Below are 144,179 nucleotides of genomic sequence, written 5' to 3' on the forward strand. Positions count from 1 at the left end.
TTTAAAAAGCCTTGGACCTCACTAATCCAAGGAAAAAGATCACAGGGGGGAACTTGAACGAAAAGTCTAGCTATTCTAGTCAGACAAGAGTTTGACTCTCTCAGATAATGTCACACCTTCCCATCACACCTGGTTTTTTGGAGGCATTGTTGGTGGAACCTGATCCCCCTCTCCTGGTATTTCTATGGTGAAGGGACATTCTATGTCCTCAAGGGACAGTTTGATTTTGTAGCACCGGACATTCCACTGGGCCCTATTCCACCAGTGGGAAATGTTGCTGCTCAAGTCTGCTCATTTTGAGCCCCTTTTCAGTGTGGCGAGCATCCTGAGTTGGGCTGGGGTCTGTCCTTTAGGGACAGTTCTGTGCTCACCTGTGCATGCAGCAGGTGAAGTGTCCAACTTAGCATGCAGGCCCAAAGGTCCAATTCCGGGAGGAAGGTAGGAGGGTCGGTGTCTGCATTCTCACCTTTACCAGAATCCTGCCTGAGGGGATAAAGGTGCCTGCAAGCCAGGACAGAGGTGGAACTTGCCTCCCCTTGCCTTCCAATCCTTGTGTGCCCTTGTGCTTGAGTGGGGGGGACAGAGGGGAGAAGAGTTATGTGCCCAAGACACCTAGCAAATATCAGGCCCTTAGGTATCAAAAGATGCAGACTTAAGAACACAGCATGCCATTTCAAATCCATTTCTAGGGGAATAAATGTATCATTCAAAATAAGCCTTTGCATGATACAAAGGATAAACATTAACCTTCAAAAACTTCAGCTTAAAAAAGCATCTATTAAAAAGGGGCACAAGTAGCTAAGTGTAGAGCACATCACCAAACACTGCCCACAGATCAGGGTCTGAAGTCTTTTCTGAGTTTGGAGAAGCAGGCAGACCCTCTGGGGTCTATGCCCTGCTCCAGGAAGTGGCTCTCAGGAGCCTCAGACAAACAGGCCTAGAGCTGGGAACCATGATCCAGGAGTAGTCAGCACATGAGATGGGGAGACAGGGCTGCTATCTCTGGGCCGGTGATGCTGGCAAGGATTCTTCAGGCCTATCAGCCAGGGAAGGGGTGTCTAATCCATCAAAGAGCACTGAGGCTAGGCTAAATGGGGACATTAACACACGAGGGGTGGGGCACAGGGTCTCTGGCTGTCTGGGACAAATAGATATCACTATCTTTTCCATCCCATTCCATGCCCCTTTCCCTCTCATTCCACCTGCCCCCTTATTCTCCCTCTTCCCTAGTTTCCTCCTCCCTCGTTCCTCTTCCTGCCCCTTCTCAGCGGCTCTCCATCTCTCCCCCTGCCTTTCCTCCCATCTGTTGCTCCTCTTCTCTGTCTTTCTCCTCCCTCTTTCTCTCTCACCCTCTTTTCCATCTGGGCCAGAAACAGAGTCCTTTTCCACCTAGTGAAGGGTAGGTAGGAGGGCACAATTCAGTCCCATCCAAGACCTCCCCAGGGTTAATATATCCTTTGGCTTGGCCCCCTTAGAGTGAGATACCTGTTTCCTTGGGAATGGGAGATTCTCTGGCTGGTTTAACTGGTTACAGAGGAAGCTCTGGGTCAGAGGAACCACATTTCCAAGGACTCAGCTTGGAACAGGTCTGTGGGGGGCCTCGTAGGAGCCAGCCTATCCCACGGCCTCACCCAGATGCTGGAGGCACGCTTATTTATTATGCAGGGGCTTAGAGAAAGGGGGTGGGAGGCTTGGGAGGCAGGACTGGGGTGGATGTGAGAGGAGCTGTGTCCAGGCTTGGAGCTCTGGGTAGCTGTGGGGGCAGCATCATTTCTTGGAGGGCTGTTTTTTCCAGATGGCCGACTTCTTACTGCCTCTCTTGGCTTTGCTGAGAGTATGCAGAAACACTTCAGGCTGTTTCATTCTAAAAACCAAAATAGAGAGAAGCAAATGCTGGGAAATGGGTGGAGAGAGGTGGTGTGAACGGGGCCCAGAGCCCTGGCCCTCTGCTTTGCACTGTTGAGGCTCTCTGGGTGTTGCTGCAACCTGGGGGGTCCCAGTGGCACCTGTAACCTTTCTAACAAAAACTGTAACAGTTTTGTTTTTCCATCTTCGTAAGAAATGTGTGATTTTTCACGCCCTTGCAGAATACATAATTCATTTCAGTTAACATGGCCAAGTTAAGGTCTAGGAAGTTTCTCGCAGGGAGACAGTGGGCAGTCTCCACTCATCTCAGACTGATGATGGCCTGGACTGTAGGATTTCACCACAAAAGGCCTCAATGGCCACCACCCAGACCACTGCCAGCAGCTCCGGGGAGCTGAGCAATGCCCAACTGGACATTGTGTTGATTAAATGGGCTAGCTGTCAGGGATGGTTAGAGATGACCCAGGCCCAGGGGGAAGTGACTTGCCCAAGGCCACTTAGCCCCACGTGGACTCTGTGGCCTGCAGCAGAGCCAGAGGCTCTGCTATGAGCCACGCCCATTCTGTTTACCACAGGAGGGCCCCTCAGCCCTGGGCCGGGGTGGGGTGGGGGGCACCTACTTCTCAGCTTCAGGGGAGGACTCCTCCATCTGGTCCGCCATGGTCAGTGAGGAGAAGCTTCCTTGGATGTCTTCTGGTATTGTTTTCTTGACTGAGTCAGGGTCTTCCAGGCTCGGGATGTAGGTTGAAATGCTGCAGGGGAGGCAGGGAAGGAAGGGCAACGCTCAGCAGAGCCACAGCCTAAGGGGGCCCTGAGTAAGCAGCCCTCACCTAGTGCTGCCATTTAATGTTCCGGTTCTGAGAGAGAAAAGGACACAGGGCTGCCCCTCACCAGGGTGGGTAAAGGGAGAGTCTGACCCCTGGGGACACAGAGACTCACCGGAGGTCAGCTTCTCTGGCTTCTGTTTAGGGCTGGTGTCACCCTAACTCTGTGCGAGCGACACCTGTGAACCCAGCACTGACCATCGGAAAGGTGTGCAATGGGGCAGGAGGGCTCCATAAAGTGAGCAAGGGAGGGAGGGAGCACAGGATGCCCAGGAAATAAGTCCTTGTGTACAGTGTTAGGGGCTGTGTCCCCCTCCCCAAATTCACATGTAGGGGGAGTCCAAATTCCTGGTACTTCAGATTGTGGCTTTGCTTGTAAATAGGGTCACTGCAGAGGCAATGAGTTAAGATGAAGTCATACCAGAGTAGGGTGGACTTTTAACTCAAAATACCTGGTGTCCTTATAAAAAGGGGGCAGTGTGGACACAAGCACACACACAGGGAGAACGCCATGCGAAGTCTGGGGTAACAATGCTGCCTCAAGCTAAGGAATTACCAGAAGCGAGGAGACCAGCCTGAGTGAGTCCTTCCCTAGCGCCCATGGAAGGAGCATGGCCTGCCCACACCGCCATCTCTGGCCTCCAGAACCATGAGATAATACATTCCAGTTTAAGCCACTCAGTGTGTGAAGCACTGTTACAGCAGTCTTGGGAAACTAATGAGGACAGAGACAGAACAGGCCCTTTTACTCCTCATTTCTTCATATTAATTGAGCCCCTGCTATGTGACTTGCTTGAGGGCAGGGTGTTTCGCGACAAGAGATGAGCAGGGGAGGGGAGACGAGGGCCTCTTCTGTCATTCTGAGAATCCCAGAAAAATAAAAAAGGAAGGTGTGGACCTGGCTGTCTCCCCCGTCCCCTTTGGTCCTGGCTGCAGAGGTGGCAAGAAAGCAGATTCTGGGAGTGGGTCTCCTGAGGCTTCCTGAGCCGAGTGCCCTTGTCCCGCACCTGACCCACTCCTGTCCCCCAGGGTGGGTCATGGCTCAGCATTTGTTAGGAACTCAAAACATAGGTAAATGGAGCAATGGGAGTCCAGCCCAGTGGGGCACCAGAAAAGGACTCCTACGTGACAGCTGCCAATAGCAGGTTACATGGCGAGAGAGTCAGGGTGACCAGGATGGCGGGAGCATCAGCGGCGGGAGCATCAGCGGCGTCCCTAGGTGAGACCCTCCACCAGGCCTGGGGCCGTGTTGGCAAATGACACGTACTGACACCTGGGGAGTCCATCTCCTCCATCTGGCCCCGGGCTGATGGAGAATGGACCTGGTTACCAGAGCAGGTGGGGTGGGCTTTGGAGACCAAAGCAGCCTTCGCCCTGGGAGCTCATTAACTGGAGAAAATAGCCCCTTTTTCTCCCTGCCCCCTCAGCTGCAAAGCACCCACAGAGCATTTCCCCCCACCCCCCACTTTTAAACTGTGGTTAAAAGTACATAACATAAACTTTATCCATTCTTTTGTACACACTTTAGTGGCATTAAGTACATTCACACTGTTGTGCAGCCGTCCCCACCATCTATCTCCAGAACCTTTTCATCGTCCCAAACTGGAACTCTGTCCCCATTAAACGCAAACTCCCCACTGTCTCTCCCTCAGCCCTGGCACCCACCCTCCGACTTTCTGTCTGCTCTGGGGACCTCATGTAAGTGGATCACGTGGTATTTGTCCTTTTGTGCCTGGTTAATTTCACTGAGGATAATGCCCTCAATGTTCATCCGTGTTGTAGCATGTCGGAATTTCCTTCCTTTTCCGTTACGTGCGCAGAACACATTTTCTTTCTCCATCCATCCACGGACGGGCACTTGGGTTGCTTCTGCTTTTTGGATATTACCAACAGTGCCACTATGGACTTTGAAAGCCCACCTTCAATTCTTTTAGGTGCCTACCCAGAAGTGAAGCTGCTACACCATAATTCTATTTCTAACTTTCTGAGGACCCCCTCCGTACTGTTTTCCAAAGCCGCCGTGCCAGTTTGCATTCCTGCCGGCAGTGCACGTGGCCTCAGGCTCCTCCACATCCTCGCCAAAGCTTGCTATTTTTGGTGCTCCGACAGCAGCCATCCTGACGGGTGTGAAGCCGTGTGTCACTGTGGTTTTGACTTGTGTCCTCTGATGATTAGTGCCCTTTGCTCTTTTTCTTCAGTTTCTGCATCTTTGGAACAGCCAAGCTAAAGCAGGTTGAGGTCTTATTCACTTCCAAATCCCCAGTGCCGAGCACGAGGCCGGGCATGCAGGAGTTGGAAGGAATGGCAGGACTGCCAGGTTAAAAGCGGGAGCTGCTTCTGGAGAGAGGAGCCTCCCACCACTGGAGGTATATGAGGGGCGGCCGGATGGCCTTGAGGGCCGGTTATCAGTGGACACTCTGTCAACCGGCCCTTCCTCAGTCTGACCTGCCCTCTGCTTCCCTGGGATAAAATCAGCTCTAGGTCTTCAATCAGTGAACGTTTCCCAAGGGGGTTCAATGTGCCAGGCTGTGAGCATGAGCAAAGGACACAGACAGAAGGGAGGTGGGCCATGTGATACAGGACACCCAGTCCTCTGGGCTGGCACAGCCTAACACAGCGCTTCCCAACACACTGCCTTCTCCTCCGGGCAGAGTGGTCTCTCCAGCCCTGCATGAGTCTCCCCCCACCCCGCCAGTTGTCCTTGGCCTGGCCTGGCCCCCACCCTCCTGCTCCTTCACAACCAGTCTACTCACTAGCAGGGGCCCCACCCCATTCTCCGCTGGGGCTTGGAAGGCCTCAGTGGGGGGCCCCATTTCCCTGGGCAGCCCGACTCCCCTCCCTGCTCACAGCCCTTGCTTCTCCACGGTGGCCTCACAGACCCCAAGCCCAGATGGATGGCTGTCTCTGTGGCTGGCTCCTCTGAGTGCCGGGTAAGCAGCCCAGCCCTTCTGGATCTGTGCTCCGGCTCTGCCCACCCTCCTGCATTTACTCTGCCCACCTGTATTTTCTCCCTCCCACCTCCGCACTTCGAATCCTCCCACGACAGCTGCATAAAACCAAGCAGCTGAAAGTCTACTCTGGCAAGGAAGAAATGACTCCCACCAAGGGACAGGGAGGACCCCCCCTGCCAGAGCTCTGCTAGCGTCCCTCTTGGAACAGAGGACCCAGAAATGAAAACGCTAGCACTCCAGGACCTATGGCTCCCTTGGGCTGCACCGATAGCTCTGACTTCTAAGTTACTTTTTTCAGCATAACGGACTATCACGCTGGGGCTTCCAACATCCACTGACCATAAACCTTCCACGACTAAAAGTAAACACTTGTTCATTTTCCTCCCAAACCCCTGCTTGGTGGCTGAGCTTACTGCAAACTCCCACTCTGTCATCTCTCCCCATCTAGGGCACAAATGATCAGTCAGGCTTCCATGAACACATCTAAGTTGCATATTTAGGGGAAAAGTGGATAGGCCAAACACAGAGGTCTGCCCTTTAGGCTCACCACCACTTACTGGGTGTGGCCGAGCAAGCAGCTGCCTGAGCCCCATCTATCCATCTAGTTCACGAGGACATCAAGAGATCTCACCCAGTGTCTTCCTTGAAGTTAGGTATTCTAGGCTGACAGCGTGTCTCACTACTATTCTAGTTACCCTGCTGGAAGAGGAATCGGGCCAGCGGGTGGCTTTAGAACGTGTCCCAAATTTCTTTGACATTCCTCCCGTCAAGAGGTGTAGTGTCATTTCCCTCCTGTGAATGTGGGCCGGCCCTAGGGAGTCACATGGAGTGGACGGTGATGACATACATGACTTATGAGGCCAAGCCATATAAGGCAACCCCGTCCCCACCTGGCTGTGTCTCAGGATGCTCGCTTTTGGAACCCAGCTGCCATATCTGAGGAGGCCCGGGCCACATGGAGAAGCCATGTGTAATTGTCGCGGCTGAAAGCCTCCACGGACCACCTGACTTGAGTGAGCAAGACTTTGGGATGACTCCAGCCCGTCAACTTCTGATTGCAACCACATGAGAGACCCTAAGCAAGCACTACCTAGCTGAACCCGGTTGGCCCCCAAACTGCCAGAGATGGTAATAAACAACGGTTGTGTGGTTTTACACCACTAAACTTGAGGTGGTTTGTTCCACAGATAGAGATAAAGGAACTGTTGTTATGGCAACATTTTCTTGTAGAATTCCACTCTTTTTTCTCTAAGTGCTTTCAAACTGCCAACCTAATAGGCCATTCTGGAATTAAGAGGAGTTCTACCGGTTTATAGTCTCCAGAATCCTCCCCTTTCCACTTCCAAAAACCTAGACTCTGTGTGTGTGTGTGTGTGTGTGTGTGTGTGTGTGTGTGTGTGGTTTGCTGATTCTTTCTCCATCATTCCTCAAAAAATTATTGAAAACCATTGTAAGTATTAAGTCCTTTTAGAACCCGTGCATATAACAAATTAAGAACCTGGAATTCATTTTAGTAATAATAATGACAGCACTAACAGCTATAATTTGTAACCTCTCAATAAATGTTAGTGATGTACCAGAACTTCACACACACTGGCTCATCTAATTCTCATAACCCCATACAGTGGAAACTATGCTTGTTCTTGCTTTGCAGGCAAAGAAGCTGAGGCAGAGAGAAAGTAAGTGGTCCTTTGAGGGACAGTGGAAGTCAAATAAGAGCTACATCTTTTTGTAACTAGTTTTTGGCATCCCCATCTACCATACCCCTAAGCACCCCATCTGTTAAATGTTTCTGAAAATGCCTTTGCTTGCTGTCTCTGGCACCTTCCAGTGGTCTCAGTTCATCTTCAGTGTGGGCCTTCTGGATAGCGTCCTCCCCAACCCCCTTCTGTCTTTCGTGTATTTCTTTCTTGAGCCCAAGCAGACCCAGAGCCTCCATTTCCCTTTCTCCATGGAACTGTCATTGAGCTGGTCTTGAATAACCTCCAAGCCCTCCTTGAGTCTCAGGCCTTGGGGTCTCAGTGACTTTCCTCTCTGCACCTGCCAGCATCTGCCTTCCTGATGTCCACAGGCTCCTCAGGATCCTGCCTTCTCTACTAAGCTGTCCAGGATGCTGGGGTCAGGGCCTGACCTCTACCAGATCCTCCTAGAGGAACCTCTATAGGGTCAGGCAGGCACTCTGACATGGCCCCAACTCAGTGCACTGGGGAGAAATTGGCGTCAGGACTCCTAGAAAGCGGAGAGGCCTGGTGGGAGCGGGGTGGGGTTGCTGTCCCGACTCCATGCGGTAGGGGCACAGTCAAAGGCAAGCCCACGTGCCAGGCAGGCGGATGCTTTTTATGTGTGTTTGCTCATCACTTTCTGGTTTATATGGCACTTCAGCAAACACGCCTTCATTACATCCTCACAACAAGCCCAGGAGGTGGGAATTATCACCCTCATTTTAAAGGTGAGGATAATGAGGATTAGGGAGGCTAATGGTTCCCCAGCTTATAAAGAGCAGAATTGAGGCTTTCTCTTCCTCTTGGAACTCCTGACCCAGTAAATTTTTCACTGCATTTTCACAGGCATTCCAGAACCCACTGCCAGCTCTTAACACAGCCTCCAGCAATGTCATAAACCCCATGCTCCTTCCCTGGACCAGGCTGCATGCTTCTGGAACCAAGAGACCTATGTATGCTCATCTCACCCTAGCTGGGCCTAGGAGTCACTCCATAGATGGATGTCACCTGGTTGAAAAGCCTACGCTCAGTGGCCAAGAGGCGGCCTTAAGCCAGCACCACCCCATTCCCTTTACAAGGGACTGAACTCACCTCATGAGGGACCCTTGACTACATGGCCCTGCTGGTAAACAGAGAAGAAGGACTGGGATCGCACTGAGGATGGGGTAGGGTGTCGTAGGGCAAAAGGCAGGGATGTCACTAGGACCCCCACCCAAACCTGTCTCCATTATTTTCCCCCACAGAAATTGGCACTGTGCAAATCATCCTGTGTCCCTCTTTCTCCAAGAGGGCACTTTCCCCTGACCTGTGTCCCAACAGCACGGCCTCATTCCTCCTTGCCACCTGTGAAGTCTTCCGTCTTGCTGCCAGCTTCTGTCCCTAATAGTGTCTCTTCCATAGCAAGGTCTCCTCCCACCCCATCCTTGCCCTGCACCCCAAGTTTTTCCTGTTTTACCTAAATTTGTAGTTGTCTGGCAGGAAGTAGCCCATCTTGCAGTCTTGTCCAGCCTGGAAGATCTGTTTCAGCAGATTCTGCCTGCTATAGCCATATCCATTCAAAATGCAGCCTCCAAAAAGGAGTTTTCCCCCAGCAAACATCTGTCAACACATAGGAAGGAAACAGCAGAAGAGCACTGAATCTCAGGATGGTGCCATGGGCCTCAGAGCCTGTGCCAGAATTCAGGCCTTTCTTTGATGGTTTCGGGCAAAGGGTATTACCCTCCCCAAGTCGCCCAGTGAGGTGTGGCTGAGCCTGTTCCCCATCAAGGTCTCCCAAGTCAGAGGGCAGCCCCACCATCCCAGCCTTTGCCCTCTGCTGGCCCACCTGCTCAGAGGTCACCTCACACACAAGGGCTCCAGAGCCCTGGGGCCTGAAGGGTTTCTTCCTGCTCAGAGGAAGAAGCTGGCTGGCCTCCTTATCCATCCTCCTACAGCTGGCTGGCCCACTTATCCATATGCATTGATCAGCTGGCCCCATGGGATGGGAGCTCTTGAGGGTAGGGATCTTGTCCTATGGCTCTCTGAACCCCCACTCTCTACATGTCAGTCTCCAGCAAATAGACACCTGTCCAAAGATTTCTGTGCAAGGATATCCATTAGAGTGCTATTTGTCATGGCCCACTGCCCAAACGAAAAGGAGATAATGTAAATGTCCAACAAAAGGATCACAGGTAGAGAAATCAAATGACCGATTCTCATGCAGTGATTAAAAAATTACAATTAAAAAAGCAAGACTCCAGAGGCACCTGGCTGGCTCAGTCAGTTAAGCATTGGGCTCTTGATTTCAATTCAGGTTATGATCTCACAGTTCATGAGATTGAGCCCTGCATCAGGCTCTATGCTGGCAGTGAGGAGCCTGCTTGGGATTCTCTCTCTCCCTCTCTCTCTGCCCCACCCCACTTGTTCTCTCTCCCTCTTCAAAATAAAAAATTTAAAAAAAGATTAAAAAAAAGCAGGACCCCCAAATCAGAAAAATCCAGGGGTCAGAATGTTAGCATGGGCACGCCCCAGGGGCTTCCAATAGTGCTGGATCCAGCAGCTGCCCAGTACATCCTCACTGTGTGAACAAATGAGACAATCTGGGTAATACGGGGAAGCAATTATTTTCTAAATTTTTTCAATAAATATACATATATTTTTACAATGCCCTGCTTTTAGTAAAAAGTTATTTAAAAACAGACAAAGAGAATTTGGTTCTCCAGGTTAGGTGTCCCTCTCTCCCTTGAGTCTTCTGGGATGAGGGACGCATGGGGTCAGGCTGCAAACGGGAGACTGGGCTGCAGCCCTGGCTCCATGTGATGGGTGACTCTCAGTCAGGCCTTCTGCCTCAGAGCCCACAGACCCTCTCTCCTTTCCCCTCCCGTGTCTGTGATTCCACAAGGGTAGGGGCTATGGGGGACTAGGTTGTCAGTAGTTGGTGGTGAATCCCCCGCCGGGCCCCAGCTCACCAGAACCATCCCCTGCACCACAGCATACTTCTTCACCAGCAGTGGTGGGTTCTTCTGCAGGGCGCTGTCCAGGTCATACCGTAGCAGGCGGTAGGGGTCATGCCGGCACTTCCAACAGAGAAATAAGTGCCCATCAATCCTATGCCAAGAGGACGCACTCAGATTCCAGAATTCTTAGCCAGGCCAAGTTCCCATGGCATCCTGGAGCCCCTCAACATCCCCTCCCAACTCCTGTTCAACAGGCTGTTCGGCCTCCACAAGCACACCTACCATGACTATTGCCAAAGGATGCCATCTAGGCATCTGGGTTCATCTAGGGCCTTCTGCCTGTGAAAGCTGTCATGGAGATGACTGTGCCCCACCACTTGACAGCCACTAGCCCCACACTCTAGGGTCTGCAGGACTTGACTGTTCCCTTTGCCTGGGAGAAGCCCTGTGGGAGATTTGGAAGTATACTGTGTTCCTGGGTGTACCTATTTTCAGGATTCCTCCACCCTCTGCCCCCTGCCCCTCTGGACAACCCCTGTCAGTGCCAGGACCTGAATCAAACCTACATCTAAAGGTGGGACCTGGGCAATCCAAAGGAAAGCTGGTCTCTTTCTCCTCCTTTCTGGATGCTACAAATCCATTAATATGGCTAATGTATGATGTTTTCTGGTTTGATCTGCCTTTTATTCCAGGTGCCTCTAACTGTCCTACATGACATTTCAATTTATTTTTTTCTGGAGAGAGAGGGGAAGTAAGTGTGCACAAGCAGGGGAGGAGCAGAGAGAGAGAGGAAGAGAGAGAATCTCAAGCAGGCTCCACGGCCAGCATAGAGCCTGATGCAGGGCTCAATCTTAGGACTGTGAGACCATGACCTGAGCTGAAATCAAGAGACAGACACTTAACTGACTGAGCCCCCCGGGCACCCCTGATGTTTCTACTTAAAATTTGAAACCCAGGGGTGCTTGGGTGGCTCAGTTGTTTGGGCATCTGACTCCAGCTCAGCTTATGATCTCACGGTTGGTGACTTTGAGCCCTGCTTCAGGGTCTCCACTCTCAGGACAGTGCCTGCTTCAGATCCTCTGTCCACCCCCCTCTCTTTGCCCCTCCCCTGCTCACTCTTGCTCTCTGTTTCAAAAATAAATAAACATAAAAAAAAGTGAAACCCAGAACTGTATTTGGTATTTTAGCTTTCAGAGCAAGACGTTAGGGAACATTTCTACCTTAACCAAACACACCGGAATGGTGGAATCAGAGTCACTGTGACATCTGACACCTCCTTCCAGAATTGTCCTCTGCACCCCTCAAAACCCACTATCCACTCCTCCATTGGCCTCAACCACCTCAGGTCAGGCCCAGTCCCCATTCGCACTTCTCGCAGCTGGGCTGGACCGCCATGCATCCTACATTTACGAATAATTATTAATAAACAATTAATAGCCCCAAGGTAAATAAGCGTCACCTCTAAGGTCCTATGGGGGCAGGGATCATATCTGTCTATGCACGGATCAGTGCAGGGCAGGAACTCAGTAAGTTTTCACTAAATCTATGTAAATTGAGGATGACTCCAGAAAACATACATGGCTTTGATGTATGTAACTAGTAAAAAGCCTTCTGGTGTCTGATCAGACTAGTTCCAATGCCAAGCTCCTGGCACTAGCTGGGTAGGCTCATGGGGTCAGGAGGCTGCACCCCTGGGAGCAAAGCTGGAGAAGGTATCCCCAGGGCAAACACAAAAACTTAGACTTTGTGTCTGCAGTAAAGGGAGAAAGGGCAGACAGTGGACCAGAGAGGGCATGGGGCCAAGAGGATTTGAAGGAAGTCACTAGATGACCATGAAGCTCATGTGCTCACATGACATCCTCTGCTCCAGTCAGGGTGGGGATGGGGCCACCCTTGAACTGTGCTAACCCTGCCAGAGATGGCTACGGACTGAGGATGATGATGAGACTCAGGAAGGACCCTGCAGCCAGGATGGGGAGAAGGTGGTTCCATGTACCCCTGACTGACAGACCCTTGAACAGGGACCTCAAGCACCCCTTTCCCTGCTTCTTCCAGGAACACTCACCCACCTGCCCAAACCATCTCATCCTGGGAGACTCTCCCTGATCTCTGGAGGTGACAGGACCTGCTCCCAGCTCCTGCAAATTGGAACTGGCCTTTCATGGCCCTGCTCAGGAGTGCTATATGTGCTCCCCACCATGCTGGGAGCCTCCCTGGGGCCTGGCACAGGGCCCGTGCACAGTAGGTACTTGGCTACAGTCTGAATATTCTTGAGCCCTGGGTACCCAGTGGTGAGCCCATCACTGTTCTAAGTACTTACATACCAATATATAACCACAGCTATGGTCAGTGCCCTGGATGAAAATGGCAGGAAAAGTCTTGAATGCAGAGAAAGCACCCACATAAATGTGGTGACTTTCATCTCAGGACAGGAGGATGAGTCAGAGAGAGCAGAGGGGGCAAAATGTGGCAGACAGTGTGTGGAAGAGTGTGTACAAAGGCCTGGAAGAGAAAAGGAAGTAAAAGAAGGCCTATGTGCTGAGGTCGAAGGACAGCCTCTCAGCCAGATGCTCAGCCAGTCCTAGCCTCCCTGTGGGAGGTCCTCCCCCCAGGTTCCTGATGCCTGGACCCTGGGGCCTCCTCAGCTGGGCCCAAGACCAACCTGGATGCAGGGTGAGGCACGGCCCTGCTGCCGGTGGCTGTAGAGTGTGTCCAGCATCCACTGGAGCTGTGCGGTACTGGTGGGGTTCTGGCTTGAGACTATCCCGAATACCAGTACCTGGCTGGGGTCGCGGGGCGCAGACAGAAAGCGCTCCAGCTCCACATCGGTTACCAGGGGTGCCTTCACCAGGCACTTGCAGCCAGCCCTAATGTCTTCTTTGCGAATGAGCTTCCGCAGCACCAGCGGGCAGTCAGAGGGCGAGGCTGCCCACCTGGTGGGGCTGCGCACCTCTTGGGCCTTCCCCCTACAATGAGAAGCAAGTGGGCCGGTGCTCAGTGGGCAGGGCTCAGGTCCTTGCCCCACTAGCACCTGCTGGTGCAGCACCACCTTGGATGGTGTGTGTGTCCCTAACCTCTGTGTTCCTCAGTTTCCTCAGGGGCAAAACTTGTGACTCCTTCACCCATCCAGCAAAAACTTTGGAGTCATCCTGAACCCTCTTCTTTCTCTGACACCCACACCCCATCCAACCCATCAGTAAGCCTGTCTGCTCTACATTCAAGAACGATCTAGAATCCATCCGCTTTCCTGCCCTCCTACTCCTACTGACACAGCACAAGCTGCCATCATTTCTTGCCTGGATGACTGCAAGGGCCTCCTAATGGTGCTCTGCCTTCTCCCCTGACCCCTCTTCAATCTATTCTGCACACACCAGACTGGGGGATCCTGGCTCCTGTTAGAACCTAAGTCACGTTATGTCACTACTTTCTGAAATCCTCCAGTGGAGGAAAGTGGAATATATAGAAACTGCTATATTTTGATAAGAGAGTATTGTGGTGTTTTAACTTACTCATTTACTATCCCCCACTCCCCAGCTTGGTGGCATTCATGGGGATGGCAGCCCATGTTCCTGGTGTGGTTTGCTGATACCAGAGATGGTAATATGAACTTTGCTCTCAAGGAACTGTGGTTGTGTGGTTTGATGTGTCTGGAGGTTCCCTGAAGGATTGGCTAATGGCTTGCCTTTGTATTTCCCACCTTGGAATTTTCTCCTGGGCAGCATCTCTCAAAGTATTTAGAAGGAAATATATCAGATACAACCTCCTGGTGCAAGGTATAACACACAGGCACATAGTACACAAACCAAAAAGCTTGGGAATAAGAGGCTAGGGAAAAATTCATGAGGGAATAAAGACTTTGGAAGGTTCCACATACACTAGGGAATCTAAAGGGACACATGCATGCCCAGGATTGGAACCATGTTTAGAAAAAGCCTGAGAACATCCTAGATTTTCACCCCTGGCAGATCTTTGGGCTCCACACAAGTGGGAAGTGAAGGACAAAGTAGAGATGTAAAGAGCCTGGCTAAAAGCACTAAAGGAGTGTACATCAACATAGTTAATCTGCAATGATAGGAGGATTGTTGTCGCTGTTTTTGTTGTTGTTGTTGTTGTTGTTGTTGTTGTTGTTGTTGTTGTTGTTTTGGCTCTAGGTATTTAAGGAAGTTTGTCAATTTTTTCTAGCTGACTACTAAGCTAACCAGAGACCTTATGATCACACATGACAAAGAATATAGTCTTTATAAAAGTAGTCTAGAAAAGTCTCTAAACAAACAACTACAAACTATGAGTAGCAAAAACAAACCATGGAAAGGGAAGAATTTTGATTTCTAGAATTACCACAGTATAATACTAAAAATATTCAGTTTTGAACAAAAAGTTATGAAGCACTAAAGAGAAACAAGAAAATATGTCTCATTCACATGAAAAAAGAAATAAAGAAAAACCATCCCTGAGGAAATCCAGCTATTGGACTTACTAGGCAAAGATTTTTAATTAACTGTCCTAATTATGCTCAAAGTACTAAGGAAAGTAGGAATGAAGAACTAAAGGAAACCAGGACAACAACGTCCACCAAACAGAAAATATCAATGTAGAAATGGAAAGTATAAAAGAAATCAATTAGAAACTTTAGAGTTGAAAAGTACAATAAATGAAATAAAAAATTCAACAGTGGATCTGAACAGGCCAAAAAAAAAAAAAAAAAAAAGAATCAGCAAACTTGAAGACAGGCCAAGTGAGATTATCCAGTCTGAGGAATAGAAAGAAAAAAAATGAAGAAAAATTAATAGAGCCTCAGTTACACGTGAGACACCATTGAGAATACCAATATATACACAATGCAAATTCCAGAAGGATAAAAAAGAAAGGAGCAGAAAGAGTATTTGAAGGAATAATTGCCAAGAGAGTCTTCAACTTTGACAGATCTCTAACAAGCTCAACAAATCTCTAGGTAAGATAAATTCAAAGAGATCCACAGTGAGACACATTATAATTGTTGAAAGACAAAGACAAAGAGTATCTTGAAAGCAACAGAAGTATTTCATCACAAGAAGGATCCTCAGTAAGATTAACAGCCAATTTCTCATCAAAAATAATGGAGGCCAGAAGGCAGTGGAATTACATATTTAAAATGCTAAAAGAAAAAAAAAACCTTTCCAATAAAGAATTCTATATTAAGCGAATTTTCCTTCAAAAATAAAAGAGAAATCAAGACATTCCAAGATAAACAAAAGTTGAGGAAGTTTGTCACCAGTAGGCCTGCTGCAAAAGAAATGCTAAAGTATCCTTTAGATTCAAATGAAGAATACTAGGCTGTAATTTCAAACTATATAAAGAAATAAAAAACACGTAAAGGTAACTACATTAAGTAAATATAAACCCACATTATTATATTTTCAATTTGTAACTCCTGTTTTTTTCTATATGATTTAAAAGACAAATACATAAAACAATAATTATAAAACTATGTTAATTGGGCACACTATGCATAAAGATGTCATTTTTGACAACAACAATGTGGCAGGGCGTATGGATCTGTATAGAAGAGATTTTGTTACTTTTGAAGCTAAGTTGGTATTAATTCAAGCTAGATTGTTATTGTAATTCCCAGACTAACCACTAAAAAATAACTAAAAACTACACAGAAAAGGAAGTAAGAAGGAAATAAAACTGTGTGTATTATTTAGGGCTCTCCAGAGAAACAGAACCAATAGGATATATGTAGATATATATCATAGAAAAGTTATTACAGGAGTTGGTTCATGTGATTATAGATGCCAAGAAGTCCCACAGTCTGGTGTCTACAAGCTGGAGATCCAGAAAATCTAGTATTAAAATTCAATCTGAGTCCAAAAACCCAAGAAACGGAGCCAACAGTGAAATTCCTAGTCCAAGGCCAAAGGCATAAGAAGTAAGGCTTCTGTGTAAGTCCTAGAGTCCAAAGGCCCAAAAACCAGGAGCTCTGATGTCTGAGGGCAGGAAGAAATAGACTTTTCAGCTCAAGAAAATAAAGAAGGAATTCACCTTTGCTTTTTTGTTTTATTCAGGCCCTCAGTGGATTGGATGATGTCCACCCACATTGGTAAAGATGGATTTCTTTACCAGTCTACTAAATCAAATGCTAATCTCTTCCAGGAACACCTTCACAGACACACCCCAAAATAATATTTTCCCCTTAGCCTAGTCAAGTTGAAACAAAATTAAGCATCACACCATATACCAACATACATAAAAATAAGAAACAAAAACAAAAGTCAACAATGGAGGAATTGAGGAACAAAAACTATAAGATTTTAGAAAACCAATTAACAAAATGGAAGAAGTAAGTCATTAATTGTAATTACTTTTAAACGTAAATGGATGAAAATCTTCAACAAAACTCAAAGACTGACAGAATAGAAAAGAAAACAAAAAACCAAAAAAACCCTATGACCCAATAATATGATCTCTACAGGAGACCCATTTTAGAATCAAAGATACAACTGGGTTGCAAGTAAAAGGATGGAAATAAACTCCAAGCAAATAGTAACCATAAATGAACAGGAGTAGCTAAACTGATAAGAGACAAAAATAATACTTTAAGTAAAAAATGATTTCAGGAGACAAATGAGGTATTAGACATTAAGAACAGGGTCACTCTCACTAGAAATATAACAATTGTGAATATATATGCAGTATGACAACACAGTCTAAATATATGAAGCAAAAACTGACAGAACTGAAGGGAGAAACAGAAAATTCTACTCTAATAGTTGGGTATTTCAACACCCTATTTTCAATAATTGACAGAACAACTAAAAAAAGACAAAAAAGAAAATAGACAACTTAAAGAACACTGTAAACCAACTAACCAAAGAGACATATGTAGATCATTTACCTTAACTACAGAAGAATATATATTCTTCTCAAGTGCACAGGGAACATTTTCCAGGGTAAACTATATATATTCACCCATCAAAAAGTCCCAATAAGTTAAAAAAAATGAAATCATAGAAGATATTTTCTCCAATAAGAATGGAATGAAATTAGAAATCAGTAACAGAAGGAAATTTGGAAAAATCATAAATATGTGGAAATTAAGCAACACATTAAACAATCAATGGATCAAAGAAGGAATCACAAGAAAAATGAGAAAATACTTTGACATTAATGAAAACAAAACAACCCAAAATACTAAAACTTATGGGATACATTGAGAAGAGTACTCAAATAGAGATATATAGCATTAAAAGAGAAGAAAGAGCTCAAATCAATAACCTAACTGAAATTTACATTAGAAAAACAAGAGCAATCTAAACTCAAAGCTAGTAGAAGGAAAGAAATAATTCTCAGTAGGTAAAGAAAATAGAAAATAGAAAGCAATATAGAGAAACAACTAAAAAATGTTTGTTATTCTGAAAAGATCAACAGAATTCATTAATCTTAGTTGGATGTAGGAAAAGTAGAGAAGACTGAAATTGCTAAAATAAAATATGAAAGTGGGACATTATTACTGATCTTAAAGAACTAAAAAGGAGTATAAGAAGTCACTGTGAACTGTACACCAACAAATTAGATAACCTAAATGAGGGGCAACAGGGTAGCTCAGTCAGTTGAGTGTCTGACTCTTGATTTAGGCTCAGGTCATGATCCCAGCGTTGTGGGATCGAGTTCCATGCTAAATGTGAAACCTGCTTGGGATTTTCTCTCTCTTCCCCTCTGCCCCTTTCCCCCACTGATGCTCTTTCCCCTAGACCACTTTCTTACACCATTCACAAAAATAAACTCAAAATGGATAAAGGACCTGAATGTGAGACAGGAAACCATCAAAACCTTAGAGGAGAAAGCAGGAAAAGACCTCTCTGACTTCAGTCGTAGCAATTTCTTACTTGACACATCCCCAAAGGCAAGGGAATTAAAAGCAAAAATGAACTACTGGGTCCTTATGAAGATAAAACCTTCTGCACAGCAAAGGAAACAACCAACAAAACTAAAAGGCAACCAACGGAATGGGAAAAGATATTTGCAAATGACATATTGGACAAAGGACTAGTATCCAAAATCTATAAAGAGCTCACCAAACTCCACACCCGAAAAACAAATAACCCAGTGAAGAAATGGGCAGAAAGCATGAATAGACACTTCTCTAAAGAAGACATCCGGATGGCCAACAGGCACATGAAAAGATGCTCAACGTCACTCCTCATCAGGGAAATACAAATCAAAACCACACTCAGATATCACCTCACGCCAGTCAGAGTGGCCAAAATGAACAAATCAGGAGACTATAGATGCTGGAGAGGATGCGGAGAAATGGGAACCCTCTTGCACTGTTGGTGGGAATGCAAATTGGTGCAGCCACTCTGGAAAACAGTGTGGAGGTTCCTCAAAAATTAAAAATAGACCTACCCTATGACCCAGCAATAGCGCTGCTAGGAATTTATCCAAGGGATACAGGAGTACTGATGCATAGGGGCACTTGTACCCCAATGTTTATAGCAGCACTCTCAACAGTAGCCAAATTATGGAAAGAGCCTAAATGTCCATCAACTGATGAATGGATAAAGAAATTGTGGTTTATATACACAATGGGGTACTACGTGGCAATGAGAAAGAATGAAATATGGCCCTTTGTAGCAATGTGGATGGAACTGGAGAGTGTTATGCTAAGTGAAATAAGCCATACAGAGAAAGACAGATACCATATGTTTTCACTCTTCTGTGGATCCTGAGAAACTTAACAGAAACCCATGGGGGAGGGGAAGGAAAAAAAAAAAAAAAGAGGTTAGAGTGGGAGAGAGCCAAAGCATAAGAGGCTCTTAAAAACCGAGAACAAACTGAGGGTTGATGGGGGGTGGGAGGGAGGGAAGGGTGGGTGATGGGTAGTGAGGAGGGCACCTTTTGGGATGAGCACTGGGTGTTGTATGGAAACCAATTTGAAAATAAATTTCATATATTGAAAAAAAAAAGAATCATGAACTTGAAAAAATATATATATATTAAAAAACATAAAGGGGCGCCTGGGTGGCGCAGTCGGTTAAGCGTCCGACTTCAGCCAGGTCACGATCTCGCGGTCCGTGAGTTCGAGCCCCGCGTCAGGCTCTGGGCTGATGGCTCAGAGCTTGGAGCCTGTTTCCGATTCTGTGTCTCCCTCTCTCTCTGCCCCTCCCCCGTTCATGCTCTGTCTCTCTCTGTCCCAAAAATAAATAAACGTTGAAAAAAAAAACATATAAATATATTATATATTAAAATATATAACATATTAATATATATTATATATTATAATATTAATAATATGTTATTAATATATCAAAATATATAATATACAATATATATTAATATATTATATTAATATAATATGTAATATAAATATATTAATATATAATGATATGTACTATATAATATAAAATATATGTTAATATATAATTATATTATTATATATAATACATATTAATATATAATACATATATATGTTAATTAGAAAAACTAAATGAAATGGATAAATTCCTAGAAACACACAAACTGCCAAAAATTACTGAAGAAGAAATATAAAATCTGAATAAGCCTCTAACAAGTAAAAAGATTGAATTAGTAATAAAAAAAAACTTTCCGACAAAGAAAAGCCCAGGACCAGATGGTTTCACTTTTGATTTCTACCAAACACTTGGGTAACTAACACCAATTGTTTTCAAATTCATCTAAAAAATAGATCAGGGGGGAGCCTGGGTGGCGCAGTCGGTTAAGCGTCCGACTTCAGCCAGGTCACGATCTTGCGGTCCGGGAGTTCGAGCCCCGCGTCGGGCTCTGGGCTGATGGCTCAGAGCCTGGAGCCTGTTTCCGATTCTGTGTCTCCCTCTCTCTCTGCCCCTCCCCCGTTCATGCTCTGTCTCTCTCTGTCCCCAAAATAAATAAACGTTGAAAAAAAAATTAAAAAAAAAAATAGATCAGGAAAGAACACTTCAAAACTCATTCTATGAGGCCAACATTACCCTGATACCTGAGCCAAAGACAATATAAGAAAAGAAAAATATAGATGGATATTCATTATGAATATAGATGCAAAAATTCTCAATAAAATAAGTCCTAGTGAACCAAATCCAGCAGCATATTAAAAGGATTATACACCATGACTAAGAGATTTTCCCAAGGAACATAAGGGCGGTTCAACGTACGAAAATCAACCAGGGTAATACATATCCTTAATAAAAAATGGAGGTTAAAAAAAATGCAACATCTTCTCAGTTTATGGAGGAAAAAAACATTTGACAATCGCAACACCCTTTCATGAATGTTGATAAAAGCACTCAACAAGCTAGGATTAGAAGGGAACTTCCTCAATATGATAAAAGGCATTTACAAAATACTCACCACTAACATCATACCCAATGGTAAAAGACTGAAAGCCTTACCTCTTAGAGATCAGGAGTAAGACAAGGATGCCCACTTTCACCATTTTTAAAAATGTTTATTTATTTGAGAGAGAGAGAGCGAGAGAGAGCAAGCAGAGGAGTGGCCGAGAGAGAGTGAAACAGAGGATCCAAAGAGAGCTACATGCTGACAGCAGAGAGCCCAATAAGGGGCTCAACCCCATAAACTGTGAGATCATGACCTGAGCCAAAGTTGGCTGTTTTAACTGGCTAAGCCACCCAGGTGCCTCAACCATTTATATTCAACACTGTACTAGAAGTTCTCTAGCTAGAGCAATTAGGCAAGAGAAATAAATAAAAGCCATCTAAATTGGAAAGAAGGAGTAAAACTATTTCTATTCACAGATAATATGAATTGTATTTGGAACATCCTAAAGAACACACACACACACACACACACACACACACACACAAAGAGTTAATAAATTCAGCAAATTTCAGGATAAAAGATTAACAGACAGAAATCAATTATATTTCTATACACTAGCAAAGAACAATCTGAAAAGGAAATTTAGAAAATATTTTCGTTTATAATAGAACCAAAAAGGAGAAAATACTAAGAAATAAACGTAATCAAGAAAGTAAAAGACTTTCACAGTGAATATTACAAAACATTGAAAGAAATTTTAAAAGATGTAAATAAATGGACAATATCACATGTTCCTGTGTTGGAAGAATTAAAATTGTTAAACTGGCAATACTACTCCAAATGAGCTGAAGATTTGATGTACTTCCTATCAAAATTTCAACCGCCTTTCTTGCAGAAATGGAAGCGCCAACCCTGAAATTCATATGGAATTGTTGAGGGGCCATGAATAGCTGCAACTACTTTGAAGAAGAAGAACAAAGTTGGAGGACTCACAAATCTTGATTTCAAAACTTACTACAAAGCTACAGTAATCAAACCAGTGTGATATAATGACAGACATATAGACCATTAGAATAGAATACAGAGCACAGAAATAAACCCTTACATATATGGTCAAATGATTTTTTAATAAGGGTGTCAAGACCATTCAATAGGGAAAAGACATTTTCTTTTCAACAGATGGTGTTGGCAAAGCTGGATTTCCACATGCAAAAGATGAATCTGGACCCTTACCTAACACTTCATACAAAAATTAAAAATGGATCAAGAACCTAAAATAATATAATTCTTAGAAAAAACACTGGAGAAAAGCTTTACAACATTGGGTTTGGCAATGATTTCAAGGATATGACAACAAAGCCACAAGTAACATAAGAAAAAATACACAGATTGCACTTCAGGAAAACAAAAAATTTGTGCATCAAAAGATACTATCCATAGAGTAAAAAAACAACCCACAGAATGGGAAAATATTTGCAAATTATATAACTGATAAGAGATTAATACCTAGAATATTTAAAGAACTAAAATCAAAATAACAAACACCTGATTAAAAATAGGGAAAGAACTTGAAGAGCCATTTCTTAAAAGAAAGATATGCAAATGGCCAACAAGCACATGAAAAAATGCTCAACATCACTCATCATCAGGGAAATACAAATAAAAAGCACAATGAGATACCACCTCACGCCTGTCAGAATGGCTAACATCAACAACTCAGGCAACAACAGATGTTGGCAAGGATGTGGAGAAAGAGGTTCTCTCTTGCACTGCTGGTGGGAATGCAAACTGGGGCAGCCACTCTGGAAAACAGTATGGAGATTCCTCAAAAAATGAAAAATAGAACTACCTTACAACCCAGCAATTGGACTACTAGCCATTTATCCACGGGATACAGGTGTGCTGTTTTGAAGGGACACATGCACCCCAATGTTTATAGCAGCACTATCGACAATAGCCAAAGTATGGAAAGAGCCCAAATGTCCATCAATGGATGAATGGATAAAGAAGAGGTGGTACATATACACAAAGGAGTATTACTCAGCAATCAAAAAGAATGAAATCTTGCCATTTGCAACTATGTGGATGGAACTAGAAGATATTACGCTAAGTGAAACTAGTCAGTCAGAGAAAGATAAATATCATATGATTTCACTCATATGAAGACTTTAAGACACAGAACAGATGAACACAAGGGAAGGAAGCAAAAATAATATAAAAACAGGGAGGGGGACAAAACATAAGAGACTCTTAAATATGGAGAACAAACAGGGTTACCGGAGGGGTTGTGGGAGGAGGGATGGGCTAAACGGGTAAGGGGCATTAAGGAATCTACTCCTGAAATCATTGTTGCATTATATGTTAACTAACTTGGATGTAAATTTTAAAAAATTAATAAAAATAAATAATAAATAAATAAAATAAATAAAACACACCCAGGGCAAGCTAAATGTAGACTATCTTGACATAGATATTTGAAATAACTAAGTAAATTTGAGGTGTCTTTCATTACAAAAGTATGAACAATTAATCCTTGCTTCCCAATGATGTCAGTAATGTATAGTTCTATAACAACTCTTGTTAACTATTTTTATTTTTTTTCTTGTTAACTATTTTTAAAACTGCATGATTGTACATAGCATTAGTGCTTATATAAAGCAATTAATAAATTTATACTAAACACCTACCCCCCCCCAAAAAAAAATCTATGAGACATCACCTCACACTTAGGATAGCTACTATCAAAAAAAAGAGAAAACAGCAAGTGTTGGCAAGGATGTGGAGAAATTGGAACCTTTGTGTGCTGTTGGTATGAATGTAAAGTGGTACAGCCACTGTGGGAAACTATATGGTGTTTCCTCAAAAACAAGAGACAACTTCGGGGTGCATGGGTGGCTCTGTCAGTTAAGCATCCAACTTCGGCTCAGGTCATGATCTCAGCTGACAGCTGACAGCTCAGAGCCTGGAGCCTGCTTCAGATTCTGTGTCTCCTTCTCTCTCTGCCTTTCCCCACGTACACTCTTTCTCTCAAAACTAAATAAACATTAAATTTTTTTTTAAAAAAAGAGATAATTTCCATATAATCCAGCAAATGCATTATGGGTATTCACCCAAAAGAATGTAAAACAGTTCTCAAAGAAATATTTGTATACCCATCTTCATAGCAGCATTACTCACAATAGCTAATACATGGAAGTAACCCACGTGTCTATCAACAGATAAATGAATAAACAAAATGTGGTCTATATATACAATGGAATACTATTCAACCCTTAAAAGGAACAAAATTGTGACACACACTACAACATGGATAAACCTGGAAGACATTATGCTAAGTAAAATGAGCTACTCACAAAAAGACAAATACTGTATGATTCTACTTATTTAAGGGACTTAGAGTAATTGAAGTCATAAAAACAAAGTAGAATGGTGGTTGCCAGGGGCTGAGGGAGAGGAAATGGGTGGTCAGTGTTTAATGGGGACAGAGTTTCAGTTTTACAAGATGAAAAGAGTTCTGGAGATGGACAGTGGTGATGGTCTCATAACATGAATGTATTTAATACCACTGAAATATACACTTAAATATGACCAGGATGATAAATTTTATGTTATGTGTATTTTACCACAACATAAAAGTTGAAAAAGAAATTATAAAATTATGCTTGACTTCACTGACAATAAAATAAGTATGGAAGATGTAGAGTAGGAGGACCCTAAGTTCACCTGTCTCATAAATACAATTAGGTTAACACCTGTATCAGTGTAAATGTCCCAGAAAACAACCCAAAAGCTGGCAGAATAGACTCTCTACAGCTAAATATAAAGAAGATGCCACATGAAAGAGGATAGGAAGAGTGAAAACACAGTCAGGAACTAAATGGACCTGGAGGATTGTGCTGGAAGGGAGGGACATTGCAGGGGAGGAGAGGGGAAAGAAATAGACCCTCACATCAGGCACCCCAGTCATGTGGAAACTGCACAGGGAAGACAAATCCCCATAACGTTTGGCTTTGAAAACCAGAGGGGCCAAATTTTGTGAGTTCTTACGATCAGAGGGCTTAACATCTGGAACTTTAAAAATCAGTGGGATTTTTAAAAACTCTGAGAGGGCAATAGGAAATTGAGTCCCTGCCCTTAAACAGCACAAACAGCCCCATGGAGATACAGCATAGAAGCAGCAGTTTGAAAACCTCCTGAGGTATACAGGAGGAAGATCTGTTTACTAATCTCAGAGCATGTGCTGAAGGGGCAGGGATCATTGGGAGACTTCTCTAGGAACCAAGGAGCTGGCAGGTGCCATTTCCCTCCCCTACGCCCTAGCCTAGACACGTAGATACCTGCAACGAGTGCAGTGCTAACATTCGCTACTTACTTGTTAACAGGGCACCCTATCCCCACACACTTCTGTGGATCTACCCCCTCCAACCTGGCAGGCCATGGCTTCCAGAAGCTGTAGGTCCCTTCCCACAGCAAATCTTCTTAGACCCTGCTAACACCACCTGCCTTGCTTCTGTATTCTCCTTCAGACACCACCCCCCACCCCCATATGCCCTTAGATGGAGCCCATCCAGAGTGATGCCACAAGCCTGGCAGCATGCAAGCTGCCCCAACAGGGACCAGTACCACTCCAAAGTGACACCTGCCCCAGGGAATGGGGAAGATAACCACTGACACCAGTCCAACTGTGGCCCAGGAGAGGCCTGGGAGCAGACATCTGGTCTATGTAGGCTCTGCCCACCAACAAAACTTCTCAGGTAAGAACACAGGAAAAGCACTCTGTATATTGGTGCTACTGCATCTCTGGAAAATGCCTGGCCTGACTCAACTCAAACCTCAAACTGGAGGCTTCAGACTAACCCATTAACAACACAGGAAACAAGCCCTGCCCACAACAGGTAGAGAGAGCCATTGCTGATAACTGAAGGCAAAAGTGACTCAGCCACAATGGCAGGGTACACAGAACACACATAGGAGACACCCCTGAAGCACCAGTTCTAGGGAACAGGGGACACTGCACGGCAGGGCACTACAGGACCTCTTCTTCATAAGGCCACTACTTTCAAGAGCAGGAGACATAGCTGAATTCCTAACACATGTAACAGACACAGAGTCAGGCAAAATGAAGAGATGGAGGAATATGTCCCAAATGAAAGAACAGGACAAAATCACAGCAAGAGACCTAAATGAAATGGAGATGAGTAATATACCTGATAAAAAATTTAAAGTAATCACCTATAAGATACTAATTTCAGACCTAAAGACACATACGGATTAAAAGTGAAGGGATGGAGAAGAATTTATCATACAAAAGGAAGTGAAAAGAAAGCTAGGGTAGCAATACTTATATCAGACAAGGTAGACTTTATTTTTTTTTTAAATTTTTTAACGTTTATTTATTTTGGAGACAGACAGAGACAGAGCATGAACGGGGGAGGGTCAGAGAGAGGGGAAGACACAGAATCTGAAACAGGCTCCAGGCTCTGAGCTGTCAGCACAGAGCCCGACGCGGGGCTTGAACTCACGGACCGCGAGATCATGACCTGAGCCGAAGTCAGCCGCTTAACCGACTGAGCCACCCAGGCGCCCCTCAGACAAGGTAGACTTTAAAACAAAGACTGTAACAAAAGACCAAGAAGGACACTAATTAATCCTAAAGGGAACACTCCAACAAGAATATATCACTGTAAATATTTATTCATCCACATGGGAGCACCCAAATACATAAAGCAACTAATAACAAATATACAAAAAGTAATCAATAGTAATACAGTAATAGTAGGGGATGACTTTAACACCCCATTTACATCAATGAATAGATCATCCAAATGGAAAATCAACAAGGAAATAGCGACTTTGAGTGACACACTAGACCAGATGGATCTAACAGATATATTCAGAACATTTCATCCTAAAATGGCAGACTATATATTCTTTTCAAGTGTACATGGAACATTCTCCAGAATAGATTACATATTAGGTCACAAAACAAGTCTCAACAAATAAAAAATATTGAAACCATACCATGTATCTCTTCTGACCACAACACTGTAAAACTAGAAATCAACCACAAGAAAAAATTTGGAAAGGTCACAAATATATGAAGGTTAAATAACATGCATTAAACAATGAATGGGCCAACTGGGAAATCAAAGAGGAAATTAAAATATGTGGAAACAAATGAAAATGAAAACACAATGGTACAAAATCTGGGATGCAGCAAAAGCAGCTCTAAGAAGAAAGTATATAGCAATACAAGCCTACCTTGAGAAGCAAGAAAAATCTCAAATAAACAACCTAAACTTACACTTAAAGGAGTAGTAAGAGAAGAACAAAGAAAACCCAAACCAGTAGAAGGAAAGAAATTATAAAGATCAGAGTTAAATAAACAAAACAGAAACTAAAAAAACAATACAACAGATCAATGAAAGCAGGAGCTGGGCTCTTTGAAAAGATTAACTTGATAAACCTTCAGCCAGACTCATCAAAACAAAACAGAACAAAAAACAGAGAAAGACAAGACTCAAATAGACAAAATCAGAAATGAAAGAGGAAAGAATAACAACCAACACCACAGCAATACAAAGGAGTAAAAGAGAATATTATGAAAAACTATATGCCAACCAGTTGGACAACCTAGAAGAAATGGACAAATTCCTAGAAACATATAGCCTCCCAAAACTGAATCAGAAAGAAATAGAAAATTTGAACAGATCACTTATGGAAAAAAATTGAATCAGTAATCAAAAAGCTCCCAGCAGGGGCACCTGGGTGGCTCAGTCAGTTAAATCTACTGTTGATTTCAGCTCAGGTCATGATCTCATGGTTCTTGGGATTGAGCCCTGTATCGGGCTATGCACTGACAGTCTGGAGCCTGCTTAGGATTCTCCCTCTCTTTCTCTCTCTCACTCTCTCTCTCTCTGCCCCTCTTCTACACACGTGTACAAGTTCATGCTCTCTCTCTCTCTAAGTAAATAAACGTCAAAAATAAAAAAGCTCCCCGCAAACAAAAGTCCAGGACCAGATGGCTTCACAGGTGAATTCTGCCAAACATTAAAAGAAGAAAAAATAGAGAGGAAGGAAAGATGTTCCAAATTTATTCTATGAGGTCAGCATAACCATGATACCAAAACCAGATAAAGACACTACAAAAAAAAAAAAAAAACACACACACACACACACACAACTACAGGCCACTATCTCTGATAAACATAGATACAAAATCCTCAACAAAACATTAGCAAACTGAATCCAACAATATATTAAAAAATCATTCACCACAATAAAGTCGTATTGTGGGATGCAAGGGTGGCTCAATATTCACAAATCAATCAACATGATATAGCACATCAACAAGACAAAGGATAAAAACCATATGATCATTTCAATAGATGCACAAAAAAAAATTGGACAAAGTACAACATCCATCCATGATAAAAGGAAAATCTTCAACAAAGTAGATTTAGAGAAGCATACCTCAACATAATAAAGACCACATATGAAAAACCCACTGCAAACATCATACTCACTGGGGAAAAACTGAGAACTTTTCCCGTAAGGTCAGGAACAAGATGAGCTTGTCCAATCTCACCACTTCTATTCAACACAGTACTCGAAGACAACAAAAAGAAATAAAAGGCATACAAGTTGGTAAGAAAGAAGTAAAACTTCCACTATTTGCAGATGGCATGATGCTATTATACAGAAAAACTAAAGACTCCACCAAAAAAGCAACTAGAATTGATGCATGAATTCAGTAAGGTCTCAGGATACAAAGTTAACATACAGATATTCATTGCATTTCTATACACTAATAATGAAATAGAAGAGAGAGAAATTAAGAAAACAATCCCATTTACAATTGCACCAAAAATAATAAAAAAACCTAATAATTAATTTAACCAACAAACACTTGTACTCTGAAAACTATAAAACACTGATGAAAGAAATGGAAGCTAATACAAAAAAAAGGGAAAGATATTCCATGCTCATGGACTGCAAGAACAAATATTATTAAAATGTCCATACCACTCAAAGCAATCTACATATTTAATGCAATCCCTATCAAAATGTCAATGGCATTTTCACAGAACTAGAATAAATAATCCTAAAATTTGTATGGAACCACAAAAGACCCCGAATAGCCAAAGCAATCTTTAAAACAACAACAAAACAAACAACGGGAGGTATCACAATTCCAGACTTCAAAATATATTACAAAGCTGCAATAATCAAAACAGTATGGTACTGGCACAAAAACAGACACATAGATCAATGGAACACATTAGAGAGCCCAGAAATAAAACCACAATTATATGGTCAATTAATCTTCAACAAAAGAGGCAAGAATATGCAACGGGAAAAAGACAGTCTCTTCAAAAAATGATGTTGGGAAAACTGGACAGCTACATGCAAAAGAATGAAACTGGACCACTTCTTATACCATACACAAAACAAACTCAAAGTGGATTAAGGATCTAAATATGACACCTGAGACCATAAAAATCCTAGAAGGGAGCACAGGCAGTAAATTCTCTGACACTGGCCGTAAAAACCTTTTTCTAGACATGTCTCCCAAGGCCAAGGGAAAGGAAAGCAAAAATAAACTATTGGGATTACATCAAAATAAAAAAAGCTTTTGCGAAGCCAAGGGAACAATCAAAACTAAAAGACAACCTACTGAATGGGAGAAGATATTTGCAAATGGCATATCCAATAAAGGGTTAATGTCCAAAATCTATAAAGAATGTATCAAACTCAACACCCCAAAACCAAACAATTCAATTAAAAAATGGGTAGAAGATGAGAACAGATATTTTTCCAAAGAAGACATGCAGATGGCCAACAGACACATGAAAAGATGCTCAACATCACTCATCATCAGAGAAATGCAAATCAAAACTACAATGAAATATCACCTCACACCTATCAGAATGGCTAAAATAAAAAATACAAGGAACAACAAATGTTGGCAAGAGTGTGGAGAAAAAGGAATGCTTGTGCACTGTTGTGGGAATACAAACTGGTGTAGCCACAGTGGAAAATAGTATGGAGGGTCCTCAAAAAATTAAAAAAGAACTACCATATGATCCAATAACTCTACTACTGGGTATTTACCCAAAGAATACAAAAGCATTTTTTCCTGCAGCTTATTTACAATAGCCAAATTATGAAAGCAGCCCAAGTGTCCCTCAAAAGATGAATGGATAAAGATGTGGTATATATACAATGGAATATTAAACCTCCATAAAAAGAATGAAATCTTGCCATTTACAACAATGTGGATGGACCTAGAGAATATAACGCTAAGTGAAATAGGTCAGTCAGAGAAAGACAAATACCATATGATTTCACTCATATGTGCAATTTAGAAACAAAACAAAAGAACAAAGTAAAAAAGAGACCAACCAAAAAACAGACTCCTAACTATAGAGAACAAATGGATGGTCACCAGAAGGGAGGTGGGTAGGGGATGGGTGAGATAAGTGATGGGGATTAAGAGTACACTTATCATGAAGAACACTGAGTGATTTACAGAATTGTTAAATCAATGGGTGTCAGGGTAGCTCAGTTAAGCATCCAACTCTTGATTTCAACTTGGGTCATGCTCATGGTCATGGAATTGAGTCCCCTGCGTAGGACTCCTCGCTGACAGCAGGGAGCCTGCTTGGGATTCTTTCTGCCCCTCCTCCCGCTTGCATGTTTGCCTCTCTCTTAAACTAAATAAACATTTTTTTAAAAAGAATTGTTGAATCACTATATTGTACACCTGAAAGTAATATAAGACTGTATGTTAACTATACTGGAATTTTAAAAAAATTTTAAAGAAAAATATGAATTAAAACTATACTAAGGCAAAATATTCTCCTGATGAGAATATAAATTGGTATTACCCTTATGGAGATTAATTTGGACTATCTCTTAAACTTTTAAATGCACGTGACCCTTGGCCCAGCAATTCCATCTTTAGCAATTTATTTACAGCTATATTTGTATAAATGTGAAATGATGAATATATGTGGTCGTTGCTTTCCCCATGGGTCAGAATAGGAATACAGAATTGGGCAAATCAAACATGGAACATCTATATAATGGATATTATGTAGCCAAAAGAAAAAGCAATTTATAGGACAATTTCTAAGATATAGTGTTAAGTGAAAAAGGCAAAGTTTCAGAACAGCATTTTTTTTTTAATTTTTTTTTTCTTCAACGTTTTTATTTTTGGGACAGACAGAGACAGAGCATGAAAGGGGGAGGGGCAGAGAGAGAGGGAGACACAGAATCGGAAACAGGCTCCAGGCTCCGAGCCATCAGCCCAGAGCCTGACGCGGGGCTCGAACTCACGGACCGTGAGATCGTGACCTGGCTGAAGTCGGACGCTTAACCGACTGCGCCACCCAGGCGCCCCCAGAACAGCATTTTTAATATCACGCTTTTGAAGAAGAAAGAAGAGAAAAGAAAGACAAAAGAAAAGTGGAAGCAGAAACAGCAGCAACAGAAGAAGTAAAATATATTTGCATTTGCTTAAACAGGCTTTAAGAAATTCTGGTTGAGTTTTGCCAGTGGGAGCACCAGCAGGAGATCAGAAGTAAAGAGGACCATACAGTTAGATATTTACTTCTCCAGTTCCTTCCCTGTGGGGTCACATTCCTCTCAGCCACAGGTCAGTGTTCCCATGAGAAGGTCCTCCCCATTGCTCTCTCTGTCCAGGTTTTAGTCATTTGCCCTGAAAGTCAAATCCAAACTCTGCAGCCTGGTCTCATCAACTGTTCCCCTTCCCACTCTAACTTGACTTTACTCTTCAGATAGGCCCACACATTTGGAACAGTCCTCATCTTCCACCTGCGAGCTCTGGCCTCTGCAATGCTGAAAGCCTGGCACTTAAGTTCCCATGCCTAGCAGTCCATCCCTTCAGTTCCTGTCCAGAGTTGGGCTGCCTGTTTTTAAAGATAGAACAGTTGTTGGAGTAACTGGAAACTGCCTCTCCTGCTCAGTGCTCTGTTGTTCAGCATTCTGTTTATGGCTCCTGAGACTGGAAGGTTAGGAAAAGAGGCTTTTACAGGTTCTGCTCACCTTTGCTCACTGTTGTCTCTGGAGAGGGAATCCTGTCTTCCAGCTCCCCACATAAACACTGCTCCCCCCCCCCCTTGGTGCCTTATTGCCTGTTGCCTAAGGAAAACCTAATCCAGGTATATGGTAGGGCAGGACTGGTTCACTAAACAGATTTGTTAGTTCCTTCCTCACTTCCCACAATGTTTCTGAGGTATCTGAAAATACAGAGCACACTATTTTAAGTTATTACAGCACTTACAGCTTAAATAGCACTTCTGCAAATCTAATAGACGTTGCCCTTCCCAGGAACTTAGAAGAGCATACAGGGAGAGGGTAGACAGGGCAGGGGTTATTAGACCCATTTGACAAATAAGGAAACTGAGGTTTTGAGAGTTAGAGTTACTTAGACCAGAAGGTCCTAGAGTTGTATAAACTTGGTTAATTCCTGTAACTCCAGGGTTTTAAGGGATGTGTTCTACCACATGAGGAGAGTGAGTTTTAAGATCAAAGGAGAAATGGACTCAGGGGTCCACTGAATAACAGTGGCTCTGAATAAGTCCTGAGTTTTCTCCATCTGGGTCAGGATCCTTGCTCACACAGATACAAATGCATACTGAAAGGAGTATATTTGTAATTTGCACATTTATTCTCACCTAAACCTACTTTGCCCTCACTCTTCCCTATCCAAAGTAATGACACCATCCTCATTCAGTTATTTAAGACAACTACCTCAAAGTCATCCATAATACTTTTTTTCTCTTATTCCACATCTATCAGTTAGTTATTTCTGTTAACAAATATGTTATTACATATTTTGTTTATTACAAATATGTCTAATTTTCTCCTTATTTCTACTACTACCCCTGACAGCACAATATCACTGTCACCTGGATTACTAAAATATTCTCCTAACTACTGTGATTCCACTCTTTCCACCCTAAAATAATTTTCCCACAAAGCAATCAGAAACGTTCCCACTTCCAACAATGGCTGACTAGGGGGGTTTAGACAAACCCTCCTTCTGAGAAAAAATTAACAAAAATATGTTTGCATTTCATAAGTGAGAACTTGAAAGGTCAGGATATGGAAAAAGAGAGAAAACAAGAAAGGTAAGTATGACATATAGGACAGCTTTACCCCTCAAGGAAAATTCTGATTCTGAAAGTGAAACCTAGGGATGACAGGCTGAGAAGGTGAGGAGACTCCTGGCATGTTCATTGGTTGTAGGGGGGTGAAATGGAAGCTCAGGCCCACCAAAGAAGATGTCCCTGAAAAAAGTCCTGGCTTTTAGTTGAGGACCTGAAGAACTATACCTAAAGAGTAAAAGTGAAACAGAAATAGACAAGCCCTCACAAAGACTGAAACACAGCTTCAATTCCTGTCTGGATGAGGGTGATATGGACCCAGCCAAGTTGATGGTTGAAAGCAAAGGTAAGTCCTCTCTGAAGGAACATTGCATTATCCAAAGCCTCAAATTCTCTCTATATTTTTTCATACACAATGTCTGGCATACACAAAAAATCAGACATATAAAGAATCAAGGTTTAACTGAAAACTATGAGAAACAGACCCACAGGAATATGCACATATCTGACAAAGGTGTTAAAGTAGCCATGATTAATACATGTAAGAAAATAGGAGACAAGATGAAAAATTTCACCAGAGAAAAAGCTCTAAAAGAATCAGTTGGAAATCCTAGAACTTAAAAATAGAATAAATGAAATCAAGAACTCAAGAGATAAGTTTTATCAGCAGCCTAGATACATTTAAAGAGAGAATTACTAAATTGGAATGCAGGTCAGTAGGTCAGATGGCTTTCCAGGGGAATTCTACCAAACATTTAAAGAAGAGTTAATACCTATTATTTTAAAGTTGTTACAAAAAATATAAATGGAAGGAAAACTTCCAAACTCTTTCTATGAAGCCAGCATTACATTGATTTCAAAACCAGACAAAGACCCCACTGAAAAGAACTACAGACCAATTTCCCTGATGAACATGGATGCAAAAATTTTCAACAAGAAACTAGCAAACTGAATCCAACAATACATTAAAAGAATTATTCACCATAATCAAGTGGGGTTTATTCCTGGACTGTGGGGTTGGTTCAATATCTGCAAATCAATCACATTAATAAAAGAAAGGATAATAACCACATGATCCTTTTAATAGATGCAGAAAATGCATTTGACAAAATACGGCATCCTTTCTTGATAAAAACCCTCAAGAAAGTAGGGATAGAGGAAACATACCTTAATATCATAAAGGCCATTACAGAAGACTCATAGCTAGTATCACCCTCGATGGGGAAAAACTGAGAGCTTTCCCCCTAAGGTCAGGAACACAACAGGGATGTCCACTGTCACCACTGTGGTTCAACATAGTTCAGGAAGTCCTAGCGTCAGCAACCAGAAAACAAAAACAAACAAAAGGCATCCAAATTGGCAAAGAAGAAGTCAATTTTCACTCTTCGCAGATGACATGATACTCTAAGTGGAAAACCTGAAAGACTTCACCAAAAAAACCCTGCTAGTACTGATACATGAATTCAGCAAAGTTGCAGGATATAAAATCAATTCACAGAAATAAGTTGCATTCCTATACACCAATAATGAAACCACAGAAAGAGGAATCAAGGAATTGATCCCATTTAAATTGCATTAAGTCCATAAAGTACCTGGTAATAAACCCAACCAAACAAGTTAAAAGACTTGTATGGTGAAACTATAGAAAGCTCATGAAAGAAACTGAAGAAGATACAAATAAATGGAAAAAGATTCCATGCTCCTGGATAGGAAGAACAAATATTGTTAAAATGTCAATACTACCCAAATCAATCTACACATTCAATGCAATCCTTATCAAAATAACACCAGCAGAGCTAGAACAAACAATTCTAAAATTTGCATGGAACCACAAAAGACCCCCAATAGCCAAAGTAATGTTGAAAAAGAAAACCAAAGCTGAAGAGATCACAATTCTGGACTTCAAAGCTGTAATCATCAAGACAGCAGGGTACTGGCACAGAAACAGACACATAGATTAATGGAACAGGATAGAGAACCCAGAAATGGACGCTCAAATGTATGGCCAACTAATATTTGACAAAGCAGGATAGAATATCCAATGGAAAAAAGATGCTCCTCAGCAAGTGGTGCTGGGAAAACTGGACAGCAACATGTGGAAGAATGAACCTAGATCACTTTCTTATGCCATACACAAAAGTAAACTCAAAATGGATGAAAGACCTAAATGTGAGACAAGAAACTATCAAAATCCTAGAGGAGAAAATGGGCAGCAACCTCTCTGACCTTGGCTGCAGCAACATCTTACTAGACATTTCTCCAAAGGCAAGGGAAACAAAGCAAAAATGAACTACTGGGACCTCATAAAGATAAAAGGGTTCTGCACAGCAAAGGAAACAATCAATAAAACCAGAAGGCAACCGACGGAATGGAAGAAGTTATTGCAAACCAGATAAAGGGTTAGTATCAAAAATCTATAAAGAACTTATCCAACTCAACACCCAAAAACAAATAATCCACTGAAGAAATGGGCAAAAGACATGGACAGACACTTTTCCAAAGAATACATCCAGATGGTTAACAGACACATGAAAAGATTCTCAATATCATTCATTATCAGGGAAATACAAATCAAAACCACAATGAGATATCACCTCATATCTGTCAGAATGGCTAAAATGAATAAATCAGGAAACAACAGATGCTGGTGAGAGTGCAGAGAAAGGGAAACACTTTAGCACCGCTGGTGGGAATGTAAATTTGTGCAGCCACTCTGGAAAACAGTACAGAGAGTCCTCAAAAAGTTAAAAATATAACTACCAATGACCCAGCAATTGCTCTACTAGGTATTTATCCAAAGGATGCAAAAATGCTGATTTGAAGTGGCATATGCACCCCAATGTTTATAGCAGCACTATCAACAATAGCCTAATTATGGAAAGAGCTGAAATGTCTATAGACTGATTAATGGATAAAGAAGATGTGGTATATATACACAATGGAATATTACTCAGCAATCAAAAAGAATGAAATCTTGCCATTTGCGACAATGTGGATGGAACTAAAGTTTATTATGTTAAGTGAAATAACTCAGGCAGAGAAAGACACATTTATGACTTCACTCATGTGGAATTTAAGAAACAAAACAAACAGAAGGGAAGGAAAAATAATATAAAAACAGATAGGGAAGCAAACCATAAGAGACCCTTAAATACAGAGAACAAACTGAGGGTTGCTGAAGGGGAGGTGGGTGGGAGAATGGGTTAAATGGGTGACGGGCACGAGGGAGGGTACTTGTTGGGATGAGCACTGAGTGCTATATGTAAGTGATGAATCACTCAATTCTACTCCTGAAACCATTACTACACTATATGTTAACTAGCTTGGATTTAAATAAAGTTAAAGAAGTATAAGAAAAGAAAATATCTAGACATAAATATAGAAGGAAGAAAAAGATTTAAAATACAGCATAGAAAAAAAAATGCATGGAACCTAGTGAAAAGGTGTAACGTGGATATACCTGGAGTCCCACGCTGAGAGGAGAGGGAAAAGAAGAGGAAGAGGGAGGAGGAAGGAAGGGAGAGAGAGAGAAAAGGAAATACTGGCTGAGAATTTTCCAAAACCATTGAAAGCCACAGGTCAAGAAGCACTACACACAAGATGAATACAATAAAAGTTGCATTTTGGCACGTCATGGAAAACGTGCTAAAAGAGGCCACTAACTAAAGGTGGAGAGAAAAAAAAAAGTCAGAGAATAAAAGGCTCATTACTTTCAACAATAAGCAACAATAAGACTGGGAGCTGACTTATTAATAGAAATGATGAAAATTATAAAACAACAGAGAGACACCTTTAAAGTGCTGAAAGAAAATAATTGCCAATCACAAGAGTATGATTCAAAATGGAAAGTGAAATAAGACATATTAAGGCAAAAAACAAAAACAAAAAACAAAAAATTAGGCAAGAGCAGACATACTAAAGGAATTCTAAAGGTGGTTCTTTAGGCAGAAGGAAAATCATCCTAAGTGAATATATGAAGAAAAAAGAAAAAAGGCACACATAAATGTAAAAGGAGGTATCACTATATATTCTACAGTCATTTAAAACATCACAAGAAGATATTTTGAATAACTTTGTTGCAATATATTTAAACATTTAAATTAAATGGGTAAATTCCTAGGAAAATCTAACTTACCAAAATAAACACACACACACACACACACACACACACACACACACACACAGAGAGAGAGAGAGAGAGAGAGAGAGAGAGAGAGAGAGAGAGAATCTGAATACTCCTATATCTATTAAAAATAAAAGTTTTACTTGAAACTTCCACTGAAAGAAAATTCCAGGGCAGATGACTTTATTGGTAAGCTCTATCAAATATTTAAGGAAGAAATAACTCAAGTGTACAAATAGCAGATAATAGAAAAATAAGAAATTCTTCCCAGATTATTTTAAGAAGCCAGACTGACCAGAACATGACAAGAAAGGAAAAAAATATTGGCCAATATTTCTCATAAACACAAGTACCAAAATCCTAGATAAAACATTAGCAAGCCACTCATCATCAGGGAAATACAAATCAAAACCACAATGAGATACCACCTCACCCCTGTCAGAATGGCTAACATCAACAACTCAGGCAACAACAGATGTTGGCGAGGATGCGGAGAAAGAGGATCTCTTTGGCACTGCTGGTGGGAATGCAAACTGGGGCAGCCACTGTGGAAAACAGTATGGAAGTTCCTAAAAAATGAAAAATAGAACTACCCTACGACTCAGCAATTGCACTACTAGGTATTTATCCAAGGGATACAGGTATGCTATTTCTAAGGGGCACATGCACCCCCAATGTTTATAGCATTGTATACACACACACACACACACACACACACACACACACACACACACACACACAAAATGGAGTATTACTCAGCAATCAAAAAGAATGAAATCTTGCCATTTGCAACTATGTGGATGGAACTATAGGGTATTATGCTAAGTGAAATTAGTCAATCAGAGAAAGACAAATATCATATGACTTCATTCATATGAGGACTTTAAGAGACAAAAGAGATGAACATAAGGGAATGAAAGCAAAAATAATATAAAAACAGGGAGGGGGATAAAACAAGAGACTCTTAAATATGGAGAACAAACAGAGTGTTACTGGAGGGGCTGTGGGAAGGGGGATAGGCTAAATGGGTAAGGGGCATTAAGGAATCTACTCCTGAAATCATTGTTGCACTATATGCTAACTAACTTGGGTGTAAATTTTAAAAAATAAAGAAAAATAAATAAATAAATTAATTAATTAATTAGCAAGCCAAATCTAGCAATATGCATAAAGGGGATATAGTATATAAAAACCAAGTTAGATTTATGTTGGAATACAATATTAGTTGAACACTTGAAATGCAATCAATAAAATTTACCACAATAATAGAATAAAGGGAAAAAGCACATGCTAAATTTCAACAGATGCAGAAAAGGTACTTGATAAAATTTAATATTGACTCAGGATAAAAAAAAATTTCTTAGTAAACTAGAACTAAAAGGATAAATTTTTAATCTAATAAAGGGTTTCTATAAAAAATCTACAGCATAATAGAAAAAAATACTGAAAAACTTTCCTCTAAGATGAGAATGAACCAAAATGCCTATCATTACCACTTCCTTTTTTTAAAATATAATTTATTGTCAAGTTGGCTAACATACAGTGTATACAGTGTGCTCTTGGTTTGGGGGATAGATTCCCATGATTCATCGCTTGCACACACCCAGGGCTCATTCCAACAAGTGCCCTCCTCAATGCCCATCACCCATTTTCCCCCCTTGCCCCTCCCCATCAGCCCTCAGTTTTTTCTCTGTATTTAAGAATCTCTTATGGTTTGCCTCCCTCCTTCTCTGTTTGTAACTATTTTTGAAAATTGTCTTAGAAGATCTAACCAGTGCAGTTAGGCAATAAAAGAAATAAAAACGTATAATATTTAGAAAAGAAGAATTTACTCTTGTAGATAACAAGTCTATGTATGTTGGAGATCCAAAATAATCAACTGATAAAACTATTATTAAGTGAACTGAGCAGGATAAATGGGTAAAAAGTCAATATGCAGAATTCAATTGTGGCTGCCAGTTTTTACTCAGATGGAGTAAGCACACTGTAGTTTCTTTCTCCCATTGACTACAATTCTAGAAAGAATTTTTTAAAACTACCTGGTGTCTTTGAAAGATAAATAATAGCAGGTAGATTGTGAGAGGAGGGAGCAAGGAGTCAAAACTTAAGGAACAATCAGTGTGTAGTGGTGAGCTTTCTGGTCTTTCTCTTTCTTATATATCCCTGCTTGGACTTGAGGGTGAACTGAATCTGGAGAAGTGAACAATGGAACTGGTTAATAAAATCCTTGAGGAGAAACCTTCTTTCTAGCCAAAGAAAGAAGAAAATAGATCCCCGTAATTCTGGGAGTGTGAAGAGAATCATCTTTTTATGTCTTCTTTTTCCTCTCCTGGTTCTTCCACAAGGCCAGTTTCAGCAGCAGAATTGCACTCATATGGCAGTGGCAGCAATCGCATGGGCACAGTACATATGGAGGAACAACAATTTAAATGACTATGGGTTTCTCATCAGAAACTATAGAGATTATGAAACAGGAGAACAACATCTTTAAGGTACTGAAAGAAGAACATTATAAATACCTGAGTAAATATAATTCAAATACTATTGAACCAGAATTTTTTATCCAGTGAAAGTGTCCTTCAGGAATTAAGGCAAAATGAGGACACGATCAAGTGAGGGAAAATAAAAAAGATTTATCACCAACAGACTTGCTCTAAAAGAAATGCTAGAAGAAATTCATCAGGCTGAAAGGGAATGATCTCAGAGGGAAACTCAGAACTTCAGAAATTAAAGAAAGGCAGCAGAAGTTATAAATATCTGAGTAAATATAATAAAGCATATATTTTTCTTGAGTTCTTCAGAATTTATGACCAATGAAAGCAAAGATTATAACATTGTTGAAGTGTTTCCATATACATAGACATAATACACCAACCACTACCGTATAAAGGGGGAAGAATAAAAAGACTTATATAGTTGTAAAATTATTACATTTCCCTCAAAATGGCAATATTAAATCTAAATAGACTGTTTAGGGTGAAGCATGTAGAATGTAAATCCTAAGGCAAATACTAAAAAAGAAAAATTAAACCATAAAGACATACACTAAAAAGCCAATACACAAATTAAAAGGGAATACTAAAAATATTCAAGTAATTCAAAATAAGGCAGGAGAAGAGAGGAACAAAAACAAAAACAAAACAAAAACAGGATATAAACAGAAAAATAAAATAGTAGACATAAATCTAACTATATCAATAATTAATTAAATGTAAAGGGTCTAAATACACCAATTAAAAGAGTGTCATATTGATAAAAATACAAGACCTAATTATACACTGTTTACAAGAAACATAGTTTAAATATAAAGATACAGATAGATTGAAAGTAACAGAATGGAGGGGTGCATGGCTGGCAGAGTCAGAAGACCATGTGACTCTTGATCTTGGGGTTGTGATTTTGAGCCCCATGTTGGGTCTAGAGTTTACTTCAACAAACAAAAGATAAAAAATAAAAATTAACAATGGAAGAGTTATACCAGACACTAATTGAAAGAAATCTGAAGTGGGATTATTATTATTATTATTATTATTATTATTTATTCAAAGTAGAATTCAGAACAAAAAAATTATTAGGTCTGAAGAGGACATTACATAATGTTAAAAGAATCAAATGTGCTATACCTAACAACATGGGTCCAAGATTTATGAAACAAAAATATGATAAAATTTGAAGATTTTGAAAACATAGATTGAAACACCTCAAAAATGTTATAACTTTTGCTTTCAACAGTTATACATATTTTAAGGAATTTAAGCAAAAAAATCCACAATCATGCTTGGAGACATAAACATTCCTTTCTCAGTAACCAGCAGAGTAAAAAGACAGAAAATCAGCAAGGATAAGAAGAGCTAAACAACTCTATGACTGTACCTCATTGACATTTGTAAATGATCCTCTATTGAAAGATTTGCTGAAGACTCCACCCATCGAGAGCAGAATGCAATTCTTTTCAAGTGCACATGTAGCATTTACCAAGATAGACCATATTCAGGGATCATAAAACAAACCTTAGCAAATCAAAAGAACAGAAATCATACAAAATATGTTCTCTGCACCAGAAATAAACTAAAATCAATAACAAAAAGATATCTAGAAAATTCTCAAAGATTTGGAAATTAGAGATTGGATTTCTACATAACCCATGCACCAAAGATGAAATCACAGGGAAATTAGGAAATATTTCAAACAAAATGAAAATTAAAATTAAAATCCATCATTGCAAAATTTATGGAATGTAGGCAAAACAGTGTTTAGAAGGAAGTTTGCAGAATTAAATACTTACATGTTAGAAAATAAGGCCTCAAACCAATAATCCAAGCTTACAATTTAGAAACTGTAAAAAGCAAATTAAACACAAAACAAGCAGAAGGAAGATAAAAAATAAATGCCATAAATAATGGAATTGAAAACAGAATAACAATGGAGAAAAATCAATAAAATTAAAAGCTGATTCTTTGAAAAGATTATAAAATTAACAAAACTACAGCCAAACTGACTAAGATAAAAAAGTGAAGATCCAAATAACCATCAGAAATCATAGAGGGGCTCTCACTGAAGACGTTACAGACATTAAAAAGATGATAAGGGAATATTAATGAACAATTCTATGCATATAAATTCAATAAATTAGATGAAATGGACACAAACTATCAAAATTCACTCAAGAGAAACAGATGACCAGAATAGTCCTGTATTTATTTAAGTAATTAAGTGTGTTTTAAAGATTTTTCTAATGAAGAAAATGGCAGGCAACATGGTTTCACTGGTGAATTAGAAAAAAAAAAAAACAAAAAAAAAAACAATTCAACACAAAATAGAAGACGTAGAAAAACTTCCCAACCCATTTTATTAGGCCAGCATTACCCTGACAAACCAGACAGAAACATTACAAGAAAACTACAGACCAATAACCTCATGACTATAGATGTAAAACTTCTCCCCCAAATATTAGTAAATTGAATACAGCAAAAGAGAAAAATAATAGTACCTCATGACAAAGTGGAGTTTATCCCAGGAATGCAAGGCTGGCTCAACATTTGAAATCAACATAATTCACCATATTAAGAAAATAAAAAGAAACCCACACATATATGGCCAATTGATTTTTTACACAAGTACCAAGGCAACATAACAGAGAAGAGGACATCGTCTCAAAAAATGGCACTCGTGGGGCGCCTGGGTGGCGCAGTCCGTTAACCGTCCGACTTCAGCCAGGTCACGATCTCGCGGTCCGTGAGTTCGAGCCCTGCGTCGGGCGCTGGGCTGATGGCTCAGAGCCTGGAGCCTGTTTCCAATTCTGTGTCTCCCTCTCTCTCTGCCCCTCCCCCGTTCATGCTCTGTCTCTCTCTGTCCCAAAAATAAATAAACGTTGAAAAAAAAAATTAAAAAAAAAAATGGCACTCGAACAACTGGATATCCATATGCAAAATAGATAAACTTCAACTCGCACTTTGTACCTTAAACAAACATTAGTTCAAAGTAGATCATAGGCCTAAATACAAAACATAAAACTATAAAACTGTGAAGGAGAACTTTGTGACATTGGGTTACACCAGGTTTTCTCAGTCAGCACTACTGACATTTTGGACTACTTAATTCTTTCTTGTGTGTGGTGGTGCAGGTTGTTTTGTGCATTGTAGGATGTTTAGCAGCATCTCTGACCCCTACTCAGTAGATAGCAGTAGCAATCCCTCTCACATTGTAAAGATTAAAAAATGTCTCCAGGGTGTTTGAGTGACTCAACCACTTAAGCATCTGACTCTTGATTTCAGCTCAGGTCATGATCTCACAGCTGGTAGGATAGAAACCATGTCAAGCTCTGCACTGTCAATGCAGGATTCTCTTTCTCTCTCTCTATCTCCCCTGCTCACTCATGTGTGTGCACACGCATGTGTATGCACGCTGTCTCTCAAAATAAAGAAATAAACTTAAAAAAACAACTCTCAAAATATGGCCAAATGTCCTCTGGGGATCAGAATTGTCTCTGGTTGAGAACCACTGGCTTAGGCAAAGAGTTTTTAGACATGACACCAAAATCACAATCCAGAAAAGAAAAAAAAAATACATTAGACTACATCAAAATAAATTTGCTCAAACAAAACAAAACAAAACAAAACAAGCCAGACTGGGAAAAATATTGCAAGTCAAGTTTCTGATAAAGGACTTATATCCAGAATAAGGAACTCTCTCAAAACTTGACGGTACAAATAGCCCAATTTGAAAATGTGCAAAAGATCTGAACAGACATTTTACCAAATTATGGTAAGTAAGCCCATGGAAAGATGCTCAACATCATTAGTTATTAGAGAAATGCAAATTAAAATGATAATGAGATATGACTGCACATCTATTAGAATGGGTAAAATATATAATTTTTACTGTTTATTTATTTTTTTTCAACGTTTATTTATTTTTGGGACAGAGAGAGACAGAGCATGAACGGGGGAGGGGCAGAGAGAGAGGGAGACACAGAATCGGAAACAGGCTCCAAGCTCTGAGCCATCAGCCCAGAGCCTGACGCGGGGCTCGAACTCCCGGACCGCGAGATCGTGACCTGGCTGAAGTCGGACGCTTAACCGACTGCGCCACCCAGGCGCCCCTTATTTATTTTTGACAGAGAGACAGAGTGTGAGCAGGGAAGGATCAGAGAGAAGGAGATACAGAATCCAAAGCAGGCTCCAGGCTCCAAGCTGTCAGCACAGAGCCTGACTCAGGGCTCGAATTCATGGACCATGAGATCATGACCTGAGCTGAAGTCAGACGCTTAACCAACTGAGCCACCCAGGTGCCCCTAGAATGGGTAAAATATTTTTTTTAAGTTGAGGATGCCAATTACTGACAAAGATTTGAAGCAACTGGAACCCTCATACATTGCTGAGAGCAATGTATAACGGTACAGCTACTTGAGCAGTTTGGCAGTTTCCTATAAAGTTAAACATAGATTTACAATCTAAGAGCCAGCAATCTAGCTCTTAAGTATTTGCTTAAGTAAATTGAAAGCCCATGATCACATGAAGTTCTTGGGTATTTACAGCAATTTTATTCATAATCACCAAAAACTGAAAATATTCCAAATGTCTTTTAATAGGTGAATGGATAAATTATCTTTTTATCCATCCAGGCCATGCAATACATGCACAAAAGAGTTAACATAGAAGGCTACTATCTTTAGAAGGACCTGCTTACAAGGTTGGCCCTTTGCCGATGTCTAGAAACCTAGCACTTGAACCATTTCCTACGCTATGCCCACACTGTGTAAACAATGTGACTTATGTCGAACACCTGCTTTCCTTCTAGTAGTCTGGAATTTTGATATTTGCTAGGCAGAGAGTGTCTATGTGACTATCACTCAATAAAAACCTTGGGTTCTGAGTCTTTAATGGGCATGATTGGGCAGAGATATTGCATACATTACTACATTTTCACATTTTTCACTGCTAGAGAAAGGAGCTTGCTTGGTGCATCCCCTCACAGGAGGGAGAGAGCATAAAGAAGTCTGTGTATGGATTTATCCAGATTCTACCTGTGTCTTTTACCCTTGCTGATCCTGTCATGTATCCTTTCACTATAATACCTTATACATGAATGCTTCCATATGCTGAATCCCATGAGTTCTGGTAAATCTCTGAATGTGGGAGTAGTGCAGGGGCCCCCTGAAATAGAATACTACTCAGCAATAAAAAGAAATGAACTGTTGATACATGCAACAACATGAATAAATCTTCCATGCATTATGCTAAGTGAAAGAAGCTAAACTCAAAAGGCCATACACAGTATAATTCCTTTCATATGACATTTTAGAAAATACAAAACTATAGCTACAAAGAACAGGTCAGTGGTTGTTAGGGATTAAGGGTGAGTGAAGAGTTTGACTACAGAGGGGCAGCATGAGGGAATTTGTGCGTGTCGGGGGTAGGAGGTGATAAAACTGTTCTGTATGTCTTGGCTATGGTGGTGGTTATACAACTCCATCCATTTGTCAAAACTCATAGACTTATACACCAAAAAGAGTAAAGCTTACTGTAAGTAAATTAAAAATAAATTTAAATTGTAATATAACTAACTGCCTTTCTATATAACCAGCAACAAATTAAAAAATTAAATTAAAAACATAATTTATAATAGCAACAAAAACTACTAAAAACTTTAAAATAAACCTAACGAAAGACACATAACTCTGTGTTGAAAACTATAAACCAGAGAAAGATTAGAGAAGACATAAATAAATAAAAATCTATACTACTCACAGATTGAAATACTACGATATTACAAAGACATTAACAATCCAGTTGAAATGCCAAGATACATTTTTTACCAACAAGGTGATTCTAAACCTATATGGAAATATAAACTACAAGGGACAGCAAAACAATTTAGAACAACAAAGTATTAGTACGTACTCTGCTGTATATCAATGCTTGTTATAAAGCTATAATAATTAATTGGACAGCCTGGTATTGGTAAAAGACTGGAAAAAGAGGAAACAAAATAAGGAGTCCAGAAAACGTCCTCTGTGTGATTTACACACATAGAGCCCCTCTATGTGTAATTTATAGACATAGAGCCCCTTAATTTGTGACAAACTTTGCACCAAAAAGCTTAGGGAAGTTACAATCTTTTCAAAAGGGGATGCTGGATCAGTAAGACAGATATAGATAACTATAGATAGATAGGTATAGATAGATATAGATATAGATATAGATATAGATATAGATGGGAAAGATTAAAAGTTGGCTCCTATTTCACATCACTACAGAAATCTCCAAGTGGAGGACAGATGTAATGTAAAAGTTAAAACAAAAAAGTTAACTAGGAAAGTTACTTTGTTGAATATTGTCATGTTCTCTGAAAAGTTCTTGAATAGGATATAAAAAGCTAATTACAAAGAAAAATATTGAAAATCGGACATTAAAATTTTCCAACTTCTGTTCCTCAATAGACACCATTACCAGAGTAAACGTAAGATCATTTGCAACGTGTGTAATGGACAAAAGTCTTGTACCCACAACATACAAAGAACTCCAAAATATAAATCAAGAAAAGGCGAATGACTAGTACAAAAACGGACAAGGGAGCTAAACAGTCACCTTATAAAAGAGAATATACAAAATGGTCAATGCACAATCAAAGCGGTGCTCAACCTCGACAGTCACCAGGGAAACACAATGAAAATCCATATTGTAATTAAAATGGCAATGCCAAGCATTAGTGAGGATGGGGAGCCACTGGAACTGGTGGGAGTGACACTCAATACCACCACTCTAGAATATGGGCAGTCCCACAAGAAGTGGGACATGTACCTACCACCCTAGGACAGCAATATCACATCCAGGCATATACCAACAATAATTAAGGACACATGCTAACACTAGTGCAGTTTGCCATTACCAAAACTGTAAGCAACCCAGATATCCATTAACATTAGAATGCATAATTTGTAGTGTATTCAAAAATAGGTTATCATACAGCAATGAAAATGAGCAAAACACTGCTACACACAACTCATAATTATAATGTTGAGCAAAAGAGGCTAGATGCCAGTTACATACTGAATACTGTAGTTCCATTTCAATAAAGTTAAAAAGAACACAAACACTAATCTACAAAGCTAGAACTCTTCCCTTTGGGGAGGAAGCTGTGGGAGGGGACAAGAGGGTATTTCTAAGGAGCTGGTAATGTTCTATTTCTTGATTTGATTATAGGGTATGTTCACTTTGTGATATGCACTAAGCTATATACACTCAGGATTTGTTCATTTTTATGTATTTTTATATATATAGAAAATATATATTAATTGATAGTATATAAAATTAAAATAGAAAAATAGAAAAGACATGTATTTTATCTATTTTTTAAAGTTTAAAAACCCATAAATCTGATGGTGTCACTTGCTGTCTTAAAGTTATGGAATGATTTCCTATAACACTAACAAGGTCACCTGATGTGGCTCTTGGCTACCTCTCTGTCCTCAATTTACAGCCATCTCCCCTCTTTATCAACATGCTCTTCACTGGCCTTCTTACTTTCCCTAGCACATACCTAACTTGTTCTTGTCACAGGTCTCTATACTTGCTCTATCCTCTGCCTGCTAACCCTTCCCTGTCCTTCTCTGTGCCTACCTATTTCTCGTCATGGTTCCTCATTTATTTTCTTTAAGGTAATATAATAAAAATTATTCTTTTTTTTCTAAATTTCTTGTCAAGTTAGCTAACATGCAGTGCACACAGGGTGCTCTTGGTTTCGGGAGTGGATTCCCATGATTCATGGCTCATATACAACACCCAGTGCTCATCCCCACAGGTGCCCTCCTCAATGCCCATCGTGGGTCCCCATTTAAATATCACCTCCTCAGAACTGCCTTCACTGACTATCTAATTTAGCACCTTCCCCAGACTTCCCAGTCACTCTCCACCCCTGGCATTAGTCAAAATTTTCCATAAAGGGCCAGATAGTAAATATTCTAGTCTTTGCAGGCCAGATGGTCTTAGTCATAATTACTCAACATTTCTGTCTTAGGGAAAGTAACTACAGGCAATATGTAAGTGAGTGGGTGTGGCTATTCCAACAAAACCTTACTTATGGACCCTGATATTTAAACTTTATATCATTTCACATGTCATAAAATACTCTTCTTTTGATCTTTCCCCCCTAAGCATCTAAAAAGCTAAAAACTCTTCTTCACTTATAAAAAGGTAGGCGGTGGGGTTAGATTTGGTGAATGGCCCTACGTTGCCAACCTCTGCTTTAAGGTGACCCTGATTTACTTTCTTCCTAGCCTGTATCACTACCTAAAATGACTTCAACTCTTCTTGTATTTATTGTCTATCTTCTCACACCCCTAAAATTTCTGCTCCAAGAGGGAAGGGCCTCATCCGTTTCGTTCTTCATGGTGTGCCCACCGCCCATCACCATGTCTGACACATGGAGGCCAGAAGCAATGAAGGCCCAAGCCTACCTGGGTGTGATCATGGCTTTGCCTTGGGTCTTGATGGTCTTCCTCCAAGTGGGGCTCACAGAAATGGACCCATGCTCTTCCCTCAAAGACTCTCCAACTGAGGATTCAGGTCGGGCTGACCGAGATCGTAATAAAAGGACTTCTCCTGAGTATAAACTTGGCTTGGGGCCTCGCTCGACATAGGTACCCGATTTTACCTTGGTTCGATTGCTTTGTGCCTCTTCCTTAACTGGGTATTCTATGGTGAATAGGCCTGTTAACAGAAGACATGGCTGTCACTCTCCCTCATGGCCCGGCCTTCCCCGCCCTGCTATGAGGCTCTGCACATGAGCAGCCCTTCAGCTCATCTTCCTCTCCACTCCTCCACTCTCACACACTCACAAGCCAGGTCGCCTCCCTTCTGCTGTCTGGCATAGAACTCCACCCCAGTACAGTTAGTGGATTGGTAAATACTGGCTGAAATGTAAGAACAAATCAATCTTATTTCTACTCATTTGTTAAGACCCAGCTGAGATCCCTCTTCTGCCAAGGAGCCTGCATTTCATTCAGTTCTGTGTCCTCCACAGCACTCATAGAGGCTGGGTATACAATGCATCCATGCTGTTCTCTTCCCTGAGAATGCTGTTCCCTATATCTCCAGATTTAAGTAGTTTCCATCTACTTTCTTCGTTGTGTTTATTTGTATTCTTGTTTTGCTTCTCCTACTAGACTTGAAAACTTCTGAGGCCCAGGACCTTTCATTCCTTCATTCACTTACCAGATGTTTATTGGATGCTAGACATATAGAGATGACCCAAAACAGGGTTCCCTACCTCTGAGAACTCCTAGCAGGGATACAGGGGGGATGGACAAGCAAAGAACTATTCATAATGCTAGGTAGTAAGATTTATAATTAGAGCACATTTTACATATGCTGTGGGAACCCAAAGGAGCATATGACTCATTCAGCTTAGGGAACCAGGGAAGGCTTTCTGGAGGAGGAGTACAGCTGAACTGAGTCTTTAGGGATGAGGAAAAACTCCTGGGAACACACCCCCCCTGGTGCCCAGCCAGGGTGGCATGGAATGGAAGTCACTGTTCCTCTGTCCCCAGGCCCATCAGCAGGAAGAAAGTCTAGATGTGGGAGCAGTTTTGAGGTCACCAGGCTGGCCCCACGGGGAACCCTGTAGCCTAACAAGGACAGACTGGTGAGCTGGCTGCTTTTTTCCCTTATACTGAGATTGTCCGCAAGGAGAGGAACAGGGTCTACAAATGGATGACGGGCAATATGGGAGAGCTGAAAGGTGAACCAGATGGGGACAGAGAGAGTTATAGAACAATGATGGGAGGTCCAGGAAAATAAGACAACCACAGGAGACACTGAGGACACATGGGACCATGCTCAGAAAACTGAAGGTGGCAAAGGCCACCACTACTTGAGACACGGCCCTGAGCAAGTACCCTTGCTTCGGGAGCCTGAGCCTTGTTACCCCATCTACTGATGAGGAGGTCGCCCTTCCCACCCACCTCCCCAGGTGGTAAAAAGCTGTCCTCAGAGATGCCTTGCAGGTGACCCAGGATTTAGGAAGTTATCTGACAGGCATCACTCTACTTTCCTGCTCCTTACCTGCTGCCAACAAGACAGAATTCATAAACTGTGACACTGTCTTTTGAAACCGCTTCTTGATCCCCACTAGGGCTCGGCTCATCTTAGACATCTTGTCGTCCATGCGGGTCAGCAGCTGGGGAGAGGCCAAGGGGGAGAGCATTGTTGCCTCCCCGCCAGGAGCCCAGGAGCCATTGGCTCAGCCCACCAACAACTAGGCCTTGCTCCAGCTTGGAGGATGTGCTGTCCCCTCTGCCTGGGACACAGCCTTCTCCCCCTGCACTCAGGGAATTCCTGCACATCAGCCCAACCTGACTCAAATGTCCCCTTGTGGGAGGGCTTCCCTCCAGGAAGCAAAACTGTTCCTTGCTCTCTATGTAGCCTGAAGTCAAAAGTTAGCCCTTTATGAAGTAACTGGATGCATATGAGGCTGTCTCCCCCACTGGACTGTAAGCTCTTCAAGGGCAGGGACCGGATCTTGGTCTCTTTGGTGTCTGAGTGCCTGTCATGCAGAAGGTGCTCAATTAATGCTTGTTGCATTATGAATAACTAGATAGACAAGGGCCTCTTTGGAGTCCTTGCTGCCAGTCCCCCTCTATATGCATTCCCCAGAGTCCCTTTGTCCCCTACAGCTGCCAGGACATCTCAGATGAGAAACTGTGATCAAGCTTACGTAGATTGGTTCCTGTAGGGCACAAAGGCCCAGGCCTCTTGCCTCAGTTCGGGACTACCCTGAAAGGCCATTCTGGCTCTGAGGCCCTCTGTAGGACAGCGAGGCCTTTGCTGGGGTTGCCCCACCGTTCAACCTCTACCTCTGCTACAGCATTTCAGAGGCATGTGGAATGAGGCTCAGATCTCGGAGTTCATGACAGTCGGGGTCTGACTTTTTCTCCAGGAAGCCTTTGTTGATTTCCTCAGCCAGGGGAAGTGCTCTCCATGCTAAACCAGCATAAGGGCCCATTGCTGTCCTTTCCACCCTGGGCCTGGCCATTTTGTACTTTCTTTATCTCTCAATGTGACTGGCCCCTCCAAGGCAGGATCTTTGCTTTCTATATCTCCTGCTTAATACAGAGCAGTTGCAGAAAAAAATTTTCTTCAGTGGAATTGAAGCCTCAAGTAGAGAGAATGGGATGGATGGGGGACAGATTTTCTGAAGTGTGACGAAGTCAGTCTATAGATTCTTCTTTGCCCTGCAGTCAGGACTTCTGTAAAGGATGCCCCAATTAATAGCAAAGCTTCAACCATCCTTCTGGTTGTTGGCCCCAGCTGCTGCTTCTGGGCTAATTTTATTTATTTATTTGTAATTTATACTCAGCCTGCTTCCAATAAGGTTTTGAGGTGGCACTCTGGGCTAATAAAACATTTAAATTGAGGTGTTGCCTCACTTCCAAAGTGCTGCCTTGATAGAAATATTTAGTGAGAAGCCTGGCTGCAGGGCTGTAAAAGCTAGGACTGCCATCCTGCCTGTCACTCTGATAGGTGGCTCCTTCCAAGGTGATGGGTGTCTGGGGAAGCCATTTAACAAGCTTCTCAGTGATGGGAACTTTGTGGGAGGAGGCCACCCTAATCCCCACCCTCAGTTTTTCTAGACTGCCATGGATTTTGCTGATGAGTCATAACTAGCCCCAAACACACAGACCTAGAAAAGGTTGAATGGATTGTAAAAGTCCCAGGATGGGAGTGTGTGGAAGCCAGGCAGGCCCTTACATGTCACTATAAAGATGGGGACACTGAGTCCCAGAAAGGGAAGGGACTAGCCCAAGGCTCTATGGCCCCTTCCTAGCATAGGCGAGCCTGCACAATCAGCAAGTATTCTCAGGGGCCCCTTGCAGCTCTGATGGTCCAAGAATCTACGATGAACCAATTTTCTGGACCTTAGGATTTCATGTAAAAATATTCCAAGATGCTTAACTTGGCAGCTAAAGTCAACATTTGAGAATTGTGTTACCTACAATAAAGTTGATATTTCCTCATTTATTGGAGTTTGTCTAGTCAGAAATCTGTGTTCTCAAACAGAAGGGGTTATTACCTTGTCACTTTTATGGCAAGTCAGTCTTCTTGGTCAATATCAATGACTATAGACTAGAACACAGCACTGTTTTCAGAAGCTGTTTTAATGTATTGGTCTGCTTATCCCTATGCTAAATGTTGCCAAGACAATTGTGCTTTTTGAGTTATGATGTCCTTTTAAATAGCTTTCCAGGTTTCTACCACACTGTCAAACTGCCTCTGTGAGCTTCCCTTATGAAGATGCCACCTTCTAGACCACATGGTCCAGCACAAATAAAATACAAGCTACACATGTGGTTGTAAACATTCCTGTAGCCACATAAAAAAGCTCTTAAAGGTGAAATTAATCCAAGTAACTATTTTATCTAACCCAATATATCAAAAAATGATGGTTTTAACATAGAATCAAACTATTCATGAGAAATTTTTACATTTTCTTTCCATGCCAAGTCTTTGAAATGCAGCATGCATTTTCACTTATGGCCCATCTCCATCTGGGCTTGTCACATTGCAAGTGCTCAGTAACCATCTGTGGCTTGTGGCTACCATATTAGACAGGACTCTGTCGTGGACTTCTGGATTTCTAGGTCTAGCTTCTAAGATTGTGTTTAGGTAAGACAAAATAAGACTTGAATTACTAAGGGGCTTTCCTAGTCCCAGAGGGCATGTTTGGTATTTGGACATAGAGTGACCTCTCTTGGGTTGGCTGTTCATGGGGTTCTTTAATTGCTTACATCCTGGTTCTCAGCTATGATCCAGGCTGCAGCAATTGCCAGACAAGAGGTTGCCAGGAAAATGAAACATTATTGCAACTTTATGGGAAAGAACAATTCTCTAATACCCGCTGCCTTTGGTAAGAAAAGTAAGCTCACGTTTTTTTTTACACAGCTGAAAAAGCTTTTTAAGAAATATAGACATATGACCTCATATATCGTGTGTACTTAGTCACATAACAGCAACTTTTAGAGTAATAGCATGGAACCAAATGGGCAGGGTGGACTCATCAATAAGCATGATCGTCATCTTAGCCCAGATGGAGTCAGAACCCTGGGGTTCTTTTGCTCTTTGAAGTAATGAGTGCAGCCTGAAGTCACAGACATCTGAGTTTCCTCGGTGCTCCTATGAGGCCCCTTTAAGTGACACACTCTCTCCTGGTACCCCAGTGACTCCCACAGTGCCCCCTCCCTAGCACACTGCACCAATCCGGCTGGATTACAGCGGGTTGTTGAAGCTTTTGCCCCCTTCCATTAGACCAAAGATACCTTAGAGACTAGAGGGAGTGAGATTTCTTCCATTTCTACATCCCTGCAGCCAACTTGGCACACTGCAAGTGCTAATAAATGTTTACTGAATTACTTAATGAATTAATGAAGTTGAAATCCTGCTGAAATGAAAAGGCAGTGAAAAACAGGTGCAATGCTCTCTTCCAAGAAAAACACAGGTGTTCTGTGCCTTATTCAAATAGCATGGGCCCCTAGCAAATGCCTCCCTCCATGTCTGCATGTAAAGTGAGAACTTTGGGCTGGCTTCGCCTCATGGGCTCTGTCAGCTTTGTGAGTCTATGAGCCTTGGTGGCAAATGCCCCTCCGGGCCAAGAGCCTTGCTCAGCTCCAGAGAGGAACACGGGGAGGGTGAACTGCCCTCTGGATGGTCACATAACTGATCACGCAAACCTGGACACTATTGAGAGTGAAAGGGGATGCTATTAACAATTCCTCCGGGCTGGCAGGTATAAACTGGGACTGGCCCTGGGGAAACTGGGAGGTGTGGTCCTCCTGCTACTGTTCCAAGGAGGCTTCCCCAGTGGAATCCCAGCAAAGCGCTCTGTGCAATACAAGTGGTCTGCTCCATTAATGAGCCCTTGGTTATCCCAGTCTCAAGGTATATGTCAACTGTTCCCTACTAGACTGTAAACCCCTCAGGGATTAGGGACTGTGTCCTCTCTATCCTCTCCAATCTCGCTCCACAATGTTGACTAGGGACCAGGTACATATAAAGATCCATGAAGACACAGCAAATGGAAGAAGTGAGCTTCTAGTCTCCACTGTTTGCTCACCCACCAACAAATACTTAGTAAGTACTTAATTTGAAGCAGTCCTTGTGCTGGGGCTCTGGTGAAACAGACATCAGTAGGAACCACAGGAAATTCCCAATCTGGTAGAGTAGATAGGCTTACAAATAAAGGAGTGCTAGAATAGAGATGAATCATGACTGGGAGGGCCGAGCAGAGGGAGAGGTAGACTCTCCTTGGGATGGGAAAGGGGGTGGTGGAGAGGGTCATCATCACACGTTGGTAGTAATTCATTCCAGTATCATCTCTCTCTCTTCTGGTAACAGCGCCATGATGTTCCTGCCTCATCCATCATGCAGGTGGTATACCTGGGGCTGATCATGCCCTGGCTCTCAGGACGGACATGACACTTGAGCCTAGCCTGCGAGAGCAACATGCGCTCCTGGCCGTGGGGGCCATTTTAAGCAGAGGCAGCAATGTTGGTGCTTCTACTGAAGCACTTAGGAAAGAGAAGCCCTCTTTATCCTAGGAAGAACAAAGCTCATAGAATACCAAGCCCAGAGATGCCCATGACAATCTTGTTACCATAAGGAGAGAAACTCTCTGAGAAGTAAACCAACAAAATGGAAAGCAGAGCCAAGAGATGGGAAGATCTGATGGAATCATTTGAGATCCTGGATTCGCCCGTGCCTAAAGCTGCTTACTGATAGACTTTTCAGTTTACCGAGCCAATACAGTCTGTCTTTATGTTTAAGCCAATCTGCATTGGATACAATCACAATTGAAAGACTTCTAACAGGTAGAAGTTTCACGGAGAAGATGGTACTAACATCAGGTAGTGAATGATGATGAGTAGGAGTCCATTAGTCAGAGAAAGAGGTAGGGCCCTGCCTAGGGCAGGGGTGGAGGAAGAGGAGGAGCATAGGCATTGAAATATGGGGTGGCAATTCACATTGAGATACCCTGGGGTCAGGCCTGGGGACCTGGTCTGCTTTGGCTTACCCGTTTATCCTGCGCTACTCCATGCGGACAATTGTTGGCTGAAACAGAGAGTGTTATTGTCTCATTTAGGGAGGTGAAGGTGACTATGATGGAGTCCTGGCTCAGAACCGTCAGCTTAATTTGTTCATTCACCTGAAGATGAAGAAACCAATACTTAGTGGATCTCTGCTTTTATTATCCATACCCCACTCCTTACTCTCCACAAAGCATAAAATCCCTCCTGGCTTGGGACTGAGATAGCTGTAAGATCTTTCCAGTTCTTATGTTGGAATTTAGCTTTCATGGAGAAGAAAGAATGCCAATCTTTCTTTGGGGGACTGGCAGAAAAAGTAACTGATGCCTTCCTACCCCTGCCCCTTCACTTTCCAGCCCAAGCTTGGAACCAACTGTGAAAGAGACATAGGAGTCTACAGGCGAATCAGCTTTGGTTCTAGTAGAGTTGGGTGGAAATGCAGCTTGGGTCATAAGCCTACACTATATCTGAATCAGACAACATGTCCACCCAGGCACCAATTCTGACTATGAACCTTGGTCTAGAGCATGCAGAGCTGCCTCCGGAAGCTGACAACATGGCAGGAGGCATCAGAATGCACCCCTCCACAGGTGGGTGGGCAGATGACAAAAGGGAACCCAGCAGGGGCTGAGCCACACATACTCAGTCTTCTCCCCTCAATCACCACATGTCACTACTCTTCCCCTGAAGAGGAGCCAAAGGAACCTACCCACCCCCGCCCCTTTTTAAAATCACTTCCAAAAGGGTGGGATTTTCTATGTAGCAATCCCAGATAGGAACAGGGAGAGGATGAGCTGCCTTTATGGCAACTCACTCCTTTCTGAGAATTTTGTGTTCTAGAAGTAAGTCTGAGTTCTGCCTCTGTTAGCAAACTACTGACCTTCTCTGAAGCTCAAATTCCTCAACAGGAAATAGGTGAAAGGCTAATATTAGGTTCAAATGAGATAAAGATTATGGAAGTGACAATGACCCATCACACACAAGAGCAGATACTGTCAGGATGTGTCAGCACAACTCCAGTGTGAGGTCCCTGGATGGTTCATGTGTACAGAGAGTTATGTATACACAGTGGCCCTACCTATGTAGGTACCTGTGTGGTGACGTGTTCTTCCATTTTCAAAGTCCCTGACCTACATGTACCCAAGGACTCCTCTGAACTAAGCAAATACTCTTCATTTTGCTTCTTCCATTTAATTCTACTATCCCACTTGTTGACCCCAAGGTCTACACTCAATTTCCTCATGACTGAATCCCTTCCTTATACTCCACAGTCTGAATGCTAGTACTCTCCAGCACCTAGAAAATATTTACTCCATGGCTGTCTTCTTGCCAAGCCTTTTGACATCTTCAAATTTGTTGATCACTTCCACTTAAGAAAAACCCTACCCTCTCCTGTTCTCCTTCTAGAGACTGTAGTAGAGAGCTGTGGTTGACAGCTTAAGTGCTACAGCTGGACAGGGTTCAAATCCCAGTGTAGCTACTTACCAGAGGAGCAATTTTAGGCAAATTGGTTGGCTTCTCCGAGCCTGGGGACAGTAACAGAAGCTTTATCCTAGGGGACTGAGCAGATTTCCTGGGGTAAAACATGCACAAGTCTTAGCACAGTACAACTGTTATTTATTATCCCTGCTTCCTGGATGATTTCTCTACAAGCTCATTCACTGCTCATCTTCTTGGGAGTTCATGAGCCAGTCTATCACATATATCTGTCCTCTCTAATCTCTCACCCTTAGCAAGGATTAGGTCACAAAAGGCACTGAGCCAAATCAAGCACATCTAAAACTATATTGATGTCCGATCCTTCAGAAATTTCTGTTTCCACCCAAGCACATACTCCACTGTGGAGTCATCTATACTTCTCTTTCCTCTCATTTATCCCTATAGCCTGTGCCTGAATGTCACTGAATCCTTCTATTGAAATGGCTCCTTTAAAATATATTGCTGCTGCCCTTCATCGTGTCAGACCTGGCTAGTAACTCCATAACCAGTCTTTGTACAATCCCATCCACTGATCTTTCCCTTACTAGTCAGCTTTCCACACAAATGCTGGACAAACCATGCCAGCCATCAACTTAGAAACTAACCGGCTGGTTATACTATACTTCCAGTATAGCTGAGTCAGCTCCTAACAGGCTGACCCTCCCACAGAACTTGAAAAAAAATACAAAAAAAACCCCAATGACCCAAAGGCTCTGATGAATAAACAAAAGCAGGCAAATTTTGAAGAATCAAAACTTAAAAGAAAGGGCTAGCATGGGATGAATTTCCACTCTACAGTTTTAGCCTGAAGGCAAACTGCAGTCATGGCCAAAACACTACCATCTTTCTGGCCCAGAGAACCAAAGGACTAAACCTGTGGAAATTATAATCACAAAAAAGTAAGGAAAAAATTCCAGAAGGGACAGTGCCAAAGAAATAGATGCCCAAATCCTATGAATAAACCATCCATATCCCTGGCTAATCACTGAACCATGCATGAGTAGTGAAGACGCAAGACAGCTAACTGCTAGGGAATCAGAAAAGCTGAACTGAGATGTGAGCTCCTGCCCACTGTGGTAAGACAAAGTTTGGGACGTGAGTCTAACCAAGTTCACTGCCTGCTAAAACAAAACTGTTAACACTCTTCAGAGAAATACATCAGAATTCAGACTCCACAATCCATAGATCCTCAGATAACCTACACAATGTCAGTGATCCAAAAGTACTCAACATGTAAAGAACTAGTAAAGTGTGAGCTATTCTCAAAATAACAGATAACCAATCCTGTCTGGTATGTCCCAGATGTTGAAATTATTAGACAAGAACTTTAAGGCAGCTAATTTAACTGTACTCAATGAAGCCAAGGAAATTATATTTGTAATAATGGAAAAAATAGGAAATCTCAGCACAGAAATAGACAATATAAAAAAAACCTCAATGGAAATTCTAGACTGGAAAATACATATTTGAAATAAAAAAATTCACAGGATTAGATTAGCATAATAGCAGAATGAAGATGTCAGAATAAAAATCAATGAACTTGGGAGATAGATCTATAGAAATTATTCAATCTGAGAAGAGAAGAAAATAGGACCAGAAGAAAGAAGGAGTATATTGAGACAATATTAAAAGCTATTAAAAAAAACATAATTGGAGTCTGGGGGAAAAGGAGAGAGATTGAGCACATTTTCCCCTAAAATAATGACAGAAGATTTCCCAAATTGGGTGAAAGACACGAATTTACAAATTCAAATAAACCTCCAACAGAACAAAGGCAACCACACCCGGACACATCATAGTCAAACTTAGAAAATCAAATTAAAGAAGAAATCTTGAAAGCAGCTAGAGAAAATGAACGACGATTTGAGTAACTACAGACTTCTCATCATAAACTTTAGAGGATATACACAGTGGAACAGCATCTTTAAAATGCTGGAAGGAAAAAACATTCTGTTAACCCAGAATTCCACACCCAGCAAAGATATCCTTTCATAAAGATATTTTTTCACATTAAAGCAAACAGAATTTGTTGCCAGCAGATCTGCACACTTCAATAAATACTAAGGGAACTTATTCAGGCTGAAGAGAAATTATACTATGGGGAAACTTGGATTTTCAGAGGAATGCAAAACCCTGGAAATGGTAAATATCTGGGTGAAAACAAACTGTCCAATGCAGTCTGCAAGACAATAAGCAAATTCCTCAGCCTAACATCCAATACCTCTTACCTCCACCCCACAGAAGATACACCTCCTGCTCCCTCTTTCTTTTACAAGAAGCACCTGTGAACTTTTTATTTTATTAAAAAAATTTTTAATGTTTATTTTTGAGAAAGAGAGAGAGACAGACAGGACATGAGTGGGGGAGGGACAGAGAGAGAGAGGGAGACGCAGAATCTGAAGCAGGCTCCAAGGCTCTGAGCTGTCAGCACAGAGCCCGACGTGGGACTCAAACTCACAAACTGTGAGATCATGACCTGAGCCGAAGTCAGATGCTTAACTGACAGAGCCACCCAGGTGCCCCAAGAAGCACCTGTGATGCCATACAGAGTCCCAACTCCAAGTCTTTACAGATGCTATTCCTTCTACTCAGAATACTCTCCCTTCCTTCTATCTACATGAATCCTATGCACACATGTTCACATTACAATTCAAGGGACACCTCATCTTTCAGACCACTCCTGACTGCACTAGCCCTTGTTATGCATTTCTAGATGCAGCTCCAGGGGACAGAACAATGAACTGAACTACACTGCCAAAACACTTTAGTGATGTCAAAGCAACTTCCCCGCCATTATTTTATTTAGTTCTCACAAAAGCACTTTGTATTGATGAGGTAACCAATACTCAGGAGCTGAGTGATTTTCACAAAGCTTCACAGCCAGAGTCAGCAAGGCTGGCACTACACATGGCTTCTTAGACTCTCATTCCAGCTCTCTGTCCACTTGGTCACACTGATACATAAAACATGGTGCGTGTCTGCCACCAATTTATAATCTTTATGGATTATAAACTTTTCATAGAGCTGGAAAAAGTTTAATATTAAGGCAACAATTCAATATACCCCTAGATTGACAATCTCAGGCCTGGCCAAGCATCAGAAGTACTTGTGACAACTACAGAAATCTAGCATTCTTGACAGACCACCTGAATCAGAATCTCTCTGAGGCTATGCCTGGGGATCTGCATTTTTTAAAGTTCCATAGGTGGTTCTGATAAGCAACCAGAGCTGAGGACCTCTTCACTGCATGACTAATTATCAAATAACTAACCCAGACTGTGAGTACTATGAGAAGAGGTAAATGGATGTAGGCTGCAGTGCCATGATGGAGGGGAAGTATGAGCAGGGCTGTGAAGGAGGGGAAATTTGGATTGGTAGAGAGAGGAGGGAGAACACTTCAGGCCTATTCCCTAATAGGAAAGATGAGATATATTTAAGAGATTGAATGTTTCTGAGCAGAGGTGTGATCTATGGGAATTAGGATACAAGGATGAGAATCCAGTGGCCAATTGAGAGGATGAACAGAAAGGGCACAAGACAGACAATTAGGGGTAGGGTGTCTGAGCCCCACCACATACTCCTAGACTACTTCTGTCCATAATCCTTACCTTGAGGCTCTAAATATCAGGCCACCTTGAGTGTATTCTATGTTCTGTGATCTTTCTCTGAATTCCAACCCTATGAGCTTGTTTCTTCTCTCTCACAGCCCTTATTCTTCTCTATCCTGTGTTCTTATTACTCTCCTGGACTTTGGGATTCCTTGGGGGGCTTTGCTGATCTTTCTACCCCCAGATCAGTGATTCTCGATCAATAATAACTTTCTCCTCCAGGGGACATGTGGCAATGTGTGGAGATATTTTTGGTTGTCACAGTTTGGGGAGTGGGTAGTACTGGCATCTGATGGAATGCTGATAAATATCCTACAATGCATAGTTATAACAAAGACTTATCTATCCCAAAATGTCAGTTCTGCCAAGGATGAGAAAGTCTGCTCTAGATAAAGTAACAAGCACATTTAGTTGCTTTATTAATAAATTAGATTTATCATTATTATTTAGTATTAGTAATTCCACACTAATTTATTATTTAATGAATCTTTGATGAGTGGCTGTCTGAGTAATCAAATGAATAATAAAGAAGGGCTTGTGTTTGTCAGCCACCTTTGACTTTCATGACATAGTAACATTATAAAAACAGAAGCTGAGAAGACCAACATAGAATTGCTAACTTTTCTTATTGCCATGTATAGGCATCAAAAATAAAGACAGCAACTACTATAACAGTTATTTCATAAAGTGAAGGGCATTTAACCATCAAAATGTAGTAATATTAAAAATAGTAAAAATAAAAAAGGAGGGATATTACTAAGAAAGTCAGTATGGCAGCAAACAGTTACTGTAGACTGGTGAAAAGTTTACCTCAGCCAGCTCCCAACCACTGTTCATCAACTGGGGAAACTCTGAATGAGACCATAAGCTCCTTAAGGGAAAAGCACCTGTCTTACAGGTAGCCCTATGACTCTTAATGCTGAGCAGTCTGAGGAAGACTGCCAAAGCCACCCCACTTGTGCTGTCCATGCCCACCTGATATTCCAGGGAGAGCAAAGTCTCTGTCTTGGAAGTCCAGCTCCACTTGTGGACTACGTAGCCCTTGTAGTCATTGGTGGTCCCACCTTCCTCATCCAAGACCAAGACAAATGGGCAACTAGGAGAAATTCAGAGGTGAGAAGTTGATGCCAGGCCCCTGAAGGAAGCCCTCATCACTATGGGCTACAGGAAGGCAGGGCTCTGAGACTCTGTCTTGGGCTGAAGGAACCATGAAGTCCAGCAGGCAGCCTCTGCCTCTGCCTAATGTGGTCTTAGGCCCTTTCACCTGTTGATGCTACTGGAATGTCTGTCAGAAAGGGCAGGTCTGAGAGATGATGGAGGTTCAGGCCACATCCAACAGGGGAAGAAATAGAATGTGTGTCCTGTTGCCCAAAAGCTGGAGCATACAGGTGACAAAATGGGAAATGGAACATCTATAATGCAAGAGTCATTCCTTCTGAGAACAGTTCCTCATGAAAGGCCAAAATAAAATCAGCTTTTGGCTGACAAGAATATGTGCCTCTCTTAAAAGACCCCAGGGAAGTGGTACCCATGGCCTCTCCTTCACTTACTCCTGGTATAAAAAAATTTTCTCTACTAAGTAATTCTTCTAGGAATTCCATCCAAGTCAACAATCAAGATCTTAGTGCCCTGGGGGTATAAGTGAGGAGTAGGACTTTGGGAATTGCCCCTCTCTTTTGCTATGACATGGATCCAGCAAGCAAAGGTCAGGCATCAAAATACCTACACCCTGCAGGCCCTACTTTAACCCTGTCTCACTGCCCTCCTAGACCTCTGGACATTGATGGCCCCTCCTTTTCCCATGGTGCCTCCCTTTGTCACCATCAAAGATACTTCTATGGGGCCAGGATTCCCCCAACCAACTCACCTGGCCTTCAGGTTGTAGTGAACACAGCCCTGGCCTTCAGCATTGAACAGAGCCAGAAAGGAGAAGCTGGGTGTGTCATTAAAGAGGCAGGTGATGGTTCTCCCTCTGCAGCACGTGGGGATCTGACACATGGCAATATTTCCAGAAGGATAGCTGGCAGAAATGGTCAAGGAGAACTAGCAGAAAACTCTCTGGGTTCTGCTTTCAGGTGCTCCATGGAAAGTAAGTCTACATGTCAAAATGATAGCTATTTGGTGCATCATTCCCAGTCTTCAAAGACCCTCCCTGCACTTTGCATAAGTAACAACTAAATGACTATGGAACCCAACCATGCCCCAGGTGCCTTCTTGTATCTTCTTTCTACTCCTCAAACCACCCTGTGGTAGGCAGTATTATCTCCATCTCAGAGATGAGTAGGGTCTCTCTGTGTCTGGGGGTGCGGGTGGGGAGTGGTTCCTGGGATGTGGGACTTTCAGTGCTAAAACCAGGAAAGTCCCAGGCAAACCAAGACAAGTTGGCCACTCTACAGATGAGAAATCCAAGGACCAGAGAAATGATCTTCCCCACGTGACACCACAAGGAAGTGGCAGAACCAGGACCTGAATTCTGAAGCCAGTGATATTTCTAATGTTGTCAGGCTGCCTTCCCTTACGATCAGTCTAGAAGAGCAGGCAATGTTTCCCTGCTCATTTCCTACTAAGGTGACTCCAAGAAGCACTGGTCTCAGCTAAATAGGAACATGGTGTGGGCAGCTACTGTAGGAATTTCAGTAGTGCCCAGACAGAAGACTTTCAGTGGTTATCACTGGGGTTCAGCCTCTTACGGGTTTCCCATTAATGGGGGAAAAAGAGATAAACAGATAGGAATCATAAGTAGTAACCAAATAGAAATTCTGGAGCTGAATAGTACAATAACTGGAATGAAAAGTCACTAGCTGGGTTTAGCAGCAGATTGAAGCAGAAGAATAAGTGAACTTGAGGATAGATCAATTGGGTTTATCCAGTGTGAGAAGCACAAATTAAAAAGAATGAAGAAAATTTAACAGAGCCTAAGAGACCTATGGCAGACCATCAAACATATCAACATATCCCTAACAGGAGTTCCAGAAGGACAGGAGAGAGAAGAGAAGAAAGAATATTAGAAGAAATAATGACTGAAAGTTCCACAAATTTGATGAAAGACATGAATCTACACAATCAAGAAACTCAACAAATTCCAAGGAGAATAATTCAAAGAGTGTCACACTGAGACACATTATTATCAAACTGCCAAAAACAAAGAGAGAATCTTGAAATCAGCAAGAGAAAAGAGACTCATCATATACATGGGATCTTTAATAAGGTTAAGGGCAATTTCTTATCAGAAAACATGGAGGCCAGGAGGAACTGGGATAGAATATTTAAAGAGCTGAAAGAAAAACTGCCAACCAAGAATTCTATATTGAAAAAAACTATCCCTCAAAAATTAAGAAGAAATTAAGGCTTTCCAGATAGATAAAAGCTTAGGGAGTTCACCACTAGTAGACCTACCCTACAAGAAATGCTAGTTCTTCAGGCTGAAGTGAAAGGATACTAGACAGCAACTTAAAGCCATACAAAGAAAAAAAGAACACCAGTAAAGGTGTTTATAAAAGTAAATATAAAACCAGTATTATTATATTTTGATTTATAATTCCTTTTTTCCTGTATAAGTTGAAAGACAAATGCACAAAACAGTAATTGTACACCTATGTTAATGGCACTCAATGCACATATAAAGATGTAACTTCTGATAACAACATAAACGAGGAAGGATGAGTTGTATAGGAGCAGAGTTTTATATACTATTAAGCCTAAGTTGGTATTAATTCAAACTAGTTTCTTGTCAATTATAATACTCAAGTGTATTAGTTTCTTGGGGCTGCTATAACATCCAGGCCAAACCTGATAACCTGAACAACAGAAATTTATTCTGTCACAGTTTTGGAGGTTAGAAGTCTAAAATCAAGGTGCTGACAGGACCATGATCTTGGGGGCTCTGGAGAAGAATCCTTCCTTGCCTCTCTGTAGTTTCTGGTGGTTGCCAAGAATCTTCAGCATTCCTTGGTTTATAGATGCATAATTCTAATCTCTGCCTCAGTCATCACATGGTCTTCTTCCCTCTTTGTGGTCCCTGCTTTCTCTTCTTAAGGGTACAAGTCATTGGATTGGAAGCCAATAATGACTTCATCTTAATTTACCTTCAAAGACCCTATTTCCAAATATGATCACATTCTGAGGTTCTAGTGAACATAAATTTTTAGGAGACACTATTAAAGTCCATTATACAAGAGTAACCACTAAAAAAATAACTAAAAAATATGGGGCAAAGAAAATGAGAAAAGAATAAAAATAGAATACTACAAAAAAAATCAGTTAAACACAAAAGAAGGTAATAATAGAGGAGCTGAGGAGCAAAAAAATGACATATATAAAACGAATAGTAAAATGGTGGAATTAAGTCCTTTCATATCAGCAATTACATTAAATACAAATGGATTAAATTCTGCAACCAAAGAGCAGAGATTGTCAGAATGAATTAAAAAAAAAATCCAACTATATGCTGTCTATAAGAGGTTTACTTGAAATCCAAAGATACAACTATGTTGAAAGTCAAATGATGGGAAAAAAGATATTCCATGCAAATAGTAACCAAAATAGAGCAGAGGTGGCTATACTGGTATCAGAGAAAACAGATTTTAAAAATTTCTATAAGAGACAAAGAAGGACATTATGTATTGAGAAAAGGGTCAATACCTAGAGAAGATACAATTATAGACATGTATACACCTAACAACAGAGCCCCAAAATATATAAAGCAAAAATTTACAGGATTAAAAATAGAAAAAGTTTTAAGTTGGAGACTTAAAAAGTTAAAAGTTGGAGACTTCACTACCTCACTACCTTACACAGAAGGTCAATAAAGAAAACAGAATTTGAACAACACTATAAACTAACTAGACCTAACAGAACACTCCACCCAACAGCAGCAGAATGCACATTCTTCTCAAGTGCATAGGACCATTCTCTGATAGAGACAATATGTTAGGACACAAAACAAGTCTCAATAAATTTTAAAAGATTGGAACCTTAGAAAGTATCTTCTCGGACAACAGAATGAAACTAGAAATCAATGGCAGAAGGATATTTGGAAATTTCTCAGGTGCAAATTAAACAATACACATTTTAAACAACCAATGGATAGAGAAGAAATCACAAGGAAAATTAGAAAGATGTGTGAAAACAAAAATACAACACATCAAAACTTACAGGATAAGACACGGGAATGAGGTTGGAGGACAGAGTCCATGGGAATGGCACAGAGGCCAGGAATGCTGCCAACACCTGGTCCAGGTCAGTGAGAAGCCCTGGGGACCCAGCCGAGCCTGCTGCTCCTGTTCTCCAACATGCACCTCACAGGGAATGACCCCCAACTAGGTGCCTACTCCTACATTCAAGGCGACCTGATAGGTTTTCTGTCAGATGTTCCACTGTAATAATGCTGGAGTTATGAAGTCTCTGTTTCTTTGCTCCAAAACAAGACATTCTTCCCTGCATATAGAATAGGAGTAATGTTGGTCAGAATCTGGCTGGTGTTTAAAACTGAAGATTGTCATGACTGCTTAATGTAAGCTCTATTCTGAAGTAAAATTGTCTTAGAAATACTAAGTCAGTTTAATTCGTAGTGCTCAAAGAATCATCCACACAGGAACTCAGTAATAATACTGGTGACCGAAATTTGCTTTTGGAACCATGAAACTTTGCTCGTTTTTGACTTTGACAATATAATCACAGATGACAATAGCGATGCATGGATTGTACAGTGTGCTCCAGAGAAAAAGCTTCCTATGGAACTACAAGATTCTTATGGAAAAGGATTTTGGACAGAATTTATGGGCAGAGTCTTTAAGTATTTGGGAGATGAAGGTATAAGAAAAGATGAAAAGAGCAGTGACATCAATGCCTTGGTGAACTTTGCCTTATAAAAAGGATAAATTTGGCTGTATCATTATTTCAGATTCAAATTCAGTCTTCATGGATGGGGTTTTAGAAGCTACCAGTTTTCATGATGTGTTAGACAATATGTTTATAAATCCAACATCTTTTGATAGCAATCGTCATCTCTCTGTGAAAAATTATCATGCTCATTCTTGCAATAGGTTCCAAAAAAAATATTTGCAAAATGTAGTTTTGGTAGACAAACGGTTACAAGAGGGAGTGAGTTATACATGAATGGTTTATGTAGGTGATGGTGAAAATGATGCCTTTCCAGTAACTTTTTTAAAGAATGATGATGCCATGCCACAGAAAGGATATACTTTACAGAAAACTCTTTCCAGAATGTCTTAAAATCTTGAACCTATGGAATATTCTGTTGTAGTTTGGTCTTCAGGTGTTGAAATAATTTCTCATTAACAATTTATTTATTTTTTTATTTTAGAGAGAGTCCATGAGTGGGTGAGAGGGGCAAAGGGAGAGAGAGAAAAACCCAAGCAGGCTCCACAGTGTAGAGCCTGATGTAGGGCTCAAGCCCATGACTCTGGGATCACAACCTGAGTCAAAATCAAGAATTGGATGCTCAACCAGGTGAACCACCCAGGTGTCACCACAGTTTCTAATAAAGGAATAATATACCAACAACAATGAAAAACTTATGGGATAAAGTGAGAACAGCGGTCAGGGAGAAATTTATAGCTGTAAATACCCACACTGAAAGAAGAGGGGCGCCTGGGTGGCTCAGTCGGTTAAGCGTCCACTCTTGATTTCAGCTCACATCATGATCTCATGGTTCGTGAGTTCGAGACCGACATCCAGCTCTGCGCTGACAGTGTGAAACCTGCTTGGGATTCACACTCTCTCCCTCTCTCTTTGCCCCTCCCCTGCTCACTCTCTCTCAAAATAAATAAATAAGCTTTTTAAAAAAGGGAGAGAAGAAAGATCTCAAATCAATAACCATAATTACCACTTTAGGTACTAGAAAAAGAAGAGCAAATTAAAGTTAAAGCTAGCAGAAGGGAAGAAATAATAAAGATTAGCAGAAACAGAAACAAAATAGAGAACAGAAAAGCAACAGAAAGAACCAACAAAACCAAAAGTTGGTTCTTTGAAAAGATCGACAAAATTGAGAAAACTGTAACTAGACTGCCAAAAAAAAAAAAAAAAAAAAAAGGAAAATTCAAATTCCTAAAATCAGAAATGAAAGTGGAGACACATAAGAGAAGTATATGAACCGTTTTACATCTACAGGTTAGATAGCCTACTTGGAAAAAAAAATTCCTAGAAACATGCAAAGGGAAATTGCAGGATAAAAGATCAACACCCAGAAATCAGTTGCCCCTCATTAACATGGGTTATCTTTCCATTTATCTCATTCTTCTTTAATTTATCTTAACAGTATTTTGTAGTTTTTAGTGTACAAGTCTGACACTTCCTTGGTTAAATTTATTCCAAAATATCTTCTTTTTAAAATTTAATTTATTTAAAGTTAATTAATATACAGTGTAGTATTGGTTTCAGAAGTAGACCCCAATTATTCATCACTTACAGATAACACCCCATGCTCATTCCAAAAAGTGTCCTCCTTAATGCCCGTCACCCATTTAGCCCATCCCCCCACCCATATCCCCTCCAGCAGCCCTCAGTTTGTTCAATGTATTTAAGAGTCTCTTACAGTTTGCCTTCCCTTCCCTATTTTCATCTGTTTTGTTTCTTAAATTCCACGAGTGAAATATGATATTTGTCTCTGACTTATTTAGCTTAGCATAATACACTCTAGTTCCACCCACCTTGTTGCAAATGGCAATATTCCATTCTTTTTGATCACTGAGTAATAATACATTGTGTATGTATGTATGTGCATGTATATACACATACATGTGTATATATACATACATGTGTACATACACATGCACGTGTGTATATACATGCATGTGTATATACATACATGTGTATATATACATACACATACATACACACATACATACACACACATACATGCCACATCTTCCTTATCCATTCATCAGCCAAAGGACATTTGGGTTCTGTCCATAATTTGGCTATTGTTGGCAGTGCTGCTATAAACAGTGGGATGCATGTACCCCCTCAAATCAGCATTTTTACATCCTTTGGATAAATTCCTAGTAGTGCAATTGCTAGGTTGTAGGGTAGTTCTATTTTTAATTTTTTGAGGAAACTCCACTAGGTTTTCCAGAGTAGCTGTACCAATTTGCATTCCCAACAGCAGTGCAAAAGGGTTCCTTTTTCTCTGTATCTTTGCCAATATGTATTGTTGCCTGAGTTGTTAATTTTAGCCATTCTTTTTTTTTTTTTAATTTTTTTTTCAACGTTTATTTATTTTTGGGACAGAGAGAGACAAAGCATGAACGGGGGAGGGGCAGAGAGAGAGGGAGACACAGAATCGGAAACAGGCTTCAGGCTCTGAGCCATCAGCCCAGAGCCTGATGCGGGGCTCAAACTCACGGACCGCGAGATCGTGACCTGGCTGAAGCCGGACGCTTAACCGACTGCGCCACCCAGGCGCCCCTAATTTTAGCCATTCTGACAGATGTGAGGTGATATCTCACTGTGGTTTTGATTTGTATTTCCCTGATGATGAGTGACATTGAGTATCTTTTCATGTGTCTGTTAGCCATCTGGATGTCTTCTTTGGAAAATTGTCTATACATATCTTCTGCCCATTTCTTCACTGGACTTTTTGGCTTTTTGAGCTTGATAAGTTGTTTATAGATTTTGGATACTAACCCTTTATCTGATATGTCATTTGCAAATATCTTCTCCCATTATTTCTATTGACTTTTAATTTTGTTAATTGTTTCCTTTGCTGTGCAGAAGCTTTTTATCTTGATGAGGTCCCTATAGTTCATTTTTGCTTTTAATTCCCTTGCCTCTGGAAATATGTCTAGTAAAAGTTGCTATGGCCAAGGTCAAAGAGGTTGCTGCCTGTTTTCTCCTCTAGGATTTTGATGGTTTCCTATCTCACATTTAGGTCTTTCATATATGTTGAATTTATTTTTGTGTATGGTGTAAGAAAGTGGTCCAGGTTCATTCTTCTGCATGTCATTGTCCAGTTTTTCCAGCACCATTTGCTGAAGACACTGTCTTTTTTCCATTGGATATTCTTTCCTGTTTTGTCAAATATTAGTTGGCCATATATTTGTAGGTCCATTTCTGGGTTAGAGAACCCAGAACCATACTGTCTTGATGATTATAGCTTTGTAATATAGCTTGATGCCTGGAGTTATATGCCTTCAGCTTTAGTTTGCTTTTTCAACAATACTTTGGCTATAAAGGGTCTTTTCTGGTTCCATACAAATTTTAGAATTGTTTATTCTAGCTCTGTGAAGAATGCTGGCTTGAGTTTCCCAAACAAACAAAAACTAAAGGAGTTTGTGACCACTAAACCACTCCTGCAAGAAATTTTAAGGGGGAACACTCTGAGTGGAGAAAAAAAGAAGACCAAAGCAACAAAGACTACCAAGGGCCAGAGGACATCGCCAGAAACACCAACTCTATAGGTAACACAATGGCACTAAATTCATATCTCTCAACAATTACTCTGAATGTAAATAGACTAAATGCTCCAATAAAATGACATAGGGCATCAAAACAGGTAAAAAACAAGATTCATCTATATGCTGCCTACAAGAGACTCATTTAAGATCTAAGGACACCTGCAGATTGAAAGTGAGGGGATGGAGAACCATCTATCATGCTAATGGACATCAAAAGAAAGCTGGAGTAGCCATACTTCAACAAACTAGATTTTAAAACAAAGACTGTAACAAGAGATGAATAAGGGCATTATATCATAATTAAGGGATCTATCCATCAAGAAAATATAACAATTGTAAATATTTAGGCCCAACTTGCAAGACTCAAACATATAGATCACTTAATCACAAACATAAACTCATTGATAATAATGCCATAATAGTAGGAGACTTTAATACCCCACTTACCACAATGGACAGATCATCTAAGCAGAAAATCAGCAGGGAAACAATGGCTATGAATGACACACTGGACAAGATGAACTTAAAAAATATATTCCGAACATTTCATCCTAAAGCAACAGAATGCACATTCTTCTCGACTGCACATGGAACATTCTCCAGAAAAGATTACATACTGAGTCACAAATCAGCCCTCAACAAGTACAAAAAGATCAGGATCATACCATGCATATTTTCATACCACAACACTATGACACTTGAAATCAACCACAAGAAAAAATTTGGAAAGCCCTCAAACATTGAGGTTAAATAAAATCTACTAAAGAAATGAATGGGGGGCACCTGGGTGGCTCAGTCAGTTATGCATCCAACTTCGGCTCAGGTCATGATCTCACTGTTCATGAGTTCGAGCCCCACGTCAGGCTCTGTGCTGACAGCTCAGAGGCTGGAGCCTGCTTCGGATTCTGTGTCTTCCTCTCTCTCTGTCCTTTCCCCACTCATACTGTCTCTCTCTGCCTCTCAAAAAATGAATAAATGCTAAAAAAAAAAAAAAATCTTAAAAACAAAAAAGAAATGAATGGGTTAACCAGGAAATTAAAGAAGCACTTTTTAAAAGTACATGCAAGCAAATGAAAATGAAAACATGACAGTCCAAACCCTTTGGGATGCAGCAAAGGCAGTCCTAAGAGGAAAATACATTGCAATTCAGGCCTATCACAAGAAGCAAGAAAGGTCCCAAATACACACATCCTAACCTTACACCTAAAGGTGCTAGAAAAGGAGCAGCAAATAAAGCCTAAAGCTGGCAGAAGAAAGGAAGCAATAAAGATTAGAGCAGAAATAAGATGTAGAAACCAAAACCCCAGTAGAATAGATCAATGAAATTAAAGGCTGTTTTTTTTTTTTTGAAGGAAATCTAGCCAGACTTATCAAAAAGAAAAGAGAGAGAACTTAGATAAAATCACGAATTAAAGAGGAGAGATCACAACCAACACCACAGAAATACAAAAATTATAAGGGAATACTATGAAAAATTATATGCCAACAAACTGGACAATTTGGAAGAAATGGACAAACTCCTAGAAACTCACACACTACCAAAACTGAAACAGGAAGGAACAGAACATTTGAAGAGGCCCATAATCAGCAAAGAAATTGAATCAGTTATCCAAAACCTTCCAACAAACAAGAGTCCTGGGCCACATAGCTTCCCAGGGGAATTATACCAGACAGTTGAAGGATTGATGCCTATTCTCCTAAAAGTGTTCTAAAAAAATAGAATGGAAGGAAGCTTCCAGACTCATTCTCTGAAGACAGCATTACCTTGATTCTAAATCCAGACAAAGACCCCACTAAAAAGTAGAATTACAAGCCAATATCCCTGATGAAATTGGATATTATTTTTTTTTTTTTTTTTTATTTTTTTTTTTCAACGTTTATTTATTTTTGGGACAGAGAGAGACAGAGCATGAATGGGGGAGGGGCAGAGAGAGAGGGAGACACAGAACCGGAAACAGGCTCCAGGCTCTGAGCCATCAGCCCAGAGCCCGACGCGGGGCTCGAACTCATGGAGCGCGAGATCGTGACCTGGCTGAAGTCGGACGCTTAACCGACTGCGCCACCCAGGCGCCCCTGAAATTGGATATTAAAATCCTCAACAAGATACTAACAAATTGAATTCACAGTACATTAAAAGAATTATTCACCATCATCAAGTGGTATTTTCCCAGGCTGCAGGGCTGGTTCAATATTCACAAAGCAGTCAACGTGATACACCACATTAATAAAAGAAAGGGTAAGTACCACATGATCCTCTCAATAGATTCAGAAAAAAGCATGTGACAAAATATAGCATCCTTTCTTGATAAAAACCCTCAAGAATGTGGGGATAGAGGGAACAAATCTCAACATCATAAAGGCCACATATGACAGACCCACAGCTAATATCATTCTCAATGGGGAAAAACATAGCTTCCTCCCTAAGGTCAGGAACATGATAGGGAGGTCCACTCTCACCCCTATTGTTCAACAGGGTACTGGAAGTCCTAGCCTCGGCAATTAGACAACAAAAAGAAATAAAAGGCATACAAATTGGCAAAGAAGAAGTCAAACCTTTACTCTTTGCAGTGACAAGATACTCTAAATGGAAAACCCAAAAGACTCCACAAAAAACTGCTAGAACTGATACATGAATTCAGCAAAGTCACAGGATATAAAATAAATGTACAGAAGTTGGTTGATTTCTATACACCAATAATGGAGCAGCAGAAAGAGTAATCAAGGAGTCAATCCCACTTACAACTGCACCAAAAACCATAAAATACCTAGGAATAAACCTAATCAAAGAGGTAAAAGATTTGTATAGTGAAAACTATAGAAAGCTTATGAAAGAAACTAAAGAAGACACAAAGAAATGGAAAAACATTCCATGCACATGGATTGGAAGAACAAATATTGTTAAAATATCAATACTACCCAAAGCAATACACATATTCAGTACAATCCTTATCAAAATACTCTTTTTGACACTATTGTAAATGGCATCATTTCCTTTTGTTCATTTCCTTTTTATTGTTATAGTTGTTCATACGGCATTTCATATCATTTGTGGCTAGTATTTATGAATTGGAAGACTTCATCTTATTCATGGCAATATGCCCCACAGTAAACTACAGATTCAATTCAATCCATATCAAAATTTCATCAATCTTTTTTGCAAAAAATGGAAAACTTATTTTAAAATTCATATGGATTTGCACTGGACCCCACATAACCAAAAAAAATATTGAAAAAAGAACAAAGTTGAAGGACTCAAACTTCCTGATTTCAACACATTACTATAAAGCTACAATAATCAAAACACTGTGGCACGAGCACAATAAGACATACAGATCAATGGAATAGAATTAAGACTACAAATGGGGTGCCTGGGTGGCTCAGTCGGTTAAGCATCAGACTTCAGCTCAGGTCACGATCTCGCGGTCCGTGGGTTCAAGCCCTGCGTCAGGCTCTGTGCTGATGGCTCAGAGCCTGGAGCCTGCTTCTGATTCTGTGTCTCACTCTCTCTCTGCCCCTCCCCCGTTCATGCTCTGTCTCTGTCTCAAAAATAAATAAAAAACGTTAAAAAAAAAAAAGACTACAAAAATAAACCCATACATCTACGGTTAACAATCTTCAGCAAGGGTGCCAAGAACATTCAATGGTGAAAGAATAGTTTACTCAAGAAATAGAGGTGGAACAACTGGGAATCACATGTGAAAGAATGGAGTTGGAGCCTTATATCACCATATGCACTATATGCAAAAATCAACTCAAAATGGATCAAAGACCTAAATGTAGAGCTATAAGTATGAAACTCTTAGTAAGACAACACAGGCATGAGAATGGTTTCTTAAATATGAACCCAAAGCACAAGGAATAAAAAAAAGAAAAACTGGACTTCATAAAAATTAAAAACTTCCACATACCAAAGAGGGTGAGCAAGAGTGAAAAAAACTTCCCACAGTATAGGAAAAAAAAATTGCAAATCATATGTCTGATAAGGATCTAGTATCTACAATATATAAAGAACTCTTACAACTCAGCAAGTAAATGACAATCAAAAAATGCACAAAAGACTTGAATACACATTTTTACAAGAAGATACACAAAGAAGGTATATGAATATACTTGAAATTGTTAGTTATTAGAAAAATTCTATTCAAAACCACAATGAGATATGACTTTACATCCACTAGAATGGCTGGAATTTAAAAATTGAATGTATCAAGTGTAGTCAAGAATGTAGAGAACCTGAACCCTCATACATGTGGGTGGGGATATAAAATAGCACAGTCACTGTGGAAAACTTTTTGGAGGTTCCTCAGTAAGTTAAACATAGAATTACCATATAATCCAGGAATTCTACTCCTAGGTATAGACCCAAAAGAATTGAAAACAGGTGTGCAAAAACTTCTATAAGAATGTTCATAGCCAAATGGTGGGGAAAGTCTAATGTCCATAAACAAATGAATGAATTAGAAAAAAGTGGAATATCCATATAGCAAATTTTATACACACACACACGTTATAATAAAAATAACATAATTCTGAGACATGCTGCAATATGTATGAACCTTGAAAACATTATGCTAAGTGAAGGAGGCCAGACACAAAAGGTCACATGTTGTAGGATTCCATTTACATGAGGTGCCCAGAATAGGCAAATCAAAAGAAATAGAAAACAGATTGGTGGTTGCCAGGGCTAGGGTAGGGGAAAACAGAAAGTAACAGAAAACTGCTTAATGGGTATAGGGTTTTCTTTTGGGGTGATGAAATGGTTGTGGAACTTGATAGTGGTGATGGTAGCACAATGCTATAAATGCACTAAATGCCACTAAATTGTATATATTAAAATATTTTATTTTATGCCATGTAAATGTCAATTAAAAAAGAGGCAGTGATGTATATTAAAATGTGGATGAACCTTGAAAACATTAATGTGAGTGAAAGAAGCCAGATACAAAAGGCCACATATTGCATGATCCTATTTATATGAAATATCTGAAACAGGTGAATGCATAGAGGCAAAAAGCAGATTAGTGGTCCCCAGGAGCTACAGGGGAGGGGAAATGGGGAGTGACTGCTTAACAGACACATGGGATTTGCTTTCAGGGTGATGAAAACACCCTGAAACTAGATAGTGGTGATGACTGCACAGCATTGTGAATGTACTTAATGCCATTGAGTGATACACTTTAAAATGGTTAAAACGATAAATTTTATGTTATGTATATTTTACCATATTAAAAAAAAAAAACACAGAGTGGTTCTGAGCGCTCCACCAACCCTTAAGGGCACAGGGCTGAGCACAGCACTGTGCACTGTGATTAGGGTTTGTTTCTAATGTGATGAGTCTGTCTGTGCATATGAAAAAATGTTTTGAGGGAAGTTTGAGGGGAGAATGGGTAGCTGAGCCAAGACATCCAGGAGGTGCTGACAATGGAATGAATGAAACCCAAATGAAAAGAACACTGGGATGGTTTCTGGGGTCTGGTGTTGACAAAGAGCAAACCAATCAGGGCTGGGAGCTCTTTGGCATCCCAAGGGCAGATGAACCATTTCTACCTGAGGTTTTGTCCAGCAATCTCCATGGGACCAGAATTAATCGCTGAGCCCAGAAAACATCTTCCAAACATTTTCTCTACTTCCAAGGGATCCAACAGCTGCATGGGTGCTTTGGCCATTTGAACGCAGTAACACAGAATTTTTCTATCAAGATCACTGGGTCCAACTTCCTCAGCTTCGAATGAAGGGAAGTGAGGCCCAGAGAGATGAAGTGACCTGTGCAGGGTCACCAAGAAGAACTGGGCCTAGAACCCAGCCTCTTGGGACTCCCAAGAGGAAATGCGTTGATGGCCAGGATGTGGTTATTTTCTGGCATATGAGTCAAGCATGCCAGCAGCATGGCCTGCAGGTTTGGGGTGGTCTCACCCAGGGGGACCTCAGGATTCTGGAACAGGGAAGAGAACAGACTGTGCTCTAGCCCACCTACTCCTGGTCCTGCTGATAGCAACAGAATTCACAGACATAGCTTTTCCAGGGGCTCAGGAAGACGATCCTACTCAAGGCAGGGAAGAATAAGGAAAGGGGGAAGGAGAGCCCTTGACCCAAGCAAGCAGCAGCTACCCTGGAAGGAGTTTGCCATGTACAGTATGACAAGGCTCACTGGAAGCAAGGCTGAGCAGAGTGTGATGAATGGATTCATTTACAGTCAGAGAAACAATAGGACTCCTTTGACAGGGTGCTTAAATTCTGAATTCCCAGTTCAGTCGGAGAGGAGGCCAAATGAAGTGAGGGGGGACTGCTGCAGGGCAGCCGAGAGTTCAGAGAGCTCCCTCTCCTCCAAAGGTAGGGCCACTGAGTACCTAGAGGTTTTATTATTAATGAGGCTCCCTTCCATCCCCCATCTCCTATTCTCCTGCTGGAGGAAACAATCCTAGAAGGCATAAAATGGTGCCAGAAAGAGGTCCCTAAATGGAGGTGAAGTGGCCTGAACCTGGGCCTGGCTTTGCCACCAAATTCCTTTTGTGACATTAAATTGAGTCACACCATCTGTTCCTACAAAGAAGGGACAAGAATGTCTGGCTTAGTGGTCTCCTCTCTTCATGTATCATCCAACTAGAGTGCAGAACCTGGAATAAATGCTTGCCTTCTCTGGCTTCACAGCCGTTGCTGCCAAATGAGTTGGGCATCGGTCCAGCCCACTGCCTACTGGGGAGTGAATGACAGGACCGGGGCTGCAAGGGGACTTCTTCTTCTTCTTTTTTAAGTTATTCATTATTTTTGAGAGACAAAGAGAGAGGTAGATAGAGAATCCCAAGCAGGCTCCACTCTGTTAGTGCAGAGCCCAACCGAGGCTCAATCTCACAAACATGAGATCATGACCTGAGCCAAAATCAAGAGCCAGACGCTCAATTCACGGAGCCACCCAGGCGCCCCTCCAAGGTGACTTCTTGATGCACTGTTTCCCACCCAGACATCCTCCAAAGAGAGCCTTCTCTGAACCTGGACAGATGCTTAATGTCCTGAAGAACCTGTGACCAGGCTTCTCTGGTCAGGTGAAAAGCCAAAGTAAATCAAGGCCTGTTCAAACCCAGAAATTTTCTGGGGCTGAGTTGTTGGGGAGAAGGGGCAGCAGCAAATAAAAGGATACTACACGAAGGAGGACCCATCACAGAAGGTGTAATGCAACTTGATGACCTTCTTAGATGTCTTAGACTCCTGAGAATGGTTGGCTGAAGTGAGGCTGTTGATGGGCAGGAGGCTGGTGAGGGGTGGGAGTGGAAGTCTGAGCACCTGGAGGGTGAGGGGTCTGAGCGTCCCCTTTCGGGGCTGACATTAGATGAGAGGGCATCTTTGCCCTGTAGTTGCGAAAGATCATGGGGTAGGAGAAATTCCTCCCTTTCCACGAGGCCCTTTCAGCTTCTCTGCAGGGAAGGAGACCAACATATCTTCTAGCCACTTGGCTCTTACTCACCAGGAACACTCTCTCTATAGCCCCCTGCCCAGCTCCCAAGACTCTCGTCCCATTTCTCTGTCCCCCAAAGTACCTGTGCCCAACCCTACTCCCCCTCATCTAAAGGCAGTACTTAGGAAGAACTGGGAAGGCCCTGGTACCTTCTGAAACCCATTCCTTGCCTGATTTCCAATGGGATGAGGACCCATGGAGTGGACTGAGTACAGAAGGGGAGTCTGGAGGCAGGGTCTGGGGACTCTGCTCACTCCCCACTCCTGAGGTTACAAAGAAAGAGCTTCCATCCAGAATGTTACAGTAAAGGGCAAACTGGGTAGCTTCCCATCCTCCCATGTTCTGTAGCTTGCAGTGATGGCCCATGGGAGCCCAAGACATATGCCTTAGATGGGGCTAGGTTTAAATCCTTTATGGCCCATGGTCTGAGCCTTTAGGAGAAATGTAGCCTAACTTACTAGGACTTGTGGGACCCCAAATCATAGATATCATTAATCACCCAGGTCAATGTTTTTTGTTTGCTCTGAGAGGATTTTTGCTGCTGCTGCTGCTGTTGTAGGAAACATCTGACAAATTGTGTTAAGAAATAACATTCAAGGCCAAAGCTAAAAAGTGTAAGGAGCCCTGCAAAGGTGAGGAGCTAAGATCAATGACTGGTGTCAGGTCCCCAAATTGTGGACCCTCCGGCAATAGCTTATTGCTTGCTCAGGCTACTGGTTTCCTCATTCCGCAAAATGGGCATACCCCTCTTCCCCTCAGGTTATAGTGAGGGCTGAAAAGGACTGTGAGTGTTGAGAGCGTAGGACATTAATGCATATGAGGGATGGCCATCACCCCATCACTGGTCACTGTCGTTGGGGGCACTGGGCAGCTGGCACTTCCTGGCCTGCTCAGACACTTCCGTGAATTCCCCGTCATGCACACACAGGTAGCTGCAGCCATACCCAATGCTCGCGTCTGCCCCCCAACCACCCAGGCGCTCACATAGGCGACACATCTCCTGCAGCTTCTCTCGGGCCTCAGGGCAGGGGTCGCTGAACTCCATCTACTGTCAGAGGCAGAGTTTCCGAAGTCCTCGTTGGAGGGGTGACATGGGTATGTCTTCGAAGGTTTTTTGATATGCCTGTGGCTGGAAGAGGAAGAAGTAGAGAGGGGTTCTAGAGGATGGTTTCTTAAGACGTTCATGTTTACATGGGGGTGAGGTGGCAGGGAGAGGATAGCAACTTTCCTGATAGTCAAAATAATCGGGGGGCTCATTCATTGCTTCCCGGGGATGGGAATCCCTGGCATGTCACTATAACACCAGAGACACTGCTCTGTGAGTCAACTAAGAATGTGTTAGGAACAGGCATGGCAGAGTGGCGTACCCAGCTATGTTTTCCCAGGACAGCCTGGGCCTGGGGGCTGCCATGCATGCTGAAGTGATTCCCTTTTGACACTTCTGATTATTAAGACAGGGAAATCTTTTTCAGTTCCAACCTCAATTGGCTGCAACACTTCTTTCCGACGGCGGGCTAATCTTGGGCCTTCTGCAGAGGGCAGTGTTGTTTATTCGACAGGACTAAGGCCTTGCATTTTTTTTTTTTTTTTTTTTTTTAATATATTGTGGTAAATCACTGTAATAAAAATTTACCATCCTAACCCCATTTTTACATGGTACAGTTCCATTGATATTAATAACTTTTCACACTGGCTGTGCAACAATCCACTATCATCCTAACCTCTATAACTCTTTCTCATTTTGTAAGTAAAGCCTCTTACCCATATAATCAGTAACAACCCTCCCCATTCTCTACTCCCCCAGCCCTCTATAACCATCACCTTCCTTTCTGTGTGTCTGAGTTTCTGGATATTCTAACTTACATCTAAGGTAGAGCCCATATAGTTACTTATCTTTTTGTGATTAGCTTATTTCACTTAGCATAATGTTCCTCAAGCTCCTTTCCACCATTATGGCATGTGTCAGAAATTTCCTCCCTTTTAAAGGCTGAGCAATATTCCGATTGTGTATGTATAGACCACATTTTATCCACTCATCATGATGGACACTTGGGTTGCTCCCATGTTTTAGCTATTGAGAATAATGTTGCTAGGAACATGGATGGGAATATATATATAGTATATATATATATATATATATGGATATATATGATATATATATGGATATATATATATATATATATATATAATATATCAGTTGTATGTTTCCATGATACATGGAAACATACATATTTGGATTGTTTCCAAATTGTATGTTTCCAATTTGAAAGTCTTTTATGTCCTTTTCTCTCAATCTTGCTTGGCTAGAACTTCCAGTTCTAAGTTGAATATAAAGGGGTGGAACTTGGGTACCTTTTCCTTGTTCCTGATCTTAGAAGAAGAGCTTTCCATCTTTCATCACTGAATATGATGCTTGTTCTATGTTTTCACATATAACTTGTACCACGTGAAGGTAGTTTACTTCTATTCCTAGTTTATTGAGTGTTTTTAATCATGAAAGGGTGTTGAATTGTCAAATGCTTTTTCTGCACTGAGATGATCATGTGGTTTTTTTCCCCTTCACTCTGCGATGGAGTTTGTTATTGAACCATGTTTGCATTCCAGGAATAAATCCTTCTTGGTGTCATGTTGTATAATCCCTAATGTACTATTGAATTCCGTTTACTAGTATATTGTGGAAGATTTTGCATCAATGTTCATAAAGGACATTGTCTGTGGTTTTCTTTTGTTGTAGTGTCCTAGTCTGGTTCTGGTATCAGGGTAATGCTGGCCTCACAGAAGGAGTTGAGAAGTGTTCTCTCTTATTTTTTTGTTAAACTTTGAGAATGAAGAATAATTGTAATTAGTTCTTTAAATGTTTGGTAGAATTCACCACTGAAGCCATCATGGTCTAGGGTTTTTCTTTGTTGGTAGGTTTTTGATTACTGGTTTAATCTCCATAGTATTTATAGATCTATCAACATTTTTCTACTTCTTCCTGAGTCTTGGTAGGTTTTGTGTTTCTAGGAATCTATCCATTCCATGCAAGTTATCTAATTTGTTGGTGTATGATTGTTCATTTTCTCTGTTCTAATCTGTATTTTTTACCTTGTCTAGCTTTGGTTTTAGATTCTTCTTCTTTTCTAGGTCCTTAACTTGTGAAGTTAGGTTATTGATGTCTTTCTTATCTTTTAATGTAAGCACTTAAAACTGTAATTACCCCCTTAGTACTACTTCTGCTGCATCTGTAAGTTTTGGTATATTGTATTCTAATTTTATTCATCTCTGTTTTCTAATTTCTCTTGCAATTTCTTCTTTAATCTGTGGTTGTTTAAGAATGTGTTATTTACTTTCCACAATTTTGTGGTTTTTTTTCTAGTTTTCCTTCTGTTATTGATTTCTAACTTCATCCCACGGTGGTCCGAAAAGATACTTTGTATATCCTTTTTAATTGATTGAGACTTAAAATCTGTGGCCTAACATATGGCCTATCCTGAAAAATCTCCCATGTGCACTTGAAAAGAATGTGTTTTGTTTTGTGGTTGTGCTCTATTGGTTTATTTCCTCTCTTTCCTTACTTATCTTTTGCCTGGTTGTTTTTCCATTATGGTGAGTAGGTATTGAAATTTCAACCACTATTGTAGAACTGTCTTTATTCTGTCAGTTTTTTGCTTCAGCTATATATATTTTTTTGCATCAGATATTTTTATGGTCTGTTATTAGGTGCATAAACATTTATAATTATTAATCTTCTTGTCATATTGAAACTTTTATTAATACCAGTGTCCTTTTTCTCTTATAAACTTTTGAGAGAGAGAGAGAGAGAGAGAGAGAGAGAGAGAAACGAACATGCATGCTCAAGCAGGGGAAGGGGAGAGGGAGAGAATCTCAAGCAGGCTTCATGCCTAGCACAGAGCTCGACATGGGGCTTGATCTCAACAATTGTGAGATCATGACCTGAGCCAAAATCAAGAGTCGGATGGTCAACCGACTGAGCCACCCAGGCGCCCCTCTTGTAATCTTTTTTGATTTAAAGTCTATTTTGTCTGATACTAGTATTGCTACCCCCGTTCTCTTTGGTTAATATTTGCATAGAATATCTTTTCTCCGACCTTTTACTTTCAACCTGTTTGTGTCCTTGGATCTCAAGTGAATCTCTTATAGATAGTACATCATTGGATCATGTGCTCTAATCCATTCTGCCAATCTCTGTCTTTTGATTGGGGAGTTTAATCCATTCATATTTAAAGTAATTACTGACAAGGGATTTCTGTCATTGTACTTTTGTTTACTAAATGCCTTATGGCTTTGGTCCCTCAGGTCCTACAATACTGTTTTGTGTTGATTGTGTGATAAGATATTTAAATTCCTTTCTCATTTGCTTTTTTGTATGTTGTATAGCTATTTTCTTTGTGGTTACAATGAGGGAAACAGTGGGATTACATTAACATCCCAAAGTTCTAACACTCTAATTTGAATTTTATCAGCTTAACTTACAAAAACTCTCCTTTAACAGATTCATTCCCACCTCTTTCAGTTGTTACAAGATTAATCTTTATAATTTTTTAAATGGTGTATTTATTTATTTATTTATTTATTATTTATTTATTTATTTTTTTTTCAACGTTTATTTTATTTTGGGACAGAGAGAGACAGAGCATGAACGGGGGAGGGGCAGAGAGAGAGGGAGACACAGAATCGGAAACAGGCTCCAGGCTCCGAGCCATCAGCCCAGAGCCTGACGCGGGGCTCGAACTCACGGACCGCGAGATCGTGACCTGGCTGAAGTCGGACGCTTAACCGACTGCGCCACCCAGGCGCCCCTGTATTTATTTTTAAGAGAGAGAAAGAGACCAAGTGTGAACAGGGCAGTGGAAGAGACAGGAAGGGAGACACAGAATCTGAAGCAGGCTCCAGGCTCTGAGCTGTCAGCACAGAGCCCAACGCGGGGCTCGAACCGCAAGGACCATGACCTGAGCTGGTCAGACACTTAACTGACTGAGACACCCAGGTGCCCCAACAAGATTACATCTTTATTTAGTATATGCACCAAACATAAACTAACGATTTTTTTTAATGTATTAGTATTTTGAATCATGTAGAAACCAAAATTTGTAGTTAACCAAAGTTACAGTAATACTAGCTTTTAAACTAATAATTTTTTCTTTAAATGTATAAGTCTTTTAAATCCTTTTGAAAAACAGAGGCACCTGGGGGGCTCAGTTGGTTTAGCATCCGACTTTGGATTAGGTCATGATCTCACAATCTGTGACTTCGAGCCCCGCGTTGAGTTCTGTGCTGACACCTCAGAGCCTGGAGCCTGCTTCAGATTCTGTGTCTCCCTCTCTCTCTGCTCCTCCTCTACTTGCGCTCTGTCTCTCTGTCTCTGTCTCTCTCAAAAATAAAGGAAAACACTTAAAAAATTAAAATAAATGATCATGTAAAAAACAAAAAGTACAGTTATGAACTAATTACAATACTAGCTTTTATAATTGCCCATGTATTTTCTTTTATTGATATCCTTATTTCTCCATATAGCTTCAAGGTGCCTAGTGACTTTCATTTCACCTTGCAGGACGCCCTTGAGCTTTTCTTGAAGGGTAGGTCTAGTGGTCATGAACTTCCTTGGGTTTTGCCAATCTGGGAATGTTTTAATATCTCCCTCACTTTTGAAGGACAGTTTAGCTGAATATAGGATTTTTGGTTGACAGTTTTTTTTTTCTTTTATCACTCTGAATATACAGCCCTGTACCTTGTGGCCCCCAAAGTTTCTGATGAGAAACCTGCTGATAATCTTATTGAGAATGCCTTGCATATAATGATTTGCTTTTCCTCTTGCTGCCTTCCAGATTCACTGTCATTGTCTTCTGAAAGTTTGATTATAATGTATCTTGGTGTGGGTCTCTTTGAGTCATGTTACTTGGAGTCTGTCAAACTTCTTTGGTGTTTATACTCATGTCTTTCATCAACTTGGGACTTTTCATTTCCTCAAATATTCTTGCTATCCTTTCCCTCTTCTCATTCTGAGACTTCCACAATGTGTATGTTATTCTCCTTGATGGTGTCCCACAGGTCCCTTAAGCTCTGTTTAGCTTTTTAAAAATCTGTTCTTCAGATTAATAATTTCAATTGTTCTATCTTCAAATTTGCTTATTCTTTCTTCTGCCTGCTCAACTCTGGGTGGCAATGTTTTGGTGCTTATTGCACTTATTTCACAGTTATAACCCTGTGGCAGGTGTCAGCTGGTATAAGGATTTGGTGACATGAACTTGTGGAGATAGTCCTCCATGACTAAAATTCCAGAGGCATCATTTCAGGTCACATGTTTCTGAAGCCTCTGCTTGCCCACCCAACTGGAGCCACATGCTCTTTCTTAATATATGTAGGCTCAACTTCATCCTGGTTTCAAGAATGAAAATGAGTTTCAAGCCAGGGCCACTGCTCAGGCTCCAGCTGTGGTCCTGAGTGCCATCAAAATGAAGTCTTCCTCACTGTCAGCCAACTCTTCGGCTTTCTGGCTGGTACTTGGATACCATCTCTGTATCTGCCACTATGAGTGGTTTCTGGTCCCTTTGCCACTCGTCTGCCACCCAAGACCAGAGACTTGGCCCTGAGTCCCAGCTAGCAGCTGGCTGACCTCCTGAAACATCTTCTAGTCTGACCATTCATGTCTGGCTTGGCCCTAGTTGCCTTGGATCCTTGAGGGTGATATCTTCTCACTCCAACCAGGAACAATTTTTTGACAGACTTCCTCAGGTTCTTCCTTCTGTAAAGTTGGGCTACTTTCAAAAAATAGCTGTTGTTCCCTCAGGGAGTAGACTCAACTCCTGAAGCCTGTCTACTCCAAGTCTGCTTGGTCCTAGAACTGCAAAAGGGGCAGTTGGTAAGGTGTGATAGCACATGTGCATGAACAGAGAGCAGAGGTCCAAAATTCAAAGTGGCCTAAAACCAGAATAACTGTACAACATATACAAACTGGGAAAGTTTTTAGAGTGAAAGTGGGCATCATTAAATGTTATGTCAGAACAATAAGCATAACTGGGACATTCCTGGGCAAAACAGGTCTACATGGTCATTTACTAACTATTAGAGAAAGTTAATCATCCATTCTGGCATGCATGTATGAGACTAATTTCTAAACATATCAAGAACCTATAACAGATGCAACACCACGAACATACATCTAGTCACAATGATGCACATCATGACAAATCACATTTTGGTGGGGTAGCAGAGGAAAACAGCCAGACAGACAAAGAGGCCAACAGAAGGCATCACCTGCAAGATCATTAGGAGGAAAAATCATGAAATCACAGTTTATCTTGAAGATACTTGTCTTCTCTCAAAGGGATTCTGTTGATTTAGGGCCAGCTCAGGAGTGGATAGAATAAAACCACATAAATTGGGATGCTGGAATGATGCTGTGGGTTATTGAACCACAGTGACAGAAAGCACATCAACAGAGGTAAAGGAGCTTGGGAAACGAGAGGGGCAGCTGGATCTACTCCAAACAAGGAAGCTGAAGATGTCAGTTCCATTGGGAAGGTGTTGTTTGTCTTAGAGTCCTCATGTATACCCCCAGGATTAGAACAGTGATAACTAGCAATTGATAACTAGCAATTGTTCACTAAACATTGTTCACTAACTGAAGACACCGGAGGAGCTTGATATGGAGAATGAGGCCTGGAGGAAGGCAATCACATAGTCAGGCAAGAGCAGGGTCAGAAATAAAATGCAAACTTCTCAACTTCCAGCCTTACCTCCAGTGTCTGTGGGAATCAACTGGACAATCTTTGAGCATTCCCACCTTTTGCTGATCCTTCCACCACCTACTTTGCAAGTACAGTCCTCCCTGCCTACCCATTCCACCATCTGCCATCACAGCTGGTTGGGGAGAAGGTACTGGAAATTCCATGAGACTTTGCCTTGCCATTTCCACTCCCAACTTATTTCTCTGAGGTTCGGCTGCATGGTTGCTGCTATTACTATCTGGTCTACTGCACCTGTTCTTTGTCTTAAGCCTTTCTTTCTGTTGTGTGTCCTCCTCCATGGGATAGCAGGTCCCTCTATGTCTTTCTCTTCTTTCTGCATGAATCAGCCCAGTTTGGGACATGCTGTTAGGTCTGGTATCCAAATACGTCTCTTCAGATACTCGTTCCCCCACTGGCTGTGTGAGTAGGAGCAACATAGATCTCTCTCTTGATAGAGGGGGTGAGTTTGGGATACTGAGGGGGATGGAAGATATAGGTTTGATAGGGATGTTGTCCTGTGTGAAGGGAACCACATCACCAGGAACAGAGGGCACGTAAAAACAATCAAATGATGAGACTGCACTGTGGAGTGACTGGGTTGAGATGTGTCAACTTTTATGGGAAAGAATGTGTCAACAGCTTCTGCCAACAGGCAGGACAGCCATGTACCCTTCCTATCAGAAAACTAAATCAAAGCATCTCACCAACCTGCACTGGGAATCCTCTATCCCTCCCCCACCCCCTCCCCCAAAGATGGGCTAAGAGCTCTTTGCTGGAATCCTCTGTTACCTGTTTTCTTCTTGACTTCCCTTCCAGTTGAGAGGGAAAAGCTCAGACAGCCAGTAGATGACTCGTAGACAAGCTGGTAAGGTGAGTTCACACCCATGGTTGGAGTGCTCACAGAGGAATCTGGAGTGGAAGATGGAGGAACTCTTTTTTCAACTTTTTTCAATTTTTCTTGTAACCAAAAATTTAGTATTACATTTTTTGTTCTGACAGTATGGTAGAGTAGATATTCTAAAGTGCCCTGATTGCTACAAAACAACCACATCTTGGAAGAAAAACTTTTAATGCACGAGCAGGCTCAGAGTAATTAAGGGGAATCTTTAAGATTCCTTTCCGACGGTACCCCTCACCCCACTATAGTATCCCTCAAGAGAGTAATGACACCAGCACAGGGAGCCGGGAGCAGCAAGCACAGAAGGTGATGGTATTATCGCGAGGGCAAATGCAGGTATAAGTGCGGCGCTAGGTGGAGGGAATAAACTTGGGCCAGTTATTCTCTATCCAGGACACTGAAATCAGATGCTTCTTCAACAACAAATTAGGCTCTTGCAGAATCACACTGTTTCACATAGAATCATTTGATACCCGACCACTTGAGAATTAAAATTTAGCACCCCCATCACTGGCGGAAAATCGTGATCATACTTACATAAACTTCATCAAATCATTGACTCATTCTTTACCCAAATATGGTCATTTCGCTGGTTAGGCATGAAATTGTTAGGAAATGTTAAGCAACTTATCATGGTTCATTCAAATTCTTAAAGAAAATGGCAGACCTGACCTAAATAGATAAAGACTATAACCAGAGACTGCACACGTGCAAATAATAACCTTCACTAGTGATACAAAAGTTAAGATCAGGATAACTTTCAGTACCTTCTAAGTTAGCAGAAATGAACTGACAACAGCCAATACTGGTAAAGATGGGATAAAACCAGTCAACCATGCTGGTATAGGCAAAATCCATCTAGAAAATAGTATTTGGTAAGAGCTGTACACATATTGAAACTTTCTGCCCCAATAATCCCTCTTAATCAATCTTAACCAATAGAAACTGAAGTTGCATATTGCCATGCATATTATACTAATAGTAGGAAACTGAAAACCTAAGCATTTTGGTTAATCATAGAACCTGAACATTAAAAGTCTACAATGAATTAAAGCGACAATTATTAAAATATATAGCTATGTTGGCAAACATTTGTCTCTCAGTTAAGGAAACTGAGAGGCAGGAAAATTGTAGTATTAATATATATATATATATATATATATATATATGTGTGTACACATGTATATATATACGTATATATATGTATATATATATTTACATACGTGTATATATACGTATATATATATAGAGAGAGAGAGAGAGAGCGCGAGCAAGAGAGGGAGGGAGGGAGGGGAACCAAAAAGGAGATTACAAAAATGAAAAATAGGAATTATGTAAATAAAGACGGCAAGATTATTTGTTTTCCTTTTTTGTATATGTTTTACTTAGTAATATTGCCAACAACTGAAAATCAAGGAGCAGTCCAGTTTTCTTTCATGACAAGGCAGACTAGTATGTACTGGAAAGGAGAAAAGGCAGGAAGCAGCTTATCACTAAGGAAATGCTTCCTTAAGCAAGGGGTATATTCTGGCTGTAGCTTTAAGGGAAGACTACTCCAGACCCAGTTACAGCTTTGGTCTACCTCATGCAGTAAGATGGTCCAGAAAAGCAAAAGTCATGTAAAATACGTCAACAGCATTTGGATCTTCTTTTTAATGCCCTGTAAGAGCTAATTCAAGTCCTTCTAGGATTAATGCTTTTCCAAAAAGAACAGATCAGTCCTTCATTTATATTTTGTTGGTTAGGTTTTTTTTTTTTTTTTCCCCAAGCTCTAGGCTTGTTTAAAGAGGAGCATCTGGAACAGACATGCCAGCAAGTGAGAGATTTCTTAGGGAGTGTGGTGGAACACTCTTGCTAATGTAGCAGGATGCAGAAACATCAAAGCCTTTCCAGAGTTCAGCTCAGTTCTCTGCAAATTCTCTTCCACCATATTAACCACAACCCAGAAGGGAGGCAGGAAGCCACTGAATCACGGGTGAATGTCTGTGACCCTGCAAGAAAGCTCAAACACCTTATGGGGTGGAATACTAATGGTGACAACCATTTCCTTTTCAAGGTAAGGGAACGCTACATTCAGGTAGGGGAGCATCTTGGGCAGGTCTGAGGGTGAGCCACTGGGCCAGGTGGGACTTTCCTACCCATGCAATAGACCAGCAGGCAGTGTCCCCCACAAATGAGATGGATCTCTAAGCTCCACGCAGAATGCAAGGTGCAGGACTCCATGCATGCTGGTAACCATCTGTGTATATAGTTACAGCATAGTTAGAGGGCCAGTGTTTTCATGGCATAGCTGATCCTAAGCAGCATGCGCAAAGAGTAAATTCCCTTAAAACAAAGACCTCCAGGTCATGGTAAATAGTGCGGAGGTGGGGGTGGGGGAGTCCAATTGGAATTTTATTTTAGAAAATGAAAACAAACTCGAAAACCAAAAATAAACAATCCAATTAAAAAATGGGCAGAAAACATGACCAGACATTTCTCCAAAGACAACCAGATGGTCAAGAGACACATGAAAAGACAAATAAGCAGAGGGAAAAAAGAGAGACAGACAGACAAACAAAGAAACAGACTCTTAAGTACAGAGAACATGCTGATGGTTACAGAGGGGAGGTAGGTGGGGGAGGGGTGAAATAAGTAAAGAGCTCTGAACAAGGCATAGGATTGCTGACTCACTATATTGTACACCTGAAACTAACACAACACTGTATGTTAAATATACTGTAATTAAAATTAAAAACTTCATAAAATTTAATAAAAGAAAAAAATAAAGCATACTTGGATTGAGGCTTAGAAAAAAACCCCAAAATTTATCAAAATAACTTTCTTTCACCTTGTATTTAACGAAAGTTTGTTGATTTTGTAAGCACACGCTAATTCTCATAAGCGATAAAAATGACTGTGTCATTTTTTAAAAATTTTTTGAGGTGGGGTGATTTTCTTTTTTCCTGAATGGCTGTAGGATAGCAATAAAACATGAGTACCTTCCTGTTTTTCTTTGCAAAAATACCCAAGGGCTTTATCGGTTTTTATTTTTAACTGACCCCCAAATCATCCTTTCTGCAAGAAGTCGCTGCCCCAGATGATTTCCTGTCTCCAGTAGCTGATTGGTTTTGCCTCACTGTGCCATCGTCAGTGGCTTCACATGGGGACTGAGCAGCTTTCCAACATCACTTCCACTGACTCCATGAAATCCCACATTTTTCCTGCAAGGCTGGCAATTTTATTATGCAATTTATTTGTACTGTACATGTATATTATCAGATGTTTAAGCTCTGACCTCCAAGGAAAGGTTTGTCCAAGATGGACAAACATCCAATGGACGGGGAGAGATGCTATTTTACAGGGAGGGATGGATTTTACAGGTGAGGATCAATGGTTATGAGATTTAAATTTTTTTACGCTTCCCTATGAAACCTAACAGGCAGGATGACTTTCAGGCATCCAAAATGAACACAGGTGACCTTTGAACAACATGGGTTTGAACTGTGAGGGTCCATTTATATGTGAATTTCTTTCAATAACTATAGTACGGTCCTGTAAATATATTTTCTCTTCCGTAGGATTAAAAAAATTTTTTTAATGTTTATTTTTGAGAGACACACACAGAGAGAGAGAGCGTGAGCAGGGGAGAGGCAAAGAGAAAGGGAGAGGGAGACACAGAAAACGAAGCAGGCTCCAGGCTCTGAGCTGTCAGCACAGAGCCCAACACAGGGCTCGAACTCACAAGCCGTAAAATCATGATCTGAGTTGAAGCTGGATGCTTAACTGACTGAGCCACCCAGGCGCCCCATCTTCCTTAGGATTTTGTTAACAAATTTTCTTTTCGCTACCTTATTTTATTGTAAGAATACAGTATATAATACATATAACACACAAAGTATGTGTTAACTGTTTATGTTAACGGTAAGAATTTTGATCTATATTAGGTTATTAGTAGTTAAGTTTTGAGGGACTCAAAAGTTACATCTGGATTTTTTACTGCTTGGGGGGTCAGCACAAGGGTCAGTTGTACTTGTATATCCACCATGCTTAAGAGATACATTAGATACAACTGATTCACTGTGTCTCCCAGATCCTATTCCCCTCCACCCCTCTCTAGTGCTCACTTCCTCCAACTTAGCATCCAGCATTCCCCTCCATGCTTTTATACTGTACCCAAAGCAATATTGCTTGTATTCTTTCAAATTTTATTTAAATAGTATCATACCAAATGTATCCTTCTCAAACGTGCTTTCTTTATTTGCTTAACACTGTGTTTTGAGATTTTATCTGTACTGATATGTGCATTTTAATGCTTATTTCATTTTGTATTATTTTTTTCTTTTTAATTGAAGTATAGTTGACATACAATATTATATTACTTTCAGGTGTACAATATTGTGATTCAATATTTATGCACATTACAAACTGCTCATCACAGTAAGTGTGGTCGCCTCTGTCACATCTGACACATCTGTCACTATAGTATTATTGACTACAGTCCCTATGCTGTACAAGTGCTTGATTTTTACTTCTCACTACGTTCCATTGTTTAAACAGACTATCAATTGTTTTCCTCCTATTGATGGACACTTATGTTGTTTTCAATTTTATTTTCTTTTGCCATTCCAAACAGTACTGCAATAAACATTCTGGTACAACTTCTTGCACACGTGTGCCAAGTGTGACTAGCCAAGTGTGGCTAGTGGACTGATGAGAATCCACACCAGCCCATGGCCAGATGAGCACAAAAATTAAGAGTAAACATTTAGAAACCTCTGTGTCAATTTTACATTGCTGTCACATCACATTTTTTAAAACGTCAGTCCACGAGAGATAGAGATCAGCAATTTTACAAGTTGGTCCTTTACCACAGACAGTTTGAAAAGCACAGCCCTAGGGAATGAGAGAGAGAAGTTGCCGAGTTGTCACATGCTAGAGCATCGACCACCTTGCAGATACCATCAAACTGCTCTCCATGGGAACTGCACCGATTTCTATACTCACCTGCAGCATTTAAGAATCTCTGTTGCTCCAGAATCTCTCTGTTTGAGAATCCACCTCAACTCTTGGAGATGTCAAATGTTTAAACTGGGGATTTGACCTTTCTATTGCATTCTTAGTGGCACTATACAAACTTCTAAGGGCTGAAGCTTGGGTACCCACCTTTCCCTGTCTGTCCGGCACCATAGCTACTTTTTCCAATTGTGCTGATCAGGTAGTCAAGAGCCATCTCCTTGGCATTGACGTGGAGGAGCAGGCTGGCCTCCACGAAGCGCCTTGTGATGTCCAGAGGATTGGCACCTACTAAAGGAATCATTGAAGCAACTCATTTTCCTCCCAGCACAGGGCTAATGCTTCCAGGAAAAGACTTCTGGTAACTGGCCAGGAAATAACGTTAGAGGGAAGCTCTATTCCTAGGGTAAAGCAAGTGAGGGTCTTTTAATAGAAAGGTCTCCTTAATGGAGGGTCTCGTTTCCCAAGACCTGTCCAGGTGGCATTTGCTCTCTAACCCCCCTTACCCTTCTCTCTTCCTACCCACAGGCCAGGGTCCTGGTGCCATTAGTATTTAAAATAACATCTAGAAAGTTCTAGAAGCATCTAGAAGGCTCAATTACTGATATGCTCTATCTTCCCTCCTTGATCTTGAGGTTACACCCTTACCATGGATGGTCTTGCTAAACACCAATCAGCCCTCTCAATTCACCCCCTCTTCCCTGGGTGCTGCCTCTCTCCACCCTTCATTTCTGCAAACTCCACCCTTCAGTGCCTCTGGCCTCACACTGTTTCCACAGCCTACTCCAGTCTGAGCTCAGCAATACTGGGGGAACGGGAGGAAAAAGTAGAGAACACTCTGGGGAGAGAGGATGATTCTTGAGGGGGGTTGTGGGACAGGGTTCGATTCCTATGGCAGGACCCATGGCTGCCACCTATCCCTAGCATATTCTTATATACCTGGCTGGGGGGGGGCTATGGTGGCTGTGGTGGACACACACACATCAGTCTGGGTAGATCCTTCTGGGCTCAGAAAAAAATGGAGAAGAATCTGGTGAGCCAGCCTTACCAGATACAGACTCCACCATGGCCTTCATCTTCAGGGTGAGCAGCTCTGTCAGCAGGTGGATGGACCGCCGCTGGAATTTCTGCAGGATTCCTGGCTAGAGTGCACCAGATGGCCATGGGTGGGAGAGCGGGTGAAGCTGGCGGGCCCAGTGGGTGTGGGCACTGACGGAGGTGGTAGTACTGGTGGGGGTGGCCTTCTTCTGGACAGGGGCCTGCATGGAGGTTGATTCCATAAGCACCACAGGTGGGGATCCAATGCTGATCTCCAGGCCCAGGATGTCAGACGCAGTAGGTACCATGGGGTCGGCAGTGAGTTCCTCCCAAGTGAACTCAAAGATGTTCCTGATGCCCTTAGGTACAGAAATGCCTGCATTCCGGCAAATGATGAGCAGTTTGGAGATGCGGGCCAGCAGCCTGGGGGGCCAGGCTGTGTATGCTGGTACAGTTCTCTGTGCTCTTGATGTCGTCATGTTGCTAGAGTATGCATGCTGCTAGGTAATACTGTCCATCTCAGATAAGATGGACCTTCAGCTGTAAAAGTCAGAGCCCCCCTGAGAGGTGAATGAGAGCGAAAAGTTCTTACCTAAGGTGAAGCCTTGGAGACAAACAGAATGGAAGTGCTGAAATGGCCTTTACAGGTCATTGAGCCAGTGGTCCTATCCAGGGAGGATAAGGAAGTAACTGGTCACTCCTCACACAGTAGGGCAAAGGGATGCCCCTCTTCCCTTTTCTTCCCAGAGACAGCAACAGATAAACCCACATTGATGAGTCGCTTGGGAAGGGCCTTTGGGGATGACCAGATTCCAGAAATGGTTCCAGGGACAGTCATACAAACCAAGTACCTCTTGGGAGGGACCCCTGCGGGGCTGGAGGAGTGGAAAGGATGGGGAAGGGTGAAAGGTTCCACCGTACCTTTTATAGTTAGAGACCTGACAGCGAGAGATCTTCTTGTAATTTAGTAATAAAATCTGCAAAGAACAAAAGATGCTTTATTGGCTGTCTGGAGGGGGTGATGTGGAAGTTCCTGGGTGGTGATGCAAGGGTGGGCATGCAATCATTCAACATGTACATCCAAGGGCAGACAGAGAATACATTTTCTCAATTCAATGACTAATATTGGCCACATTTCATCAAAGCAAGGTTTTAAGCAATTGATTATAAGATGCACCATTGTACAAGAAAGAAAAAAAATCAATGTAAGATGCCACTGACTATAAGACATATCACAATTTAAGAGATGTTAAAATGGGGGAAATGCCTTAAAATCAATGACTATAATAAATATTTCCCCACTTTAATAGAATTTCTTGAGGGCTCTGCATGCTCATCAAGTAGACATGTGTGGGGTAGCAAAGAAGCATATTTGTGTCTGGGTCATCTGAACACCATTAGGTGCTATGGTGGTTGTTACCCTTACTTCTAAATTGTGTTTTATTCGTATTTTCTCATACATATCAAAAATAGACCACTGGTTGGAGTGCCTGGCTGGCTCAGTCAGAAGAGCATGTGACTCTTGATCTTGAGGTCACGAGTTCAAGCTCATTGAGTATAGAGATTACTAAGAAAAAAAAAATCAACTTAAAAAAATAGAACAGCAATTGAAGAGAGGGAGTGTGAAGAACAGTTTGATAAACACAAAAATAGCTGGGAAATCCACAGATAGACTTCGAGGTTTTGTAATCAGATCTGAAAGTTTCATTTATCTAATCAAAATGAACCCCATAAGGACATTCTTAGTAGCATATCAGTCTAAAATACATTGACAAAAAATGTAAAGTCCACTTCTTAATCTTGCGGTACACAAAAAGGATGATTTATTTCTTTTTAATTCCAGAGGGGCTTTGTGAGAATATGAGCCTCTGCAAAAGATGCTGAAGAATCCAGAACATGTCACAAAAGCTGACCTAAGGGAAGCTTAGAGCAGACGGGGTAGGGTCCTCCCCCACCACCTTTGCCAGCATTTTCCATGCCATGCAGGCCAGCTGCCCCTGTGGTCTGACTTCAGTGGCCCCCAACCAGCACACCAGTAACACTGGCTGAGGAAGGACTGCTGGCCAGTGCCTTCTGGCAATCCTTGTCACCACAGCCTTCCAATCATCACTTCTACCTTCCATCCGGACAACCACTTCCCATCACGATGGTCCAAGGTGTCTCTTCTCCTGCCAATCTTCCCTCTTTCATTTCTCAAACCATGCCCCTGGAGCCACCCCAAAGTCACCCATGGGGTATACAACCGGCAATATACCAGAGGCACGCTCAGGGCCATGATCTGGGTGCGACCACCCTGGGGTGAGATTATTCACTTTCCCCAATTCACTGATGAGGATCAGAGGCTTAGGGAGACAGAGCTCCTAATCATGCAGGAGTTGCCTATATGCAAAGTCTTGGCACAGAAGCTGTCCAAGCACACTGTGATTTCCCCACGGCCTTTGAGCTGCCTCTGCCCATCTATCAGCAACAAAATCCCCAAGGAACAAGAGCTCCTAGAGCAAACCCTTATGACATCCTGGTTTACAGAGAAGTGGCTTCCTATGTCTATTTGCTGACCCCCTGGCATCTCTATTCCTCAGCTTTGGAGACTCAGAAAAAAATAGTTCATTTTTTAAATGAGAAGTCTGCAGAACAAAGAAACCTCTCAGAATCTCCATCATCTGGGCAACCAGCCAGATGGATCTGACCCTGACCAAGCAAGGCAGATTTTTTTTTTTTTTTTAAGCTAAGACTCAAATGAAGAGAAGACAAATACAGTCCTTGAAATGTTAACTGGTTTGGGGAACTTCTCCCCACCCTCCCCTACCAGTTCATTTCTTTTGAAGTTAACTTTGAAGATAAGTCTTACAAACAGATAAAGCTGGTTTTTAAAGCGACTTTATTGAGGTATAATTCACACGCCATACAATTCACCCTTTTAAAAGCGTATGGTGGTTTTTAGTATATTCAAAGTTGTGCAATGAACACCACTATCTAATTTAGAAACATTTTCATCATCCCCAAGAGACATTAGCAATCGCTCCCCATTCACCCCACTCACTCCTAGGCAACCACTAATCTAGTTTCTGTCTATAGATTTGCCTGTGCTTGGCATTCCACATAAATGGAATCATATACTATGTTGTCTTTTGTGACTGTCTTCTTTCAGTCAGCATGTTTTCAAGGTTCATCCATGTCACAGAATGTGTCAGTACGTCATTCATTTTTATGGCAGAATAATATCCCATTATATGGATAGACCACAATTTGTTGATCCACTCATTATGTGATGGACATTTGGTTGCTTCTACTTGGGCTATCATGAATAGTAATACTATAAACACTAGTGTACAAGTTTTTGCGTGGATGGATGTCTTCACTCTCCTGGTGTATATCTAGAAGTGAAATTGCCAGGTCATATGGCAACTCAATGTTTAACATTTTGGACCATCAGACTGGTTTCCAAAGTGGCTACACCACTTTACAGTCCCACCAGCAATGTAGGAGGATTGTAATTAATCCAGGTCCTTGTGAACACTTGTTACTATGTCTTTTGATTCTAGAGCCATTCTAGAGGGTGTGAAGTGGCATCTCATGTGATTCTGATTAGCATTTTCCTAATGCCTAATGATGGTGAGCATCTTTTTGTGTGTTTATTGACCAATTTGTATCTTCTTTATAGAAGAGTCCATTTGCACCTAAAAGCTGTTTTTTTAAAAGAAAAATGTCATTTAAAATTTGCTATTACCATACACTTACTTTATTTACATTATATTTAAGTATAATATAATCAACATAAATATTATATTTATATTTCTTCTTACCTGTATTTATTGCCATATATTTATCTCTTCAAAATTCAGCTAGATGTACCCATGTGACTAATCTGGCCTCTGAAATGAAAGCAGAGCTTCTGGGTAGGACCCTGAGACATGTTTTTACAGGAAGCTACCTTCATGGACTTGCTCTTCCTCACAGCCCTTCTCTTTCCTCCTCTCTGTAGCTCTGTAGCTGAGCTCTCTGTAGCTCAAGCAACCATGAGGTTACCTTGCAGTGCAGAGGGAAGCCACGCATTAAAGGGGGCTGAGCAGAGCGCCGGAGCCTGGGCTCCTGATGACACAGCGACACCCCCACACCAACAATCGGCCACCGACCTCTAAACTGGTTTCACAGGGCAGAATGAACCACTTTATTCAGATCTCTACCCTTGCAGTCAAGTGTGATTCCTGACTGACAACCAGCCATGTTGGAACACCATCCCACCCTCCTTTCTATGTAAACATTTTTTATGATTTGGTCATTCATTTTTCCATCACTGAGACATGGGCCTTGCCCTCAACTAGCTCAATGTTTAAACAGGCAGGTTGGACTTAGAACAAAATTGACTCATAGACTATAGGATAAGGGTCACACTACAGAAAAAATATACACAGGCCATGAAAACCCAAAGAAAGGATCTAATGGAAGCAGCACTGAAGATGGTTATAAAAGATGAGCGGAGGTTGCTACGCAGATGGGAAGGAGAAGGCATTCTAGGCAAAAGGAACAATATGTACATGGGAACAGAAGCATCGAAAGCATGGTGGGCTCAGAGCACTGCAAAAACACATCAGCATGATTGGGGGTCTGTGGGAGAATAGTAGACAAAGTTGGAAAAGTGGTCTCGCATCAGATCACCAAAGGCCTTGCCAAAGAAGGTCATGCCAAAGAATTTGCAAGTTATGCAATCAAATATTCAAATGTATTGTCTTTAATCACTAATTGTGTCCCATGTGGCAAATCTCATCTCTGCAAATGAAGAGCAGGGGCCGTGTCTTCTCTCTCTTTCATAGTGTCCATATTATTAACTACAGTGCTGCTATAAGCAACTGAAAACTATTTGTGGCATCGAAGTCCCATGAATAGCCTGAAAGACCCATGCGGGTGGCCATAAGCAAAGTTTCAAGAAACACCTCCCACAAAGAAATGAAAGGATCATGCAATAAGTTTATAAAGCATATAGAAGATGACCACAGGCCCAGGGGCTTCTTCATTCCATTTACTTACTGTCTGGCTGCTCTGTCCCAGAGGACAGATCTGAGGGGAGAAGCATGCACACAAAGCTACAATGACAAGTCAGAGTGCTCTCTGCAAGGGAGAACGGAAGCCCAGAGAAGATAGTTACCACTGGGTAGTGAAGAGCTTAGGCTAGGTGACCTTGAACCCAGCACTTGGATCTGTGTGATATTCTCAAGGGCACTAGTCCCCACCTCCCAGGACTGTGAGGAGTAAGTGCGGTGATGCACGTACAGGGTTGGCGCAACTCCTAGCATACAGTTAAGTGCTCAATGAATGTTAAATAGCAAACGGAAATTATTTGGAGCGGTCCAAAAAGGTTGCACAATGGAAATGACAGAAACTGCTCCGGAGACAAGCTGACTAGGAAACAAGGTGAGGAAGAGCATTCCAGGTGATGGGAACTTGCTCAGGGCAGAGGCTCTAAACTGCCTGGCAAGTTTGGGGAACTGGAAGTAAGTAGAGCGGGTGATGGGTTAGTGTCGAGTGGGGAGGGGGCCGAGGGGCAGAAAGGGGCCAGCTGTAAAATGATGAGCCTGGACTTCATCTTGCAGGTGATGGGAAACCATGGAAGGACTGCCAGCAGAGGTGGCGTCTGTATTTTAGGGTACTCCTCCCAGGGGCTGGCAGTGTGGTGGGAAGGAGTGTAAGAAGCCCAGCTGCTGTAGAGATTAGCCAAGGAGAGGAACCAAATCACAGCACCCTGATTTCTGCCTACAGGACAAAGGGATTTCTAGTCCTTGGTGCACCCGGAAGGGTACTTGAAAAATACAGACACAGCAAGCTGAGCACAAGCAGAACACGGGTGAAAAGTGGGAAAGTTCTGAACAGGCTTTGGGAAAAGCAAGTGCATGTAATCAGAAGGAAGCTGGGTGGGGGGTGAGGAATCGGGTGTAGGTTTAGAAGAAAAAAGGGCATCCTTCCTTCCCATTATTGGCACTGACCCAAGAATGTATCTTTAGAAGTTTATACAGCTGTATACTTAAAACAAAAAGCTGTAAACTTAGCCCTCTCAGGTCACCTGGTCCTGGCTTTCTTTGCTATTTTCTCTAGTTTCTGGCTCTCTGTAGTTTTAATCAGAAATGCTTTGTTAAAGACAGAAAGCAGTGCAGATGTAACTGCGTGCCTGCAATCAGTGAGCAAGCCCAGCTTTAGGCTAGGACAGGCATGAGAATGAGCCCTCACTCAGTGCACAAAAGAGGTGGAGATGGGACTAGGAAAATTAACAGACACTGTCCTCTCTGCTATTCAATATAGAAAGCATGTCCTGGACAGATGCTTGAATTCTCTAGGCAGATGAGAAGAAGAAAGGGCTGAGCTGGAGAGAGAAGTGATCTGAGAGGAAGCAGAGTGGGGGCCAGCACACATGATCAAGCTTAACCACCTGCCACCGAGGAAGTTTTACACAGGAGACTGAAACCTTATGGTTACTGCTTATCCTAGAGCAGAATTCACTTGCAAACCACCTGCATCCTCCACCAGGGAGATTTATCACGACATCAAGGGCCCTTATTAAGATGGTCTCCCGGCAAGACCCATCAAGGAACATAAAAATGATCGTCCCTTTGACCCAGTAATCTCACTTCTGAAAATAATGCCCAAAGGGATGATTTAAAAGGAGAGAAGCTACTGGAATAAAGACCAATGCTGGCTGAGCCAAACAAAAAGATGCCTATAGCCACTTCATTCCTAATACTGAAATAATGCACCCAGCCAACAACTGAGGAAGGGTTTAACAATGATGCAGATGAATCTGATGAACTATCAGGTACCAATTAAAATATCTGAGCAGCTCAGTTTCAAACATGCTAAAAATTTTTTTTAATGTTATGTTTACATTGGTTACGTATACCTTAAAACTTATGCAGGTCATTAGAAGCAGGGACAAAAAGCCTTTCCTAAGGTAAAGATCTTTGCAAATTATGAAAAAAATGCTCAACATCAGGGAAATGCAAATCAAAACCACAATGGGGTATATCACGTCACACCTGTGAGAATAACTATTATCAAAAAGACAAAAAATAACAGGTGTTGGGGAGAATTTGAAAAAACTGGAACCTTGGTACACAGTGGGAATGTAAACAGGTGCAGCCACTATGGAAAACAATATGGAGGCTCCTCAAAAAATTAAAAATCGAACTACCAGGATCCAGGATCCAGGAATTCCACTTCTGGGTATTTATCCAAAGAAAACAAAAACACTAACTGGAAAAGATATACGCAGTCATGTGTTAACTGCAGCATTATTTACAATAGCCAAGATATGGAAGCAACCTAAGTGTCCATCGATGGATGAATGGAGAAAGAAGATTTATATACACAGTGGAGTATTATTCAGCCACAAAAATAAGGAAATCTTGCCATATGCCACAACGCGGGTGGGCTCTGAGAGCATTACGCTAAGTGAAGAAGTCAGAGAGGCAAGTACCCTGTGATCTCTTACATGTGGAATCTAAACAAATACAAACAAAAACAAAAACCAAGCTCACAGGGACAGAGAACAGATTGGTGGTTGCCACAGGCAGAGGATGGAATGGACGAAACGGATAAAGGGAGTCAAAAACTGCCAAGTTCCAGTTATCAAATAAGCAAGCCATGGGGATGTAATGTACAGGATGGTGACTACAGTTAACACTGGATTACATATTTGAAAGGTGCTAAGACAGTAGACTTCAGAAGTTCTCATCACAAGAAAAAGAATTCTGCAACTAGTGTGGTGATGGATGATACCTAGACTTGTTATGGTGATCACTTCACGATACATACAAATATTAAACCATTATGGTGTACAATGAAACTAATATGTTGTATGTAAATTATACCTTGATTTAAAAAAATCTATTGATTACTGAAGACAGTAAATCTTGGGTCTCCTACAAAAACAGCAGTGCCATTCTCAGACATGTTTGTGACCTGGGAGAACCGGCTATGAGCAGAACCTATTTTTGTGTTTCTGTTTTTCATAAACAACCCTGAACAACACGTGCAGAGAGGTGTGGGGCAGGGAAGGGGCGATGAGGGGTCGAGTATCTAAAACTACTCCTCATATTCAAGTTCAAGGAAGCTTAATTGCTGATAACTCTCAGAAACAGAAACAGAGGGGCGGGCGCCTGAGTAGCTCAGACAATTAAGCATCCCACTTCAGCTCAGGTCATGATTTCGTGGTTCCTGAGATCGAGCCCTACATCGGGCTCTGCACGGACAGTGTGGAGCCTGCTTCGGATTCTCTCTCTCCCTCTCTCTCTCTGCCCTTCCCCTACTTGCACACACATATACTCTCTCTCCCAAAATAAAAAAAAAACCTAAAAAAAAAAAAAAAGAAACAGGAACAGAATACAATGTACCCCAGGGAAGATGCTTATCACCAGGCAAAATTGCCACCAAGCAGGTGAGCTTTCACAATTAGGAAGAACGTGGTAGTTAGAAATGTGGAGAAAGAAATTTTTTAAATTAAGGATGAAAAAGAAGTAGTATTTCTGACCAATCCTGTCACTGAACAAACATACATTTACCATGCATGAATATATAAATGGAGCCCAGGATTTAAGAAACAGGGTAACAGATCAATATTTGGCCTGAATGACAGGTTTTCACTAAAACACCTTGTTTCATTCCATGAATTTTCCAGTTTTCCTAGACAATGATCTACACCCATCACATCAGTCTCTTCCCCACCGACCCCAAACTATAAACATTAACTAGACGTTCACAACCTACACTAGCAAAATGCCTCACCAAGGCAAGGAACGGGCGGGAGGGCCGGGGGAGTTTCATTCTCTCTCCCAGTTTTCAGTGGGTCAACAAATTCTTTTCAATCATTATCACTTACCTTAGCCATGTTGTTTTTTACAGGAACTGCTTGGCATATAACTGACTTAGTTCAATTTACAGGCTAAAAAAGAAACTACACGCATACGGCGTGGCTAATCTATTTTGGGTTAACTGTAAAGACCAGTACCCACCCTTGCTCCAAATTCTAAATTCTACCGCCCTCGTCTCTATGTCACAACAAGGTTAGCTGAAAACCATCCTGCAGGCTGCACTATGGCTTTAAGAAGAAATAAATGATCCCACAAGTCTTTGGCAAATGTACGGCTAAACATAGCAGAAATCTCATGTATATGGATTTAAAGTTTCTCCTTTGGGAATTTTGCAAGCAAACAAAATGATTTATTTAGCCAATTCAAATGAACTGTATCAAAACACACAAAGGCCTGGAGGAAAGATTACAATGAAAACAAGTAATTCAAAGCAATTTCTGATCCAAACATTCCGCTTAGCTCTACAAAGATATGAATAAGGTGTGGTCATGTTTTCTGACAGATTTCACTGCTCCTTGCCTTCAAGTGAAACACTGCCCAATCTTGAATGCTTAACGTATGCCTGGAAGAAATGTTTATCAGTCCTTTAGCTGCTAATGGGAGGAGTAGGTGTGGTCAGACCATAAAGCGTATAAAAACAGATCATGTAGAGTTGTACTGTGCTGGACAGACAGTAGCCCTAGACACGTGTCTTTTGAGCATCTGAAATGTGGCTAGTATGACTAAGAACTAAAATTGTATTATGACTTGATATTGGATTCAGTTACTGGCAAACTTAAAAATGTTTGTCTTTTTGCAACAATGTGGATGTGTGAGTCTACTTTTTCCTGTATGTTTTATGACATATAAATACAGATCGAGTACTCCTGATGAAAACTTAGCATCCGAATTGAGATGTACAATGGGAGGATTTGCAGTTGATTTTGAACACTTGGTGTGAAAACAAATGTAAAATATTTCAATATTTTTTTAATATGGTGTTGAAATATTTTGGATATACTAAATAAAGTATACAATAAAATTAATTACACTTTTGTAATGTGGGTCCCAGAAAACTGAAAATGACAGAGGGCTCTCATCCTATTTCTATGAGGCAGTGCTGTTCTAGAGTCATCTGAAGTCTTGAGGACTTGAACGCCATCTGCTGATACATGTGTACAAAACAGGCCCCACAAGAACCGGTAAAACTAATTGTTAACACTTCAGCTCTGGGTCTGAAAAGGAAGAGGATGTTAACTGGGCTCATGAAACAACTACATGTATGCTAAGAGAGGATTAGAAATGTTTATATAGTCTTGAAATCCTAGAGGACATCCGACTTACAGTTAGTCGACAGTGACCAGAAGCCAAAGAGCAGACTGCTTCGCCATCCACCCTAGGTTGGGCCATCCTGGGCAACGATGAAAGGTTATTTGGGGATCCTGCTCATGACCGCTACTTCCCACAGTCCTGGGCTTACTGCTGTCTGGCTGGCCTTCCCGCCTGTTCTCCACAATCAGCTCTCAAGCCCTTCTGCTCTACCTCATAAACCATTCTTTCCATTGTTCTCATTTGTCTATTGTTTTCGTTCTTCCCTTCCATTTTTTTGTTTTCTTAGGATTGCAGTGAACTATTATTTCTATTTTTTCTCTCTAGTATTCCAATTTTCCTTTTTTGTCCCTCTCCCTTTGTACTACAAGCTGTTTCAGTTGGTTTTGTAGCTTTAGTTCCTATGTTTAGGTCTTTGATCCATTTTGACAATGAGTTGGTTTTGTTTATGGTCTGAGTTGTGGGTCCAAATTCATTCTTTTGCATGCAGATAGTTGTCCCAAAATCATCTGAAGAAACTATCCTTTACCTCATTGGATGGCCTTGGCACCACTGTCAAAACTCAACTGACCACAGAAATAAGGATTTATTTTTGGACTCAACGCTAGTCCATGGATCTAGGTCAGTACCGCACTGCTTTGATTCCTGTAGCTTGTAGTAAGTCTTGAAATGAGGAAGTGCGAGTCCTCCAACTTTGTTCTTTTTCAAGATTGTTTTGGATACTCTGCGTCTCTTCAATTCCACACCAATTTTAGGATCAGCTTATCAAGTTTTGCAAAAAATGTGACTGGGCCAGTTGATATTAATGTATATTTTTTAAAAAGAAGTATTTGCCTGGGACGCCTGATATTAATGTATATTTTTTAAAAAGAAGTATTTGCCTGGGACGCTCAGGTCCTGATCTCACAGTTCACGAGTTCAAGCCCTGCATGGGGCTCTGTACTGAGAGCTCAGAGCCTGGAGCCTGCTTCAGAGTCTGTGTCTTCCTCTCTCTCTGCCCCTCCCCCACTCACGCTCTCAAAAAATAAACATTAAAAAAAATTTTTTTGAAGAGGTATTTGCCTGATCAGGCTGACAGAATGACCCTTAGTAGGGCAGGCAACTTTGCCTTTGACATGGAGTTCAGAAGTTTGCAAGAATATGGGATTTTCATCTAATACTATTTGATAACTGGGACAAGACTGAGAGCAGATGGCACTGGAGAAAGTGAGGCTAGAGCAAACATGAGCCTAAATAAACTGCCCTGAAGTCTCAGAGCTGCCATACGGATGCTACATGACCTTGGACAAGTCATTGACCTTCTCTGCACTGCAGTTTGCAATCTGTAATGAGAAGGGGGCATTCCCATCAATACCACTGAGACTATGTGCATCAGAGCCCCAAGAGTGCAGGCTCCTTCTGGTACCTGAAAGACCTGCTCTAGCACATTCTTACAGGGAGTCCTATGGGCCAACTCCCACTGCTTGTCTGCAGCTGTAAAGACACGGAGGTGCAGCGGGCACAGGAAATGCTTCTGGAGCTCTGCTCATTGTTAGTAAAGACAAAGGGACCTCCCTGCCTCTTACTCCAGCTCAGGTCTATTCCAATCAGACTTCTGAGGTGACTTGGCTCCTGAGAGTGATGAGGGCCTACAGTGGACGCAACAGAGAGGCAGGCCCAGCTGAAAAACTAACCCTTAAGCTAAGAAGCATCTCACTCTCTGACCAGGCTGAGCAGCCTCCACATGTGCCCCAGGAACTCTACACACACTTACCGAATATCCACTAGGCATGTGTGGTGACAACCATCATTTAGGATGGGATGACAAGATAAGTGACTTCACCCTCTACCTTTCTGGATTATGAAGTTCTCCTCTCTGGTCTTATTTCAAATGTTATTACTTAATAGTCCACCAGCTTCATGGTCCTCTTGGAGACTAGATCACTTTGCCCCACACAGTGTCCCCTCATTTGCCACTTTGACAGCCTAACACACCTCCCGACAGATACGGAATTGATACGGAAGCTGAATCCTTGGAACAAAGAAAGCTGCACTCTAGTATCTGCAAAAGGAAAGGAATGGAACCCTTAAACCTAGGGCCAAGGAAGTGGTTATGAAACAGGGTTACGAGCTCTTCGGGGTCATACATGACAGCTTACACATAAATCCAGAAGGACAGGGCTCCATATCAATTAGAAAAAAATGAACAGCCACGTGGCCACAGAATTCCCATGGTACCATTCACTTTCTTCCTTGCTGACAGACAAATCCAACCTGAAGTCTGTGTCTTCCAGGGAAAGGACGGGAGGAAAAAGGTACAATTCAGTCCCTAAAATTAAATTATCTTCCCCAATTTAGGAGAAGAAGGCACTATCCACAGTAGAGACCCAAATCAGAACAGTTTGGAAGTTCATGTCACTTGTTTATAATATGATATCATATCGTCCAGAGTTTCAAAAGTGACTGTTGGGGCTCGTGGTGGGCTGCTGGGGGCAGGAGTGGATGGTGGATGTGAAGAGCCAGTGTCACGACTCTGGCCAGAGCACTGTCCTGCGTCGCTCGGTGCAGCTGCAGGTCTGCTCCACGTCTCGCTACTGAGGGAAGCAGTTCTCTTTTGACCCACAAAGTAATCCGATGGTGGGGCAAACTCAGGATCTCTCTCAGCCCGGAGATCTGACTGCCTCTTCGACCAGAACCCAAAGGAAAACTCTAATAAAAATAAGAAAGAGTATTATTAGAAGTAAAGACCAAATCAGTTGAATTTTTATTGTTATTACTTTTCGATTATTACATATACTTCTTAAATGCCAACTCCCATTCTCTGGAGGAGATAGCAAGGAAAGCAATATTATAATACGAGGTATATGTAAGGCCTACAAAAATATAAGGAAGCAGCAGGCTAAGCAAAAGGAGTGACTACTTCCAGATGGGGAAGATTCAGGAAGGCTCTGGCGGAGAAGGCTGGTAGCTTCTGGAAGTATTGCCAAAAAGGCACTAAAATTACATCTGAGAGAGAAATACAGAAAAACCAAACACTCAAATCATTTGCTAGACATAATGTAGGTACTTCACAACAAATACAAATTTTGGCCTTTACTGAGTTTTAGAAGACACGAAAGTCCAAATCTAATTTGGCATTTCATCTCTATTTCTAACTAGCACTAACCAAATGCACTGGCCTATTTGCCTTTATTGAGTCTTGGATCTCATCAGCTCAAACAGGGTGAGCTAATGCACTACTGTAACAATCTTGTTCAAAGAGGCATAAATCCTGGTCTCCCCCAACAAGAAGCTGCTGTGGGCATCATGGTAGATTTACAGAAATAATTTACGGAAAAATCTGCATGACCCAACAGAACCATACATGAATCCAGGTGAATCCTGTGGCATGCAGACTATTTTCAACTAAACGTAAAGGAGGCTGCTAAAAACACAGAGGACGTTGAAATACCAAACCTTGTAAGATTTTTAAAAGTGGCTCCTGAGAAAGGGCATTCCAAAGCTGTAAAGCCACATGAGGGTAGCACAAATTTTTAAAAACTTCCCCCAGTGCTTCTAAAAAATTGTCCTTTTGAAATGACCTGTTGTAGACCCTGGTCTTTTATAATCACACTTTCTAGTGTCCCTGTTTACAAACAGCTAGGGTCCTGGGTACTGAAAAGAAACAGTTCAAAGATCTGGAGAGTTCTGTTGAGCCTCAAAAGCCTCTACACTAAGACTCATGAGAATCACACTCTGAGATGAACTGGAAAAGTCTGTGCAAGGCCTGTTTAGAACCGCCCCCACCCCCCTTACCTTTTCCTCTGTCCCACTCTCGGACATGCGGCACTCCCGGGCGGGTATCCTTCCTCTCCTGAACGATGACTTCCACTTTGCTACTCTGGGCAGCAGTACGTGGGGTTGGCACAGCCTCTGGTTCTGGTGGCAAAGGCCCAATAACATCTATTTTTTGCAAGAGAGTAAGACATCACTATAATAAAACTTAAAGCTATTATTAAAATAAACATTAAATAGAACATGCTCATCTTGAGAGTAAAAGTAACAGCCAGTATTTAATGAGCACCTATCTTGGCCCAGGGAGTGAACTAAATACCATGTGTACAATAGTTTGTGTAATTCTTATAACAACCCTCATAAAGTCAGGGTTAGTATTCCTATTTTATAAATGAGGAAAATTAAGCTCAGAAATGCTACACAGGTAGAAAGTGACAAGAGCCAGGATCCGAACCCAGGTGGGATGGATTTCAAAGTCTCTGTGCTTCCCACTATGCCACCCTGCTTCCTCAGACCGACAACTGAAGGACCAGAAACCCCCAGTTACTCCACTAAAATAAGAGTCTCAGACAAAGCAAGAGAACTTGGAGTGACAAAGAGCTGGGGTGTGGCAGCGGGCTGTAGGCTCTTCACCTTTGGCTAGATTTTAAAAGAAAGTGGATTTTTCAAAAAACACTGTGTGGCGCTCCACATCTTGTAGAGATGACAGATGTTCAGGAGTAGAGCAAAAATAGAGACACAATATGCAGACCTTAACATGTTACAGGAACACAGCATTTATACAAAACTAAACAGATGATCTTCCAATTCCTAAATGTTTCTTGTCTCCTTTCAAAGCTAAACTGAAGCTGTGTTCAGAATAGAAAATGGCTGATGGCTTAGCACAAGGCTTCCGTGTGAGCAGGAGAGGCTTGTATAACATGCTCCTGATACCCACACTCACCTTTTTCGTTTTGGGAATGGAACGCCCTGCCCCAGTTTCAGTTAGAGATGTGGCCACCTCGCTAGATAAGCCATTCCCCAGGGGCCCCTGCAGCTGCATTCAGGCCAGTGGGTTGTAAATGCATGGTTGTGTGGGCCTTCCAATTCACATTCCTAAAGAAGCAACAGGTTCCTCTCCCCTCTTTCCCGCTTCCCTAGGGCTGGACCATGAACAGGTGGTAGGGAGTAAGCTTCCACCCTGCAGGTAGAGCATCACTCTAGGAACGGCAGAAGCAGGAAAACAGGAGGAAGCTGGGGACTGGGTGACCACGTGGGGCAGAGCTACTACCTGCCTAGACACCCACCACCTCCAAAGGATTAAAACCAAAAATAGACTTCCAGCTCGTTGGACCCAGTCCATGCAGGAGTCTCAGGAATGGCAGTGAAGCCCAGACTAGGGTAGCTCATGCAGCAAGCAGAAGCCTTCAGGGACACAACATGCCATGTGGTGTTTCCACGTGTTGTGACAGTCCTTTCAGAAGCTGTCTATACTCGTAAATTCTTTCCTTTCTTACGTGACTTTGTGAATATATTTCTCCTTTAAAATAAATTAATGCACAATAACCAAAAAAACTTATAGCCATAGCAAAAGAAACCAAGTCTAAAATGTGTGTGTACAACAAAACTCTATCTTAAAACATCTCTGCTCTAAGTGAAGTCTCGTTTACTAAGCCAGGCCCTTCTATGAAGTAACACAATGTCCTGTTCGTTAATATTCTTGTCTGTATAAAAAGATTCTTTCGAGTGTCATTCTGCACCACGTGGATTATAAAAACCTGCTCCTGGCAGTACCCCAAAGGTACCCTGCTTGCTTAGAGAATAAAACTAAATGGCTCATTTCCAGATTGTCAGTCCTGTTCACTGAGACATCAGTGGAACTAAAGATTTTCCTTTTGAAGTTCAGACACAATGAGCCACGATATACCTTTGTTTTCTTCCTCTGCTCCATCTTCTTTTGACTTTTTCATCTTTTTTTGTCGGAGTTTAGCAAGCCTTGCTTCTAACATAGCCTTTCGCTTTTCCTTTATGTTCTCCTCGTTTTGTTCTCTGATCTGTTGTCTGAATATAACAGAAAATTAGAAATTTACTGTAAATCAAATTCACAATATTTCTTCTCAAATTAAAATTATTAAAAGTGAATTTAAAGGATTAAATATTAATTTTATCTTAAAAAACAGACTAATTAATTGATTTCAGGCCACCACTAGGCAGCTAGCCTTGAGCTCTTCAAAACAGAGACCTAGGAGGCCCTCTTATACAAGCCCTCTGGCATGTTTTCTAAGTTTAGCGAGTGTTCACAGAGCGCCCTGGAATGCTTCACATTCAAGGAAACCAACCAATTCTGTTCTACTCCTTAATCCCTTAAATAAATCCCTTAAATAACTCTCTATTTTCTTACCCAGGCCACTCTAAAAGTACCATATTTAAAACCAAATTTAAAACATCAAAGTTATATAAGTTAGTTCTAAGCAGCTATAATTTTAAAGTCTGGAACACCAAAATAGAATAGCAATTACATTCATAAAACTATAATAGCATTCTGATACTGATAAATAATAGTTTATTGATAAAACTGTCACTATTTGCAGAAGACGGATGTTATATATAGAAACCCTAAAGACACCAACCAAAAAAACTGTTGGAACTAATAAATGAATTCAGTGAAGTTGCAAGATACAACAGCAATATACAAAAAATCTGTTATGTTTTCTATACGCTAGTAACAAACTATCAGAAAAAGAATTAAGAAGACATTCCCATTTATAATTACATCAAAAAGAATAAAATGCTTAGGAATAAATTTAACCTAGGAGGTAAAAGACTTGTACCTCTGAAAACCATAAAGCAACATGAAAGAAACTGAAGAAGACACAAAGAAATGGAAAAATATAGCATGCTCATAATATTCATTCATTTGGATCTGACACTAAAGCAAAGGCAAGAAAAGCAAAAACAAACAGTGGGACTATATCTAACTAAAAACTTCTGCACAGCAAAGGACCCATCAACAAAATGAAAGACAACCTACTGGATGGGAGATATATTTGCAAATCATATATCGGATAAGGGATTAATACATATATTAAAACAATCCAATTAAAAAACAGGCAGATAATTTGAACAGACATTTTTCCAAAAATACATACAGATGGCTAACAGACACATGAACAGATGCTAAATATCACTGATCATCAGGGAAATGCAAATCTAAAACCATAATGAGCTTTCATCTCGTACCTATTAGAATGACTATTATCAAAAAGACTAGAAACAACAAATGTTGGCAAGGATGTAGAGAAAGTGGAACACTTGTGCATTGTTGGTAGGCATGTAAATAGGTGCAGTCACTATGGAAAACAGTATAGAGGTTCCTCAAAAAATTAACCATATGATCCAGTGATTCCAGTTCTGCTTATTATCTGAAGAAAATGAAAATGCTAACTCAAAAAGGAATATCTGCATCCCCATGTTCACTGCAGAATTATGTCAACAGCCAAGACATGGAAACAACCTAAGTGTCCATCAATGGATGAATGGATACGGAAGAGGTGGGAGGAATGGAATATTACTCAGCCATAAAAAAGAAGTATATTTTGTCATTTGAACCAGTTGGATGGACCTTGAGAACATTATACTAAATGAGATAAGTCAGACAGGAAAAGACAAATACTGCATGATCTCACTTATTGTGGAATCTAACCCCTTCCCTAAGGAAAAAAAAAACAAAGACAAATATAAGCTTATAGATACAGAGAACAGATTGGTGGTTGACAGAAGTGAGGGTAGGGGGTGGACAAATGGGTGACAGGAATCGAAAGGTATTTAAACTTCCACTTATAAAATAAGTAAGTCATGGGGATGTAATGTAAAACATGGCAATCACAGTTAATAATACTGTAAGGCATATTTGAAAGTTGCTAAGACAGTACATCTTAAAAGTTCTCATCACAAGAAAAAAAATTTTTGTAACTATGTATAGTGACAGATAGTAACTAAACTTAATGTGACAATCAATTTGCTATATACACAAATACTGAATAAGTATATTGTATACCTGAAACTAACATAATGTTATGTGTTAATTATACATCAATTAAAAAGTAATAATACAGTATCTGGTTTATGGCCACAATATTTACTAATTATCAGAAATATTAATCTTTAATAAAATGGAAAGTTATTTAATGTACTTTTATCCATCACTGCTCTGAATATTAACTATTAAATAATATTTTTAAAAAAGGCTGGGGCACCTGGGTGGTTCAGTCGGTTAAGTGTCCGACTTTGGCTCAGGTCATAATCTCATGGTCTGCGAGTTCGAGCCCTGCGTCGGGCTCTGTTCTGACAGCTCAGAGCCTGGAGCCTGTTTCAGATTCTGTGTCTCTCTCTCTCTCTCTGACCCTCCCCCATTCATGCTCTGTCTCAAAAATAAATAAATGTTACAAAAAAAATTTTTTTTAAAAGGCCATTTTGAGTATCAATTTAAAAAATAGACCATTTCCATAATATGGTCCAACAAGAAACAAACCGCTCTCAAATACTTAACATCAATTCTGAATTTAATTTTTACCTGTTCACGTAGCATCTCTAACGTTTTCATCTGCTTGTTTCTCAACTCTTTATCTCGGGCAAAGGCAAAATATCCAACACCAAGTTGCCGGGCCTCTGAAATAAGTCACAATTTTTCAGAAGATTAGAGTTCCCTGATTAACAAATTAGAGTCAGGCTAAATTTCCAATGAAGGCAAAAAGAAACGCAGTAATATTTGACACAAGTTTAAAAAAAAAGGCAGCTAAGCCAAAAGATCTCCTGCTTATGATTAGCAGGCCCTCTGTTAGAAAGATATTCCCAACAAGAGTATTTTTTAGGCTATAAAGCAAACAAAGGGGATATTTTCAATTTCAAAATCAGAATCTTTTATTTCTATGTAAGAGCTACAGCTTTATGAATATTTCCCTTTATGCTTGCCATTAGTCCAAAAAAAAAAAAAAAAAGATTTAAAAAGCTGCAAGATGATTATACCATTTTCACGAATGTCTTCATAATGTATGGGCCCCATCGGCCTTTTCAAGGCCTCTCTTTCTTCTTCCTCCCATTGCTGGCGCTGAAGTTCTTTTCTCATATCTTCAGATAATAAGGTTTTCTCATTAGCAGGACTAACGAAACTAGTAGGGGGACAGAGCAAAGCTATATTTAGGTAAGAGCTGTGAGACAGCAATACTTCAGTTCAGTAAGCTGGATCATGGACAAGTAATTCTAGCTGATAAGGTAATCTACAGATTTCTGACCCACAATCCCACTGGGAAACTGCAAAAAACTGTTTCATCTCTCTTTAATATAAGCCGCTGACTTGTACATTAGTGCAACAGAATCTTGCCTCAGCACTTGAGACAACCACTTTCCTTCCCATCCCTTCTGGGCTAAAGGGAGGAAGAAGCCAGGGCCTCGGCTTGCATGGTCAGCTGCGTAACACTGCAGCCAGGCCAGTGTCTCCTGTCCCGTGTCCGGCGGCTCAGGGCTCCTGCACTTCCTTCCTTGGCTGAGCACAGGCCGATCTGAACCTGAAGGACTTGGACAAGGTGGACTTTCCACATCAAAACTGCCCTTGGTGAGGGAATTTTACTCCCTGGAGTGTACTAGCAAGTTATCTCTTAGATGTCTCTGGCCCTAAAGGAAAAAATCCAGCATAAGGCCCTTGCTTCAAATGCAAAAATTAGTATAAAGAAAAGTTAATAAGCTAACCACCTCTGTGCTCTCACTTGCTATGGGATAACCAAGTATATATTCCTAAATATCTTTCTCCACAAAGGTTTGTTTGTTGGTTTGGGCTCATTCTATATTTTTAACTCTGATAATCAGGACACCCTTCCAAGTAAACAGATATAGCTTCCAACTCATCCCTTTCAGTAGCTACACAATATGGATGATCAACTATTCAGGTTGTTCCCTGAGTGTGGATTATGTGTGTGTGCTAACCATAGAAGAGTTCTTCAGCAAATATTCTTATGCATCAAGAAAAAAACCTTCTTACTGGACCATCAAGACAATGAACTAAAAGCAGCCTCACCCATAAAACAATCCCTATGTCTGCATTTCAGACCTGGCAGAGGTTTGCATATCACATACTTACAGCCTCCCCTGAAGATTTTTATCCATCTCCAGCAGATCTGGCAAATCCTTTTTCATACAGCGGCGAGATCGCCCTAAAGAATCCACATAATCCACCCTAAAATAAAAGTGAAAACATGTGAAGAAGGCTTTGTACATGACATATGGTTCCTTAAGTTACAGACTAGGTGCACAGTAAAAAAGTAATATAAGCTTCACTACCAAGAAACACTCTCAACCCTGAGAGACCATAACCACGGATAAGAACATGTTTTGTTTTTTTTTTTAAGTTGACACACAATAAGCTCATTGTGCCCTCTGTTAAACCTTAGTTTTAGAAAATGCAGAAAATGATTGATCATATATGTCTGTGATTTAACACAAGGGTGCCTGGTGGCTCAGTCGGTCAAGCGTCCGACTTCGGCTCAGGTCATGATCTCACAGTTCATGAGTTGGAGGCCCACATCGGGCTCTGCACTGACAGCTCAGGGCCTGGAGCCTGCTTCGGATTCTGTGTCCTCCCTCTCTCTCTCTCTCTGCCCCTCCCCTGCTTGTGTGCATGCTCTCTTGCTCTCTCCCGAAAATAAACATTTAAAAAAATAAATAAATAAAACACCCCACACAGACCCTTGCCGCAATACCTCAGAACTTCCTTCAGTCTGGTTTAGACAATTCCACATATTTTACCAGCATAACTTTGCTCTGTACCATGCTCAACCTGCTCATTTTCTCAGTCTTTGCAAACCTGACTTTTTATTCTTTCTTTTACTTCTTCTAATTGGTACAGCTCCTTCCAATTAGAAATTTCTCAAGTCAGGATTACTTTGAGGACTCATTAATTAGGAGGAAGCCAAGCAACACACATTTTGTACCACAAAAGCAGCTCAGTGGTGGGCCAGTCTATTATCTTTTACTTTTAGTTCCGCTTTCTTTAGTTTTGCCCAACCAGACAGAAGTTACAGTCAGGGGAACCAGGCAGACATCAAGGCAAAACGAAATACTCCTACTTCCCACAACAGGAATATGGACAGATCTTCATGGAAAACATTTCAACTGCATTATGGTGCAACAGATTTATTGTTTAATTATGGGCAAGGAATTGCCTATAGCCTTTAGCAGGGGGCTAAAAACAGAGAAAGGGGTCAGTACTGCTGGTGCAACTCAAGATCAGAGTCTCATGTACGTGGCTTTGCTTTTGTTGGCAATTTCTTTCCTCTTACACGTGCTGATTCCAATTGTTAGCCCATGACTTGAAAACTGAATGTCTGGGAATCTATTACTATAGTCCTGATGCTGATTGCTGTGAGAAATAAAACCTCCAACTGCAGAAAGCAGTTTCTTTCTTCCTCCCTCCCCCCTCCGCTTTTTTTAATGAATAGAGAAATAAAATCATCTAGCCAGATGGTCTGAGTAATTATTTACAGTATTTTTGCGGAAAGATTTTCCACCACCTGGAACTTAACTACCAAAAGGATTTTACAAGTAGCTACAATTCTGGAGCTTAATTTAAAAACAAAAAAAGTGTCAGAACTGCTTGCGGTGCGTCTTCCTTCACCATATGGTGGCATGTGACACCTTCAATTGCCCTCCAAACTCTTCAAATCACTGACAAATTGCTAGTAATCATACAAGCATTAGGAAGAAAAAAAAAAGACATTAAACCTTTCAAAGGAGATGAGATTTCTGCTATGAAAAGCAATCATAGGCTATTCTGTTTCTGGAGAAGGTCTCTAAAATGTACAGATCCCCTCAAAACAGAAGTGGCAAGACAGTAGTCAGCAAGTGCTCTATGTAATCAGCAATCACTGAACAAGCTCCAGGAAAACAATTACTTGAGGTACAAGAGTAATATGGCAGGGCTCAGAGTCATGGCATCTTCAAAGCGCTCTCAGGGAGAGTTAAGGCCCGTGCCCATGAAACGCTTCCTAACATCAGCAGGGAGGATATAAGAAGTACCAAAGTTTTGCCTCGAATTTTTTTTCTAGTAACGAGGCCAGTTGTGTGTTAATAATAAAGAGAAGCTAAGACCCAAAGGAGTCGGAAGCATATCTAAGTGCTACCAGATTTCGGGTGAGGGAGAAATCGCTCACACTGGACATGATGAGGAAAAGCATCAGTAGAAGAGACTACGTCGTATGTGCTTCTCTTCGGGTTGCTTTTAACAAGTATGCAGCCAGAAAACCTAGCCCAAATGTAAATTTTTAGAAAGCAGATAACATCTGTTCTATCCCAATGTCATGTTATTTCCGGACAACGTGGACACCCTCGGTAGTATGAAGATGTGAGGTCCCTGCAATCCTCAGTAGCCGGACCTGCTCTCTTAAGCTCACCAATGACTCCTACCGACGGGGCCAAGAGCTGACAAAAGGTCAGCAAGTGCTGCAAACTATCCTGAGCGGTTCCCAACAAAGATCCCAATAATGAGGATATTTGAGCCTGGAAGAGAAGGTGGGTAGGCTCTGCACTGGCAAGAGGGTGGGCAGGCGGGGTTATTCTCAAGACAGTTTTACAGCATCAGTGCAGCTCTATGCAATTTTAAGCACGTCTGCACAAGTTTGCAAACACAGTCTTCAGTACAGAAAATCCTTAGAAGGGACTTTTCATTCTGGTCTCTTTACTTATTGACATATTGGTCTCATAGGGAAAAGACTAGTTTGCTTCCCCATCATTCACGTACACGTAGGTAAAACTTAGAATAATTTCAATAAAAGCTTACAACATGTGTGCTTCTACTCCACAGAGCAGTTTCTTGGGTAGCTTAACATACTCTTACTTCCTGAAGGGAGTTTAAGGCAAACAATAAGGAAAACCAGGCTTCGTTGTTTTACAGGTGAGGAAACTGAGCCTCAGTGAGGATGGAACTTGATCAAGGTCATACTGCCAGTGAAAGACCTGCTATGCAGGTCCGAGGTCCACAATGCCTACACGACACTGCCAGAAATGCCCCAGCCAGAGTCCTGCCTGCCTTTTTCTGTGGAAATGAAGATCACCACCAGCTGGGCAGTGACTCTCCACAATGCCTGAATAATGACCTGGGCAGCAGCCCAGGTAAGAAAGGAATACGCTTCTGTCTAAACAACACTTCCACATCAGTCAAACAGGTGTATTAATGCCTTTTGCACCTGACTCGGTCTTGTTAATTATTTCTTCTTTGGAGCCACTGTTTCTGTAATCCAATCTTGAAGGAAAGAGAGGAAGACTGAAGAGAAATGGTTTGATAGCATCCAACAAAATCACTTTCAGAAAGTAAACATGAGTCAGGGCTCCTGACCGGCTGTCGGTGGAGTATGTAACTTTTGGTCTCAGGGTCATGAGTTCAAACCCCATGTTGAGTGCAGAGCTTACTTAAAAAAAAAAAAAGTAAACACAAGTCTGAGAATGTTAACATGACCAATTAATGTCATTATCACCAACCATTCTTCACCGGGGTCCTGGGGAGGAGGTATATCTTTTTCAGAAAGATTTTCTTCATCATCGTCTCTTTCTCCTGCCTTCCTACAATCTCTATTGGCACCAAACACCTCCATCTCTTTGTGTTTGTCTATGATCTTCTGTGTGAAATCCACAAGGTACATATCCTCCACTTCTCATCTAAGACATAAAAATCAATATTCAGATTTTTGACATTCTTTTCAAAGATGTAAACCACATATGGAATTGATATGAAGCAGTCACATTCACCACTGGGCGGCTACACTCCCCCTGGACGGCTCACTAGTCGATGCATCTGCCACCCCCGCCAACCCCCGAAAGTTTACAAAGACACAGAGCCACTGTGGGTCTAACCGTGGAGCTGCAAATGTGCCATCAGAAACACATACCACACTAAAAAAAATCTTAAGAGTCTAAAGTCTTCTGTTGCCTTGTCAATACAATGAGTGAGCAATATGGTTCTCAGAATGTAACTTTAAGATAAAACCACGTGATTTCAAAGAGACTCATTCACCCAATGACATAATATAGAAGCAGGACTGCATTTCTCATGTCGCCAGACCTGAGCAACAGACCTGTGTTACTACATGTAGCTCCCAATCAAGGGGCTATTATTACCAACCCTAACTATACTGTTGTGGTATGTGTTTTAAGGGTCATAATATAGTGAAAAGAAGTCATCTGAATTCTTTTCAATGCAATTAACACCACTTCAGGCAGGCATGGGCCAGGATCTGTAGTGCATACAGAGACGGTAAGACCTATGGCGTATAATATGCTTGAGCTAAAACATATACGCTGAAAGTTAAATAGCAACCCGTGACTTTAATTCAATTTAACCCAAGACAGTTGAAATAGCTCACAAATAACATTTACATTAAGTTTCACTATGCTGAATTTCTCTGAGGTTTTTCTCTGAGTACAGGATTAAGCTCTATGGAACAGGTATTAGATTCCCTGTTACCAGGTACCGGTGTTAACCCCCAAGGTACAGTGGAGAATTACCGAGGCTCCAAAACTTAACTTGCCCAAATATCCAATATGCCTATCAGGCCTATCAGGTCCACCATCCTGACAGAACCAAATCCCCAGGTCCACAGGCACACTCCTTTACCTGATTTCTATATTAACGATACAAGTAAAGTCTGAATTAAAAAAAAAAAAAAAAAAAGACTAATTTTTTTTTAAGCCACAAAATAACTCACATGGGAAAGAGATGTACTTTCTCAGAGCGAGTTCTAAGACCACATAACAGTGAGGCCTCCTGGTTAATGGACACCCTGCTGCTTCATCAAAAGGAAGACACAGCCTCTCCCCACGTCCCCTAGCTTTGAGAGTGCCTACCTCTCCCATGCTGGGCTCCCTGCCAGGCAGGGAACATGCCTCTGCTGTCTGAAAGACCGAGTTTGGCTGTGTGGGCAGCCAATGACCAAGGTTCCGGCCCTGCCTCTTCTGCTGCCCCCACTGCCCCCTTTCCCAGCCCATCATGCCCAGCCATACTATTCTGTCCTGCTAACACTAGCCCTCTCCTCTCTCTGCTGATCTTCTCTCACCACTCTACCCTGCAGAATCCCTTCTCCCAGCTCTCCAAAGCCTTTGAGATCCTATTAGAGCCTACCTTCTCCCTAAAGACTTCCTCACATGCCTTTTGGCAATGAAAATGCAGTGCCTTGTAAAATCTCTTCTACTGCTATCTAATAGTAAGGCTGGGCGTTCTTTCTCTGGGGGGGGAGGGGGTATGGGGAAAGGGGGATCTTCTTATTATTTTAGAAGCAATTACAGGCACATCACAGAAAAAAATAGAAAATAGGGACAAGGAACCTAACTCCAACACCCTGATATACCTATAATTCCCCTCAGTCATTTTTTAATATAGGTAGAATCATTTCTAATTGTAGCCTATTTAGACCTCATTTCCTAACTTTGCTTTGTTTCTGCGTGCCATTGTCCTCCACTGATGACAATCCCCTTGAGGACCGAGAAGAGAATCTGGCTCATGCTACCTTGTTTGTCCCCTCATAGCCACCTAACATGTGGTGCACACTGGACAATCTAGAGATTACTGTGGATGTATTTTTCTCGTCCCTGTGCTGGCTCAGAAGGTAATGCATGTTATTCTTAAATCTCTCCCCGTACTTAAGGTTATTTAATAAATATGAAATACCACAGGCTATATGAGTTACGGAAAATAAAGAAGTATAAATAATTATTGTATTTACCTATAAAGTCTCCTTTAGGATCATTTTTTCATATAATTGGCTTTTTTCTTCCAATTTCTCTCTAGGAGAAAAAAAAGACAAGTATTAGAAATGGTCTTACGCCTGCTACTCGTGTGAAGGCTGCCTGACTGCTGCAATCTGCCAGGAGGCCCAGTCTGGCGATGAGGCTGAGCTGACCCACCCCACCCTAAGGGACCCTCAGACCCAGCCACTCCTGATTGCCAACTTCATGTAAGTTCCATGAGGACAAGCCCCATCTTTCTCTTATTAATGACTATATCCCAGTGCCTAGAACAATACCTGGTATATAGTAAATTCTCAATCAGTATCTGAAAATAATATGAATTAAGATTCCAAATGCAAACTAATTAAATACCAAAAAAAAGAAAGAGGTGTCTAAATAAAAACATTTTCTATGTGCAACCTTCTAAAGGGATCACCATATTCAACGCACACCCTTTGCATTACTGTTTTAAGCACGAGTCCCTGATCATCTGTGGCTCTTAGGCTCTCTAAGGGAGGCTAAAGATCAACTTCTTAGAAGTCTGTTAAAATATGATGCATGAATACATCATACATGTATTACACAGAGCATGAATAATTTATTCATGACACAGCTAATAAAAAACAACATCAACCCTGGTATTTCAATAAAGCAGCCTCACTGGTCACGTTAATTCTGGTGACATTTACTTTTTAGTGGACACAGACTTAGTAAGATGGCTGGCAATTCCTTATTTTAGAAATACTTAATGATGGTAAAGAGAAGTCCCAAAGAAGTCATGTGAGCTTTGCTTGCAAAGAATCAATCACACTTAATCATAAAGGAAAATTTCACTTCTAATGCATCCCGAGACAATAAAGTCCCTTGGTCACATGGCTGTGTGCTCTGGAACAAATTACTTCACCTCTCTTGTACCCCACCCCACCCCCAGTTTCCTAAATCTGTAACAGATGAAAAAAACAGCACTGCCTCTTAGGGTTGTCCATGGAGAGTAACTAGATCGCACACGGAAAGCATGCCATCAGGTACGTCATCTGCATCTTCGTCATCTAGGTCAGAAAGATTCCTCTCCCATTTTATGCATTCCTTCAACAAGTACTTCCTCCAGGCCTCCTCTATGCCAAGCACTGTTTCCGTAACGAGGACTCTATTTCGGAGGGGGCTTAACGTAGTAAGCTGTGTCATCAGAGAATCTTACTGTCTAATGAAAATAAAACCTAAAAAATTTTTAAAAAACAAACCACAAAAAAACAGGTGTGAGGATAGAGTAACCAGAAGGACACTACGCTAGAAGGGTAGCCAGGGGAAACCTCTCCTGAAGGTGACATTGAGCTAAGGCTTACAGAGCAAGAAGCCAACCATGAGAGGATCTTGGGGTGAAAGCAAGTGAGACAGAGGAAGGATGAGTAGGAATGAGCTTGATATGTTCAAGCAGATGGTGGAGGATGCTGAGCAAAGGAGGAGGGGGGCACAAAATAAGGACAGAGAGAGGCAGGTACAAGAACGCATGGGAGGGGCACCTGGGGGACTCAGTTACGTGTGCAACTCTTGATTTCAGCTTCAGGTTGTGATCTCACAATTCATGGGATTGAGCACTGTGTAGGGCTCTGCACTGGAAGCACTGAGCCTTCTCAGTGGATTCTCTCTCTCTCTCCTTCTCTCTGCCATCCCCCACTCCCCCAGAACACACGGGCACTCTCTTTCTCAAAAAATAAATAAATACACTTAAAAAACAAACAAACATGGAAAGCGTAAGAAGCCTGGATGCAGGTAACAGAAAGATGGCAGGAATAGTCTCCAGATGAATAACGAGATCAAGGAAGAATGTCAGAGCAATGGCCACCACTGGATTTAGTAGATGAGGAAGTCATTAGGACTTTAAAGAACATTTCTTCAGTCAAGCAGAAAGATGGAATTCAGAGGGCAAGAGTATGGGACACTTATCTGGAACAACTATGTGCCAATCACTATGTATCTCCTTAATGAATTCCCTACAAAGCTCCATGAGCTGAGTATTAACCACCTCACTTCCATAGATAAGGAACATCTCAATGGAGAAGTAACTTGCCTAAGGTCTTACATCCTCAAAGGACTGTCCCTGCCCATCTTGAGCTCTGGGGAGACTCAGAAGTCCTGTAGACCAAGGACAGACTTGACTCTTCATAAGCACAAAGAAGCCAAAGTATTATGTAATAGGTTACTGGATAAAAAAAAATCACAGCAAAGTACCCAGGAAAACTCTTGTTATATACAGTAAATAACAAAGGATTATGGCACCTTTCAACAAATTAGAATTCTGAGAATATTCCAGTAGGGTGAGAAAGAGTTCTCAAAAATTAACATATGCTATGTCTGCTGGGAACAGGTCAAACACTAAGAAAAACAATTCCCCAATGCACTAATATTCTGCCTCTTTTTTTCAAACCCAGAAGAGCTGAGTAATCCTTAGCAACTACTGTTTCCAGTGCAGAGTTTTTATTACGCAATAGATCCAAAAGCACATGAGTCATGACAGACATTCAAACTTGGGATTCCCTCTGAGTCTAGGGTGACCTGTAAATAACGAAGATTCTTCTTTACAGAAGAATGCCAGCTACAAATGGAATGAAAAAATAAAAATGGAACGAATGAATTAGAAAATCATCACTTTGAAATCACCAGTCTAACAACTGAGAAGTCACAGGTTCCACTGGGTGGAAATATGTTGGTGAACAGATATTCATAGTCTCAGAGTTGCCCTCCTTAGATTATTATTAGTTACAAATGGAAAGAGACCTTTACGGTGAAAAAAAATCTATCTTAACCAAGTGAGTCAAAGTTCATCACCATAATAACTCAAACCTGACATTGTGAACTCCTGCTGTGACCATGGGAAGGACACACACGCCTACATCTTATTCTTACCAAAAGCAGTTAATGAGACTCTAATCAGATTGTGGGACACTGCAGACACAAGCCTGGACTCACCAAGAACAGTATGGCACAACAGACGACAAAAAGGCATGGGAATTATTCTAGATTAAAAGAGACTAAAGAATAGGACACTGGGGTGCCTGGCGGGATCAGTTGGTAGAGCATGCGACTCTTGATCTCAGTCGTGAGTCTGAGCTCCATGTTGGGTGTAGAGATTACTAAAAAAATAATTTTAAATAAAAGGAAGAAAAAGAAAGTCTCTATATACAAAATCTCTCCCTCTTAAAAAAAAAAGAGGGGTGCCTGGATGGCTCAGTCAGTGGAGCACCCGACTCTTGATTTCAGCTCAGGTCATGATCCAGGGTCATGGGATCAAGCCCTGCATCAGGCTCCCTGCTGACCATGGGAGTCTGCTTAAGATTCTCTCTTTCTCTCTCTCTCTCTCTCTCTCTCTCTCTCTCTCTGCCCCTTTGCCCTCTCCCCTGCTTACACCCTCTCTAAGAAAGAAAGAAAGAAAGAAAGAAAAGAAAAGAAAAATGACAGACCTAAATGGAATGTGTGATCTTTGAATTCTGAATTAAAACAAAACAAACTATAAAGGATTTAACTGTGCCAGGATAACTGGTAAACTCGGACTATAGATCATATCGTATATAATACTATTTTATCAGTGTTAAATTTCTTGGGTATGATAGCACTATTGTGGTTATGTAGGAGAATATCCTGTTCTTAGGAGATACATGCTGAAATATTTTGAGGCAAAGTATCATGATGTTAACAAAGTTTCTCTGCAACACACACACACACACACACACACACACACACACCAGAGACAGAAAGGAGCCAAAGCAAATGTGGAAAGACATTAATTGGTAAACCCAGGTACTGTATTTCTTTTTTTTTTTTTAAATATGTATTTATTTTTGAGAGAGAGAGACACAGAGTGTGAGTGGGAAGGGGCAGAGAGGGAGGGAGATACAGGATCTGAAGCAGGCTCCAGGCTCTGAGCTGTCAGCACAAAGCCCAACTCAGGGCATGAACTCACAGACCACAAGATCATGACCTGAGCTGAAGTCGGATGCTTAACCGATTGAGCCACCAGGCATCCTTTCAATTAGCCTGTTGCTTTGAAGTTTTTCAAAATAAAAAGTTAAAGGGAAAATTCAGTTTCGAAATGCTAACATCATAACACCTAGTAGCCCAGAGCCACACCTTCCTAGGGACATTTCTTCAACACTTGTGATAATCTTAGTGCCTAACAAAGGCTCAAAGTTGGATTCTGTTTCATGTTCCAAATGGAGGTTATGTCTTATCTTCTTATACGATTACAAATGATATTATTTTAGAGGCTATTTTATATTTTGTAGTATTTGACTGAAAAGATGACAAAATTAAACCTATAAATTCAAAAGTGTGAAGTGGAACCTCACTTCTTTGCTTGGGTAACACCAAAGGCAACTACATTATCAGAGTTTAACCTCTACCTTGCTTTGTCTAAAGTCTTCTGTTCCTCAATCTTCTGTTCTGCATCCTTCTCAGCTCTATTTGTAACTCCTACATTCTGTTTGCTCCAGATACTTGGTTTCTGCAGCATATTGATTTAAAAAGACAAAACAGAAATACCAAATGATTGCAAAAAATCTCTACTTTTATACATCAGAAGAAAAAAACAGATTAGATCTTATGGATCAATGGAGAAAAACTAGATCTTCTGACAGCCAACCTATGTCAGGCAAATAAACTATACAGGAAAAGCTGGAGGTGGAAAAAAAAAAAAAAAAGCCCTAAATTATTAAAGAATTCCTTTTACGCGACTGCATATTTATCTTTTATCTCCTGAATGACTGCAACTTAACTCAAGAGAATCAGTAATACAAATAATAAGTACCATTACCTGTAAAATCGGAAAACCATTCACAACTCTTAAAGATTTTGGTATTTTCTGCTATATTACTGTATTATCTAATTGTTTCTCTCTGTTTGGATTTATAATACCTATGTAGCTGATCTTCCACGAACAGGTACAAAACCACTTATTAGAGCATGCACTTTTCCAAAAGAAGTGCTAAAGAATTACATACAACATTATAATAGGCTTTTAAATGCTCTAATTTCTATTTTAATATAATATATTTATGTGGATGTTCAGCTACAAGATAGGGATTTCCCTGAACTTTTATATGTAGCAGAGACCAGGAGACTTTTCAAAAAATCTAATTATGGCATAATTCCCTCATGTTTGGAATCAATGGAGATAACTAGATCTTATTTTTACCTTATTAGTTGTTTTTGGTTTTCCCAAAACTCCAGAATCTTTTAGAAGTTTTTCTTGTTGAATTCTTCTTGTTTTCGGAAGAGTTCAGCCTTAAGGTCTACCAACTAGAATAAAACCAATAAGCAACAAAAACGATGGGTTAGGTTCTAATGAGTGACCAGATTTCCAAGTTACTTGTATTCTCAAAGCAAGATTTAAAGTTCCTATAAACAGACAAAAATGAATACAAAAATATAGAATCCAGTGCAAACTAAGTCAAGTCATAATGCAGTCCAGCTCTGTTGGAGACGTATTTCTACTCTAACCTTCAACACTGGGCAAGGGGCGGGTAATTACTCAAAAGTAAATGAAGTTTGCATCTATTAGATTCAGACTGAATTAACAACACTAAACAACCTTCTCTCTGACTGATACGTAATCCCATATAATCATCACAACAATTATTATTTCTGCAGAGAAATGTCTTCAGCAAACTATCGAGTACCGAAGAGGCAGGATATAAACATGAAATAGAAACACTTCTGCCTCAGTTACAATCTAATAAAAAAAGGTAACTTATAATACCAGTAAGATGTAATAAATGACTTTAAAGTGGAAGAAGGGGTGCCCGGGTAGCTCAGTCCATAAGGTTAAGCATTAAGGTTAACTGTCTGACTCCTGATTCGGCTGAGGTCATGATTTCAGGACTGTGAGATAGAGGCGTGACCGAGCCCCAAGTCAGGCTCTGTACTAGTGTGCAGCTTACTTAAGACTCCCTCTATCTGTTTATTTAGTTTTGAGAGAGTGTGGGGGGGGGGGAGGGGGGGGAGAGAGAGAGAGAGAGAGAGAGAGAGAGAATGAATGAATTCCAAGAGGGCTCTGTGCTGATAACAACGAGCCCGATGTGGGGCTTGAACTCCAGAACTGTATGATCATGACCTGAGCCAAAGTCTGATACTTAACTAAGCCACCCCAGGTACCCCTCTCTCTCTCTCTCTCTCTCAAAAAAAAAAAAAAAAAAAAAAAGAATGGAAGAAAACAGGGGCACCTGGCCAGCTCAGTCGGAACATATGACTCTGATCTCAAGGTTGTAAGTTCAAGCCCCACGTTGTGTATAGATTACTTAAAAAGTCTTTAAGAAGAAAAAAAAAGTGGAAGAAAATAGCATAAAATTTGAGCTGCAGGAGCATTTCCTGCTGTCCAGAGTGGTCAGAGACACGCTTTGAGTTGAGCCTTAAAGACAGGAAAGGGGGCGCCTGGCTGGCCCAGTCAGAGGGGTGTGCAACTTTTGATCTCAGTCAGGGTCATGAATTCAAGCCCTACACTGGATGTAGAGATTACTTAAAATAAATAAGGGGCACCTGGGTGCCCCAGTTAGTTTAAGCATCCGACTTTGGGCTTAGGTCATGATCTTGGGGTTCATGAGTTCAAACCCTGTGTCAGGCTCTGTGCTTACAGCTTGGAGCCTGAAGCCTGCTTCGGATTCTGTGTCTCCCTCTCTCTCTGCCCCTCTCCCCCCCAAAAATAAACATTAAAAAAATTTTTTTAAATAATAAACAAAATTTAAAAAAAAGATATGCAAGATGTCAACAGCTGGAAATAAAGTGGACTGAGTGAATGAAAAGAGCTCCAAGCTTATGTAGGTTTTAGAAACTGCAAGTTTAGCTCAATCACAGGGCTCAAGAACAGGAAAGTCCAGGGCAAAGGGAACAGGGCAGTTGGGTGAATATCCATGCCTATCTCTCACTGTACCAATCACTAGTGTCTACTTTGCAAAGAAAGATATAACGACAGGTTTTCCATTTTAAAGGTCCAGATACAGCTCCCTATACACATGGGCATTTTTTTAATGCTTAGAGAAAGCATGCACGTGCGCATGAGAGCAAGGGGGAGCAGAGAGAGAGAGGGGGACAGAGAGAAATCCCAAGCAGGCTCCATACTTGGGGCAGAGCCCCACGCGGGGCTCAATCTCAGGACTGTGAGATCATGACCTAAACTGAAATCAAGAGTCAGAAGCTTAAACCGAATGAGCCACCCAGGTGCTTCCACGTGGGCATTTATCAACAGGATACTTATAAAGCATCACAGATTGACTTTTAAGGGGAATCAAAATGAGTTCAAGGATTTCTATTTTGGAAGACATCAGTTTAAAAGCAGCCTTGGCAGGGATTTAATGCTAAGGAAGTGTCATCCCAGAACCTAATAATCTAAGCTTTTAAACACAAAAACTTTACAGCCTCTTCTTCTAAGCCTTCTTAACCACCTCCATTTTCTAGCCATACATTTTCCTATTCTGTGACTACTTTTGAATTTTAAAAAGAAGATGCTCTGAAAACTGTCCATCCCAGAGAACATTCCTATTATGGTTAATGCCTAATTTTAACCTGTCGGGATAGAATAACTTTATTATTTATACTGTTTTTGCTCTTTTTGCTCAAACATACTAACTAGCACTAAAGTTCAATATCAGACAAGGAAAAAAGGACTCAAATATGGCACACATAGAAGTTTTCCTTTGCACTTCCTTTGCATCCTAATACTCTGCAGTAAATTGAAGGTAATCAAATATTAGGCAATTTGCTCTGATGTAACAGAAAAGGCAACAGCTTTGGAGACAACCCAGATTGAGTGAGCCAGTTCTATCACTAAGAATTCTGTATGTAAACTGGGGGAAAGCCACTTTGCCTTAAATGGGCCTCAAAGTTATCAGCTATAAACCGGGATATTAATAGCACCTACTTTCTAAAGCAGCTGGGTGAATTCAACGAGATAGTGCACAGAAACGTCAGAGCAGGTTTTCTTCTTAGAAGTAGCTAGTTTAACAAAACTGCTTACGTCCTGTTAGAGCTTACAACTCGCAAGCACCGCAACCTACGGGTGCATTAACAACTGTTTAGTTCCTGGTCAGGGGACGCTGGGCGCTCTCGGATCCAGGGGAATAAGTCACATTCTCTCATATTCTGGGAGGACCTTGCTGGTCTCTGGACTGGAAAGAAAGGAGGAAGGGGAATGTGTCTGCACAGCAAGCACTGGCCGGGGTTCCTCTCCGACCACGGAGGGAGACACGACTGGCAACGAGGCCTGGCCCGGTTGTCGCAGAAGAAGGGCAAGGACGTTCTTAAAGGGGAAAAGATATCAGGTTCAGGTCCGTATCGAAGGAGGGAATCCCGGTCCGGGTGTACGTCCGAGGGGAGAACCCAGTAAGAAAGTTGGGCCGGGTCCCCAACTGAAACAAGCCAGGTTCGGGTTCCTGTTTGCGGGAAAGCCACACAAGGTCGAGATTCTTGTCTAGTGGAGGTGAGGAGAACTCGGAGCCCCGAAGCATCACCGTACCCGCACTCACCGAAGAGGCAGTAACGTCCAAAGGCTTTTTCCCTCCGGTCCATTCTGGCGCCAGAGGCTCCCAGCGCAAAGCGGACAAGCACCGATGCCCTCCCGCAGGCCTCTAACGCCTGCATCCGGCGCAACCGGAAGTGCTCTTATAATACAGAGGAAAAGTTTGCGACGCCGGCGCCATCTTGGAAGGGTCAGATGTTCTGCATGGTGTGCCTGCCACCATTTTGAGAGGGTCAAAGAAGCCCACTGTTAAGCTAAGACCATCTTGAAGAGAGAGGAAGGTAACAAGGGCTAGTGTTGGCGCCATCTTGAGAAGGACGGAATGTGGCTTTCAGAATGATGGACGCCATCTTGAATGGGCGGATTGGGTGCTGGGATGGCGCCATCTTGGGAGGGCACAGTGAGCACAAATGTTCTTCCTTTTGAAAAGAAAGGTGGGCTGGTAAGGACTGGAAAGATCTAAATGAAGACCTGCTGTACGACTGGCACTGTTTGGTGCTTCTTACACTTTAACTTATTTCTCACAAAAGCCATATGTGATACGGATTATTATATTAATCTTGGTAGAAATAACAATAGTAGCTAACATTAATACAGTGCTTATTATATACCACTTTACATATTTCAGCTGTTTTGGGTCACCTGGATGGCTCAGTAGGTTTAGCGTCCGACTCTTAATTTCACCTCAGATCATGATCTCAGGGTCGTGGGATCCAGCCCCACGATGGACTCCAAGCCAAGCATGTTTAAGATTCTCTCTCCCCACTCCCTTCTCCATACCTCTCTCCCCTGTTCCTGTGCTCTCTCACTAAAATACCAAAAAAAAAAAAAAAAAAAAAAATGCTGTACACATATTTCTGCTAGTAAGAACATGAACTCCAGAGGCCAGTTTCCTGGCTTCCAACACACTTACTGGCTATGTAACTTTGGAACTTTGGAAAAGTTACTTAACTTCTTCTGTGTCAGTTTTCAAATGGGAAGAAAATAGTATGTACTTCATGGGATTTAATGAGGATTATATAAGTTAAATGAGCTAAGTTTGATAAAAATATTAATGATTGTGGAGTGCCTGGGTGGCTCAGTCAGTTGAGCATCTGACTCTTGGTTTTGGCTTAGGTCATGATTTCACGATTCCGTTTGAACCCTGCATTGGGCTCTGCTGTTGACGGCACAGAACCTGCTTGTCTGTCTCCCTTGCTCACTCTCTCTCAAAAATGAATAAATAACTTAAAAAAAGTATTAATGATAACAATAGACTAATGACCTCCCCTGCCAAAGATGTCCATCTTTTAATCTGCAGGAACTGTTCATATGTTTCCTTATATGGCAAAAGGGAATTTGCAGATGTGATTAAATTAAGATCTTGATATGGGGAGATTATCTGGGTGGACCCAACGTAATCAAATGTCCTTATAAGGGAGGCAGAAGGATCAAAGACCATGTGCCAAGGAATGCAGGCAGCCTTTAGAAGGAAAAGACAAATCCTCCACTAGAGCCTCTAGAAGGAATGCAGCACCACTGACACCTAGACTTTAGCCTTATAGTGATTCTGCATGGCCTACAGTTCAACTCACTCTGACCTTATGTAACTGGAGATAGCCTCATATTCCACAAATTAAGGGCTGCATCCTGTAAGACTGCCCCCACTTCAGATGCCAATTCCAAGTCCAGTCTATCACCTATGCTTCTAAATTGGAGGTTCCAATCACCCTTCCTTGGGTTGATCAATTTACTAGAGCAGCTTACAGGCTCAGAGAACATGTTACTTATCAGATTACCAGTTTATATCATAAAAGGGATAACTCCAGAACAGCTGGTGGGAGGTGGGGTGGGGGGGGGGGGGCGTGGGGAGGAGATGCATAAGGCCAAGTTATGTGGGAAGGGAGATGGAGATCCCATGCTCACTCTGAGTGATCGGTTCAAAAGGAACCATGAAATCATGACCTGAGCCAAAACCAAGGGTCGGACCCTCAACTGAGTCACCCAGGTACCCCACAACCATTAATATTTTATTAATCTCCACAAATCTCTTCATGTTCACCAATCTAGAAGCTCTCCGAATCCTGTCTTTTTTAGAGGATTTTATGGAAGCTTCATTACATAGGCATGATTGAATCGTTGGCCACTAGTGATTAAAGTCAATCTCCAGTTCCTATCCCCTCCCTGGAGGTCAGAGGGTGAGACTGAAAGGTTCTGCTTCTAGCAACCAGCTCCTACCCTTAGGTGCTTTCCAAAAGTCACTCACCAACAGAACAAAGGACACCTTTACTGTTGTCTTCCCTTAGGAAATTCAAGCGTTTAGGAGCTCAGTGCCAGGAACTAGGATGAAGACCAAATATATATTATTACAAATCACAATATCACACCTTGTAAGGCTTATTTCAGACTTCTGACCTCCAGAACCATAGGAGAATTTGTATTGTTTTAAGCCCAACAATTCTTTATGAAATGGCTTAAAAGCACAAAGTTGAGGGTTGCCTGGGTGGCTCAGTCGGTTAAGCGTCTGACTTCGACTCAGGTCATTATCTTGTGGTTCATGAGTTTGAGCCCCACAGCAGCTCTGTGCTGACAGCTGGAGCCTGGAGCCTGCTTCGGATTCTGTGTCTCCCTCTTTCTCTGACCCTCCCCCACTTACACTCTGTCTCTCTCACTCACTCTATATATACAATAAAGAAACTTTAAAAAAAAATAATAAAAGCACAAAGTTGAAAATCAAAATGGCTGTACTAATGGCCCAGCAAGGCTCGATTTCAAACTAAGTAACCCTTTTCCTCTCTTCCTCAAACCTCCCCTCCTCCCTTCTTAGCCTTTTCTTTCAGGACCCTGTACCACCCTGACAACTGAGCTGGCAGTGCATACACAGTCCTGGCAAAACCAGCTAGATCCTGATGTCCCTATAAAACACCCCAGCCCCCAACTTTTTTTTTTGCAGCCTCTTTTGCTCTGCAAAGCAATAAAGCTAATGTTCCTCTTTACCCCAAACTCTGTCTTTGAGTTATGTTTGCACTCTGAAGCACAGAGATTGATTTTTGATAACACTTACAATAGGAAACTGATAGAAAAGATTTTAGCAACAGCCCTACTGGATGTCGGCGATGTGTGATGATACTCTTTTCATGGGTTATCTGGTTAATGCTTGAAATAATCCCAGAGGTGGGAGCTACTTATCTCCATTTTACAGAGGAAAAAAACAAGGTGCAAGAGGTTAAGTGACACCCCAGAGGGCCTTTGCCAGCTAGCAAGTGCTGGAGCCTTGAGTCAAAGAATAACTCAACGACATTGAGCTCATTATTTGCACTCTACTTTACTTGTAAGAGGGGAACCATCTAAAAATGCTAGAAGAGGACTTCTATGAAAGAAAGAGGGGGAGAAGGAGAAGCCAAAGACAGACTGAAAACCATGAATTTTAGTTTCCTTGCCCAGTTGACCACTGGCAATGATGCCATTCAAAGGGTTCTGATCTTGGGCAGCTAGAAATAAAGTAACTTTAGTTGTTTCCATAAACAGAAGACCTTGAGAGTTGAATTTACTCTTTGTAATGGCCTTCCTTGGTCCTTTGCTGTCATCACCATGCTCATTAGGCAAGTTTATTGCCATCATCTTTATGAGAAGTTCTCACTAGAGGGGCATCCAGCTGATTTTAATTACCTCCCAAGCCGTTGAAATTACTAAGAAAAAGCCAGGGAGTCTCCTTGATTCCCCCCCCAGCCTCACACACTTCAAGGTCAGAGAAGCAGGGAAAGCTTAATCTTGGATGGACTGGAATGCCCTCTGAGGACACCAGTGATTTTTTCACATGTCCTGTTTCTTCAATTCTTCCTTGATGCTTCCAAACGTTTGGGTCATCTAGAGTGGGCTTTCAGCTACCTAATACAAAATTGAGGCCACAGCCCTTATGTTCTTTACCGGGCTGTTCATCTTCACCCGGATCCCACCCATGGACCTGGGTTCATCTGGAAGAAAGAGGCAGACAGGTGTGCTCTAGCCTGATGAGAGAGAGCCCAGGGCTTCCTCCAAAGAGCCTAGGACTTGGTCCCAACCACACCCCTCAGCTACCTCGAGAACATCGCCTCACCCCTCTGTGCCTCAACACTCTTACCCAGTTGGGCACACAGGATGTTTGAGATCTAGAGCTCAGAATGATTTGCAAGCTGACAGGTGCTGTGCACACATCACTTACAGGATACAGAAGTTTTGTTCAGTGCCAGTTTTCTCACAGCAGAAGGCACACACTTGAAGACAGTCTGTGTATGACGCTGCATATTTTGCAGTGTTCTGAGGTCCATTTTGTCCCCCTGCTGGGTCCCAAGGGGGGTGGGACTAGGTGGGAGACCAATTATCTTCTTCCTTCTCATCTCTTAGTAGGTTTTAATTGTCAAATCTCCTAGGTCTTTAAGTAAGGGGAGAGAGGAGACCTTCCAAAACATACAGAAGCTATTTCCCTGTGGACATGGCCACCAAACCATGCTCTTATTTTTAAAGGGGGCCCTGAAGTCATTTTCCAACACAAGGTCTCATAGAAGCTTGGGTTGCAGGCTGTAGCCTGTGCTGCTCCTGTATGTTTTAATTGGCAGTTAAGTCAAGAGGTTTAATTTCATCCAGTCCCGGCTTTGGCATGTGTACAATTTTTCTATATATCCTGTTTCCTCAAACTAAAAATGTGTCTCTCTCCCATGCGTTCAGCCCATAGCATCTTAACCTTTGTTCTGTCTCCAGAACACCGTCTGTGATAATAAATTACTCAGCAGTGGATGAATTAGCCAAACCCAATGTGTGAAAGAAGATTAGGAAATTAGGTTCTAAGCACAGGCACAGGATGGGGCCGAAAGATACCGAGGACTTGTATCCCGGTTAACAAGAAACTAACCTTTTTGGCATCAGGCACAAAATCTGCTGTTGGCAATATTTCATTGAATCCCCACAACAACCTCAAGAGTAAGTGCTGTGTGTTATCTTTATTTTGTAGATGAGGAAACTGAGACACAGAGAAAGTAACTTGACCAAGGTCACCCAGCTATTCTTGGTCTCAGGATTTGAACCCAAGCAGCCTAGTTCCACAACCTCACACTGTCCTCCCTCGGTGGATTTGGGACTGCATTAGCTTTGCGTTGATTCATTTATTCATTCATCCGTTTAAGTCTGTGGAGGAAGGGAGGAATTTTTACAAGAGCTGACCCCAGAATATTTCTGCAGGAGGGCACCTGTCATTAGGTTATTGCAGCAGAAGAGGCTGACCAGGTTAATGTCAGGAGGCCTGAAGGTGCACCCTGGGGTTGGACAAGGATCATGGTGGCCTGGAGAGCCCCACCTGAGCTTTCAAATCTGGAATAACAGGACGGTGAATGGACCTTTCCTGCTGCCTGGGAAATTGGTAGTGAGTCCACAGCTGAAAACACGAGGTACTAAGAATTCTATAGCCTGGAGAAAACCACCTATCACTGGGTCCTGACAGTTGCCCCCAACCTCAACCAGTGGCTTTGAGGAGGAAAGGCAGAAGATGCCCTTACTATGTTCAACTCACCACCACCTCCCCCACTCCTCGCCGCCAGACCCACTGCTGAGAGGAGGCAGGGGAGCCTGAAGCCAAGTGAGGGAGGGGCTCCAGGGATGGAGCACAGAGGGCATGTTTGAGTGGGATATCCCTCAGGATGTTGAAGGCCATGAAGTGGGGAAAAGCAGACCCTTCCTTTTGGCCCTGTGTTAGTTTCCCAGGCCCAAACCTGGTAGTTGGAAAACAATAGACATTGTCTCACATTTCTGGGGGCTGGAAGTCTAGGATAAAGGTGCCAGCAGGGCCACACTCCCTCTGCAGTCTGTTGGGGAATCCTTCCTTGCCTCTTCTTAGCTTCTGGTGGTTTGCTGGCAATCTTTGGCATCCCTTGGCTTGTAGATGCATCACTCCCATCCTCCATCTTTGCCTCGGCATTCTCCCTGTGTCTCTGTCTTCACACGGCTGTCTTACAAGGATGCTGGGCATATTGGATGAGGGGCCCGGCTTTCTCAGTATGACCTCATCATAACTAATTACATCTGTTAACGACCCTACTTCCAAAAAACGTCACATTTTGAGATGCTGGGGTTAAGACTTCAATATATCATTTGATGGTGGGGACCCATTTCAACCCCCAACGGGCTCCACTGCCGGTCCTCGAAAAAGGACAACTTGTGACCACAGTGCCATCTGGGAGGAGGGAATCTGAGGCCTCCCTCCACTCCAGAGAGCCTGGGGTTACAAACTGCCTGAGGCATCATTAAGAAGTGCCAAAGAAAAGGTGGCCAGATAGCCTGGCTGCAGAGATGGACAAAAGGAAGTTGGTCGGTACGGTACATTTGCCCCCATCCGGGTCAGGCTGCTGGGAGGCCAGCTAGGGAAGGACTGTCCAATGATGCTGCTGAAATCACTCATCACCTGGCCTAAGGCCCAATTTGCAGGATTCTCTACCAGTAAAGCATCTTTAACCCTTTGGAAGCAAGTCACTGGCCAGCCCACTGTCCAGTGGTGCTGTACAAGGTTTTAACTCATCAGATTTTTACAATAACCTAACGTCGTGGGCCTGCCGCCACCTCATCTTACAGCTGAGGGAAACGAGGCTCAGGGACGCACTGAGGCTGTGCAGGAGCTCCCAACCTCACACTCCTGCCTCTCCTATAAGATGGGGCTCCTGCACCTGTTTCTCCCCTAGGTCACCACCTTCTCTATGTCCTGGCCTGCCGTCCCTGCTCTTCATGCATCCAGAGGTAGAAACAATCCGATTCCTTATGGCCCCAAATCTGCTATGAGACTGTACTTGAAAGAAAGAGGCCCCTCATCACGTTCCTTTTTACAGACATCACAGGGCATCACAGAGATCCTTATTGCAAACGCCCTGCTGCCCAGTTTCATTTCCTGCGTAGTCTAGATGGACACAGATAGAGGCAGGGGGTGGGAGGCATGTGTGGGGAGGGGGCTGTGAATCTCACAAGAGGGACCCTCATGATGGCTGCATCACATCTCTCCTGGATCCTGCAAGGGAGAGGCAGGGCGCAGGGAAGCCAGGCACCAACTTGGGTCCTGTGACATTGGCAGGAGGGACCTAGGGTCACGGTCTTAAAGGAGAAGGCAGGGTACAGAATAGGATCAGTGAGGGAAGCTGCCTGGATGAACCAGGCTCCGGCACCCCAGCTCCATCTTCCTTCCCAGTGGTCACCCTCAAGATGACAGCACACAGGGAAGGGTGTTTATCCCTGCATTTGATATTCAATGCATGCCTTACAGGTGCCTGTTCTGTGCTGGAATCGTGATGGCGCTCTGCATATGCTGTCGTCCTTCATCCTCCCCCAGCCCGGGAGATGGGATTCTTGTGTTCATTTTACAGACGAGCAGATGGGGGTTTGGAGAGTGAAGCTGACTCACAGCTGGTGGTGGAGCCAGCATTCAATCCAGCGGTGTCTGACTGCAAACACCCTGCTCCTTCTGCCCATTCCTCACCTACTCCTTCATCCAACTCGTCTATTTTTCACCTTTGCACATGCGCCAGCTATTGCGCCAGGTGCTGGAGAGACAGAAATATATGACGCAGCCATGGTGCTTGTCCTCATGTCCTCAGGTTCCAGGGGGAAGTCAGATCCCTCCCTTCCCAAGTAACCAGCACATTACCACGTTGTAGATCGGGCTCGTCGCCGTGATCACCAGTAATGGTGATGTGGTGTGGTAATGGAGAATCACGAGGTGGTGGAAGGGGATCTAATACACACTGTGTGATCAGGGAAGGTGTCTCTGAGCAGGTGACATTTAAGTTGTGCCTGGATAATTAGAAGAGCAGGGGGCAATACTTTTAAGGAAGAAGGAACAGCAAGTGCAAAGGCCCTGAGGTCTAAAAGAGGCCAGATGAAGACAAGGGTGATTGTACCGAGTGAGGGAAGGGGAGAGGATAGTATGTGAGGTAGGAGAGGTGGGCAGGATCCCGGTCCTGCAGGGCTTGTAGATCAAAGGGTGGGGTGGGGGGTGTCCAGGATTTATCCTGGGGCAATGACAAATCTTTTTCTCTCAAGGTGCTCACATTTTAGAGTGGGATTTTTTAACCTTAGGTGCTGTTGACATTTTGGGCCAAGTGATTCTTTGTTTGGGGGGCTGCCCTGGGCACTGTAGGATGTTTAGCAGCATCTCTGACCTCTACCCATTAGATACCAATGGAATTTCCTCACCCCACCCCACCCCACCTGTCATTGGGACAACCACAATGTCCCAGATACTATCAAATGCCCCGCTTTGAGAACCATTGACTTACCGTACCTAAGGTTTGCTGTTACAAAGTCCAGTGTGCCTGGTCCAGTTGATCTCTTGGGTGGCCTGCCTCCACACGGTAACTGAGGGATCGGAGCTTATTCAGCAGGTGGCTCCAGTATCTCAGAGCCCTTTGCTTCCACCTAATAGACAGGGAAGAGAGAAGCATGGAAGGTGGCCAGGCCTGGACATGAATATGTATGTCATTCCCGTCCACAGTCCATTGGTCAGAACTCAGTCTGAGGTCCCAATCTACCTGCAGGGAATGTTCTTCTCTCATGCATCCAGGAGATGGAAGTGACCCTGGTGGCAGAAGGAACCGTCTCCACACAATGAGCTAAGCATTTACTTATGTGACCCGTTGATTGCTCACGACACCCCGTGGGTACTGTTCATTCCATTTTCCCATCACTTATCTGAATCGTGGGCCAGTGGTCAGAGCAGGAACACTGGGGACCCCAGGAGAACAATGAGAAGGCTCAACGCTGGGTTCCTTGGACCACAGCTTTAGGCTGACATACGCAGTAGACGGCCGCAGTTTGTCCTTGTCAGCATCCCACCCTCCTTTGCTAGCAAGAACCCTCAATTTTTGTTTGAGGAGGCAGTTCGTACACTCTTGATCCAAGTGAGTCCTCCCTGCCCAGTGCCAGCCAGTGACCCAGGTCTGTGCCAGTGAGTGTGCTGCATTCCTTGGGCTACTGTACCTGTGCCTGGTCCTCCTCACTCTGCTCGATGAAAGTAAGTCTCAAGATTTTGGTAAGAAATGCTGGGACAGAGTCACCTTTTTTAGGTTGGATGTGAATTGATGTTCCTGGCAACCATCTTGTGGCCATGAGGAAAATCCTCAGAATGGAGCCGACCTGGAGAAGTGGAGAAGACACATAGAGTCAAATCAAGTGCAGGTGGCCTGTTTGTACTTTGTGTCTAATCTCAGGAAGTCAGGACCCTTGAACTTTCTAATTACATGAATTAGTAAGTTCCCATTTTCTGTCACTTTGCGATCAGAAAAGTACTGAGCAACATAATACATTTTCCCCCTCAAGGCCAGGGAGCCTGGGGACTGAGAGGGGCAGGATCTGCAGGAGCCACCCCCAGGATGCACAGGAATGCCAGAGTTGGGGACAGGAAGCTGAGAACCAGAGGCAACTAGAAAATGGTATAATATCTCTAATATTAGGACAAAGTTGCCCTGACATGCCATCCTGAACTTAGAAGCTCAAATAAAGAAAATAGTATCAACATTGGTCCACCTTATGAATCACTAATCTAACGGGTCCTGACCACAACCCTGAGAAGTAAATAACTTTAATCTATCCATTTTACAGGTGAGAAGACTCAGAGAGGCTAGGCAACTGGCCCAAGGTCACTCAGCAAGTTAAACGGTAGAGTTGGGACTCAAAATCAGGTTTCTGATTTTGAGGGACTCCACAGCCATGTGTTATTTGTTTTTGTTTTTGTTTTTGTTTTTTGTTTTTTGTTTTTTTGGTATATGATTAACATCTTCCTGAGCTTGTTTTTAAAAATCAAGCCAGGATAGCCTTTTGTTTTTTATCCAAGCCTGGGATTTCACAGGCTATCCACCCAGATCACCCAGACATAGACTTGGGGAAACCAGAGCAATGCCCTCCCCCGCCACCACTCCTCCTCCCTCCGGTCCTGTGTTTGGGTAACAAACGCCTTCGCTAGAATACATATTTAAGCGTTCCCAGGGCACACAACATCTGCTGCAAACATGCTCACAGTTCCCTTCTGCAGGTGCATGGTTCAGCGTGGGGCGAGACGGAGTACAGAGAAGACAGCTAGAAATGTCAGACGATATTCACACCCCCGCCGTCTAAGAATTAACAAGCCTTTGCAGAATGGCTTCTGTCAGCAGCCCCAGGTGTGGGGGGACACACACCCTACTTCAAGCATGGGTGCATTTGTGCCCCTGGCAGGTGTGTGTGTGTGTGTGTGTGTGTGTGCCCATGGTTCGTGGGTGTGCACGCACAGTGATGCACACACAGCTCCTAACCAGAACTGAGTGGCAGTGCCTCCTGGAACCGAGCAAGTGAGTCAGCCACCCAGGAAAGGGAGGCATGATGATGATGGTTCTTCCAGATGGAATGATGCTTCCTAGCCTTAAAGAAAAAAAAAAGGTCTTCCTGGTAATTTAGAAGAACAAAAAAACCGAATCAAACCCCAACTCTTACAGGCTCTAGGGAGACTCATTAGTGTGAGAGGTACTTTATCATAAAGATATTGGGTTTCTCTCATGTAAGCAAATCAACACAGAAGCCTGTGTATTTTTCAGAACCAATTCTGAATGAGCCAAAGTGAGTTGTATGCAAGCTTTTGTTTCTTCTTCCTCTGGACCAATAGGAGGGCCAACTCTTCACTCTTGCTGACTGCCCTCCCCTGGGGCACCTTGCCAGTGACACATGATCCTAGCTGGCCAGTCCTGACTGGTAGAATGTCATGATTGATTAATAATGTCTGCCTTGGGTGAGGCATGGTGAGCAGACATTCATATGTCAGATACTTCCCATTTCTGCTTCAGAGTTTGAGACACTTGAATGTGTCTCATGACTAATATTCTTTTTTTAATGTTTTATTTATTCTTGAGAGAGAGAGAGAGAGAGAGAGAGATAGTGTGAGTAGGGGAGGGGCAGAGAGAGAGGGAGACACAGAATCCAAAGCAGGTTCCAGGCTCTGAGCTGTCAGCACGGAGCTGGGCATGGGACTTGAACCCACAAACCGCAAGGTCATGACCTGAGCCAAAGCCAGACACTTAACCAACTGAGCCACCCCAGGGTGCCTCATGACTATATTCTTAAAGCAATGAGAATATTACTTAGCAATCCATGCATAAATATTTATTGAGCCCACACACATGCCCAGTCCTGTGCTAGGTGCCATAACATGAGAAGGGGGAGCAGAATTAGCAGTAAGCATCTTCTATATGCTGGCTGTTTTCTGTGCATTTCTCAAATTTCATTTCCCCTCAAAACACCAGGTCTGAAAGGTTTTATTTTCTCTACTTTCTGGATGTTGAACTGAGGATCAGAGCTAGTCAGGGGCACATCCTGGACTCCAGTGCAAGCCTTAGACCTCTAGTCTGAGCCTCTTTCTACCACGCCACTCACTCATTCTGTATACATCGATTCTGGTTAATAGCAAGATGGCCACACCAAGAACAGCGGCTAACACTTACATGGTCTTTACTATGCATCAGGCAAGGCTCTAAGAAATTTGCATACTTAATTCACTTCTGTTTCCTCTGTTAAATAGAAGGGCAGAAAAACAGATGAATGAAATTGTGTTTCCTGACCACAAGGAGCTCGTGGTTCAGCCAATGAGACAAAGGGTAATTAATAATTTCATGTTCAGGTGCACACTCTCAACCTAATGAATGTCAAGACATCATCTCCTCCAGGATGCCTCCCCTGAGAGCCCCCAGCCTCTAGGCTCTGGGGAGCCCATCTGATCCATCTCTGACATCTGGTTCTCAGCACAAGACCTTTCTGAGGGTATGTGCTGCAGAGTATTTGCTTCATGTATGTACCCATGGAAGTCTCTGGGGATGGATGGATGGGGCAAGGAGATGCTACCTCTCCTGGGTCAACAGGAAAGTAAATCTCTGGGCCTCTCAGAGCCAAGAGACCCTGGGCCACTTCCATGTTTGGGGGTGCCTGATAGACCAAATAACGAAGAAATGGTGTCACAAAGTGGTATATTTTACAAGGTACAAGTCAACAAACGAATGCTTTGAGAAACACAACCCATAAAACACAATGAGGAGTATGTGAGAGAAGTGTTCCTGAAGACCCTGCATAATTCAAAACTCTCATAATTCAAGATCAACAAGGATAAGACGGAGGCAGCTTCTGTTTATGGCTGGCGTGGCGCCATCGTGTGGCAGCAGTCATGAAGTACAACTTAGAATTCTTTTTTTGGCTGGCCCTCTCTGAAAATGTTGGACTCTTGAATTTCCTTCCACTAACTGGTGTGTGTGTGCGTGTGTGTGTGTGTGTGTGAAAGAGAGAGAGAGGAGGGGGAGATATTTTTACTGTTTCCAGTTTTGCATTTTAAATTAGACTTCATTAATATTTTTACAAAGCACTGCCTAAAATTCACACAGAAAGTGACTTCCCCAGAATGTCTCAAATCTGAATGTGTGAGGCCCTGTGTAAATGTGAGGATGGGACGAATTACCACTCCCCAACCTGTGACAGGTCCCGCGAGTCAACATGTTCACTTGTTCACATCCTTCTCTCATTGGGTCCGGGCCCTGGGACATGGAGGCAGGAAGCCAGGGGGATGTGTTTGGCCACTCAAGCAGGGTGCCCCACAACAGCAGGGGATACCCTCTACACTGTAGCAGTGAATTCCTACAGTGAATTCCTGTCTGCCATGCTGGTGCGGAGAGCTCCCTGCTGTCACTGTCCAGCCAGCTGCTTTCCCACGAGAACCCCTTCCTGACATGCTCCGCCTTACATCGGACACTCCTACAGCCCATTTGGGCAGTATTAAGGCAGTTCTAGGTCTTGTACTTTCTTGGGGGTGAAGAGAATTCATTTAATGTTGAACAATATTGCAAGAGCACCTTCTGGGGTGTGTGGATGGCTCAGTCAGTTAAGCATCTGACTTGATTTTGGCTCGGGTCATGATCTCATGGTTCATGCGATTGAGCCCCACATCAGGCTCTGCGCTGACAATGCAGAGCTTGCTTGGGAATCTCTCTCTCTCTCTCCCTCTCCCTCTGCTCCTCCCCTGTGCTTGCTCTCTCTCTCTCTCTCAAAATAAATGAATAAACTTAAAAAAATAAACAACATAAATATGTAAAATACACCATATTTCACTGATTCTATGATGTGGATTTATTTCTCACATTTAATATGTCTGAAATCAGGGTGTATCCTACACTTGATGGTGTCTCAGCATTGTTCTACAGTTTACTTGGTGTTATTTTTTCCTTCTTTGTGGTACAAAACTAATGGCTCATCTTGCTGTTGATGTTGTGAGAATCTGATGAACTGTGGAGTAAATTATACAGTGCTAATAAGGAGAAAAATCAAGCAGGGAACTGGATGAGAAGTGCAGCAGAGTGGGGGCTGCGTTCTCTAGGCAGACCTGGCAGATAGGGAGAAGGTGAGTTTCAACAAAGACATGAAGGAGGTGAGGGAGAGAGGCACGTGGCTGCTTGGGGGAGAGCACTACTGGTAGAGGGAACTGCATATGCAAAAGCCCTGAGGAAGTAGCCTGCTGGGAAGAGCAAGGAGGCCCAAGTAGCTGTAGGAAAATGAGCAGTGGGGGGGGGGGGGAGCTGGGGAGGGACTGAATAGTGGATAAATTCAGAGAGGGAGCAGTGGCCAGATTATCCAAACTTTACGATCTTTGCAAGAACTTTGATTTTTACTCTGAGCGAACTTTGAAAGCAGTCTTGGTCATCTGATGCCCATTTTGCAGATGAGAAAGTTGAGTGTCAGTGAGGTTTTTAAAATGTCCCAAAGCAACCCAGGAGAGCAGTGAAGCCCGGATTCAGAGCCAAATCTGACTCCCAGGGCAGCTGTCAACTCGAAGGAGGCAGGCAAGTGACTAGCGTGGAGAGATGAGATGGACAATTGAGTGCCCAGGCCAGGCCAAGGCAGAAGTTGGTGGGGGAGCTAGCATGGAGGAGGTTCTGGAGTCCCGAGGGTGCTCAGCAAGATCGGAGGGAAACCTCCTCTAACTCCCTCTGCTGGAGCCCCCTAAAGCTCAGGCACCCAGATTCACAAAAGGAACATCCCTTTAACATACAAGAACAAGAACATAATTCTTGAAAGAGGGATTAAGATTAAATGAGCATGATTATCACGGCAGCGATGAAACCACACAGATTTCATGTGTGCATCTTGTTGCTCAAAGACTTGAATAATATGTTAACAATTAGTGTTAGTTAATGAATCAGTAATGCCCTATAAACTAACTTATTGAACTGTGTCAGAGATTCACTAAGTATTAGGAGCTCCAAGTTGGATGCCTGGAACATGCATTGCCAGAGCGAATCCCTCCCAGCCCTTTGGCTGTTGGCTAGGATGGGGAGGGAGCCCAGTATTGCCAAGCCCAGTCCTCTCTTCCTTCTTTCCTATTTCCCTCCCTTCCTTCATGGAGCAAGGTTTGAACCTGCCAATTGGAGACCCACACACTCAGCTATGGGTAGTGGCAGTTGAGATAGGGTGACCATTCCAGAATGCTTCCTTTTTGCAGTGGACTCATTGTATGAATGGCCTCACTGTACTCACATCACTTTGCAATGTGACTTTGCAGCCCCTCTCATTGAAAGATGATTCTATTTCTCCAACTCTTGAAACTGAGCTGAACTCATGACTTGCTCTGGTCAGTAGAATGTGACAGAAGTGATGGTGTGTCAGTTGGGAGTACCTGCACGCTTCCTCTCTCTCATACCCCATGAACAAACCTTGTCTAGTCTGCTGGAGGATGTAAAGAGGCTTGGAGGAGAGCCCAGGTGTCCCAGCTTACATTGTGGACCAGCTTACAGACATCTGACCCCAAAACTATGAGAGCCCAGAGCAGATCAGAACGTTCCCTACATGACTCTCAGCAGACCTCAGACACAGGAGGGAGCCCAGCTGAGACCAGAAGTATCATCCAGCTGGCCTGTAGTCTCATGAGCAATAATGTTCATTGTTTCAACCCATTGAGATTGTAATGTTTGTTATACAGCAGTAGCTAACTGACACCCCTCTGCTCTGAAGTTGTTCCTGATGGGGCTGGGTCGTGTGACTTAGAATGTAACATCTTTTTGCCTTTTTTTCTTGGCAGGCAGGAGAAAATAGAAATCGAGGAATTTCTGAAGGAATGTCAGGATATTTGGGTATTATAGTAATGGGATAAAAAACTACCATGACAGGAAAAAACACGTAACCAGATAAAAATGTGTCAAGGGACCATATCCACTGACACGGAGTTCATGTACACGTTCCCCAAGCACTCCCCGCCCCCCCCCCCCCCCCCCCCAAGCAATGAGGACACCTGTGTAAGCAAACAAATGAACATTCCCACTGGAACACACTCATGCTCGCTCCTGAGCTAACCTGCACGACTCCTCCTGGGATACCGGGAAGTGTGAATCCTTGTATCTGATTGCTGACAAGACTTGAGAAACGGCCAGCCTTGCCTTTGCTCGTTTTTCACTAAGAACTCTATTGTGCTAGAAACATCAGAGTGAAGATTGCAGCCATTGAAAGAAGGAAAAGGATGGAGATTTTTCAGGCTTATCAAGAAATGCGGTGAAACATTTTGCCAAAAAAAAAAAAAAAAAAAAGCACAGACCACCTGTGCTCACCCATCAGCTCACAGGTCTCTTCATTTTCTCCCTAAGGTCGGTACTGGCATGATCCCCATTTCAAAGATAAGGAAACTGAGGCTCAGCGAAGTGACTGTGCAAGACCACAGCTGGGAAGGGCAGAGTGGAGGCCAGAAGTTCGGGCTCCTGTCTCCACATCTCTGGCAGGATGGTCGTTCTGAAAGATGGAATCTGCATGGAATGGCCCAGTTCTGAAGCTTGGGGGTGGGGACATGGGTGTTTGCTGTTACTGTCCCCCTACTTTGTATGTCTGAAATGCTTTATCATAATTTTCTTAGAAGAAATGAGACCGATGCTTAACTGATGGAGCCACTCAGGTGCTCCAGGAAGTCTGTTTGAAAATACGTATCAGGGGGGCGCCTGGGTGGCGCAGTCGGTTAAACGTCCGACTTCAGCCAGGTCACGATCTCGCGGTCCGTGAGTTCGAGCCCCGCGTCAGGCTCTGGGCTGATGGCTCAGAGCCTGGAGGATGTTTCCGATTCTGTGTCTCCCTCTATCTCTGCCCCTCCCCCGTTCATGCTCTGTCTCTCTCTGTCCCAAAAATAAGTAAACGTTGAAAAAAAAAATGTTAAAAAAAAAAAAAAGAAAATACGTATCAGATCTAAGTCATTGGCTATAATCTTTGGGTTTACCGAATCCCTGCACTTAGATCCCCGGATGCTCTCTTGAGAACCACCTTTGTGCAACACTACTTAACACATAAGGTAAACAGCAAGAAAGGTGAAGGGAGAGCAGGAAGAAGAAACTGCCTCCCCCTCAGGCCCCCCAAAGGCTCTGTGCCTTATGTGCTCCACCATTAAAGGTCTGGAATGGCCCTGATTTCAAATATTTTGGCCTGTTTTTCTGTTGAAGAACAGTGCTTCCGAGCTTGGGAGGACAGGGGTCGCAGCGGCCTCTGTCAGTGCCCTGCGTGAGGCCCCGGACCCCATCCATCTGGCGGTGCCTGAGGCCTTTTTCTAGCTGTTGGACATGCTGGCTAAGGATTGCCCCCTGGGAGCAGCCCCAACCACTGGCTGAAGAGAGTCAGGGTGAAAACATGCCAGATCCCTTGCCCCTTAGGGGGGACCACCGTGAGCTCCATCCTTCCCTGACCCTCAGCGAGTCTCTACAGCATTCCGCTCCAGTTGCCCACAGCAGTATCCATGTCCGAAGCTGGCTTGGTTGGCAGCCTTCCCCGCTCGGTCTTACTTGGACACGCTCTCACCAGTGCACCCTGGGTCCCCTCCCAAGTCAAACGCATGCACTTGAAGCCTTGTCTCAAGGGTTTGGCTCTAAGGGAAACCAAACTGAGGGGGCAATATTTTCAAACAGGCCCAAAGGTGCTTCCGAGATCCCTCTCTCTCTGTCCCCCTGAACTGAGAACCCCTTCAGCAAAGTCCTGGAAAGGCAGCCCCGCACAGCATTAACTCCCTCCCAGCGACTCCACCGGCCAACTGTGTTACCTCAGATAATCTACTTAAGGCATTTGGGCCTCTCCGTTTTCTCACCTGTCAAGGAGGGAGCCCTCCCTTCTTCAGCATTGTGGATTCCACGAGAGAACCCCGGACTCACCCTGGATGGACACAGGCACTGAGCAAAAGTCAATCTATGATTTAAAAAAATGTCAGGAAGCATTACCTTAATACACGTCACAAAACTTTTTGTCAGACTCTGTTCTCATTTACTTGCTATATAGGTCACATAGCAAGGAAATGCCTAAAATGTACAATTTAATGGCCATTTATTAAGCTCCTTTTCCCTTAGGCTAGAATGATGTTCTGGAATTATAGATTAGAAAGACCCTTGTTCCCTACTAGCTGGAAGAGAGACATATAAACAAATACTACAGTGTGAAAAGTGCTCTAAGGTGGGGACGTGGGGGTTTTGGCTGCTGGGCCCATACTTGGTTGGCCTCTGGTTCCAGACCCCTGGTTTCCCTCCAGAAGCTGCCCTTCCCCATTCTAGACCCTCCGGCTCCAGGTGCTGTGGCCATGTGACTCAGGCTGGGGCAGTCAGAGCTGTTGATCCCCTGGCCGCAGTGATTGGTTCAAGGATCAGCACGTGACCAAGCCAGACCAGGGAGACTCAATTTTTTGTCTCAGGTGTGTCTGAAGCCACACTACCACCTGCTCTTTTCCATTACACAAATCAATGAATCCTCTCCCTTGTTTTTTTTTTTCCTAAGCCACCTGCTACCAAGAGTCATGCCCTTTGTGTCAGGTCCGTGCAACACACAAAGGAGGCTTGGGGCAGAAGGTCAGCCCCTGCATGAAAGGGTCTGGAAGGCTTCCGAAGAAGGAGACGTATGATTTACGTTTTGAGGGATAAATTGAAGTTTGTTCTTCAAGGATCAAGGCGGGGAAGGGCATTTGAGGCAGAGGAAGTGACACGGCAGTGGCATGCAAGTGGGGCCTGGGAGGCTTCAGTGTGGCTGGAATGTGGGACATAAGAAAATGAGGTGGGGCGGGGGGGCGGGGGGGGGTTGGTGCCCAGGTGGCTCAGTCAGTTCAGTGTCCGACTTCAGCTCAGGTCATGATCTCACGGTTTGTGAGCTCGAGCCCCGCTTCAGGCTCCACACTGACGGCATGGAGCCTGTGTGGGATTCTCTCTTTCTCCCTCAATCTCTGCCCCTCACTCACTTGCACGCTCTCTCAAAAATAAATAAATTAAAAAAAATACATTTAAAATAAATTACAAAAAAAAAAAGGAAAATGAGGTGGGGAAGTTAGATGAGGTCAGATTATAGACTGTTGAGTGCCAGTCTTGTGGGGAGGGGGGTGGGGGGGTGGGAGAGGGGGGAGGGACATTTCTCCTGTGTGTGGTAGGCAGAAAGGAGAGTGGATCAGGCCTCACTAGAGCTGTGGAGGCTTAATGCGTGTCTCTTGTCGAAAGTGCCCCCCCCTCCCAAGCAGATATCTTAAGCGTTTAATATGCTAAGATTTTAGCTGGGAACACACTCAGTGAGCAGGGGCAAGGCTGAGATCTGAAATAACTTGGAGAAGCTAATCATCTGTCCCACCTGGGCAGCGAAGATTAATAAAATGTGGGTTTAGCATTCACGCGGTAGAGGGGTAGACAGGGTAGGAGGAAGGGGAATGGGAGATGTGGGTGGCAGCTTAAGTGTCTGCTCCACACCTCGAGCACTTCCATTCTGCCCTGGGAAGACAGAGGCCGGAAGTTACTAGGCCACCCTCCCTGGAAGGTACCATGGCCTACCTTCCTTGGTGCCTCCCACTGAAGCAGGCTTCTCAGAAACCTCACCCCTACCTCAGTGGCTTCTCAAACCCACATAGTCCTCCCAATGACATTTTAGCAGTGCTTAGACATGGGTGCCTCCCATCTCCTACTGTCAATGGGAGACCCCTAAGAACCAGGACTTAGGATCTGGAGCAAAAAGTCTGAG

The 144,179-nt window shown here is 42.2% G+C and overlaps 2 protein-coding genes across 2 annotated transcripts; both read right to left on the reverse strand.

The window, feature by feature from the left end:
* Positions 1 to 1,518: 1,518 nt before the first annotated feature.
* On the reverse strand, positions 1,519 to 92,565 carry CA2H3orf20 (chromosome A2 C3orf20 homolog). Its single transcript, XM_032592360.1, is given in 18 exon segments — positions 1,519 to 1,864; positions 2,487 to 2,618; positions 8,819 to 8,961; positions 10,311 to 10,418; positions 12,961 to 13,264; positions 47,788 to 48,040; positions 49,394 to 49,508; positions 54,396 to 54,527; positions 60,471 to 60,591; positions 61,363 to 61,515; positions 76,047 to 76,123; positions 76,125 to 76,318; positions 77,334 to 77,480; positions 84,878 to 85,000; positions 90,135 to 90,275; positions 91,033 to 91,119; positions 91,122 to 91,225; positions 91,227 to 92,565. Coding segments are annotated over 18 exon segments (2,706 nt in total). The 5' UTR covers positions 91,502 to 92,565; the 3' UTR covers positions 1,519 to 1,767.
* Positions 92,566 to 103,278: 10,713 nt separating this feature from the next.
* On the reverse strand, positions 103,279 to 125,381 carry CCDC174 (coiled-coil domain containing 174). The gene is given in 15 exon segments (XM_030307481.1): positions 103,279 to 103,873; positions 104,960 to 105,106; positions 106,845 to 106,953; positions 106,955 to 106,978; positions 109,491 to 109,585; positions 109,943 to 110,085; positions 111,051 to 111,146; positions 114,443 to 114,614; positions 116,680 to 116,698; positions 116,701 to 116,740; positions 121,081 to 121,181; positions 121,872 to 121,930; positions 121,933 to 121,975; positions 125,194 to 125,223; positions 125,225 to 125,381. Coding segments are annotated over 15 exon segments (1,461 nt in total). The 5' UTR covers positions 125,309 to 125,381; the 3' UTR covers positions 103,279 to 103,574.
* Positions 125,382 to 144,179: the final 18,798 nt, after the last annotated feature.

The sequence above is a fragment of the Lynx canadensis genome, chromosome A2, assembly GCF_007474595.2.
Source record: "Lynx canadensis isolate LIC74 chromosome A2, mLynCan4.pri.v2, whole genome shotgun sequence".
In the NCBI taxonomy this organism is placed as follows: domain Eukaryota; kingdom Metazoa; phylum Chordata; class Mammalia; order Carnivora; family Felidae; genus Lynx; species Lynx canadensis.